We start from the raw sequence: 120,320 nt of genomic DNA, 5'->3' as shown, positions 1-120,320 counted from the left end.
CAAGGGGCTTTACAGCAAATCCACAAACACATCAAACATACATACATAGAAGGGGCTCCAAAGTGGGTTGTCAGTAGAAGATGCACACTCTTTAAAAAGATGGTTTCTGAAGGGTTCTTTAATAAAGGGAATGGTTCTTAATTTGTTCTTCACATGGTAAATTTGGTTCTTCAGATTGATGGAGAATGTGTTGTATATGGTTCTGTAAAGATCCTTTTTGAAAATGGTTCTCTCTAGCACTAAAAAAGGGTTCTTCTGCTCTTACAGAGTCAAGCTGGTAACAATAAAAGAACCCTTTTTGGTGCTATATAGATTATTTAAAAACGGTTATGTATAGAAAAGTATAATGCATTCTCCATCAACCTGAAGAACCATTTCACCATGCAAAGCACAATTTAAGAATGGAATGGTTCTATATAGAACTCTTACTGAAGAACCCTTAAGGAACCACCATTTTAATAAGTGAAGACAAGTGCTGTGATGGTATGAATTTTTTCTTACTGTGGTGAAAAAGCAGCATATCTCCGCAGTTTGGCGGTTTATTGCCAATGCCCCAAACACCCCATTAGAAATAAATAAACAGATAAACAGTCTCTATTGTGGTGTCTTTAATGACGTAAAAGAAGAATTAGCAGAATGATGCTTTTTGGTCATTGACATGCTATTATTTCAAAATCAAAGACAAAAAGAAATGGTTCACTTACGTTATATCACCAAAATAAATGAACACAATGCACGATTTTCAATACGTCATTCAGATAATGTCAAACCATCTATCTAACAGTTGATAAATGCTAAACAGCGCTGCAAACTAGGAGAGTGGTGCTGGTTAGCGTTAGCTGTTAGCAAAGTTAGCATGACAACAGCTCTGCACACCACATAAAACGTTTGATTCTGGCTAACTAGCTAAAACACACACAAGATGAGATGATTAAACATAACGATTCACCTCTGAGAGAGTGAGGTCGAGCAATTGTGGGGGCAGAATGTCAAAATTAAACCTGTTCTGTGGTGTTTGGAACTGTAGCCTGATTGGCTAATATAACATTAGCTTAGCGAGCAGCCTACACACCCAAACAGTGCCACACACCACACTACAGGTTTGATTCTGACTAACTGCTCTTCTGCTGACACAAAGTTTAGATGATAAAAACTAAATCTGAGACACTAAAAGTCAAGTGAGTGACAGACAGACGAAATCAGGCCTGTTTTGTGGTGTTTGGGACTGTAGTGTTTTAGTTACCTGGCCAAACATGCCACACAGCACAAGCTTGGTTCCACTAACCAATGCTAAAATGACACCTGTGTAGATGATATCTGAGGGCGAGAAGGTGAGTGACTGAGTAAAAGCCAAAACCGATCGTGTTCTGTGGTGTGCGTAGCTGTCACTGAGCTCCTATTGTGCTCAAGGCCGCACCAGTCTAGCAACGTCCAAACATTCAAAACCACTGTTTTTAATAAACGGCTGAATGATGAGTGAGTGAGTGAGTTTAATTAAGGTGCGCACACTGGCACAGGTGTTGTACCGGATTCTGACCCACTGGCAGTATCCGACTCCCCTTCATGCATCGTAGGGGCATATGGATGCTACAGGTTACACTCACCATTTCGGTTGTTTCTATGTGTAAATATCGGTTTATCTTTAGTTTTCCTTCTCAGCAAACAGTGCAACAGGACCTAAAGCCAAACAAAGAATCTCACAGTAATAGTTTAATGTAATAAACTAAAGACTTTGGTCTTTGGACTTTGTTGGCGAAGCACTCGGGGGACTGAATGCCATTCAGTCATAATGATAAGTATAGCAAGAACATTTTAAACACAGTTTTAATTCTCAAGTCTGGAGCAATAAGATACTGGCGCTCGGTGACTCTGAGCACTGTTCAGTTTCTCAGCGCCTCACATCGTGCCACTCAGCCTTTTGTCATTACTTTGTTCAATTTAAGCCTCATCCAGGCCTCAGAAAGCCACGGCAGATAACGTGATTTAAAATTCACCCAAGGCAGTCAGTCTTTTAGATAAGCAGATCTCGGCTAACGTCATAGCCTGGTCTTTTTCAGCTCATTAACAGAGAGCTGTTAGTGAAGTAGTAAAGTGATGCCAGGCGTGATACATTATGGTAAATCGACTTTCACTAGCAAAAATGACTGCGGTATTGTGATAATGCAGTTATCGTCGAAAGCCCTAATGCAGACAAGAAGTCTCAAATCTTTGGAGCATAAAACAGACAGCTGCTTCTTCACTCTTCCTATGTTCTCCTCTACAAAAATTTCATTTGATGACACCTGATTTAAAAGTATAGAGTTATTTATCTATAAAATCGGTTATGTAGAACAGCCAACTTATCAGAGAGACTCGTGTTCAAGAATAAAAAGAAAGAAAAAAGGAAATATTCACCCTTCTGAATGTACTAACCAGTTATGTTGACCATATATGGAAAATTAGACATTATACAACAGTTAATTCCAGCCACGCAAGCTGATTGGTTGACAGGTGTTCTAACTGTGCTGTTATTTCGCCATAACATCACGTTATGATGCTGAGACGCCGTTGCTAAGCAACGACTTTGACAGCTGTAGGAGACGCTCAAGCTATTTGAACGTTTTTACTTCTTACTTTGCACAAACAGAAAATGGACACTTTTAAGATCACATTTGACCGACAGCCGATTTGGTCAGACTCTGAAGATGAGACGACACTAAATTCCCAAACTGTCACCACTGAGCAGCTTTTCAGTCAGCAGCTGAGACAGAAGAACAGCTGAACAACCAGGAATCAGCCAGAAATGAACCCAGTACCGTTTGCCAAACTAAATGGACTGTAAGATGTTTTACAGACTGGCTGGAACAAAACAACATCAATATTGATCTGGCAAAAAATGACAAAACTGAGCTAAACTTGATATTGCGGCAGTTTTATGGCTCTGTCCGATTTGGTCAGACTGAAGATCAGACTACACATTTGGCGAATGGTATTTGGTTCATTTCTGGCTGATTCCAGGTTGTTCAGCTGTTCTTCTGTCTCAGCTGCCGACTGAAAAGCTACTCAGTGGTGATGACAGTTTGGGAATTTAGTGTAAGGAGCTGGAGAACGAACTGCCGGCTGTGCAGCGAGTGGGCGGAGTTCGTTACTCTGACGTAGCAACAAGCTGCTTGTTAAGGAACTATAATTTGGCGGAAGGAACTCCTAACATTAAAACATATTAAACGCTGCGTTCACGGCCCAGTTTATTAATTTCTTACTTTATTTAACTGTTGTATAAAAGCAACAGAACACTCGAGGTTGTGTGTTATTGCCTTCATCTCGTGCCTGCGACCAAATCACAGCCATGATGTTATTACGCGATAACACACTCCCTCTCATGTTCTATTGCTTAAGTAGAACCCTCTTTGGTGCCTTGATATTGTGCAGTTGTACATTGTATCATCAAGCTATCAGATTTAGTTGTAAGGATCATAACGTGAATGATGTCAGTAACCTGCGTTCCCAGCTGATCTAACAGAGACGGCCGAGAGCGAGACACAATCCCATTATACTGCTTCCAACACAAGTGCTCTGTTAAGGGCACTACAGGTCACCCTGTGCTTAAAACAGGATAGAGCACTCTCATCATAGCCTTCCACTATGATTAATAGCTAAGAGGAGTGGGACTCTACTGCCGTCCCACATGTTCTTAACCACACTGACTGAACACAGTCCCTTTTCCTATTTTATAGTGGCCTTTAATTCAGTGATTTTCATATTGAAACTGTCCCGAAATAAAAATGCAGGGTGACTCACAGCAGCACGCACATACTATACACCGATCAGGCATAACATAATGACCACCTCCTCGTTTCTATGCTCATTGTCCATTTTATCAGCTCCACTTACTATATAGGTGCACTTTGTAGTTCTGCTTTTACCCTGTTCTTTAACACTGATGTGGTAGTGGTGTTTTAGTGTGTGTTGCGCTGGTACGAGTGGATCAGACACAGCAGTGCAGCTGGAGTTTTTAGACACTGTGTCCACTCGCTGTCCACTCTATTAGACACTCCTACTTTGTCATTCCACCTTGTAGATGTAAAGTCAGAGACGATAGCTCATCTGCTGCTGCACAGTTTGTGTTGGTCATCCTCTAGTCCTTCATCAGTGGTCACAGGACGCTGCCCACAGGAGGCTGTTGGCTGGATATTTTTGGTTGGTGGACAATTCTCAGTCCAGCAGTGACACTGAGGTGTTTAAAAACTCCAGCAGCACTGCTCTGTCTGATCCACTCAGACCAGCACAACACACACTAACACACCACCACCACATCAGTGTCACTGCATTGCTGAGAATGATCCACCATCCAAAGAGTACCTGCTCTGTGAGGGTCCATGGGGGTCCTGACCACTGAAGAACAGGGTAAAAGGGGGCTAACAAAGTATCAGAGAAACAGATGGACTACAGTCTGTAACTGTAGAACTACAAAGTGCACCTATATAGTAAGTGGAGCTGATAAAATGGACAATGTTATGCCTGATTGGTGTATATCATCTCATTTAAAAGACAAAACTCTCGTTTGTCTTTAATGTTCTATCAAAATTTAATGACTTTTTTTTCTACCTCTGAACCATCTTCTGATTTTTGATTACATCCCTGTGCACCAGCAGGCAGTAAAAATAATATCAACCCCTTACTAAGCAATGGGCCTGCCGGCGGGCCCGAAGCTTTAGTACACACCGCTATAACCATTAGTTTGCATTGAAATCCCTGTAGTTAATGAATAATAAGCCTTAGTATAAAATAAGCCTGGAACGTTAGAGGGTCAACCAATAATGTCATATTTCCCCTCCCCCTCCCACCAGCCCCACCCACCACGGAGAGAAAGCACTCAGCTTGCTCAGAGACCCTCCCTGATACCGTGTTTCACTCACAAATATGTCACAGTATAAAAGAAAACTGAATTATGCATTATGAAAATGTCTGCATAATTATATGCTTAAGATGTAAATATGGTTTAATGTGAAAAGCTGTTCTAGAGGTAGAATTATTACATATAAAAATTCAGAAGCCACGTGTAGGTTTACTGGTGGTTTCGGATGGTAAATAAAATGACTATATTTGTGCTGTAGACATGACGACTCCTGGTTCCTATTATCACCACTTTAAAGACATCTGAGTCGAACATTTTCTCTGCAGTGAACTATTGCATGTCAGACCACTCTGAAAAGATGGTGTTACATCTCAACTGCTGAATTATGTAGAAATTTAGAAAAATAGTTCCCCTTTAAAGCTAAAGTATTCCCAATTATAGTCTAGTCCAGCCTCAGGTGTGTAGATCTCTTAAATCTCTAAAAACCTTTTAAATATATTCTGAATACATAAATGTGAGTAGAGGAACTGTTTACTCAGTAGAAGAACACAGATTATAAAAACAAAACTTATTTACATATTTTGATAGTTTTTAGGGAACATATTTGGTTCCCTCAAAGAACACTTCAGTAGATGGTTCTTTAAAAACTCAGTTGAAACCGGAAGAAGCAGTTTGTGAATAAACTTTAAGCTGGCTTGACAAAGCTATTGCTGTGAAATCTCAGGTGGTTGCTAAGGTGTTGCAAGGCTGTTGCTGTGGCATCCCAGGTGGTTGCAAGGCTGTTGCTATGGTTTCCCAGGTGGTTGCCAGGCTGTTGCTATGGTTTCTGTGGTATCTCGGGTGGCATTAATCTTAAACTGTGAAAATAATGTTGAATATAAACAAAAAATGAACTGTAAGATCTATTAATCAATAACTATTTGATGACTATGAAGCGTGTATATTATGTAGTCATGAGAGTGAGGATATTTTGTTTAATGTTGTTGAATATGATTGATTAAAAGAAATGGTGTAGTTAAATCACCACCTTCAGATCAGATCACTCACATAATGGATTGTTATGAGTAAAGATGAATGTACCTCTGTGTAGCTGTAGCGACTGGTCTGGGTATGTATAGACATAATGCACGTTGACGACTGCAGTCCAGCTGGATACGGCATGTCCTCTCCCACGCCACCCCACTTTATTTCTGCTTTAATGAGTGGACCGCATTGATCGACCAAATGTTCTCTCTATCTCTCTCTTTCTCTCCTCAGCTGAATGTGCTTCACCAATTAAACTTTTCTCAGGAACTCCAGGGGACCTCGCTGCCTCCAGCACTCCGAGCACAAACCTCATGGCGAATCTGTAAAAGAATACATAATCTCTAAAAATAACATCGCGCACCTACGTGCCGAAATGTAATCCTGTCTGTACCTGTTCTCCTCTCGTACGCGGAGGGCTTTCTGAGCCGCCGGGCTCCAGGGGCTGCGCTCAGCTTTAGAGGGGCTATGTTTGCTTTCTGCATAATTAAACGGACAGCCTGGTCTGTAGGCTTCTCATTAAAGCACAGTAAATAGAGAAGAGGGTTCACTGTTTGAGTGGAAATATTAAAAAGAGACCATATTTACTGCTAAATCACTGGAGCTGCTGCCGTTTCCTTCATTTTAGCGGTTAGCGCTTAGCTTCTGTCTTCCCATTAATTAGAGAATTGGAATTAATGAAGGGATCGCTAAGAGGCTATTGCTTTTTCTCCCTCTCTCACTCCCTCTCGCTGTGATTCTCTCTCTCCCTCTTTCTGTCTCTCTCTCTCACTCCTTTTCTCCCTCTCATTCTCTCTTTCTCTCCTTTTCCTCATTCAATATATCTCTCTCCCACTTTTTTTATATCTCTCCTCCTCACTTTCCTTCCTGTCTCTCTCTGCATCTCTCTCTGTTTCTCTCTCCAACACACTTCCTCTCTCTCTGTATCTCTCTCCTTCTAACCCAACCTCTCTTTATCTCTTTCTCTTTCTTGCTTTCCTCCCTTTACTCTCTCTCTCTATCTGTCTCACTCTCTTCTCTGTATCTGTCTTTCTTTCTGTCCTTCTCTCTCTCTATATATATGTCTCTCACTCCTTTTCTCTTTGTCATTCTCGCTTTCTCTTTTATTTTCCTCTCTCTCTCTCTCTCTCTGTATCTCTATCTGTCCTTCTCTCTCCCTTGAACAGTCTCTCTCTCGCTCTCTCTCTCTCTCTTTCTCTCTCTCTCTCTCTCTCTCTATATATATATATATATATATATATATCCCTGTCTTTCTGTCTCCAACACACTTTCTCTCTCTCTTTATATATATATATATATATATATAGAAAGAAAGAGAGAGAGAGAGCAAGCGAGAGAGAGACTGTTCAAGGGAGAGAGAAAGACAGATAGAGATACAGAGAGAGAGAGAGAGAGAGAGAGAGAGGAAAATAAAAGAAAGAGTGAGAATGACAAAGAGAAAAGGAGTGAGAGGCATATATACATAGAGAGAAGGACAGAAAGAAAGACAGATACAGAGAAGAGAGTGACTCTTTCTAACCCAACCTCTTTTTATTTCTCTCTCTCTCTCTCTTTCTTTTTTGGTCTCTTTCTTGCTTTCCTCCCATCACTCTGTATCTGTCTCACTCTCTTCTCTGTATCTGTCTTTCTTTCTGTCCTTCTCTCTCTGTCTTTCTCTCACTCCTTTTCTCTTTCTCATTCTTGATCTTTCTCTTTTGTTTTCCTCTCTCTCTCTCTCTCTCTCTCTCTCTCTCTCTCTCTCTCTCTCTCTCATCGTTACTCTAATTTCTAATTTGGCTGTTCTGGTTGGGTCAATAATCATTAGAGTGAAAGATCCACTTACCAATAAAACGGGACTGTGGTCACAAATCACGCTGCTGAATTGGGCGGTGAGTGTGCTGTGATTTACGGTGCAGGGGTGGACATTTTACCCATCAGCACTCACCACAGCTCTGGGTTCACATTCATGGCAGTGAGATGTAAGCTAGCACTAGTTAATCATAGATGTTTTCTCACCTGCTTCACAGTATTTATATTCTTACCAACAGATCATCGGGACAGGCTTCTCACTGTAGTCTAAGTTTAACTCTCGTTTTCACTGTACTACACTCCTATCAGCAGTCACTGGTATTCCTTGCTAACAGCGACTGATTTGCATAGATCTCTCTCTCGCTGTTACCCTGACAGGCCTCTGACAGTCACTGTCTGTGTTTATATGCAGAGATTTTTGCCAATCCGATTGAATACATTTCGATTATAGATGAAGACTGAGGTGTTTATATTCTCACTCTACTCAACAATCTGATGAAAATCTGTTTACATGCTCACTACAAGTAATCAGATCCAAAATTACGTGCATGCAAAGAGAACCACTTAGTGTAGACGTTACCACGATAACCAGCATCACGTGTCAGAGTGAGATGAGCAGCAGTGAGCAGTGCTTGTTTTAATTGCTTTAAAATGATGTCAGACTCAGGAAAACGTGGTTCCCATGTCCTTATTAAAGAAGGCCGAGAGGAAGACGCCGTGTTCTGAGACACATAAGCTGGACGTCCGTCCCACCGCCGTCTTTTAAAGATCAGAGCATAAACTTCGTCTCCTCTGCAGACCAGTTTCTGCTCCGCCATGCTGAACGACTTAAATTGTCCGAAAGGGAATGTAATCAGATACAGCCGTTTACACGGTTATTATTCTTCCATTTAACGGATTATTTACAGGATTACCCACCTCGATCAATCAGATAGAAACTGTATTCCGAATGGCCTCAATTAGACTAGACTATACCGACTAGGTGTTTACATGGATGTATTCTATTCCGATTGAGCTATTAGTTGGATAATTAACGGATTATCAGGCTGCGTGTAAACGTGGTTATCATTGGTTAATGTAAATATGTCTGTCCAATGACAGGTTGGTTTCTTTTTCCTTTTTCTCAATATTCAATATTGTATATTAATTATAAAGTCTCTATTGACGTAATGTTATTGTTTGCTATCTGGTGTCAACCAGAGGAGTATGGGTTCCCCTTTTGAGTCTTGGTCACTCTTCCTCTTGCTTTTAGAGAGTTTTTGCTCTGCTGTTGCCCTTGACGATGCTCAATGGGGATCGGACCCAGACTTTCTGTACAGCTGCTTTGTGACAACACCTGTTGTATAAAGCACTATATAAATAAATTTTGCCTTGATTTGATGCTTCCACAGCTTTAATAAGCCACTTATAATTTGTGAGGGAGAGAAGATGGTGCCAGCATAGATCCATTAATGTTACAAACCATGCTGAATCCTGCAAGGTTTCACCGTCTTCCACTTATACTTTATTTGTTTATTTAAGGGGGACAGTACATACTGATCAGCATCATTTTATTACATTAATGTGTCAGATTTGGACAGATTTGGACAAATTTTCATCTGCTGTTTCTGGTCAGGCTGATGGTTAAAAAGATGAAGAACACTTTAAAACAGAAGGCCACAAAGCACCAAAGCAAACAACAATAGGTGTATCATACACCATACAGTTCAACGCTAATGTAAATGAGTCTACAAAGCATGTAATATACATAAATGTTATTTTCAAAATGGAAATGTCCTAAAATTTGACCAAAGCTGATGCAAAATACTGCTTATACACACTCTTATAACTGGCTCGCAACAACTAAATTCTGTATCGATGTGCTGTTGTGTTGGACCACTTGCATGGGCCACTGAGCGTATTGATAGATGGGACTAGTCATCAAGGTTATATGAAGTAAATGGCTTAAAACTCTTCTTTTCATGCTAGGCTGATCAACTCAGCAGATACTAACAGGCTAGCAAGCTTCTCTGTTAATATTCAGTGTTACAATTGAAGTATTGACATCATTCAGCATCCCTTACCCATGGCCTCTCATGACTTTTTCCTTCAATTTTGCAGATTCTGGCTGAGATGAAATTTACTTCATCATTCTGAAAGGTTATTATATGTAGCTTTTTTAGACGTAAAGAGAATTTCCACAAATTTTTCAACATTTCTGCCTAATCCATTGGTTGAGATGTAAACAAAGTAGTTCAGGGTGGTTTGATATGAAATGTTTCATTGTAGAGACTCACATTTCTTCACAGTGGTGGTGATAGGAACCAGGGGCCACAAAGACTTTGTACACACAGCAGGTAAAAGTGGCCCAAATCGGATCGTTTTCTTCATATGTGACACAGATGTGTCTCTGTGTGTCAGTGTGAACAGCAGAAAACACATTAAATCTGACATTTTCAATTCCGATTTGAGACGCTTTAATATGTGGTACTGAAATCCGATACGTATCTGATATGCAGCAATGCTTATCAGTCTGAATCCGAGGACATAAACCAGAGAAGTGACCGCACCCTTTTTACGGCGAGCTGGAACACATTCTGGTTGATGAGCCCAGCTGTCAGTCAATGAAGCTTCATGATGGCTCCTGTGATGCTGGTGAAGATGAAGCTGATCCTCCAGGAGCGACAGGCGTTCGTTGGCAGTTGTGATTGTTTATCTCTGGATGAGCCACATGAAGCAGCGTGAAGCTCTGTTCTTTTACGCATGTGCGTCAGTTTAGGAGCTGATCTCTTCAGACTGATGTCGCATACAGATCACATTTAAAAGTCAGGTCAACGTTTATTTATATAGTGCTTTTTACAACAGGTGTTGTAAAGCAGCTTTACAGAAAAATCTGGGTCCAAGCCCCCATGAGTGTCGCCAGTGGCAACAGTGGCAAGGAAAAACTCCCTAAGAGCAGGAGGATGAAACCTTGAGAGGAACCAAGACTCAAAAGGGGAACCCATCTTCCTCTGGTCGACACCGGATAGCAAACAGCATTAGTATAAAATATCAGAATACAAAACGGGGAAAACAGGTGGAGCAATGGTTAATTAGATAGCTTGAGTTCATGCAGCAGCAGCAGCAGCAGCAGGAGGGTTCAGCTCATGCAGGTGAGGTTTGCACAGATTTGTACAGCAATATTTTAAAAAATATTGTGAACAGCCAAACAAAGAGATTGTATTTGGTGAGAAAATCAGATTTGGGCCACTTTTACGTGCTGTGTGAACAGAGCCAATGTGTCAGGCGTCAGGCATCATATTCCCAATCATTTCATGTAATAGCTTCCTGTAATGTAGCTTTTAGAGGCATTAAATGCCTCAGACGTCTGGTCCCTATCACCACTTCTGTGAACATTTCAGACTCTCTAGAACAGAGAATTTCACAACAAACCACTCTGAATGACTTTGTTTAACATCTCAACCATTCATTTTTGCTGCAATTTTGAAAAATCAGTGGAATTTCCCTTTAAATCCATATACCCCATGTAGCGTAGGTGCTTAATACTTAAATGAGATTTAGCAAGAGGACATGCAATACAATAACTGCTAAGATAATACAACAGCATTACATAATGTGTTTTCATATCCATTAGCCTGTGAATTGCGGTAACTGTACCATGAGACGACACATTGGAGATAACTTTCATCAGGCAAATGGAGTGATTATGTTCCTTTCAAACTCCCATCTGATGCTAGTGTTGCTAATGCTGCCTACTTAAAGCATAATAACTAGAAAACCCATCCATATGCAGCAAATAAATACATGTATGGAGCCAAGTTGTTCCTAGGGAGAGCAGCAAGCCTAATTTTAGAGGCGGTTAAAAATAGCCCGAATAGTGCCATTTGCATTCTTTGCAAACTCCTGCTGGCCACATTTTCTCTTTTTGAATGTAATTCAGAAAGAATAACAGCGAACAGTTCAGCGAACCAGCGCGTTTTTGATTCATCTATCCTTCCACGCTGAGCCCTTTCCACGTCATTCTGATTGCCTATATGGGCTTCAAAAGCTCTTATCAGTGTGTCTGATGAGTTTTGGTGGGGATTTATAGTCGGTGGGGATGTCCTTGGGCCGCTATTGGCAGGTAATTCACGATGTGATATGCGTCACAGTACAGAGACCGCGCTCGGGGCCCAGTGGGGGGGTTGGGGGTGAGTAGATTGAAAAACAGACTCTATTTTCAGTGCAGGTGCAATTTATTGTGAGCTGTAAAAGAAAACGTGCTAAAGTAAAGATAACAAAGTACAGACAAGACAGAAGCTAAGAGGTTTTAAAATAAAAGAATATTGTCATGATATTCATAGATATGTTGATACTACGGAGTAGATTTCCTATTAAGATATCCTATTATGATCAAATCATATCATAATATTATTATAGTATTGTATTTGATTTGTTTTGGTACAATTTAGAATTATGTTTAAACATAAACCAAATATGCAAATTTAACCATTTGTGCAGCAGTGGAATCAGTGGTAACTACTTGCAGTGCAGGTGGGGGAGACCGGACCCTCTTTATTGGGCCCCTCATCGATAGTTGCCATAACGTACTTAAAAATATACTTCAGCCATTATCCTACATTAGCACACCAGTCTGGTTGAGACGTTCCATTTTCACTGTTTTATTATTCAGGCAGGTGTCACGGTGGCGCTGTCGCCATCGCCTCACAGCAAGAAGGGCCTGGGTTTGATTCCCCACCAGACGACAAGAAGGATAAGCGGCTTAGAAGATGAATGAATGAATATTATTCAGGTCATTTCTGTTGGTTAGGGCCCATTCCTTGTTTTGCTCTGGGGCCAGTAAAGTCCTAGTTATACCACTAAGTGGAATGTAAACAATAAAAACAAGATCGCTAAAACAGCCTGAGGTTTCAGCCAAAGAATGAGTGCACACTTTTAATTTAATATTACTATAATTGATTACAATTGATTATAACATTTTGCTGTACTATTCAAATGTAATAACACATTTACATGAATAATTACATCAGTTGTGAAAGGAATTACATTTAAAGGGTATAATGACTAAATTCAATGTTCCAGTGTTGAATGTGTCCACTCTTTATTGCAGCTTCTATTCTTTTCTGGAGACTCACTTTCAGTTTCTCATAGAAATCTGTAGCCACACCTCCAAAGTTCAGTCTTAGATGTTGGTTGCATTTTCTGCTTCTCACCATCCAAATAATGAACACATTCAGTGGTGTTGAGGTCTGGACTCTGGGGCGGTCAGTCCATCGTTCAGCTTCTTTGTTTGATGTGTCCGTCTCCTTTTCTCAGTGAGGTTCTTCTTGACAGCTACACATCCTTTCAGACCCACAGCGCTGAGTCGTCTTCTCACAGTGGAAGGATGGACAGAAACACCTGTGGATGTTTTCAGATCTGAAGCAGCTTGATTTTCTCCTCTCTCTCAAAGAGAAATGTTAAACTGGAAAATACACCAAAGTAAACAACTAAATATAAAATCAGTATTCAGTGTACCCACGCTTCGCCTTCATTACAGCTTCCCCTCTTTTCCAATGTTCAGTTTTAGAAGTTGTTTTTGCTTTTTCTGCTTCTCACCATTCAAATAATCCTAAACACTTTCAGTGATATTGAGGTCTGGACTCTGAGGTGGCCAGTTCAGTGTTTTGAGAACATAAGCAGCTTTTTGTTTGTTGTTTTTTCACGTGTTTTCCTTTGATTTTCCCCTTTCTTGTACAAGTGGATTGGCATATCTAATCTCTGCAGACAAAAAAACATCTGCAGAAAAATGAATAACTTGTTTTTAATGGCTGTTTTGGCTGGAAATGAAATAAACAAAGGGTGGTCTCTGACTTTTGCATGGTACTATATATTATTAAAATAGGTACTGTTTCATTTCTAGTCTGTTCATTTAAATCGCTGCTCTCTGACCAAAACTTCGTATCTCCAGTTTTGTTGTTTTTCAGTTTTTGACATAATTTGAAAATACCTACTGTCCTTTATGTTGTGTGTAAATTTCATAATGAATGGACCGAAAGAAACGGCCCAGAATTATTTTGAAAAAAGTCTGGTTCTATTGACTTACATTAAAAAGTAAAGTATGTTTTTTCCTTCTCCTGTAAAGTTACCATTTTGGAGATACAAGGTTTTGTTCCAGCAGCAGTGATATATGGGGCGCGGTTGTAAAACATGAATTTGAAAGCGCTTGATCGAGTGAATGTTATAGTAGAGATGTAGCAACTCGAGCCGAGTTAAACCGGCTGTAAAAGCTGAATTTATTGATTGTGTAAAGCATAAAAGGAGGGTAAAGTATTTGCTTCTTCAGTACTGCGGACTGTGAGTTTGACTTTGGGCTTTGGGTTTGACACAATCAAACGTTCCGCTCCCAAGAGACCGATTATGTGGAGTGAGTCTGGAACATTTGTATGGGTGTGTACGGCAGAACCACAGAATATAATGAGTGCGGGTAAAATCCCAAAAGCCGCGCGCTAATCTTTCACAGAAAACGCCTTCTCTAAAGCCTCAGCATCAGGATTTGGTCATGGCAGAGGGATTCCACATAGCTTATCTTCAGTGAGAGAGAGAGAGAGAGAGAGAGAGAGAGTGAGAGAGAGAGAGAGAGAGAGAGAGAGAGAGAGAGAGAGACTTTCACCTTTTGCCTTCCATACAAAGTGAAACACTGAATCTGAGTGACACAGAGAGAGAAGTAAAGATAGAAGAAGAAAGGAGATACAGATTGTTGTAGCCCTGGAGACTGTTGCTAAGTAGCGATGTCAGGGGTGTGTAGTAGCCTGGCAAAGACAGAGAACGAGGGAGGAAGACGAGGGTAAAAAAAGACAAATACCGGGGTGTGTGCAGGAATTCAGATGGAGATCAGGAAAGCAATTAACACGAAGAAGGTGGGCAGGGGTTCAGTCCAGACGCAACTGGAGTGACCAGCGGCTATTTTTAGCTCTCTGGGTGCAGAGAGGAACCCCTGGAGGACGAGAGGCATTCTGAGGTTTAATTATATGAGAGAGAGAGAGAGAGAGAGAGAGGGAGGGAGGGAGAAAGGAGAAGGAGAACAAAAGGAGAAAGAAAAGAGAGACAGGGAGGGAAAGAAAGACAGAAAAAAGAGAGACAGAAGGTAAGAGAGGGAGAAAGGAGTGAGAAAGAATAAGAGAGGGAATGAGATAGAGGGAAAAAGGAGAGAGATGAAGAAAGGAAAGAGACAGGCAGGGAAAGAAATACAGAGGGAAAAAAGATAGTGCGGGGGAAAAGGGGGAAGAAAAAGGAGAAGGAGAGAGAAAGAGAGAGAAAGAAAAAGAGTAAGGGACAAGTAGAAACGAGACAGACAGTGAGATAGAGGGAAAAAGGAGAGAGATGAGAGAAAATTAGATAAATGGAGAGGGAAGAGAGCAAGAAAAGAAGGAGAAAGGAGTGACAACGTGAGAGGGAAAAAAGAGAAAGAAAGGAGAAAGAAGAGAGAAGCAGTGACAGAGAAAGAAAAGAGACAGAGAGGGTAAGAGAGGGAGAAAGGGGAGAGAAAGAGAGTTAGATTATAGGGAAAAGGAAACAGACAAGAGAGACAGGCATGGAGAGAAAGAAAAGAGAGACGGAAAAAGATGAGAGAAAGGAGAGGAAGAAAGGAGAAGGAGAGAAAAGAGACAGAGGCAGTGAGAGAAAGAAAAGAAAGAGAGAGTAAGGGACAAGGAGAAAGGAGAGAGAAAGACAGACAATGAAAGGGAGAAAGAGAAAGGATAGAGACCCATAGAACAGCAGAGAAAGAGTAAAGAGAGAAGGAGACGGAAAAAAGAACAGAGAGGTGGAGGAAGAGAAGCAAAGAGGAGAGAAAGACATACAGAATCAGAGAAAGGGTAAAGAGTAAAGGAGATGGAGAGAGAGAGAGAAGAGAGAAAATTAGATTAATGGAGAGGGAAGAGAGAAAAGAGAAAGGAGAGACTCGGAGGGAGAAAGACAGAATGACGAGCAGTGAGAGAAAAAGAGGCTAAGAGAGAGAGAGAAAGAGAGACGATGAGATAGAGGGAAAAAGGAGAGAGGCAGAGAGAGAAAGAAAAGTGAGATAGAAGGGGAAAGGAAGGAGAGAGGGAGAGAGAAACGAGACAGGCAGTGAGAGAGAAAGAAAGGAACGAGTGAGAGTGAGGGACAAGAAGAAAGGAGAGAGAAAAGAAAGAGTGACAGAGTGAGATAGAGGAAAGAAGGGCGAGACAGACAATGAAGGGGAGAAAGACAGAAAAAGGGTAAAGACAGGACAAAGAGAGAGTAAAACGAGAACGGAATAGAAGAAAAAGAGAGAAAGGAAGAGAAGCATAGAGTGGAGAAAGACAGATACAGAATTAGAGAAAGGTTAAAAAGTGAGAGAGAGAGAGAGAGAGAGAGAGAGAGAGAGAGAGACTGAGTGACTGTGCCAGACACTTTAATTAAGATTTAAGCAGATTTGAAGAGTCTGTGACGGAGCGCAGGAACATATTACGGAGAAATGTTGAACATGTGTTTAATAACCAACATGAATTTTGAACTGATTTCTCTGAATAAGAATATTTCCTGAGAAGAGAAGATTATAAAGGGTGCATTATTATGAAACATGGACAGCAGTGCTTTGGAGACAGCGTGTAGTAGCAGCGTGTCTCTGACACATGAAGGGATCCTTTTAATCTCCTCAATTATTCAGAGGGCACCTCGGTGAGGAGGGCGAGCGAGCAGTGCCAACAAACAGAGCAGTGCTGGACAGACAGAACAGCGAGCCCTCCGGGCCCCGAGGCCGAATTAAAGCCACAGACAACTCTGCCAGCTAATGGGATGATTTTATGTTGTTTTGGACTTAAATCCTTCAAACTGAAAGGTTTTATTGGAAATGAACTGACCTCAGTCCTCTGTCTGATGTAACCCCTGGTTTGAGGCCTGAAACACTTTTACACAGCTGGAGCTGTCAGTGTCTTTCAAAAAGTGCAGTGCTTTCAAAGGTGAATATATCAGTTCAAACATGATTCAGTCTCTTCAATATCTGCGTATCAGAATCTGCCTCAGTGTAAATCATTCCTGCTGTGAAAAAATGATGGAATTTTGCAGTAAATTTTCAATACAGTTTATCATCACATACTTTGTTCTTGAACCACAGTATGTTATTGTGATTTGCTGTGAATTCTGGGAGCTGATGCTGATGCTTAACAGTAATAAATGACAGGAAAAGACTGTCCCGTTCCAATTCCCTGAAATCCAGACCCAAAACATCTTTAAGATATTCAAATTTCTGCTAGCGTCTCTAAGGGAATTCGAATAGTATGGTAGCGCTAAGCTAACGCTGGTTCACATGAACATTTTTGGCCATCATTTGAAATTTGAAAAAGACGTTTTATGTGTTTTATTCCAAGCTTGTAACAGACATTAACATATAGTCTACCTCTTTCAATTAAGAGTCCTGGCATAGAGCTGCCGCTGCTGTTTTCCACTCCTAACAACTACATGAAACCTGGTTAGACTACGGCTTGTGTTCACAGTCAGTGGTGTATCTAGACCTTCCAGGGACCTAGATATGCACTATATAGACAAACGTATTGGGACACACCTCCTAATTACTGAGTTCAGGTGTTTCAGACACACCCATTGCTAACAGGTGGATACAATTAAGCCCATATTAATGAGCTCAGTGACTTTTCTGTTCCAGCATGACTGAACCCCAGTGCACAAAGCAAGCTCAATAAAGGCATGGCTGGGTGAGTTTGGTGCTAAAGAACTTGACTGGCCCTCACAGAGCCCTGACCTATATATATAACATGTCCAGCACCTCTAGGCCTAAACAATGGGAAAGTTTGCTTGGCTGTATCTGCCTAGATGCTACAGGGAAACGTCTGTTGAGTGTTTCAAGATCTAAGCTCTTTTGTTTCCAAACAAAGCTATTAAACTATTAAAGACAAATGAATTAAAAATTACAGGCAGAAATCATTAGCCCCTCTCTGAAGGCCTGGAAGGCCTTGAGGGTTCCTCACTGCTGAAAACTCTAAAATAGGATTTCATGAAAAGCAGGTTTTGTAAAAGAACTAATGAACAGAAGATTTAATGTACTTTTCACATGTATAAGAGGTGGAGTCAGTAGGTTGTGTTGTGTGTAGTACTGCAGTTATCTGCAGAGTTTAGTGTTTACAATAGTTACTGCAATTTAAATGTTACAGAATTAAATGTCTTGCAGTTCAATACTGTATATTTACATCACACCTCAGTTAAAGTTTCACATTTGTTTAGAAAAAATGTAATTGATATATGTTTGATGTCTGAAGTTTACTTGTTTAATTTTGCACTGGAGCTACAAGGCTAGCACAAGTAATGGAAGCTTATAACCCCACCAATTAGCACGCCTAAATCATCACACACTTGCCTCAAATGATGTGGAGTTATTGAGTAATAACACCACACTGCACTGATAGTCTCTGGGCAAGACTGCTTACACTGCATTCACTTACATTTGTAACATGATAAAAATGATAAGTGTAAGTGATCTCTAATAGACTCTAATATACATAGAAATAGGGCCAAAGGATGGCTAACACTAACTGCACCTAGGGATGCGAATGATTTTGTGATGGAGGGATGATGGTGGGTGGAAGTGTAAGGCAGGTGTTTCTAATAAAATGGATGGAGAGTGGAAGTGTAAGGTAGGTGTTTCTAATAAAGTGGACAGAGAGTGGAGGTGTAAGGTAGGTGTGTCTAATAAAGTGGACAGGGAGTGGAAGTGTAAGGTAGGTGTGTCTAATAAAGTGGGCAGTGAGTGGAAGTGTAAGGCACGTGTTTCTAATAAAGTGGACAGTGAATGGAAGTGTAAGGTAGGTGTTTCTAATAAAGTGGCCAGAGAGTGGAAGTGCCAGGTAGGTGTTTCTAATAAAGGGGCCAGAGAGTGGAAGTGTAAGGCACGTGTTTCTAATAAAGTGGCGAGAGAGTGGAAGTGTAAGGCACGTGTTTCTAATAAAGTGGCCAGAGAGTGGAAGTGTAAGGCACGTGTTTCTAATAAAGTGGACAGTGATTGGAAGTGTAAGATAGGTGTTTCTAATAAAGTGGCCAGAGAGTGGAAGTGGAAGGCAGGTGTTTCTAATAAAGTGGACAGTGAATGGAAGTGTCAAGTAGGTGTTTCTAATAAAGTGGCCAGAGAGTGGAAGTATAAGGTAGGTGTTTCTAATAAAGTGGCCAGAGAGTGGAGGTGTAAGGCAGGTGTTTCTAATAAAGTGGACAGTGATTGGAAGTGTAAGGTAGGTGTTTCTAATAAAGTGGCCAGAGAGTGGAAGTGTAAGGTAGGTGTTTCTAATAAAGTGGCCAGAGAGTGGAAGTGTAAGGCAGGTGTTTCTAATAAAGTGGCCAGAGAGTGGAAGTGTAAGGCACGTGTTTCTAATAAAGTGGACAGTGAATGGAAGTGTAAGGTAGGTGTTTCTAATAAAGTGGCCAGAGAGTGGAAGTGCCAGGTAGGTGTGTCTAATAAAGTGGCCAGAGAGTGGAAGTGTAAGGCAGGTGTTTCTAATAAAGTGGACAGTTAGCGCACTGCTAGTAGACTTATGGTTTAGTCTGTCATATTGATCATGGAATGCAAATTCCAAATACAACAGCGCCCTCTGCTGGTCCATACTAGTTTTACTGGGGCCTGAAGAGCATAAACAGGAGCTCACTGCAGATCCGTTGGCAGATTCGTTTAAAGATTAATGGACTTCCTTAACAAATGTTACCACGTTTATGAGTCCCAGTTTGAGCTTTTTATTTAGGTTAAATTTAGCCACGTAAGCAAAACATAAGTGTTTTACGCACAGGCCTCACAGACTGCAGTATGTACACTATAATGACGAACAATATTAACCACAGAACTGTTCACACCTTTGTGCTCTGGAGTGTGTATAGATTCTGTTCTTACCTAAGAGCAAATCCCAAAAACACTGGTAAATGTCAGAATCTACACAGAAACTGAGCAAGTGGGTTTTAAGTAGAGATTTCTTCTTAAAAACGGTTGGTGAATGAGGCCCAGTGACTGCAAAGGTGAAACTGTAATGCCTGTTTTTACATCCTGCATGAGACAGGATATGTTTGCCTATATTTACTTAATGATTATGAAACTCATAGTTGGTTTTTAAATAGTTCCTGCTGACAATAAGCGAAGGAACTTTTGTTTAGCAGTTACGCATGTTCAGCAGTTTGTTGGTGATATTAACTTTATTTACAGATTTTTGTCTGTATCTTGTTCTTGTATGAGGTGCTCCTTGCAGGATCTTACCTTGAACCTTCATGTAGATTCATATCAGGATCATAAGCCTAATTCCTTTAGGGCCGAGTTCCCAGACAGATTAGGCTGCATTACACAGGCAGCAGGATGTCTACTCTAAATAAACTCTCTACTCGACTTAATTTTTACTTTAATTTGTTTATTTAACAGAGACATTATACACCGATCTTCATCATCATTGTTTCATGAGGTAAATGTGCCAAATTTGGCTAAATTTAATCTGCTGCTTCTGGGACAGGTTGATGTTGGTATTAAATATGTAAACAGTGCTTCACACATAGGCAGAAAACCAAAGCAGCTTTAAAGGCTGTGAGTTACTGAGCACATAAACATAATGTGGCGTACTATTTGACACCTGTTTGTTTACGAATACAAAACATATCATATGACTAAGTGTCATACACACACACACACACATGTATATATCGACCTTGTTTCTCCAAAAACTGAACTTTACAGGACAAGAAAAAACTTTTAATGGAAGGAAATGGAGAAAAAAAAAAATATATATATATATATACATATATAATTGCATTTTGTTGTAAACTGGGTCCTCATGAGGGTTAACACAGTATTACAACTACAATCACAGCACTACGAACATAAAACACAAAGGTGAATATATTTTAATGGGAACAATTACCGTCTCACTTTTATGTATTTTATGTTTTATATTTATTTTACATATATGACATATATATATATATAAGTATATATTACATTTTTATATGTCATATCTCTAGATGTAGAGGGGATAAGGCCTATAAAACGAGCAGAGGACGCTCCTTTAAGAACAATAGTTTGACCTTGAACACAAAATATAAAGATCTTTTAAAAGGAACAGAAAACATGTTTTATGCATGATTTATCTGTCACATATGTAGATATTTATTTCAAAATACCTGAAAAACGAGTATAAAAAAAGCTCCACAAATACATTGACGTAGAAGGGAGGGCCCTTAAAGGGGAATTCTGACAATTTTGAGATGTTTTGATGAAATGGTTCATTGTAGGGAAACGTACTGATGCTTTACAGCAGTCGCAGTGTCTGCAATACAAATATAGCCATTTTATTTACTATCCAAAACCACCAGTGAACCTACATGTGCCTTCTAAGTTTTTATATATAATGTTGATAATGGCAAATAGTCATAAATCTGAATTCTTTGGGGACTATTTTGCTTTAGAGTGCCCTGCATCTGCCCCTCTGCCACAAATAGTTAAAAAATAAATGTTTCAAGATACATTTTAAGCCAAAACTTTATCACAAAACTATCACTGAACAGTGTGACAAATATCAGGCAGCACATATTAAACTATTTCATGTAATATTGGGGGCAGTCATCGACTGGAGGTTAGGGAACCGGCCTTGTAACCGGAAGGTCGCCGGTTCAATCCCCAGATCTGACAGCACGTGACTGAGGTGTCCTTGAGCAAGACACCTAACCCCCAACGGCTCCCTGGGCGGTGCGGATAGGGCTGCCCACCGCTCCGGGCAAGTGTGCTCACTGCCCCCTAGTGTGTGTGCTCACTAGTGTGTATGTGGTGTTTCACTTTATGGATGGGTTAAAAGTGGAGGTGAAATTTCCCTGTTGTGGGACTAATAATGGTCACTTAATCTTAATCTAATCTAATTAATATTCAGTGAGGGAGCTGTCAGAGGTATTAAACTCTTCAGACATCTGTCTCCTATCACCACCACTGTAAATAATTCTGACTCTGTCAGTTCCTCAAAAACTGAGTATTTCACACCAAACCACCCTGAATGGCTTTGTTAACATCTCAACCATTTAACTATCTAGAATTTTTGAAAAATCGGTGGCGTTCCCCTGTAACGTTGACAAGCGCTTTCTCCGTGGGCCGCTAGGCGTCGCCGTAGAGCAGCTAAAGGCTAAAGCTAAAACGCGAACCTATGTGTCCGAACTAACTGGCTAAGCTAAGCTAACGCTGGGTTTGAAGATGTGTAAATCATCGAGTTATGATGACTAGAAACCTGCAAGAGGCCAAATCATGGACGTTTTAAACAAACTGACGACTCTCTTCCAGCAGGCACTGGAGACAGTGAGTAAAACCTCGACTTTACTGCGAGTTTCTGGGCTGAGTTCGCGCTAAGTTAGCAGCTTCTGCATAGAAAACAACTAGATTTGGGTCAGTCAGCTGTTAGCATTAGCATTAGCAAACTCAGTAAACAACACTTAACGAGTCAAAACAAACTTCGTATGTTCTCTATACACCCTAGAAAAGCCAGAAAAGCATCAATAATGAACTGTCATTTCGGGCAACACCTTATAAAGACTTAAAATGATGTGCATTAGCTTGATGGTTAAATAGCTTCTGGCTAAGAAATGCAAAACTTTCCCCCTGTTGCTTTCAGGACGTTTCTATTAGACCTATGAGATGTTTTAAGCTTTATTAGACTTAAATGCTGGCACATGACTTAAAAGTTTCTTTTTTTGTTACACAAGTGGGTTATGAGCGTAAAAAGTACACTTTAAAAGTGTTGGAAGGTCTGATACTTTAGGGAAAAACTAATTGGCTTCTTTTTCCTCAGCTTTTTAGTCAAATTGTCCGGTCCACCTTAAATTGTACCGTTTAAATGATGCCTTTTAAGGTGGAACTGGTCCAGTGAGACTCTAGCTTCAGCGACGTGACACAATTAGAAGCAAAATAGCTACCAAAATGCAACTTGAGTGGAAAGATATCAGGTCCAAACACAGGTACTGAGTACAGTGTTGACCTGCAGTGGAGCCTCTTAGTACATCCAGCATCTATCAGACTGAGAACTGAACTGTGTTCTGCTTTATTATTTGTCTTGTTTTTTGGGATCCTTTCAGTCTTTCTGTCATTAATATCAAAATCAATCAATATGAAGTTTATACTAATAAATACTAATTTAATCCATTACTGCTCATCTGTGTTCCTCGCTCTGTGTAGGTGATTCGGAGCTTTAATCTCTGTGGGGATCAGTAGCTGTGCTGACTTTCCCCTCAGGCCGGAAAAAAGCACTGCATTCCTGCAGGTTTAATCAAGTCCTGCAAGTCTGAGCAGGACAGTGGATACAGCTTTAGATTAGATTTAGTCATTTTGAAATGCTTAAAATGAAGTGCTGATTATTCCACTGGTCAGTCAGCAATGTTGGGGTGAATCACTGTTTATAAATCAAATTTGGATCACTGCTGTCATGTGCAGGTTATAACTGTACTGTGTCAGGTCTAGACTTAATTAGATTTTTCTTTGCAGCATCTGTGATCTTTGCCTGTTTTGTGTCTGTTTCAGAGGGAGCCATCTATCAATCTGCTAGATTCTTTTGTCGATCACTGGAAAGGAATTACCAACTATTACATAGAAACTACAGGTAAACACTTGAGACGACGTGACAGTTATTTTAGGACTCTGTTCACATTGCCGGGTTAAAGTGGCAGAAATCCGATGTTTTTGCCCTAATGTGACTCAGATCCGATGTTATCAGAGCTGTGTGGGCACACACATCTGATCGGAATTCATGTGCTTTTTTTTTGCACTGTGTGTGACCATCATTCAGCGTTACCATGGCAGCAGCGCCGAACAGAAGTTAAAGCCTGTAAACGGTGGAAAAGCAGCTCATCTCACCTTTTTCTCCTTCGTCTCGCTCTAATAATGAAGCTGAGAGCTGATCAGAGCTAATTATCTTCACAGCGAAGCTCGTTCTGCTCGTTAGTTTGTGCTGATGATGCTCAGACATTACTGAGTAGGATGAGCTCATGAGGGTCATTTTAGGACGCCGGTTCGTCACATTAATGACAGATTTGAATCACTTACCTAAACGAGTGTGAACCATCATGTCAGAGAGATCGGATTTGAGCACAAAATCTGATTTGAGCTCTGGGGTTTGTGATGTGAACGTAGCCTAGGAGGTCTATGAATTTGAATACAAACTCCAAAATAAGTGTTTCTAATAAACATTGAAGCAGTTTTTTTTTCAGTTTTAGATAAACACACTCTTTTGGAAATGCCTGCTATTTCTATTTACTTTTAAAGGCTACTGAATTTTTTTTATTTTGTTTTTTCATTGTTATATTGTTTATTCTGTGCAAAGCAATCGTGAACCCAGAGAGCTGCTATAGAAATAATTTATCATTATTATTATTATTATTAGTAGTAGTACTAGTAGTAGCAGCATATAAAGAAGAAAAATTGTTTGTTTCTTTCGTTCGCTTGCAAAGTATCTAAAGTTTGTTTGAAGTCAGTGTGAATAGGAAATCAGAACACATTTTCCTCCATGCTGTGATGTATTTCCAAGTGAAACATCATATCAGGGAGGGTCTCTGAGCTAGCTGAGCATTTTCTCTTGGTAATGGGTGGGGAGGCTGGGAAACGTGATATTACTAGTTAATATTATTTGTCCCTGCCCGCTGGTGCAGAGTGATGTAATCAGAAAACAGAAGCTGTTTTAGAGGCGGGGCTAAAGTCACTGCTTTTTCATGGAAGAACAAGAATTTTGTATTTTAAATGATATGATGATGTCACTTCTGATTTTTTGGTTAACTTCTGATCTGTATTGCATTTTGAGCATGTTTGAGTATAAATGAGAGTAGAGCTGTCTGAACGGTCTTCTTCTGCACTGTGTAGATGAGACTCGGCCAGTGAAGCAGACAGACATCCCATGGAGGCTGAAACAGATGCTGGATATCCTAGTGTACGAGGAGAAGCAGCAGGAGGTGGAGGAGACTGGAGCCTGCATGGAGTACCTGCTCCAGCACAAAATACTGGAGACGCTCTGCACGCTGGGAAAGGCACAGGTAACGCACACTCTGTTAGACAGACAGCCAGGGTGTAAATCTACAACCTCAAACGATTCAATCTGATTAAGATCTTTTTTATTATTTAGTCCAACATGAAATATCAGATTTCAGCACAAAAACATCATCATGATGATACATTGATGTGTTTTTCCACCCCACTGGGAGCTTAATAGGCCTGATTAGACCCTGAAGAGCTGAAAACTCATCAAAAAGTCACCTGCATGTTCTCTTTTTTTGTGCAGTATCCTCCTGGAATGAGCCAGCAGGTCCTGCTCTTCTTCTCGAAGGTCCTGACGCAGATTCAGAAGCCTGTGCTCCATATAATCAATGTGTATCGACCTGTACAGGTGAGAGAGACAATGGGACTCATCTGTAGTGCTGTTACTGAGTAACGGTGCTAATGTTATTGAATAGACACAATAAACTATTAGACAGCTCTACATGTTAATGTCTGCCAAAAAACACACTGCTGGATTATTTTGGAAAACATAAAAGCTCAATCTTTTCCCAGCAAGATCAGGTTATTTGGTTGCTTTAGCTTGTACTGTAATAAAAGTGTCTGCTGCAATAAAAAAGTCTTGGGTGTGTTGGGTGGAGGCAAATAAGTGTAAATAAAAGAAAGCGGTTAAAGCATTGCTTGAGATTTCATGGGCTTATGAGAGCAAAACACGTCTAACTTCTAACTTGGTGCTCTAACATGTTTAGAGAGCCTCACTGTGTAATGTCTGTTTATTTGTTAGCTATATAGCTAATTCTACCATCAGTTTCTCAAAGAACTTGTAGCTTTACTTAACCCTACATATAGTTTTGTGTAGCTGTTGACATTTGTGTGAGTGTGTGTGCTCATATTGATTCGACAGCACAGCCAATGTTGGTGTCTAAGTAAACACAGCTGTCAAGTAAGGTGGCTAATAAGCCAGTTTGGCCACTTTCAGGCCTGTACTTTAATAGTTGCAACCAATGAAGAAGAAAAGACAATTAAATCTTAATTACAATGGCAGGTCAAAGGTCTTACAAAAAACAATGAAAGGTATATCTTTTAACTCTGATCTTTAGGTCTGTATTTTAATAGGCTTATACTTTAATAGTTGCATACAGTAAACGAAAAAAAACACAATTGCATTGCTATTTTTAAGTTAGTATTAGTTGGTATTGGCACATAATAGTCATCTTAAATTTCATGATCGGGAGAGTTTCCGTAAGCCGTTCTGTGTATCAGCCTTTTTGATTTTTTTTTCTTTTTTATTTTGGTCTGTTTTCACACTGCAGAAGCTGATTCGTCTGTGTGGACTCCCGAACTCCCAGACAGAGAAAGAGGAGGCCCAGTTTTTGTTTGCTGTTTGTTCTCGAGTGAAGAAAGACCCATATGTCCTTAATTACATCTTAGAGGTGTGTGATTTCATTGTACTGTATAACAGCAAAACTCTTTTTGTCCATGCCCTTGGAGGCATTTGAGCTTCTTTTGTCCCATTTGTATTGTCCTTTTGTGTTTGTCTTTATGCTAATCTTTTTATGTATTTTAGAATCATATAATTATAGTTTTTCCTTGAATCACTTAGCAATTCTGTTTGAAAAAGGGTGCTGTACAAACAAAATGTTGAATTTTAGTAGGTAAATGAATATTAACTCACCCATACCACAGACGACCAAAGAAGGCCAGCCTCAGAGGTCCAGCTCTGTCTCAGAGGACAGTATAGAAGAAGGTTCCAGTGGTGCTTCCAGTCCAGAGAGTCCTCCCTCTACCCCCCTGAACAGCTCCTCCCAGCCAGGCATCATCCAAGTCCTCACTCATCTGGGGAAGAACCAGGTAAACCCCTGCTGTTTGTTTTAAGGGCTGTTTCAGTTTTTCTAAAGAGATGGACATCATTTCAGCTAGAATGACATGTTTTTGGGCCTGAAGATTCAAAACAACAAAGCCACATGCAGCTATGGAGAAATACAGTCCGTTCGTACGGGTGGACAGGTGTGTTGTAATGACATTTGCACAACACACATTGTTTAGTTTTTCTAGGATAGTAAACAAGATGGAACTGACCAAGCAAACAAAGCCACATTGAAAGAATGCTAGAAAAGCTATGTTTATAACTCTTTTATGACTCTTTACTCAGTTATTTATAAAGGAGCAGGAAGATCAACTCATTTGATACATTGATCAAAATAACAGAATAATGGTGCAATGGTCCAATCAGCTACTTGTTACTATGTAGTTTGTGCAGTTACTTCACATTGGTTGTTGTTGTTAACAGGCTCTCTATAATTGTTCTATTATAATCTGTGCAGTGTTCTAGCAGTATTGACAATACCTGTAATACACAAAGGTAATGGGATAGCAGTGTGTAAATTGGTCATGAGCTGCCGTTACCTCAGGGGACGGCTTGGGAACGCCCACACCTGTCTAAGTTGTGAGGTGTTATCTTGTGAGTGAGGTTGAGCGCTGGTCAACGTGCTCATGGCAAGGCGTCGTGACTCATCGGAGTTCGAACGAGGCATGATAGTGGGTGCCAGACAGATGGGACGTTCTGTTTCCAAAGTTGAGTGGGCATTTAACATTCCTGGATCCACAGTGTCACATCATAAAAGGCATTACCACCCACAGTGGACAGCGCAGTGGCCGCCCATGGGTGCTTAATGATCGTGACCGGTGGCATCTGGCTAGAATTGTCCATGTGAACAGACAAATGACTCAGGCAAAAATCACATCTACGGGCTCCCGAGTGGCGCAACCGTCTAAGCGTTGGCCCTGTCATCAGGAGATCGTGAGTTCGATCACTGGTGATGCTACAGCCATCCGTAGCCAGGAGTCCGAGAGAGCACAATTGGCCTCGCTCTCTCTGGGTGGGTGGGATGGCTGCCCTTCTCCCCCCAGCACTCACCCAGCGCGATGCTAGTCAGCGCAGGCGTCTGTTAGCTGACGTAAACAGAAGACCCACCAGAGTGCCTCTGTTTACACCACAGCACCGGACACAGTGCCTCACCTGGGCTCGTGAGGTTGCTAACTGGATCCTAGAGGACTGAAAACATATGGAGATGAGTCACGGTACCAGTTGTTTTGAGCTGATGGTAGGGTTCATGTGTGGCGCAGACCCCATGAAGCCATGGACCCCGGTGGTCAACAAGGCACTGTACAGGCTGGTGGTGGTTCCATACTGGTGCAGGGTGTGTTCTCATGGCATGGGTTGGGTCCACTGGTCTGCCTGAACAAGTCATTGAGCAGTGACAGCTATGTTTCACTGCTTGATGACCATTTGCAGCCCTTCATTGACTTATTGTACTGCCACAGTGATGGGATATTCCAGCAGGATAACGCCCCGTGACATTGGGCCCAAGTTGTCCAGAATTAATCCGAGGGGCATTCTGGAGAGTTCAGAGGAATGATGTGGCCTGCACCTTCGTCTGACATGAGCCCAATCGGGCATTTATGGGATGTGGTGGAGAGGTCCATTCACACCCGAGATCCTGCACCTACAAATACCACGGAGCTGTGGGTGGCTATCCAGACAGCATGGCTCAACATCCCTCCAGACGTCTTCCGTGCACTTGTGAAATCAATGCCATGTTGAGTTGCTGCACTTGGCTGGGCTAGAGGGAGTCATACACGATACTAGTTTTTGTCCCATGACCTTTGGCCTGTCAGTGTATACTCTGAAAAACACAATGGTACAGTTTTATGATCATAATAAAACACAAAAAATATTGCCCATACAGTTGGTCATCACATAGTTTCTTGTTGGTAAGCTGACTTGTTGTAAACTTTGTCAAACCTTTGCCTTTTTAATGTTTTTACTTCTTTTAAAGACCTATTACAGCTCTTCTGTATGATAAAGTATTTATGTTTGGACAGAAAAGAGTTGAGCAAAGTGTTTTCGTGGTGTTTGTGTTTCAGAAGAGCCGCGTTGCCCTGCGGGCGATGGAGAGCGTGCTGCTCCTGATGAGTATCCCTGAGGAGAAGACGGCCAGCCTGCTTGCAGAGGAAACTCCGCTGTGTGCCCTGCTGGCACAGAGACTGTGCGAACTCTACAGCACCATCCCCACCACCCTCCACCCTGCAGACCTGCACAGCTACCCCCTCAAACAGTGGAGGTAGGTGGGGTGTGTTTGTGTGACTGTGGCCTAGCTGGGATGGGGGGCACCAAGGTCCAGCGCAACATGTAAACCCAGCCTGACTGTTTGTGCAGGAGCAACTTAAGCTGAGCTGTTCCTATAGGCTACTTGCTGGCAGGCGTAGTAGTTGTCTTTGTCAATTGCAAGTAACCACTACTACAATTCTGTCTTTTTTAAAGGCAAAACAATTAGAAAATCGCAGCCTTTAACTGTTCACCATTAACATTTACCCATAGAAACATCTATGAGGTACGCCAGTCAGTGGTTGTCATCCTCATTATAGAGATGTCTCAGGAACATTATGGTCGACAGCTGTGCCTGCCTTGCCTGTAACCAGGCCCCTCCTGAAAAAAAATGACATTTATTAATTTCCTTGTTTTGACAGTTCTCCAGACTGTTCGGAGGAGAGTCCTTCGTTCCCAGCTCAGGAACACGTAGACAAGTTCTTCTCCTGGCTAGACTACTGTGACCAGCTCATTAAAGAAGCACCAAAGGTAATTATTATATGAAACTAATGAAACATGACTATCATATCATATCAAACATAGGTGAGGTTTACACTGGATACACGTTTTTTGAGGAGGTCTCCGGAAGCTAAAGTTAAAATATGTAAACTAAAGCAGCTCGCAGCCTTTGTTGAGCATTTTGTCTGTGTTGACCAATCATATCAAAAGTGATTTTGGCTTTCAGTTGCAATCATTGATTACCCCACATCAAAATTAGCACAGTAGAAGTAAATAGCTGCTTTTTAATGTTTCGCTTGTTTTACTAGCAGCTCCAGCTTGTTAATAGTAGATAAGGACTAAAATTGCACCAGTGTGGATCCCCCTTTACTGTTAGGCATGTATACTTTTGGATGAAGAATGTCTTTAACCATGCAACGTATGTTTATTTCATTTGGTTAAGAGTGGTCATTGATGTGCTACAGGCTGCTTGCTGTTGTCTTCTTTTTATGAGGTATTCCTAAGTAAACAGTAGGTGCAGAGTGTAATTTAGATCTTGGCATGTTCATACATCTCACACGCATTCCCTCTCTCTCTCTGTCTCTGTATGTCTCTCTGTGTTTTGGGCAGGTGCTTGCTGTTGAACTTGCCAAAGCTATTCACCAGCAGTGGCTTATAGGATTCCTTCAACCTCAGCTGCTACAGATGTGAGTTAGCTATTTAAAGCTGCACTTTGCAAGATTTTTTGTTAAAAACACACAAATTTGAAAGGCCTGAAATAGTAATTTAAAAGTGTTTAGTTGGATATGACAGGAGCTTTTTGGACCACGTCATACATCTTTATTTATTAAAGTCACATTAAAGTCAGGCTCTTTTTAGGTCTTAAATGCAAAATCCACATTATACATGTTGTGTGCAGTTATGCATTTCGAGCAGAGAGGTCCCCAAATTTTACATAGTGCAGCTACATTTTTTTTTTTTTGGGGGGGGGGTAGTAATGTGTAAAAGGTGTAATTTTAGGGCTGTCACAATTGATTGTATCAGTAATCCAGTAATTACTGAGGTATTTTGACCATTTTGACCTTTTTTAAAAAGCCTCTGTTTCTTACTGCAAGAGAAAACAGTAGGAATTTAAATCACTGATATTTGTAAATTTGCAGTAAGTTGTCAGGCGTTATTTAACTTGACAATGCACAAATACCATAGCAACTCTCTAACAGTTCCAGAAAACTGTGACTGTAACACTGTTACTGGAGCTTTGATTTATGACTTGCCGTGATTTCCGTTTTCCTCTTGTGTGTGGTGGTACAGGTCGGAGGTTGGGGTCCTGGTCCACACTGCTCTGCTGTCGTGCTCCGTGCGCCACGTTCACTCCCCGGCTCTGCTGCGGGAGCTAGTGCACTTTCTGCTGGGCAGCGACACACACCACGAACAGCGGGCAGAGACACCCCCCTACACACACACGCTGCGCTACCATCTCATCGAGCACTGTGACCACATCTCGGACGAGGTGTCTATTCACGGTCATTCATGTCAGAGTTAGGATTTATAACATTTTAGATTTCAGACCCATTCTGACGACAGGGATTCAAACTTCATCCGTTTTAAAGAGTTAACCACATGATCCTGCGCCCAGGCCCAAAAAAACGTATAAAAAACTTGCGATAGTGTTTTTGATCACTATAGAAAGTATGCATGAGGCTTCCTTTCATTGTTGGATGCACTGTAATATATTCAATAAGGACTTAGAGCTTATTGTTGTTTCGTTTAACCAAAGTGACAACAGTGTGTGACTGAAGTGTGACATTCTTTTTACGTGACCTGCATTCAAAAATATGTCTTTAGTGGAAAAAAAAAGTAGATGAATGGCAGAAATAGCCACTTTTCTGCATCAGCATTTAAGAGTTCATTGATTATACCCAATCACATTGGTTAAAAATCCAAAAAAAGGCTTGATGTATTGTTAGTATTGGCTGTATTCTACTATTGTGTTCAACCAGTCACATTTGTCTATTCAATTAATTATTTAATAATTATGAATCATACCAAAATAATCAAACCATGCTGAAAAATGGGATTTGATGATGCATTGATCTTTTACTAAAGAGTAATCCAGTGAAATGAACGTGAGGTCAGAGATTTACAACCTTGGTGGATACTCCTGTGTGTATTTTGCAGTAATATTGATTATTTATTCATTCATTTAAATTGTAGATCAGTGTCACTACCTTAAGATTGTTTGAGGAGCTTTTGAAGAAGCCGGACAGAAACATCCTGACAAATCTGGTGCTGCGGAACCTGGAGAGCCGCTGCTATAGGCTGCCGGGTTCTGGGGAGGAGAGACCTGGAGCAGACCTTGATCTCCTGGAAGAGTCTGAGTGCGTAGAAAAACTATTAAAGCTTTAATAATTAATACTGTAAGTCAGGTGGTTATGGCATTAAATTATATGCTTTCTCTCATTTGTATGTGTCTCTCTCTCACTCAGGGAGCTGGAGGAGGATCCTTTCTTCACAGACAGTGAGTTCAGTGGCTCTGAGTCTCTGCTGTCTCTGTCCAGTCATCGGGACGAGAGGAAGTCTAATTCACGTACACAGATAGCCGAAACTGTTAACAGGTAAAGCAAGTACTGATTTTGCTTTCATATGTGTTGAACCCTCTAGTACAGTTTTACAATTCAGAACCGATATTTTGATTGTCAGATCCATACTATATTTTTTCCCATATTTTTTTTCCTTAGTCGTATGTAAATGGTTGGTGGCGCACTGTCAAATTACAGGTTTTGCTGATTTGATTTTGATTTTGAATGGGAGAAAATAAATAGAAGTGCCCTATATTGTGCCAGCATCTAAAAAACAAAAGCTGGCACATTTTCCTGGCTAAAATGTGGAATAAACTGTGAGGTTTAGATTGAAATCCTCAGCGATGTCAGAAAAATGATATCCAACCACTCCTTTCATCAAATCAAATCACGATTATTGTCACATCACGTTTACACAGTTGTGAAGGTGAGTGAACATCCCAGGTCAGGGGTCTTTAATTAAAATTCAGAAAGTTCTAGTTAGAGAAATTTTCCTCAAGCAAAGGTCCAGAACATCATAATGTCTAACTTGATTCAGTGCCATATACTGTTTACTGAAGTAGCCTAGTAGTTACATCAACATCTTATGTTGTCAACAACTGAATAGCAAATCAAATAAAGTACAATTTTACAGCTTTACTCTGACTCTGACTGCTGTTTCTCACCTCGTCCCTCCTCTGTGTGTGCGTCACTCACTTGAGTCTCAGTGCTCATCGTAGTGCACAGATCTGATTGGCTGAGTAGCGTCACGTGTGATATGTTGATATGATATGAAATGTTACGCCGATTAAAATAGGACCACCCCATCGAAATTAAATAATTCTCCAAAGTTTATCCGTTATAGGTTCAGGTCTGCATAGGACAGCGTCTGGGTCCGGACTCGGATCGCGGTCCGCCTATTAGTGACCTCTGTCCTAGGTGCATAGCCCCCTTGTAGTACTTAAATACAAAATAAACATAAAGTGTATAAAAAACACATTAGAGTCTAAATATACACATTAATATACACCAGTATTGCACTATTTTCATTTATATATAACGTATGTGTGTATGTGAATATATGCAGGTATAGATTAGCTGCAATGAAATCTACTGTTACAGTGTTTTTTTGTGATCTGCTCTTTTACAGTTTTCTCTGTTTGGTACCTCAAGAAGCAAAAACAACTCAACACGTGCAGGGAGCAGGATATGACACGTATGTCCATGATGCTCTTAAATCGGTAAGCAACGCCCCCGTCTCACTGCTAAACAGCAATGACACCAGTTGTTCCTAAACATACGTATGGACTTCTGGGACCATGGCTGTATCTAGCTATGAGGACACCAAGGTCCAGACCTCGGTAGTTTAGAAGGATTTTTACTCTTTCCACCATTCAAGAGGTTAAACGTAGAAAAGCTATTATGATGAAACAGTCTACTCAGGGCCGCAGCCACGGTATCCAGGCCCCCCAATCAAATGGGCACAGAATATTTATTATGCCACATTTCTGGGATGATGAAATTTGATTTGTTTTCTGTGAGTGTGGTCACTGTATTATGACCAATCAAAATCTGCTGTTATTTTCTAAACCCTCCAATTACTGCTTAGCAACCATTACTATCCGCATTTGCTTCAGTAATTATCCAGCGTTCGTAACTAGCGCTAAGACACTGAGAAGTTTCTGTAGGGTTTTATGAGATTCAAAGTGGAAGTAGTGATGAAAGTACACAGTGAACAGTGAGAGGTTCTCAGCTGACCTCAGCGCAGCTGTGGTTTGGCTCTAGTCTTAACTGCCCGCTCTGTTGGTCTCTGTACGAGATGCTGCGCTGCCCTGAGTGCCACAGTAACTTTGACCTCTTGAGATGTTCAGGTATGCAGCCCACATTCTAAACGCAAACATAAAACATCACAATGGTAAAAATGTAAGAGTTCATAAGAATAATTTACATATTAATGTAAATTTTTCCATATTAATGTAAAATGCAAGCTCCATTATTCATTTCTTTATTGGGAGAACTCGTTGCTGGCTAGATCAGCATGCTTTAGTCTAGTTCCAGTAGCTGCTCAGTTTAGGCTACAGGCTCTGTTGTGGGCTATATTAGTGATTAGATGAGAAATTAAAGCTGTATTTTGTTACCTACACATTACATACTACTGTTAACCAGCATATTGATGTTATAGTATCATCTAGCTAACTTTATTAATAAATCAACAAGTACATTAGGCTGTGTTTTGTCTGATCAACTGTATGAGTAGCTACCTTTCCCGTTAGCTGGGGTAACTAAATAACCACCAGTCACCAGCTTTACCCAGCCTCTTTACCCTTCTCTCTCTCTCCCTCTCTCTCCCTCTCTCTCTCTCTCCCTCTCTCCCCCTCTCTCCCCCTCTCTCTCTCTCTCTCCCTCTCTCTCCCTCTCTCTCCCTCTCTCCCCCTCTCTCTCTCCCTCTCTCTCTCTCCCTCCCTCCCTCCCTCTGTCTCTCCCTCCCTCCCTCTCTCCCTCCCTCCCTCTCTCTCTCTCCCTCCCTCCCTCCCTCTGTCTCTCCCTCCCTCCCTCCCTCTGCCTCTCCCTCCCTCCCTCTCTCCCTCCCTCCCTCTCTCTCTCTCCCTCCCTCTCTCCCTCTCCCTCCCTCTCTCCCTCCAGCTGAAAGAATGTACAGCCATGTCTTCGGAGTGGGGCTGGCCGGACTCCCCTAAACCACTTGATGTCCACTCCTCCAGTACAGACTTCTATGAAGGCCACTTCCTCAAAGTGCTGTTTGACAGGATAGCACGCATCCTGGAGCAGGTTAACCGTTTCACTGTTACTTATCCTAAAGAGATCATATCACATTTATCAAAATCGTATAAAATCCAGTCCGTGTCTGGAAAACTTCATCTCTGTTCCTCTGTGTCCGTGTCAGCCGTACGAGCTAAACCTGCAGGTGACGTCTGTCCTGTCCCGGCTGGCCGTGTTCCCTCACCCTCATCTCCACGAGTACCTGCTGGACCCCTACATCAGCCTGAGTCCTGGAGCCCGTTCACTCTTCTCTATGCTTGTCAGGGTGAGCATCAACACTAGGGCTGCAGTTATTATCGAGTCAGTAGGTCATGCATGATGTTGATTATGCAAGGCGTCGTAAAGAAAAAAAATACACTAATTCTGTTAAGATACATTCAGTTGTTCAAACAAATTGCAGCGCGCTACAAGAGGTTATATAGCTACTGTTGTTATTAATATATAGTATAATATAAAAAGAGACATTGTTTGTCACCATCATAGTCCAACCAATATATTTGTTGACTGATAATATCCTAGAAAATATTGTTGATAATATGCTGAAAAGAAAGGAATACAGGCTGACCTAGATTTGAACTACGATTTAAACACAACATACCGTTTATGGTTAAAATAACAAAAAAAAACATAAATGTTCAGCTTAACGTTTAGCATGAGGATAAGATGTAATAACACAACATTTTTAATGAAGTGATAAATGAGAAAATATATACAAGCTTACAGAAAACTAAAATGCAAAGAATTCTGGGTAACTCCACACCCAGTGCTACAACATTTATAGTATTCATGACTGTGAGTTTGTGCTGTTTAACTGTGGTGCTGTTATAGAATTTGTTTGTTGGTAAAGTACTTTTTTACCATTGGAGTATAAATATACTAAGTAAATATTTAGGAAAAACTAAAATTATAAATATTAATAAACTGCATTGGCCGATATTACTGGTTATCAGACTTTTTAGCCCCTTAAACCATTATTGGTATCAGGCACATTTTCATAGTGACCAGAAAATTCATAAAAGAATGAAGTGACAGTTCATTGGATGACATTTGAATGGCTTGAATAGCTTGTAACACAGAATGCTCTTTGTGTTTGTGTCAAAACAATGTTAACTTTGAATTGCTATTCAGATGCAGCTGGATTTTCAATGTATTTTATTTTTCAAGTTTTAAAGTGATAAACTAGATGTTGGTGGGTTCAGCTTTTAAACATATTAACCAAATGTCATCCTAATTTCCAGCTAATCAGTCACATGAAATCAAAAATCAATCAAGGTAATATTTATGTTGAAGTCTTCTGCTTAAACTGTAAATCTTGCTTAGAATAAACTGGAAAGAAAGTCCTAACATGACCAGCTTCAGCAAGGGGACACTGGCCTAACTAACCTACTGGCATACTGAGTGAATGAGAGAGTGTGGGAGGGCATGCATGTGTGAATGAGGGCGTGAGTGAATGAATGAGTGAACAAAGGTGTGCGTGACTGAGGGCATGCATGGAGGAATTAATGAGGGCGTGCGAAGGTGAGTGTTTGTGGGAGGGAGTGAGTGAGGGTGTCCGTGAATGAGGGCAGGAGTGTGAAAGGGAGTGAGTGAGGGCGTGTGTGAGTATGGGAGTGAGTGAGTGAGTGAGCGAGGGCGTGAATGAGTGAGGGCATGCATTTCAGGCTCATCCTTATGCCGAACATCATACCTCATTTTCCCTCTGACTGCAGGTGATAGGGGAGCTGATGCAGAGGATCCAGCATTTCCCCAACTTCACACAGAGACTCATCATGGTCAGGAGGCAGCTGATGGGCCTCGAGGCGGAGACCATGTAAGAGAAATTATCAATACGTTCTTTATCCAGTCATGTTAATGAGCGTGTTCTCAGACTCGTTTACGTTAAAGGAATAGTCTGGCATTTTTCAACCTAATCTCTGTCTGCTGAGTTGCCGATTACTGATTACAGACAACTTGGACACGTTTCTGAGTACTTGACTCAGGGCAAAATGAAAAATGTAACCATCACTGCATCCAGTTTGGCTTTCAGCTTCTTTTCTCTGTCTTAAAAAAACTTGTATCTGGTGTATACTTTGTGTTGAATAGAGGTAGAACCACTGTTTTCTTTACAGTTTTGTTCGATGACTGAGGTCATTAATGATAGCTTGGTTGTTTTTTTTAGCTTATAGATCTGTTGCTAAGCTAGCAAACCTCCAGGGTTTCTAATGCTGCCTTCAAGTCATCCTCAGAAGTTCCTACTTACGACTTTGGTACGACTTGATGTGTGTTCAGGTGGTTTTGGTTGGAAGTAAGATAGATACGCCGGAAATAATGTTTTTGGTTTACTTTTGTTTTTCTGTCATTGAAGAGAGTCAGTGTATTTTGCGTTACGACAACAAAGTGAAGTGCAGAAGATGCTTATGAGAAGAGTAATGCTTTTATGCAGTTAAATGCATCACATAACGTATTTGTATTTCCATGTGTGGATGGTTTTAGCCTGCAGTGTTCAGGTTGTGGCTCATGAATAACTGAAATACACTCAATTTATCAGCGGCTGTCGTACTTTTTTTTTGTTGACACATCCCCAACTCAGAAACTCTGGGCTCATTGTAAAATCTGAGTTTCCCACTAGTAAACACAACATTTACTAGTGCCCCGACAGCTTCCGGTGGTCCTGCTCCGTTTCATCTATAAAGGGTGTACAAATGAACCTTTACACTGTGACAAATGTAATTGCAGCAAAGGAAACAACTTATGTGTATATAAGAATCTATATCAGAGAATGTGCATAAATACAGATGAAATGAAGGCAGTGTACGGACAAAAGACTCCATCCAGATCCATATTTAACGTTATCCATATATAAATGAGCCTTAAGAGAACTTTTACACGAAAGTCACACCGTAACACCTAAATAAGGGATTTTTTCTTCTTTTTTGCAGGATGGATCACGCCAGCCTGTTAAGAGGAGTGATAGTGCTCGAAGAGTTCTGTAAGGAGCTTGCAGCTATAGCCTTCGTCAAACTCCCTGTGGGTGACCACGAACATCTCACTGCCTTCAGCCCTTAAATAAGGACAGTACCGAACCTTCAGTGTCTAAAGGACAGCATCAGTTAAGCAGTTGCCTCAGTTCACATCTGTTTGCACAGAGTGATGTGGTACTGGCGCTGTTTTGCAGGGTACAGTACACTGATGTTTGGAAAATGTCATTGGTACGCTCAGTATATTGCACATACGCATAGTTGGTCACGTGTTCGGTGTAGGGGTTAACTTCAGCTTTGACCTTGACCTTTATTAACAATGAAAACTATGAGACAGACACTACTACTATTAGTCAAATCAAGCCTCCGCTGATTTGGACGTTTATGATGAATGTTCCTCAGCTTCTGCAAAAGAGGGTCTTAAAGCAATAGTTCAGTCAAACAAGCGAATCTTGCAAGCAATAGATAAAAACACCCCAACGAAGCATTATGCGTGACATTATTTAATAATTGTCAGCTGTTAGATACATTAGCATGGTTTATACGTTTGTTTGGTTTATCTATGCCTTTTAAAGTCGTAAAGCTGTGTGATATTGTAAAGCAGTAATATAGCTTTACATCGGCCATGTGCTGTATGTTAGGGACAGATGTCACCGTCTCCTGACCTGCAGGTGTCTTTACAAAGCTGCTTATTTTACAGGCCTGTCCCGGTCAGTAAGCTGGTAGTCTTATTACATGATGACGATGATTTACTAGCTTATTGATCACGGCTGGACTAGTTAGAAGAAAGAGCTTTATGCCCTTGGTACCAGATACAAAATTACAGAGTTTAACATAAGATGAACTAAGTCTTTCAGTCTTAATCTAAAGCAGGGTGCTTAGACTCAAATATGAGAGGGCTACAGCGCTGCACAGGTTACTGTTTTCCTACAACAAAACTAGGGCTGCGTGATATGACTTTAAACGTGACGTTCGATAAAGCTGTCGAATATCACCATGATGATGATATGAGAAGCAATAACTGATTATTAAAATAGTGTGCCTCTGAATGTATGTGCCGCAAATACAGCCTATTACGCTGTGAAAACAGAAATCTAACAAACCTCTCCTTTAATCTGGGGTTATAGCAAGATAGCAAAAATGCACAGCACTGCTCTTACAGAGCATCAAAAGCTGTTTGCTAATGGCGCCCCCTTGTGGAGAATTTGGAGCCTGCGAAATGTGCGCGAGTTCCATGAGGTGCCTAAGTCTGAAAAAAGTCAGGATTTGTTCTGTTTCTGTTTGTGGTCTGTGTATACTTTTGTTTTTTATATAGGCATCCACAAAGAAAAAAAAATTTAACTGCTTAAAGAGGTCCTTATGATGATGCAGGTTTGTTGTAACAGTAGCCACTACTGCTTTGTATCGCTGCTGTCGGAACAGCTCGTATCTCCAAAATGGTAGCTTTACAGGAGAAGGACAAAACTTACTTTACTTTCAATGTAGGTCAATGGAACCAGACGTCTTTTCAAGTAATTTTGGGTCATTTCTTTCGGTCCATTCATAGTGAAATTTACACGCAACATAAAGGACAACAGGCATTTTCAGATTATGCCAAAAACTGAAAAACGATGAAAATGGAGATACGAGGTTTTGTTCTGGCAGCAGCGATATGTCTTACCATACAGTCAGTGCACCATACACTGAGAGTGAGAATAGTCATGACCTTGTGAACATGTTTACAAGTCAGTAGTTCAGGATAGAGTGGCTTTTGAGCATAGAGTTCAAACCCAGCACAGCGAAAAGCTTGTCCGGTGTCCAATGATACGATTCCACTAATCTTTTTTGCATCATTTTGTCGACACTCATAATTTGTTTTATCATTGCAGCCTTTACCGATGTGTTGAATGCATAAACTAGTATCGCAATAATAATAAAAATGATTCATCGTGCAGCCCTACTAAAAACAATAATGCAGTTTACACAAATCAAACGTGCATCATGAATAAAATATTTCAGTTTACTTACAGTTGGCTATAACTGTGTTAATATAATAAATTTCACCTGGAAATTATGTCCACATTTGAATCAAGTAAATTCAAATGCAATTGAACTATTTTCAGTGCATCAGTGGCTTGAATCGAGTGTTTCGGTCATTGAACTGTACAGTGCTGCGGCCCTCTAGGACTAGACAACTCTCATCTGAAAGCTCTAAAAAGGCCCTGAGCGTTTCTCGTTGCACGGCCAAATGCTCCCGTTCAGCTGAGCGTGTTTGGTGAAGCCCCATACTGACCCTCTCGGGTTTGAATAATGCAGTAAAGACTCTGAGCCATTGCACATCTCTCGTTTTACCTTTTTAACATGCTGATTAATTAGCCTTAGTGAGTTTCCCCAAAACATTATAGCACAAAGGTCATTGTTTAGACAAATGGGGCAGTTATCATTCTCCTGATTTTAAAATGATCAGAATGATGTTTGTGGGGAAACTGAAACCCTTTCCGTGCTTGTATTATTATTATTATTATTATTATTGTTGTTGTTGTTGTTGTTGTTATTTTTATTGTTGTTGTTGTTATTTCAGAGTTTAAAATATGTAAGCAAAAAGAGCTTTTTAAAATGTTATCTTTAATCTGTCAGCTTTCTGATGTGGTAATTTAAGTGTGGATATTAATCATGTCTATTTTAATTTCACAATGTCACATAGCTGAACCAAAAGTTGAGGGGTGTGCAATTATGTATTTCTGAGTGTTGAGGTGTGTGGTACGTGTTGACTTTTCTCTTTGACTCTTTGCTACTTTTCTCAATGAAGATTACTTTCTATGGAGAAGAGAGATCAGCAGGAGTGTGGTGTCTTAATTCTACATTCAATTTCCAGTGATGTTACTGAGCGTGTTTTCAGGTAGGCTTGGGCCCAATCCCATTTCTCCCCTCGCCCCTACCACTCAGCCCTTACGCCTCCGTTTTGCGCGTTCAGGTCTAGGGGTAGGGTGTCCTGATTTTTGTTGAGATAGAGGGGTAGGGTGAAGTGTTGGGGCTGCATGGTCTTCCAAACAGGTTTTTCAGAGTCACACTCCAAACTGAGTGTTATGAGAAAAAAAGATGCCAAGATGGCTAAACAAGCGACCAAAGAAACCCACAAACGTGAGAGTTTTTCTGTTAAAAAATTTCGATAATCATTGTTTTGTCTTGGTTTAATGTCGTTTCAATGGATTATGATGCCAGAATGTAACTGCTGCTCCATTTAAGGTGGAATGGGAAAATTCAAACTAGAAGCTGGTGAATATCTGACTTCAGCTTCATATCTCTAAAGAATTAGGGGTGGGTGATAATAAATAATTGCCCCTCTTTGAAGGCATATGATGCCCTAAATGTAACTAAAGCCCAGCAGTGAGGAGCTGAACTTTACCCTCCTCTGCTGTCACTGCAGACTGGCAGGGTCGCCTACAGAGCAGCGCTAGTAGCTGATAATGAAGTGATGCTCTTTTTATTTGAGGGTCCCATTTCACAGAGGAAGATTTCAACCACTACCCCTTGTAACTCAGTTCCAAGGGGGATGAAGACACTCGAAAACAAGGGTTAGGGGTAAAAATAAGAAATGGGACTGGGCCTTATACTCGGCCTAATCTGTCTGCTGCATCTCTAGTTTGCAGTAAATTACCAGAGAAAATTTTATGTTTCTCTGCACAAAGTGAAAGGACAGAAGACCTGTTGACACATAATAGAAGCCAATGAACAAATGATGAAACAGCATTGGCCTCTTGTGTGTTCGCCAACAGGTTTTCTGAACAACCAAAATTACTGTCTGGTAATCAGTCATACTCCACAGATGCAGCAGATATTAGGTTTCCTTTAAAGAAATCGGTCAGCGAAAAGCATTGACACCATTTTTGCTCATCTCAGAAGCAGTTGACCAACAAGATGTTTGTTGTCCAGATTTTGCTTCTTTAGTTTAGCAACAGCTGGAGCCACAAGGCCGATCTTGTAGACACTTAGGTCAATAGTCACCCAAATCTTTTCCATAAATACGTCCCCCAAACTTCTCTCAACCCGCTCAAGAGGAGTTGTGCCAAATTCTGGCTCCCCTGCCGAACCAGCTCTTCACGTGCACGTGCGACACATGTACATGTGGACTTTAGATCACCTTCATGATTTCTGTTTCTATGTTTAAACGTATTACTTTATAAATAGAAACAGAAACTGCAAATGTACTATGATGAATGAAAGATTTAGGTGACTATTGACTTCTACTGTGTGTTAGCAACGTTAGCCTGTGTTTTTCTTTCTATTATAATAAAAATAACAACATTAACATTGAAATCAGACTGGCACAGAAAGATGCAAAGTAAATGGAAAGTAAACTAGTTTATTATAAATCAGTACAGTAGGTGATGCTTTCTATACGGCACCTCTCTCTGTAAAACCAAGCATTCAAGAATGCATTCAATCAGAATCTGCTATCGTGCAGTAAAGCAAAAAATACTACTCATTCTTGAACATTTAGATGTTTTCTACCATGAACACATGAAGCGTTTTGCTCAGTAGTGGCTAAATTAATATTGCTGATCCCTTTGAATTCATTTAGTGCCTTATAAGTGCAGTATATTCAGTATAAACTCCATAGTTCTTCTCAAGTCAAGTATTAAGTTTGATGAATAGCTTTTGTAAAACTGAGTCTAAAGTACACGGGTCGCTTCAGAGGTAGCATGCTGCTCTGCAACAGTCATTTATAAAACCATTCAAAGAGCATTTCGACTTAAAAGCTGGATTCAAATGTAATCATCCAGTCACCGGTCCTTTAGTACAGTCCTTTAAGACCTAATTACGGCCAATCAGTAGAGGCTGTGCAGAGGCAGAAGTGATGCATCTTTTATCCTCTGCAATATGTTCATCTTAAGGCTCTGATTGGTCACTTCTTGCCATCTGTAACCCTCACTCTCCAAAGGCGGGGGGCTGTGAAGATCTACCAGACCCTCGTCTAAATACTCCAGCGTCACTAGTGTGTTGAAACAGAGCCCGTCCGTTTTGCCGTGAACTCTCCCGTTATGCTGCACGCCCAGGATCCCGCAGACCTTCACGTTTAGAGCGGAATAGGACGAGGCCATGCACTTCTTGACCAGACGCTGTCCTGCCCACGTGACCGTGTGCGTCACCGCCGCCACAGGAAGGCGAGGCAGCATCTCCGCATCAGCGTCAACAGTGTGGTCGCCTAGCAACAGCCACAGACGCTCCTCGTCACTGTTTTTAGGGTTAGTGAAGGCCAGCAGCAGTCTCTGACAGACCACTTCGCAGGGCAGGTCAACGGGCTGGCACACGGGGAACCACGGCTTCCGGCGATATTTGAGGCCGGCATCGATAAGGGTCAAGATGTCCTGGCAACGGAGAGGAAGAGGAGTCTCTCGATCCCACCACTGAGCCTGCAGGGACTCCGAGTCAGCCTCAGCTGTCGTCTTCAGATTCCCACCTGAGAGACACAAGAAGGTGAGACCACGTAGACAGAATCACAATAATGGTGAGCACTGCATCACCAAAAATCACATGTTCACAGTTTCCCCCTTATTTCAGCTCATCATCCAAGACAGGTTTGGTGTCTGAAGTTTTCGTCTTCAGTTTGCACTGGAGCTTCAAAGCTAATGTAGCTTATATATCCCACCAATTAGCATCGAACAAACTGTAGTCCTACATCATCACACACTTCCCGCAAACCACAGCAGGCTGTTATGTGATCTCAAGCCAAATGACGTCTTGTTGATTTCCCAAGACAAAATAAATGAACGTGATAAATGATCCTCTACAGAGAACACACTTCTGCACACTTTTACTCACAGGTATTGTTTATTTTGGGGGAAAAATGAAACAAAACATGGCCTGTGCAAAAGTAGTGACACACGTTCAACTTGGCAAATAAATAACAGAAATTGTGGACTAAAATTTGAAGAAAAATGCTGTATTTACGTGTTTATGCTGTAGAGCAGGGAACCACTTAAAGGGCCATATTAAAAAATCTCAACAAATTCTATGACCCAGAAAGCGTTAATATTTTAATACTCCAAAACATCAATATCAAAATATAGCCAGTTGTCACGAACCTTCAAATATTACATGTAAATACTTGATATATTTCAGCTACGTTAGCTACAGATAACTGTTAAATCACTATAAATGTCGCCAGGATGTAGGTCTTTAAACCTGCCCGTGTGCTGGTCTTGACACCTGGCATCTTTTCTTTCCGCAGCTTCACTAATTCTTGGGATCCGTTTCTGAGCTGCTGAGTGTTTATAGCGTTTATGTTGGTTGACTGTGTGTTTGGTGATATGATGTACAATGGGGTACAGAACTGCTGTCCCATAGATTGTTGTTGGGAGTGGGGATGCTGGGATTGTAGTACGGCTGATTTGTGAAATGGGCTAATATTAATAGAAAATCAAAATAATTTCGAGGGCCAATTTATCAATTTAAACCAATTATATGTAGCCTTTAAACATCAGCAACAGCCAGTGTATAGTAACCGTATAAACTACACGTTAACAAGTAGCTGATTCGATTCCATTCTTTATTTTATTCATTTATTTTTACAGATTTATTTGATTTTTTTTTTTCTCCCGTTCCTTCTTAAAATCATTGTGCTTACAGTATTTATAGCCTTTTTTACATATAGTCGTGCAAAAGTTTAGGCACCCCTGGTGAAATGACATTTTGTTGATTTTCTGAGTGTGAATAAGTTAACACATCCTCTACATTTCTGCAAATTTTAATGCACAATTATGATTTATTTGCTGGTTTTTAACATATTGGAGGAAAAAATAAAACAGAAACTGTGGCCTGTGCAAAAGCACATTTTGTTTTCTTTTTTCTTAAATGTGCCATAATTCCATATTTAAGTGTGTAAGGATGTGTTTTGCCTACAACTGTATGGCACTACTGTTTTGCAGGTGCGTTTGGTCCAGTGTGTTCACAGCCCTCAGACCAATTAAATATTGTGACGCGAGCCATGCATTATGAAAACTAAACGTATTTTGATGTTTTGTCTTTGCCACATCACCTAATCTTACTGTTACGGTAAAAATGGACAAAAATACATTGTACAGCTTCAAAAACTGTATCAACAGTAGCCTGAAATTTGGCAATAAATAAGTGACCATAAATACTTGTTTAAATAAGAGGAGCTTTGTGACCAATTTTCTGTAGACTGGGCTTCAGCACCCTACACAGTCCTTGGGCAAGACTCCTAACACTACAATCACCAACCTGTGTAAAATGATCAAACTGTAAGTCGCTCTGGATAAGAGTGTCTGCCAAATACCGTAAATGTAAAATGTGGAGGACTAATCCTCATCGCTGCTTACTGTAGCTGATGAAGGCCAGGTGACAAAGGATTACTCAAATCAAACTAGCTCGTAACAGGTTAATAACAAATGAATAACGCAGTAATAGTTCGCTTTGTGGCCGACTCATAATGAATAAAGTGCTCACGTCCAGCTGACTGATGAATGTTAATGTTCTGACCTGTAACCTCAGCGAGGAAGGTGAAGCGGATCCACCGCGGCCCCTGTTCCTGCACCAGCAGCAAAGTGACCAGCTCACAGTCCACTCCGGCCTCTTCTCTGACCTCCCTCTGCACAGCCTCCTGAATACTCTCCCCCAGCTCCATACGGCCTGCGGGGAGGTACCAGTGTCCGTAGCACTCCCTCTTCGCCTCCTGCACCATCAGCACCTCCTCCTACAACACATACAGACACAGAGCAAAGATACAGTTACATGTAAAAGGATACGAACCCTTGGGGATTAGCTGGATTTCTGCATTAATGTAAGACTGTATTTATTATTATGACTGTTATTATGAAAGAGACATTTTAGGATTAATTCATAGAAAAATTCTAACAATTCCAAAGGGAATTATTCAGATTTTACACAAGGTATAAACAGAACTGAATGAGATGTGAGTCTCATGACATGTTTGACTGCTGAGCAACAACAGGAGCGTCATTCAAACCTCGTCTGTCAGAAGTAGTACGACGGTGCAGTGGGCCTCGTGTAGACGAGGGCACATAAGAGTGAAAAGGGTTATTATACGCTAAGATGGGTGGTAACATTTACATAGTGTAGACGTTTTATTTACTGTCCAAAATGATCATGAACCTTTGCATGTCTTCTGAATTTTTACATATAATGTGGATTATAATAAATTAGTGGTAAATCTGGAAAAAACTAAAGTTTTAGGAACAATTGTGCCCTGCATGCATCTGCACCATAATGATGTTTATAGAAAAATAAATAAATAAATAAATTAGGTAAAAATCTTCTTAAAAAAACAGTCGAAAACAGTGTCTCAGGAATCATACAACGTATCCGTAACCATTACGTTATAACTTTCTTTGAGGAAGGTTTTAAAGGCATCGTGTTTTACACGTCTGGTTCCTATCACCACCACTGTGAACCATCATGAGTTCCTCTAGAACAGGGCATTTCACACCAAACCACTCTGAACGACTCTGTTTACATCTTAGCCGTTTAATTATGCAGAACGTTTGAAAAATAGGTGAAATTCCTCCTTAAGGAGTTTCTGATCTGCTGCTTCGGTTCTTCTCGAGTTCGTCTTTTTGGCACTTTGACTTTATTACTTTTAGTTATTACTTTATAGCAGTAACAATACTTGAGTATTGGTTTATGCTACTCTCACCCTTAAAAAAGATGGTTCTTCAAGGGTTCTTTAGTAAAGACAATGGTTCTAACACTCAAAGAACCATTTGCATGCTTAAATGGTTCTTTGCGTGGTGAAACTGTTCCTCTGATTGATGGAGAATGTGTTGTCTATGGTACCATTGTCTATAGTACCATTGTCAAGCTTGTAACATTTTTGGTGCTATCTAGAACCATTTTCATAAAGGTTATATACAGAACCATTGAAGAATCATCATTTTTAAATGTGTACCCACCTCTGCTGTTCCTTCAATGGTTCTTCTGACTGATGGAGAACTTGTTTCAAAATGGTTCTATATAGCATGATTGTCAAGCTTGTGACAACAGAAAAGCCTTTTTAGTGCTACCTAGAACCATTTTTATTAAAGGTCCTATACAGAACCATTGAAGAACCCCCGTTTCTAAATGTGTACCCACCTCTGATTGTAAATCAGAACAATGAGTGATACCTGAATACCCCTTGACCCCCTTGTAAAGCCCCCCACACTGCTGTTCCTTCAATGGTTCTTCCGATTGATAGAGAACCTTTTTCAAAATGGTTCTATATAGCACAATTGCCAAGCTTGTGACAACAGAAAAGCCTTTTTAGTGCTACCTAGAACCATTTTCATTAAAGGTTCTATACAGAACCATTGAAGAACCCCCGTTTCTAAATGTGTACCCACCTCTGATTGTAAATCAGAACAATGAGTGACACCTGAGTACCCCTTGACCCCCCAGTAAAGCCCCCCACACTGCTGTTCCAATGTCATTACCTTCGCATTAAAGATGACCGCGCTCACTATGTAGCACACAGTCTTCCTCAGGGCGACGGGCCTCAGCTGCTCGGGCACCGAATCGAAACCTGTGACCTCCAGTCCTTCTCCGTTCAGGATCTTCTCCACGGTTTCGTCCAGATCTTCAGAGCCCATATTGCTGGTAAGGACGCCAGCTTACAAACACCTACAACAAAATTAAGTTTTCTTAACAAGAGCTGGAACTACAAGGCTAAAGTCAGTTTCATGTCCGCCAGCTTCGTTTTCGAACTATTCCGTTCCACCTTAAATGGTGCAGCAGTCGCATTCTGGTGCCGAGTCGCCTGAGACTAACTGCTTCACTATTTAAGGTGGAACGGAAAAGTTCGAACACAAAGCTGACGAACGGGGAGCAGATTTCGGCCTCGTGTTTATACTAAGATAATGTCACAGCTAAGGCAGTTATACGTATGAAGTTTCTACAGAGTGACCATCGTAAACAAAAACAAAAACAAAAAAACAACACATTTACACACCAAAACATCAGACGAGTGACACTGCTGTAGGGAAACGCTGCTAGCTGCGCGGCGATTGGCTGATAGAGTTAGGGACTGGGGCAAAACTAGGCACTGCTGTCAAACAACGCACATAATTTATATTTTTTCTCACTAGATTATTCAAATTGTGGTTGAAGTCTCGCGGTATTGACAACTAGGGATAGTATTTTTTTTTCTTCTAATGAAATATTATTAGTCGGCCCTAAGAGCGGTCCACAACATTTAAGTGCGATTTTATGTTGACTACCCCCTACTTTCCCGCACAAACTCAGATGAAGCAGCCTAACTAGCTCCAAAGAGTCGTTTTTAACTTACCGCAGAATTGCTGTAGCTCTTGTGGAAGTGGGTATAAGGTGTTTTTAAACAGATTACAGTGGGTTAACATAACCAAAAGTGCTGGCCTAAAACTGCGTTAGAAAAGGAAGGGGTTGGGTTAAAGCATCGCCAGTGGGTCCGTCTCAAATCGACTTGTAGTTCCCTATTTACTGTCTGATCGGGCCTTAAAGGACCCTAGACGTACAGGAACACTAGAGCCGCGTCCAAAACCACATACTACTATACTAAACATACTACACTAATGAATGGGCCTCTGTTGGTGGCGTACTATTTTTGACATACCATTTAGTACGAGAGTATGTTTTGAATGCAGCCTAGGACTGTGTCCAAAACCACACACTACTGTACTATATTGTAGCATGTTAAAGAAATGTTTACATGTAGTTTTAGGTTGGGTGTTCTTCAGCAGTATTCACTGCTAAGGACTCTTATTATAGGAGGTAGGGCTAGGAGCTGCCCCTGAGTATGTATGAGCGAAATACAGTGGGAGATGTGAGCTTGGTAGTGAACAAGCTGTCAGAGAAAAGAAAACTACGTATGGCGCAGCTGTGGCTAACAGCTGGGGAAAAAGCACCACGACTTGTGAGGAAGCTGTGTCTCTTTTAAAGCGGTGAACGCTAAAACTGGTGTCAGAAGTGGGATTCGAACCCATGCCTCCACGAGACACAGCTTCCACACAAGTCATCCTAAAACATGTAAACATTTCATGAAGATACTGCACTACTATACTATACTATACTATACTATATGTATTGTACTAATAAATGCTACTAATGGTGATGTATGCTTAGTATGGTGGTATGTTGTTTTGAATGCAGCCTTGGACATTTTAGTGACATTTGGACACTTTGTGACATTTGGTATTTGGTACATTTTACATTCTTAAAGGAATAGTTTGCCCAAAAAAATCTTATTTACAGAATTTTAACCTTCCCTCAGCCAAGACATATTTGATGAGGTAACAAAGTAATTTTACGTGTATTATATAACAATATACAATAATAAACACTAAACTCACACATTGCATGACACAATAAAACACAGCCAACACATCTTAAGCTAACCATCGAACAAAACTAACAACAAAGACAACCTTAAAACCCCTGAAACTCAAGCGCTGCAAGACATTAAAACATTCAACATGATTAGGTGATTAGCAAAACCTTAACAGTGGCTTTCGTGTCACAGTGTTTTAGCACTGTAACAGAATGATGAGTGAGCAAGATTATAATGGGGTACTTTTCAGCTACTGTTTGATGAATACTGTGGTTTTGGATGCACTAACCCAGAAGTTGCTATAGGTGGGCCGAGGTCCGGGCCTGGAACCAGACACTGTGCTATCCTGGCCTGGACCTATAACCTATAAACTATTGAGAACGATTTAATTATTTTAAAACAGAGAGTTTCTGTTTTAATCGGCGTAACTTTTCTTGCCTTAGCAGCCCAAGAAACTCACAGACCAATCACACGCATTGTAAATATCACGTGATGCTACTCGGCCAATCAGCTCTCGTTTTTAAGAGCTTTTGAACTCCAATTATAGGAGTTTAAAATGGCGCCTTCATGACGTCAGTGAGCGCAAACAGCCAATGAGCTGCTCCGCTCGCCAACCAATCAGCACTCAGTATCAGTAATGTTAGCGTCCTGCTGCCCAAAACCCGTTTGCTGTAGAAAAAGGGAAACATACAGGTGAGATTTCTTAGCTTTTTTAGTGAAATACATCCTTCTACTTTCTAAAATGAAAGAAAAGTTCTGGATGTGTGATTAGAAACTATTTTAACTTTCCGTTTTTAGCCGTTTAGTTTCATTCACCCCCATTCATCAAGGACTTGCTTGCGGGCGCCATCTGGTGTTTTGGAGTCATGTTTTTGATATAATGGGGAGATAAGAAGAGGCTCCCCTTAAACCGGTTTGGTGACACAACACACACACACACACACACACAGGGGAGAGACGAGGTGAGAGACAACAGTAGAAGAAGAAAGTGATTCATTTATTGACTTCATAAGATGTTGATGGGTCATTCTACAGAAACATCCACTTTTCCATCTCTCCATAGGAGTCACTGGTGTTACTGATCCTCATTGGTGTTACACATAAGAAAGGTAACTCCAGAGACATTTTTAATGAAAAATGCATTTTACCAAATCGCTGCTACAGAGCATCAAACCACATGTTGTCAGTCATGGAATCTCCACTAAAATATGTCATTCAATCCATTCGTGTTTTATTTTTTCACAATTACCTCAGAATAAAGTCGGTCACACCAGTGACGTCAGCTAAAAGCTTCATATGAAATCATGAGCTAAATGAAATCTCTGATAACTGAAAGACTCAGTGGACTCACCATGCGCTTTTCTTCATAGAGCCTCAGAAAATAGGTAAAAGGAAGTCAAGTGATGTCATTGGTGTGACTTTTATTTTAAAATAGATTTTTTGTCACACGGTAACACCAGTAAAATGACTCTTGGGGACAACAACTTTCATTATATATATTATAATATTTTATTATATTTATTGTAGTAAAAATAGCAGAAAAATGTGTTTTTTTTGTTCAAAATATGGCCTCAGCCTTCACACATGACTGTGAGGACGAGCTCTTCTGTGGTGCTTGGAATTCTAGATAATTGATTTAAAAACCAATATTGCTAAATTGAGGCTGAAGAAGGTCTAATTATTAAAACAACTTATTGTTTTATTTAAAATATAAATAAATTGTAACCCAAACATGTTTTTGAAATGTAATATATCTCTAAACACTAGGGACACCAAAATGGACGTTTCTGTAGAATGACCCTGATATAACTATTAGTTTACTTCAATATATCTTATATGGCCCTGAATCATAAGGCAAGTTAGACATTATGATGCTCCGGACCTTTGCTTGGGGAACTTTTCTTTAACTGGACCTTATTCAATTTGAATTAATTAATAATTAATTAATAAATAAATACCCCTGCTCTAACCGCCCTGGAACACTTATTTTGGCGTGCTGTCTAGGGAGTAGGGCGTAGGGGGTAGGGAGCATTGTGGAATGAGACGCGCCCCGTGTCGCCCTCTGTAGTCAGGCTGGGCTTGATTGGGAATTCACGTCCGACTCTCCCGAGTCTCGAAGCTTTCAGCCGGGTAAGCCAACAAGCAGCACCATTTCTGAGAGGATTACCTTGGAAATATTCGTGTTGATGGGCGAACGTGGCTCCGTCGCCAGGCTCTTATGCGGGGAGGCAGAGCCGAGGGAGAAGTGAGCGGGTAGCCGGGGCTTAGGGGTCATTCCGTAAGAGCGTTATGTGGAGTGAAGCGGGCTCAGTGCCATTGCTCAGAAGACAACGCCTGGATAAAGAAAAGGAAACAGAAATTTGACTGTTAAAACACTTCCTCGGCGATTTTTTCGGCAGAAACGATGGCTGTTACAGGACCTTCTCGTCGCTTTCAAACTGTCTGTGTCCTGTTTCTGCTCTGCCAGCTCTCGGACTGCAGTGGAGGTGAGTAAACAGTGCTAAGCTACGATGTTTCACCACAATAATAAACCTCTACGGAAAAACACCGAGGCCAGTTTTACTGTAAGGTTAGTGCCATTCGGTAAAACATGCTCAGAAATTGGTCTAAAATGCCTGAAAATACACGATTTGTACTTTTATTAGCCTAGACTGTCCGTGGTTGGTCATAATCCAGCCACTTTTCATACTATAAAATAAGCTTTAAAGGGGAATTCCACCGATTTTTCAAAATTTTGGCTTAAACAGAGTCATTCAGAGTGGTTTTATGTGAAGTTGTTCATTTGTAAGGAAACGTACAGACTTAAATGTCTTCACAGTGGTGGTGATAGGAACCAGGAGTCGTTTTATTTACTATCCAAAGCCACCAGTGAACCTACACGTGTCTTCTGAGCTTTGGTATGTAATGTTGATGATGGTAAAATAGTGGAGAATCTGAAAAAATAAATTTTCTATGGGGACTATTTGCCTCATAGCACCCTTTCTGTATCCTTCGACCATGACTGGGTTAAAATAAACGGATGAAAATACGTTTTAGACCAAAACTTTAGACAAAACTACTGTAAAACAGTGTCTCAGTCATCAGGCAGTGAATTCATAACCATTTCATGTTATAAGCTACTGTGAGGGAGCTTTTAGAGGTGGACGTCTGGTTCCTATGACCACCACTGTGAACAATTCTGGCTTGATAAGTTTCTCTGGAACTGAGAATTTCACCCCAGACCACCCTGAATGACTTTTTTTTTTACATCCCAATGATGTACTTATGTAGAAATTTTGAAAAATAGGTGGAGTTCCCCTTTAAGACTGCAGTTGTGGCCTCAATAAGCACTTTTTTTTCTGAAAAAAGGTGATTTTCACACTGATAAAAAGTTTGTAGGGTTATGGGCTGAGTAACACTCATTTTGCAGCTTAATTTGTATTTATATTTTGCATTTATTTACCAAGAGCAGCTTATCTTACACTACAGTATAGTAAGTAAGTCCACATACGAACCTTCACTTGGTCTGACTGTTGGAATAGTACATGTTTAAGAAGCTTAAGGTGCTCTGTAAAAGCTTATTTGGGATAATGCCAAGTGTCTGCACGGTTAGATGGCACTTTAGGCTAAGGAAACACGTCCTTTGGATCGACTGATGTGAGTTTGTCGGAAGATCAGCCTCCGGCGTTAGTGGACTAATTGGACATCACTACGTTTCTGGTGTTTTCTGTACTTGTTCTGATGTCCGGTCGCGTTAATAAGGGTGTTTTTTTCTCCAAAAGACAGCACTTGTCCTTGGGGGGGCACTTGTGTGAGCGTTTTGGTTATCATAGATCAGTGTTTTCATTCGTAGAAGTCGTGGACCATATAAAGGCTGAGCAGAGCAGCCCAACAGTGGTTCCAGCAAAAGTGCCGGTGAAACGACTCGAGTAAATGTGAAAGTAGCTGTGTTCTGTGTAAAGGTTTTTTCACATTAAAACTGAAAAAAGTTCTGTGTAAAACTGCATTTAAAACTTCTTAGTACATTCCACATCTCTCAGTCTAGGAACTGAGGTTTGTTAGGCTCTGTTTTTCTCGTGTTGGATCTTTTTGGTCTAAAAAACAGACTCGAAAAAAGATTAATCTGATTTCAAAGCGCCATATTCTGAAGCACCCAGTAAATGAGGTTCATTACAGTTAACGTAGGTGTTTATCTTTCAGTACTGCATCTACGATGTATCATCCAGCATGTCTGACACAGTGACCACTGTATGTCAACCTTAAATTGTCATTAAACAGTTCTGATCGTGTGGTTCGGTCGGCAGGGTGTCTCGATCATCTCCACATGTAAATCCGTTACCAGTGAGTGAGACGTCCTGGAACAGTTTACGCACAGAATTTGCTCATTTTTGCTCAAAACACAAAATGTATTGTTAATTTTAATTGTTATTATTTTGGTAGATCTGCGCTGCAATTTTAAAAGGTAAATAAGGTGAGGCAGGTAAAGTGACCCCACACTGCATTTGAATGCGGCTGCTACACCTGAACCAAAATGTCGTAGCATAATTATGCATGACTGATAAATAGCCAGCCATCTCTTACTTTCAGTGTAGCACTTTATTTGATTCATGTTATTTAAAAAGGCAGCTGATTTAACTGTGAAACATTTGGAATGTCAGTTTGGCCCATCGAAGAGCAAATAATGTTGTTTTCATTGCAGATTTGGCTGATAGAAATGTCTGGAGATGATTAAGTGTGTTTCTTGTGTTCATTTAGCTCACATAATGTGAGCACTGGATTTATAAACAGGCTAATAAAAATCAGCCATCAGCCAATTTGGCTGTTCAGAAATCGGCTATAATAGTTCGTAAGCAGTGCATCCCTAAATATCTGGGCCAGTGTATGAAGTACACTGCTAATTCACTCCCATAGTGGTGCTGAAGATAGATTCAGTGGCATGAAAATGTTCAGTTTAAGAATTCTTCCTCTGGCAATGCTCTTTTCTAGTTTGGTAATATGCTCTTCCACACATTAATAGAGATTACGCAGCTCCTCTTCTGTCTCCGGCTTGAGAAATCAGTAGCCATTCACTCTTTCAGCCAAACTCTTGTGAAATTGGGCAAGATTTCAGATTTACAAATACGGCATGCGATGTTTTTAGTTGTTTCAGGGGTATCCGGGCATTATTAAAGTTGCTATGCTATGAAGGACCAACTGGGTGGACCAGTTTCCTACAGCGCCACCCTGAGGCAGAGCAGTGCTGCAGCTCTAGTTAGTTAAGAATATCAAAGACAGAAGCTTTTTTTTGTGGGTGAAGCAGATAAACAGTGACCCTTCACTGAATTTCTATTTGAGCGTCTTGTTTACCCAGCATAACGTCATAATATGTTTCAGGGACCCCCCAGAATTTTGATTTTTGAGACATCCAGGGAGTCCGAGAGACCCCCAGGACCCCCTGTGTTTCACGCCTTGATCTAGACATTTGATTAGATTCTCCTCTAATGGCATTACCGAGCTAGATAGCACTTTATCTGGCCAGCCTACTGTAAATACCTTATCTTACATTTAATGATCTATTGGATTTACTTTAATTTACTCCAACTGTAAACCTAAACCTAAACCCAAGCCTAATCCTGGTACTAATCCTAACCCTGCAGCTGCTGAGACTTTCAACAGATAGTTTTTTTGTTAGATTTAGCATTTATACATAATCTATTGGAGGAATATAATAAAGTGGGACCTCAAGTCACAAATAAAGGTTAAGCCAGTTTTTAAATAAGGAAATTGTTCCACTTTCACTCGTACTGCCAGAATCTCTCTGGTCCAGATGTCTGTGCTTCCTCTGTTTGGTTGTGGTGCTGCGGTTTACAGATTGCCATGCAAAGTGACTTTCAGAAGCTGGAAATGAGTTCTCTTCAGCACGGTGTTATCAGTTTATCGTCGTTCTCTTTATCTCTGCTCAGTCGGCCCACCTCACGCACTCGACGCAACATACGAGAGTTATAAAACTCCGTGAGTGCCGATGGGGGGAGGTGGGGTGTTATTTGAATATTTTCTCATTTAAAATCGTCATAGCTTTTGTTTATTTTACGTATAATTTTACTTGTATTTTGCTTTACTTGTTTACTATTCTAGGATTTGAATAAGGCTTCAGATAAGCGAACGCTGAACCTCCCATGGACTTGGCTAAAGTGAAGATTTAGGTCATGAAAATGACCACAAGGAAAACAAGTGATGCTTTGCATGAGTGACAACATTGTTTATTCATAAAAATATAAAATATTTTCTTTGTGGAATTTGTTCAAAAGGGGCCAAATTGGATGTTGTTAAAATAGAGTTAATACAGGGTGATCCAAAAAGATTCACTGGCATTTCAAAATGATTTATTTGCCTTGTAAATCGTTACAGATCAATGCAGTAAACTGTAAATGGTTTAAATGAGCATAAAGTTTATTATGTGATTGTACAAGTGCTCAATATGAACCTCCTCCAGCTGTACAGACAACATCAACACCATAGTCTAATTCATCCTGTACTCGACTGAGCATGTCGGGTATCACTGCACTCACGGCTCTTTCAGTGCGATTTCGGAGATCATCCAGTGTTGTGGAACCAACGACGAACGCTCTGAGCTGTTGAAGCTTCACTGCCCATGAAAATCACACTGCACTGTTATGACGGATTCACTCTTATTGAAGTGAACGCAGAACGCTTTCTGCTCAGGGGTCTCCATCTCCTCTCAGACTGTAGGGAGCCATCTTCCGGTGACAGTCAGAAACTCTATGACTCCCTCTTTCAATTGGATTGTGATTGGTTCCTAGACGCCTCACGGTTTAAAAATATGGCGCTTTGAAATCGGATTAATCTTTTTGAATCACGCTGTATATCTGGACGCCCATCGGTATACTTTTGTAAATAAGCACATAATCTTAATGACTTGTCTGGTTAAATTAAAGGTTAAACAAACAAACAAATATGGTAATAAGCATATTTCACATATAATCTGTTGTATTAAAGCTGTAAAGTTAACAGAACTTGCCGTCAGCTACCATTGCCAGAGACTGCATCGTCCTCATGCTTGGAAACGCTACACAAATCCTGATTGTAATTGCAGGATTAATGTGTAATATCACAGACTGTGGCCACTTCTCTGAGGGAAAGCGTGGGTAACAAGCCACAAAATCAATATTCCTGTTACACCGTGGGGATAAAGGGGCATATTGTTTTCCTGTCCACTCTAATCCCTCATAGGCTGAGGGATGTTTTAATGCCGCTGATGCATTTCCATAACATCCGGTTCCCTCTCTGTACAGTAAATTACGTCGTGATGATGCACGCAGGGCACTTTTTCGCTCTTTGCTGCTTCCTTTATCCGTTTTCTCCCAAAGTGACGGGACGTGGCTGCTTTGTCACTTATATTTAGCCTTAAAATGGTCAGGCACTGTGGTCCTTTACACAAACCGAGCTCCCCTAAAGAGGAATTCCACATATTTCTCAAAATATCAGCATAATTTAATAGTTGAAATGTAAACAACAGTAAGAATTCGGAGTGATTTGATGTGAAAAGGTTAATCGTAGACAAAATGACTGATTTCTGCACAGACGGGAACCAGGGGTCATGCAAACGTAGCCATTTAATTTAAAATAAAAATGAAATGCTGATAATGGTGAAGTAATAGTGCGTGTGGGCAAAATGAGTTTTCCTGATGTGCCCTGCGTGTTAAAAATGTATATATTTTAGGCCATAATCTTCGCAAAACTGACATCAGACAATCAGGCGCAGTGTATTTGTAACCATTTCAGGGAATAACTTTCCGGGAGGGATCTCTTAGAGGTGGACGTCTGGTTCCTATCACCACCACTGTGAACAATTCTGACGCTGTATGTTTATCTATAACAGAGCATTTGACACCGAATCACTCTGAATGAATTATAGCACGGAAAGCCTTAGATAAGACACTTAAAAGCCGTTTTGGAAGATCATCACCCAGCAGTAGAGGCTTCTGTTTATGGTTATTACAGCCTTTCTCATCATGGACCTCAGTTCACTACTTACAGAGCTCCACAGGATAAAATAAAGAAAAAGAAAGATGATCTTCTGCAGAAGTTATAGATCAATCCACACAGTGCTGTTTTCTCTGTGGGTGCTTTCAGACTTGGCAGGTTTGGTTTGATTAAAAGGAGCCCTGGTGCGATTGGTCTGTTAGTGCGGTTCGTTAGAGCAGGTGCGGACGCTGCCATCCCAACTTTGGTGCACCAAATAAGCAGATGAAACCCTCTGAGCAGGTCAGTCTCGGTTCGCTTTAAAACAAACTCTGAACACAATGCAGACCAAAGACAGTATGAAGTGTCATCTGATCTCTGCAGAATGTCTTTGATGAGTTTCTGCTGCTGTTTTGACACGTGCATGTGCTTTTTCATCTCTTCATACGCTCTGAAATGATAATTATAGAACAAGTGGGTTTTAAAATGAGGCTGAGGTTATTATTAAATACTCGATATGCACATTTGACCAAACGCATAAATTATATTATGTATTAAAGCCCCAAGGTTTCTCCGTTTTGTAAAAGCACTGAGCCAATCGAGTCCATCACAAGCATTTCCCTTTGCTTCGGGTTGAGCGAAGCCACGGTGACGCAGGGAGCCTCGTGGCTTATTGCTCTGAGACAGATTAGGAGAAGACATAAATAAAACCGACCAGCACAGAGAGCAGCATGATTCAGGAAGTTTAGTGGACATTATCACAGTTATTGAGCGTCATAAAATCAGCCCGATCAGTTGGGACCTTTTAATTTCTATGACTTTTCTTTTAATCTTCTGGTTCGATGTTAAACGTCAGTGTGAACACTAAGCGCACCAGCACTAAACTGCAGTAATTTGTATCATTTTCTGGACCAAGAGAACCGAACTACGAGTACAAACACCCTAAATCAGCTAGCATTGTTGGTTGAGATGTTCCCTGATGAAAAAGATCCTCAAAACTCTAGGATCACTGTAAGTAGGGGTGGGCATTTTGGTGATATTTTGATGTTATCGTGATAAATCACGTCATGGTGCCCTTTTCTGAGCATATTGTGGGTATCGTCAGTACTTAAAGAACTGAATAACTACAGGTTTCATTACAAAACGAGCAAAATTGATCCTGTTTAGTTGGATTTAGTGCAGTGTGGTTTGTAAACACTGAGAAAAATCATTGTAGGTTTATTATTATTACTGCTGTTATAGTATTTTATGTATGCGCCACTACAGGGTCTGTTTTGTCTGTTGCGTTCATTAAATCTCAGAAAAGCGTGACCTTGTGATGCATATTGTGTGTCGTAAAAATGTCTTGAAATATCGTGATATGCCACTTTTGCCATATCGCCCACCCCGCTATAAGAATCTTCTAAATTCAGACAATTGTTATAGTTTACTAAATGATACTACATGTGTATCATAGATTACTGTAGGACAGTACTACAGGAATGCTGTAGGAAAGTGATTATAAGAGTATTACACATGCTACTGTAAGGTGCGCCCACAAAGCTTGCACAGTCTTCATAGAAAAGCAATGGCCACTGTGGAGCAATGCCAGTCATTGGCTAGAGGGGTAAAAAGCCCCCCAGCATTGGGCTGTGTGGTTCTCTGGAGTGATTGAGCTCCATCCAATACCTTTGGGATGAGGTGGAGTGTCCAGAACTGATGATCCGACATCAGTATCTGGCCTCAGTAATGCTCTTGTGGCTGAATGCAATCACATCCTCTCAGCAATGTTCCAACATCTAGTGTAAAGCCTTCTCAGAAGAGTAGAGGCTGTTACTGCAGCAAATGGGGACAAACTCCCTATTAATACCCTTCATTTCTGAGGAAGCGCTGCGTGAGCAGGTGTCTAGACTCTTGGTTGTTTAGTGTAGTTTCTTCTTATTGTATTGAGATTCTAAATGGGCTGTCAGGCAGCTAATAGCATATTTGTGTATGTCACTATAAAGTGTGCTGTAGTTGTAACTGGTATTTCTGGTACCGTGTAGCTGAAAGGCTGTCAGTATGGGTGTTTAGTGTTCTTTCCTATTTAACGTGATGTTCACGTTCACCATTCTTGACCTGGTTACTGAAGAGCGAAGTGTGTGCAACACAGGGAGAAAAAAATACTGAAAAGTCCTCCCTGTGGGTGCACTTTAAAATCAGTGGTGGACAGTAACGAAGTAAATGGAATTAGTTTCTGTACTTAAGTAGTTTTTTGTGTATCTGTACTTTACTGAAGTTTTTCCATTTTGGGCGACTTTTTACTTTCACTCCACTACATTTCAAAGTCAAATATCTCACTTTTTACTCCGCTACATTATGAGAAATCTGTCGTTCCTTTTGGTTTATGTGTGTATAAAAACGTAACATGTCAAAACGAAGGAAGCGCGAAGCAAGAAAACCAATCAGGGCACAGCGGTCACTTTGTTTTGAGCTGGACATACCGACCCAGTGCAGCACACGGTTCAACGTCAGTGCAGCAGCATAAAATTTTGGGAGAGTCTATTCAACATAAATGATGAACTAACCTAACTTTGTGTAAATAGACCACAATATAGAAATATGTACTCATATGCAGTTGTGACTGACGTGACTATTTTCTGAATTTATACAAACACGATTTCATTTTATAGTAAATTCATTTTGGCTAGTTTATGTTTATGAACAGAGACCTACAGATGCAGTTTAGTAAAGGAAACTCATTTGTGAATCTGAGTTTAAAGTTTTTATTAAACTTAAACTTGTAACTAAGTTCAAACAAATCTTAAACTGAAACTTTGCTTGTTTGTAAAAAGTGATTTCAGAGCCACTCAGTTCTACCTGATGGAAACTGTTCACCTTCAGTGTTTTGTGTTTATGATAATTTTAATAGACATCAGCGTCACTAATTAATGACCTTCTATTAAAAGACTGGTTTACCAAGAGAGACACTGGAGTATTTTCACCTAAAGTGAGTTAATGAAGCGAGTCTTGTTATAAAAATGATAATAGGACATTAAAATCATAATTAATCTTTTAGTACTTTTACTTTTGATACTTAAGTACATTTGAAGGCAAATGCTTTTGTACTTTTACTCAAGTGGAGGTCTAAAGGGAGGAACTTCTACTTTTACTGGAGTAATATTTTACCTTGGGTCTCTCTACTTTAACTCAAGTACATGGTTTGTGTACTTCGTCCACCACTGTCTAACATATGTGGAGATGATTGCAGTGAGGTGGAATGTAAGCTTTGCAAGTGTCATTTTACTTGCAGGCTAACTTCAGATATGATGCAGGCCTCTGTGATGCGCTTATAAAGTGGAAGTGGAGTGCAGCTTGTCATGCTAAGCTCTAACCAGTCGAGCTTAAGAACTGTAACAAAAACGCCCTGAATAGCTTCTACTTAATGGCATTTAAGAGTATCTGAGATCCAGGCATGCTAGACTTGAGTTCGGAACTTTTGTAGCAAGGAAGCTCTGCAGGGAACGCTTGCTTTTGAAGTTTATAATCATTCTATATTGTTATAAATTCAACACAATCCCATTATAACGCATTCTACTTTGTTGTTATTACATGTCCTACATTTTTATGTATTTTATTTTTTCCCATGAGGTCCACTTATAGCAGTTGTGTAATTTTATATACAAAAACCAGTCAGAATTCATTTTACATGACCATTATCCAGCCTCTCTTTATCCCTTAGAGTTTAAAGGCTGTCTTTGTTACTGTGCCCTTAAAGCTGGTATATGTAAATGACCTCTTGTTCTGATTGGCTGCCTCATTCAACAAGCAGTCCAGGCTGAAAGACTCCTTGTAACTTCAGTGTGAGTGAAACTGCTGAATAGCACGATGAATTGAAAACAGGCTGTTTTCATTTGTTTGTTTTGAATACATGGACTGAATGAACAGACGAGGGATTTATTGATGTTGATATACAACATAAAAGTGTTTTATTAAAACAAGGAAAGTTCTTTTCATATGTGATCTGTAATATGACCAGCAACCTAAACGTCCAGGTTAAAAAAGGTCAGTTTCGAGTTCATCTTGGCTTTAGGTCTGTGTACTGCAGAATGAGAAAGACACTGATCTCGTTTAATTGACGTTTGTTACATGCATGCACCATGAGAGAAAGAGAGAGAGAGAGAGAGAGAGGGAGAGAGGGTGAGTGTATTGAAGCATCCCTGTGTGTATGCGTGTACACAGTGCTTTGTTCTGCCTTATCTAGCCTTTGCCCCATTCAGGAAAGCAGCCCAGCCCAGGCCAACTCAGCTCATCCGACTGCTGACTAATGTCTCTGTCACAGCGGAGGGAGAGGAATGAATGGTGGCAGAACTGAGTGAAACTTTTATTTGAACTTTTATTGCGCAGTCTTACTGAGACAGCATTGCTTCCAGTCATTTCCTCAGCATTCCTCAGTGTTGATAATGCATTATTTTAAGTGAACCTGCTACGTAAAGCGGGATTCAGCTGATTTTTCTGTGTAATTACATCGGTGAGATTAGCAGAGTGAACAGAGAGTCATTCAGAGTGGTTTGATACTTACAGACTCTGATCTCTTCACAGTGGTGGTGATAGGAACCAGGGGTCTCCATGTCTACAGCACAAATACAGACTGTCCAAAAGTTTTTATGTGTAATGTTGACAGTGTTAAAAATATGGTAAAGTGAAAACCATATTTTGACCAGAACCTTTTAAAACTATCATAAATTAATGCCTCAGGCATCAGTCAGTGTGTTCATAACCATTTCATGGAATTGCTTCCTGCGAAAGAGTTTTTAGAGGCATTAAACTTTTCAGACGTCTGGTTCCTATCACCAACACTGTGAACAATTCTGACTCTGAAAGTTTCTCTAGAACAGAGCGTTTCACACCAAACCACTCTGAATGGCTTTGTTTACTTCTTAACCATTTAATTATGCAGAAAATTCATAAAAATTTAACTTCTTGAACTTCCCTTCAACTATATATATATATATATATATATATATATAATATATATAGGGGGGTGTGGGTGTGGGTGTGTATTCGTTAGTCCTGGTGTGGTTTCTTAGAAAAACTGAAAGTGAGTCTCCTGAGAAGAACAGAAGCTGCAACAAAGGCAAAGAATGAACACATTAAAATCTGAACAACTGTGATTAGAGATCTACATACAATTACTTATGGTTTACTTATATATAGTAGATAATAGTGTACTTCTGTTTGTCCACATAGGCATCTATGTTCTTGAAACCTCTGACAATGATTTTTATTTTTTTTCCTGCAGGTTCAGCCACTCAGACGTCTCAGTTCTCCTCGTATGAAGTGAGCATACCAAAACGTATCAGCAGACAGAGGAGAGAGCAGGACACTGCAGCGGCCGACAAGGTAACGCGTCACAATGCACACGTTTTAATGTACTGTTTGGTTTCACACAAAAGACAATTCCTGAAATCCAACTTTATGTGGAAAGAGTCCAGCACTGCAGTGCAGTTCAGTAGTTCCATTAGTTCATGGGTAAAGAATGTATCATCTGTTCCTAAGCTGTTTCAGCTTCGCAAACACACATGGAACCACTTGTCGTATTATGATTTTTATTACTTTAAATACAATATAAACCTCCACAGTGAACATTCGGATATTATAAACTAAACACCAAATTCAGGTATTTTAATAAATGTTTACTGTATTTTGGTAACGACACAGTTATAAATCTGTAAATAACATACTGTAATTATCAACCTACAGATGTTTGTCAAATTGTTTTCCCTAAAACTGATCACCGTTCCCTGCATTCTGGGTGTTAAGGGGAATGCCACCAAAATCTTTAAAAATTTCTGCTCAGTTCAATCATTAAGATGTAAACAGTTATTAAGAGTGGCTTGAAGTGAAAGTCTCTGTTCTAGAGAATGTTGCCCAGTCAGAATTGTTCACAGTGGTGCTGATAGGAACCAGACGTCCAAACCATATAATGTACCTAAAAGCTCACATGAAAAGTTTACACATATACTGCCTGAGAGATTGTTTTACGATAATCTTGTGATAAACTTTTGGCCTAAAACGTATCAAATATAATGATTGCAAATGCAAAGTGATTGTGATTGTGCATTAAAATGTGCACAAGTGTGTTCACTATAGAGAATGTGTTAACCCATTTTCACTTAGAAACTCAGTAAAACCTGACCAGGGGGTGCCCAAACTTTTGCACACAACTGTATGTAAATTACATGTGTTCTGATTGGCTGCTCTGAGTTGTGTTTTATTCAAAAAGCTTTCCGAGCTGGGTGGTTTTTTAGGTTCTTATATATATATACATATATATATATATGTTGTTTTTGTGACATCACAAAAGCAGTGAATCCAAAATGAGCTGCTTTCAAAGCCTAATTTCTGTAGATGGACAATTTGGACCAGAGAATGAACAGTAGATTTCAAAAATGTGCACAAAAAGGGAGCCGAATTCGGTTTTCTATGATACGAGCCCACCGCGACCCAGAAGGATAAGCGGTTTAGATGATGTATGTATGTATGTATGATACGAGCCCTTTAAATTACACTTTCAGACCAACCTCAAACTTTTCCCAGATCCATAAATGCTTCTTGACTCCATCCTTCTCGCTCATGCTCAGTTATCAAAGTCCTCTTTCTCAGCACCCTCTCTCTCTTCCTCTTCCTGTCACTCGTGACCCATCCCTCGCTCTCTCACATCCATCCTTCCTCCCTCGTTCTCTCACTCTGCAGTGGTGAAGGTAAGATAATGCTACAGGAACCATCTGCCTCGCCCAGATGCCCAGCCAGCAGGAGCGTCCTTAATAAAAGTCTGTTTGTGCCAGAGCCGTGCTGGGCGTGAGCACCCCGCGCCGCACCGAGACACAGACCGTCAGCCCAGTCCAAACACGCTCTCTCACTTACAGCAGCTCTCACCTCTGTGTCATTGAGGAGCAGAAGTTGGACCACAATTACTAAAATTCACCAGAGCAAAAATATAGAGAGACAACCTAGTCAGACGAGTCTAATAGTCTAATGTAAACTATGCTGGAATATTTAAAGTGGATTTCCCCAGGTTTTTCAACATTTCAGCAGAATTCAGTTGCAAAAAAAGTCATTCAGAGTGGTTTGATGTGAAATGGTTCACTTTAGAGAAACGTACTCTGATTTCTTTACAGTGGTGCTGATAGGAACCAGGGGTCTAAATGTCTACAACACAGATATAGCCATTTTATTTATAATCCAAAACCACCAGTGAACCTACACAAGTCTTCTGAGGTTTTATATGTAATGATGATGATGATGGTAAAATAGTGGAAAATCTGCAAAATAGTTTTTTTTTGGGACTATTTTGCCTTAGAACACCCTGCATGTACCCCTTCACCATGGATAGACTTTAACTCCGTGTCACAGTGGCTATAAAATGCAGTTTGCGTCTGTTTTGGAGCTCCTTCTGTTTTTGCACTACGCATGTTTCTCTTCAAATCACATTGGCTGCGTTTACATGCGAAGACTTTTGCCAATCCGATTGAACCCATTCCGATTATATATTAAGACTGAGGTGTTTACATGCTCACTCTACTCAGCGCTTAGTGTAGACGTTACCATGACAACAAGCATCACGTGAGTCCAGTCAGAGTGAGATGAGCAGCAGTGAGCAGTGCTTGTGTTTTTAATAGCTTTAAAATGATGTCAGACTCAGGAAAACGTCCTTCACATGTCCTTATTAAAGAAGGCCGAGAGGAAGACGTCGTGTTCTGAGACACATAAGCTGGACGTCCGTCCCACCGCCGTCTTTTAAAGATCAGAGCATAAACTTTGTCTCTTCTGCAGACCAGTTTCTGCTCCGCCATGTTGAACGTTATAAACTTTAACTATGACGAACATGCAGAACGTACTCAAACTTCCCGATAGGGAATGTAATCGGATACAAGTGTTTACATGGATATTATTCCGACAAGACTGTTCCAATTGAGGTGTTTACATGGACGTATTCTATTCCGATTGAGCTATTAGTCAGAATATTAATGAATTATTGCACTGCTTGTGAACCTGGCTGTTGATGAAAATGCACATAATTTACAGTATCAGAAGCAGTTTTTTGTCTTGGCAGGTGAGCAAGCAAGTCAACATTTCTAAACAGCAAACAATTTAATGTTTTGGGGTTTTTTATTAGTGGCAGGTACACCCTTTTTATGAAGAAAGCTGCAGTTGTGTTGTTTGTTATCTGGCATGGCCTGCTTTGTGGAGAGATTTGAGGCGGGGGCTCCCGTTTCTCCCCTCATTGCTCACTAGCAGCTCAAGACAGAGTCACTACATTTCACACACAGATAGCCAACAGTGTCCTCGTTCATCTGATTACAGAGAAAATGTTTTATTTTATTATATTAATAAAAAAAAGGTCCTTAAGAAGGGAGCATTTCAAAATCTAATCTGAACGACTCTGTTTACAGCTTAACCTTTTAATTATATAACTTGTGATATTCCCCTTGAACAGTAGGCCATGGTTGCCATGCAACAAAATGATAAATGATTGTGGCATAAATTGTACAGTCTTTGTTTTCTTGGTCATTAATACTGAACTCGGTTGATGTGTGACATCATATGTTTATCAAGGCCTCAGATAAGGTTCAGCCACTCCATACACTTTTATAAAAGAAGGTTCTTCAACGGTTCTTTAGCAAAGAAAATGGTTTTATTTAGAATCATGAACACTCAAAGAACCCTTTTGCATGATTAAAGAGTTCTTTGCATCATAAAACTGTTCCTTTGATTGATGGAGAACGTGCTGTAGATGGTTCTATATAGAAGGGTTCTTCTGTTACAAGCTTGACATTGTAACAGTAGAAGAACCCTTTTGGGTGCTATATATATATAACCCTTTCCAAAAAGGTTCCACATAAAGATAAAGCTAAAGAACCATTGAAGAACCATCTTTTTTAAGAGTCTTTTTTCTATTTTTATTTTTAAAAGCATCACCCACCTTATTCACCTGTAACCTAGCAACCGCCACTGGTATATAGACTATACAATGAAACAGTTATTTTTTTGGGGGAGACTTAAATGAACTTCACCTTAAATCAACTTCCTTCGTAATCAGTGCCATCATTGTCTCAAACGCTAATAATAAATATCAGTAATTAAACTGTGGTGTAGTTACAGTGATACGCTTGGGGTGATGCTGTTCTGTGAGATATCGGCGCTGGAGTGATCTACAGCACTGCCGTCCTCGAAACATCTTACTTGACTTCCAAAGATACACACAGATGCGGATTTTCAGTTGAAAGCAGAACATCCATCGTCTGCCACAGGCTTTTGTTAGAGCTTGCTGGCTGTGTAGATGCTGTTATTTTGTTAGCTGGCTTTGCTTGATGTGACGTGTCTGAGATGAGTTCTGACTGCACCTGCTTTAATCTGAATATGGCTTCTCTCTGCTCACCACAGCAATCTAATGCAGTGAGTGGTCAAAGGGTCAGACTGTTAGAGCAAGGAAGAGAAAGAAAACAGGAACAGAAAAGTGCGTGTGTGTGCACGTGGGTGTGTGTGTGTGTGCGTGCTTTTCTAAAGTACTCTTTAATACATATTTGTCCGTCTGACTCATTCTGTCCATTTTGTAAAGTGCTTTTAAAAAAGCTCCATGTTTCCTCATTTTAACTGAAAGAATAAAACCATTTCTACATGTAGGTGCTTATGTATGTGAACATATTACATATGGATAATTACATAGTAAATATGGAACATTTTATTATTGTTAGCATTATTATTATTATTATTATTGTTATTGTTATTATTATTATTATTATTATTATTATTGCATTTAGGTACTTACATAAAAGACATGGACCATATCACATATGGTTCCTACATATACATTATATGCACTCATGGTCCATTTTATCAGCTCCACTTACTATATAGTTGCACCACCCGATCATATAATGATCCACCACCATAATATTACCTGCTCTGTGGGGGTCAGTGTGTGTGTGTGTGTGTGTGTGTGTGTGTGTGTGTGTGTATATACACACATTTGGTTGAGTGTAGATTATGTTGTTCTGTTGAGATTTTATGGTATTTTTCTTGTGGGAGTCGCAGCTCTACAGTCCACTGGACCGCTTGTGTTTTTGTGTTTTATATACATAATAGGAGCCACACCAGTTGATGCAAATCTACATCCAGCTAATAGTCTTTCTGAACCCCAGTCACTGGAATTGATTTTGTCGCCATAGCAACCAGGGTTTTAGTGCAGCCGTAGTCACAGAGCTGCTGTGTAGAGGCCGGGGCCGGCAGGGGTGGAGCTGCTGGGATTACAGGGAAAGCTTCCGCTTCTACATCTGTATCTCTGTGTTTGATCTCAATATCCCGCTTACTTTGCTCATGTGTGTAAAGATAACCAGTCATTTGACTGAAGTAGCAACATATTTATATACACTGGTGTCATTCAGTCCTTGTACAAATAAGAAAATACAGAGTCATTTACAAAGTAAAGGAGAATAGAAATTAAAAATGTGATTAAAATGTGATTAAAACAATAGATTTAAAGCATAAAATCATTAAATTAAAAATTAAATTAGGATAATAAAGAATAATAAAGTGTCGTTACAGAGGTAGAAACGCTAACAGTGTTTTACACTGAGCTGAAAGCTACTCAAATAAAAACCTAGAAATTTTAAGCCTGGATTTTAAAGTGTCCAGTGTCGGGGCTCTTCTAATGCTCTCCGTCACCTGGGTCCATTTAAGAGCAGCATAGTAGCTAAACGCTGCTTCTCCATGTTTAGTCTTCACCTTTGGCAGCACTAACTGACCAGTTCCTAATGATCTGAGAGTTAACATAAATAAGACCAGTGATAGTATCTTAAAGTCTATTCTGTAACAGACTGGTAGCCAGTGTAAGGATTTAAGAGTGTGGGGGGGTGATGTGTTCCCTTCTTTTACTCCTAGTGAGACTCTGGCAGCTGCATTTTGAATCATCTGAAGCTGTTTGATTGTCTATTTTTGGGAGTCCAGTTATGAGACCATTACAGTGATCAATCCTGCTAGAAATAAAGGCATGGATGAGCTTCTCCAGGTCTGCTTTAGTCAGAAAATCTCTGATCTTTCTGAGGTTTTTAAGGTGATAAAAAGCTGATGAGCTTTGACAAATGCTAAAACTAAGATCGGAGTCCATTATTATCTATTTATTTATTCAACTGCAAAAAGTTTTGTCCTATCCAGTTAGTGATGTGCTCAAAGGCACTTACAGAGTGAATCATGGTGACCGTAGTTGTTTGAGGAGGGGGCCAAGTAGATCTGAGTATCATCTGCATAGCTGTGGTAAGATACCCCTATAGCCTTGTAGTATATGACCAAGAGGCAGCATGTATAAATTAAATAATAGTGGCCCAAGAACTGAACCCTGGGGGACGCCACAGGTCACCGGCACTCTCTCAGACACAGTTATTTTCAGTTTCCACAAACTAGTCCCTTCCTTGTAGGTATGAACTGAACCATTTTAGGACAGTTCCTGAGAGCCCAGCCCAGTTCTCAAGTCTATCTATGAGAATTTTATGGTCAGTGGTATGAAAAGTCAGTATAGATGGCACGAAACTGATACTGAAACCTTGAGTGTCGGCCAGTATTAATTCTAATCTAATATTTCTTTGTGAAAATCTACTAAGCTTTAAAATGAGCTATGTTTAAATGAACCTCTTCACTGAAAGTAGGCTATGATGCTGAAACTACTCAATCACTCTGTTAACCTCGCAGGAACAACAACACCGCTATCAGTATTAGATTACCAAGTGTTAATTCAGGTTAAAGGATTTAATCACCATTTCTTCAACATTTTCTAATGATCTTGATTTCTGGTGTCTATTTTAACTAGATAATGCTATGTTCGAGGAAAATAATGTTGTTAAAAGTTGCATAATTTAGTTTTTATTTACACATTCAATTCAGTTCATTGATTTACATTGAATTGTGTGCAGTTCAATCAAAACTAACAATTTTATAATAGAAATGATATTCAGTAGTTTCTTTTCACTTAAAAAGCACATTAACAAAAGTTAAACCAGAGGTGAAAAATCCGACAAACCTTTGCTGTATGTTTTTAGGTAGACTAAACACATAAGATGGGTGTAAAGAGAGGGGTATCAGAGAGGGGCATGTTGGAGCTGGCAGTGTATATTCATTTGGCAGACTTGGAGAAGGTGTTGCTTTTAGGCTTCCTGCCTCGACATGTTCAGGCTACCTGTAAACGAAAGACTGGACTGACTATGCGGTTCTCTGTTTTTGTGTTTTTAAAGGTGTCCTATGTCATCCCAGTCCAGGGGAAAGAGCATGTCGTCGTCCTGGAGAAGAATGAGTGAGTATTATTTTATATCTCTGTATTTCTTTGCTTTGCCGTGCACTCATTTACACAAACACTGTTCACTGAACGGCTTTTGGATTACGTTTAATCTAATCTCTACATATTTGTGTCGGTTCTCATACTGGCACTTATTAGCAGTAGAGAACACCGATACCATTACACGATTAATGACATGCTCGCATGCTGCGGAGTGACAGTTGGACAGATGGAGCTTAAATGAAGCAAGTAGCGTGTCGGTAGTGTGGAAGTGTTTAATGTTTGAGACAAGCAATAGTAAATATGCTCATTTCAGAATCTGTGATAGCAGTATTTCGAGATTAGCCGTGACCAGTGTACGAAATGTGATTGTGTTTACATTTAAACAGTGTCAAAGAGCGCAGCGACTTTTTGTAGCTCCGAAATCTGAAATTAACCCCCTGAAATTAAGGTTGATGTGTTCTATTTGTGATACAGGACACTGCTTTTAATAAAATAACTTGTTTAAAAAGTGGAATGGTAAACGTGTAAAGATTTATAGGCGTCTATCCTGTAGTTAGGTTAGATGTAGTAAATTGGTAGTGCTGTCACAATCACGCCACTGTTGCTGGTGAATGACGGTCATATAAATAACCACAATTAACCGTTTAATTGTCTTTTCTTGTTCATTATATGCATCGATTAAAGTACAAGTCAAAAATAGCTGCGTTTACTGTGCACACATTCATTCACACAAACGCTGCCGTTCACTGCAAGGCTTTTGTGCTTTTATTATTCGATCTTCAATGTTCTTTAGTGAAGAAAATGGTTCTATATAGAACCATAAACTGTCAAAGAACCCTTTGCATGATTAACGGGTTCTTTGCATCATGAAAGGGTTGCTCAGATTGATGGAATGTTCTATATAGCACCCAAAAGGGTTCTTCTATTGTTACAAGCATGACATATTACTTTTCAGAAGGTTTCTATATAGAACCATCTACAGCACATTCTGAAGAGCCCTTTCATGATGCAAAGAACCATTGAATCATGCATGAGTGTTCAATAAACCTGTTTATTGCTTCAATAAATGGTTCTAGATACAACCATTTTCTTTACTAAAGAACCCTTAAGAAACATCTTTTTTTTAAGAGTGTATAGAGTATTGCACCCTTTTTGGTGCAATGTAGAACCATTTTCAAAAAGGTTCTATATTGAACCATATACAGAACATTCTCCATCAATCTGAAGAACTCTTTTACAATGCTGAGAACCCTTTAATCATGCAAAGCATTCCTTGGGTGTTCAGGGTTCTATAAAGAACCGTTTTCTTTACTGAAGAATCACCTTTTTTAGAGTGACAGGCCTGTCGTGATGTAAAAGTGGCAAATGTAAACTGGCGTCTCTAATGATGGTGATGAAGGTTAAATTACTGCATATTGAAGATTGTGGATCAGAAAGTAATATAATATGAAGTAAATGATCATTTTATGCTTTCAGTCAAGTAAAGCTTTTCAAAAACATCCTAAAGTTGCTTAGTCTGGATAGACTTTCCATAATGCTGTGCAATGCTGATGTAGCAGCCTGATCTCCTGGTTGATTTTCTGCTTTATTTCCATCTATTTTCTCACAAGCGTGGGCTCCGTGGACCCCAGTGTTGATTCTGTCAGTAACACGGGTGGGTGTCTACTGCATGCCAGACGGAAAACTGTTTGAAGATCATGAAAGTAGTGAAGACGAATAAAAACCAAAGCAGCGGGAAACGCAGGGTATAATCTATTCAAAGTGCGAGATGGGCTGTGAGAACCCGAACGTGACCCGAGCCCGGCACGTACTTGGGAAAGACGTCTGGACCCGAGCTGTGGGCAGTTGTGTCTCGTTGATTTCGGAGGAATGTTTTAACCTCTACGAGGACTTTCGAGAGGTGTCAGAGTTTGTTCGTATTGCTGCAGCTGGAGTGCTGAAAGGACTTAAGGTGTTCATTTAATACAGCGTACAGGTCACACAGAGTGTGTGATTAGAAGGTTCTTGACCTGGCTGTGAGAGAGAGAGTGTCTAGACTGCACGGCAGCTGAATAGTAGTAGTCCATGACTTCACACACATCGGGCCTTAATCATGAAATCCACCACAGAGAAGTGTTTAATCTAGCAGTTGACTCACAGCTTTCACCCGCTAAATATGTGTTCTACACACAAACCCACACATACACTGGGTTGCCAGTTTATTACGTTCTCCTACCTTGTATTACATTTATTGACCATTTTATCAGAAGCAACTACCATAGAGGTGCACTTTCTAGGTTTATGCTTACTGACCGTAGCCCATCTGTTGCTGCATAATTCATCAGCCCCCCTTCCAGCCCATCAATGGAAATGGACCACCATAGGACCACTGCAGACCAGATATTGTTTGCTGGACCACAGCAGTGAGATTGACATGGTAGTGTGTGTTGAATGTATAAGGCCCAGGATTTATTGCATGCTACTGCTGTACCTACTGGTCACTTTATTACAGACATGTACCTTGCTGGCTCACCTTGCTGATGTACAGTTAGAGCGTTTTCTCCCCTTTTTTCTTGACCCAGGGTCGGCTGTCCCGGGTACAGATCCCTGGTTCTCTTGAAAATGGTTTTGAAACGTGAAACAGGGAGTAACGCTTCCCTGGTTTAATGCATAGGGTGTGTGAAAGCTATCTGCTCTTCGTGCTCCACCTTGAGTTGGATGATTGATTTGTTTTTGCGTTATTTTCCACCTCAAGCTCTGTAAAGGTTGAGAAGAAGGCAGGAAGTTTAACAGTTAAGAGATAAACCCACCTACCATTTTGCCAAAATAGAATCGCATAGTGTGATCTGAAAATCCTTTTCCTCATATGTGACACAGGTGAAGCTATGAAAAAAAAAAAACGCACTGAAAATAAATCTGTTTCAATTCCAATTTGGGCCACGTGTCTGACATGGCAATGCAAACTCCGTCTGAAGAGACCAATCAGAATTAATGTGACTTGTACATCAATCCAACCAAATCTTCTTAATAATTGTTTGATTAGAATGCTGTAAAGGGCTCAGACCCAAAGTGTGTTACTGTGGTTACGCTTCGCATTTTCCACTTTCAGAGGAGCGAGACAAGCGCGGGCTTTGGGCCAATCTCATTTGTCCCCTCACCCCTACCACTTAGCTCTATTCCTACGTGTTCACGTCTAGGGGTTAGGGTGTCCCGATTTTTGTTGAGATAGAGGGGTAGGGCGAAGTGTTTGGGCTGCATGGCCCTCCAAACGGAGGTTTTTCAGAGGCACAGTCCAAACAGTGTTATGAGAAAAAAAAACGGCAGGATGGCTGAACAAGAGGCCAAAGAAATACACAAACGAGAATTTTCTCTGTTAAAAAATTACAGTAACCACTGTATTATCTTAGTTTAATGTCGTAACCATATATTATCGTCCTTTTCTTCATAACAATCACAAAAATCTCTAGTAGTTTGCTGATGTCTCGGTAGGTAGCTAGCTAACTTTCCCGTTCCACCTTAAATGGTGCAGCATTCTGCACCCATTTCCCATTCCAAACCTTTTAAGGTGGAACGGGAAAATCGAAAGAGAAGCTGGCGAATGTCTGACTTCAGCTTCATATCACTGAAGAATTAGGGGTGGGTGATAATAAATAATTGCCCCCCTCTTTGAAGGCATATGATTCCCTAAATGTAACTAAAGCCCAGCAGTGAGGAGCTGAACTTTACCCTCCTCTGCTGTCACTGCAGACTGGCAGGGTCGCCTACAGAGCAGCGCTAGTAGCTGTTAATGAAGTGATGCTCTTTTTATTTGAGGGTCCCATTTCAGAGGGAGGATTTCAACCACTACTCGTTATAACTCAGCTCCATTGGACCTTCGACACTCGAAAACAAGGGGTAGGGGTGAAAATAAGAAATGGGACTGGGCCTTATTTGCAAACCAATGGTGGATGAGACCTTTGATTTGTGCTGAAATCATGAACTACTTTGTTCATCCAGCAAACGAAGACTGCTTTTAAAGCAAAGGTCTGCAGCTCAAATAGAGAAGCTTTGTTTTAATACGGATGCCTCCTTGATGAGTCCGCTGGCCTGTTATGAGACAGCCTCATGACTAATTGGCTAGTGTGCAAATTAGCATTTGGTTTTCATCTCTCTGAGCTGAAACTTGGCAGAGCCTTCGCCATTGGAAAAAAGTGCCTTTACTTCACTTTCTTGTGTAATGTCCTCCCACAGCGCTTCTCTGTAAGACCTGGAACTGAGGAGCCTTTTTATTCTGGACCCACTCCTTACTTTAATATATTAGTCGGCTTGATGGCAAACGTTTTGAAGTCCTTACAGAAGTATCGCAATTAGTTATTTATGAAGAAACAGAAATAACAAGAATATTAAAGTGATTGGCAAGAAACCATAATTACATAAAAGTCCCATTGCCCTAAATGTCGTTGATTACCTAAGACATGTTTGGTATGTGAAGTTTTCTCCTTTTTTGTGTTCTGGAGCTACGAGACTAATATAGTTTTCTTTCTAATTTGGTTAGTCTTGCTTTGAGTGTAAGCTAGGTGCTCCTGATCTTTGGTTATGTTTAATTAAGCTTACATAAGTATTTCCCCTACCAATCGCGAGGCTAATGTGGCCACACAGCTTTAACAAAACCATGCTTCCCACAGTTGTATCATGCTTGAGTTGGGAAAACGTACCAAGCGAAAGCTAACCACCAAGTGAAAGCTAACCACCAAGCGAAAGCCAACCTTGCAAACAGAACTGACCTATCAAGTTCTACCTCATCTGTTTGCCATTTGTTTGGCTATTTGTTTATTCATTTAAGACATCAGCACATAAAACCTGGCTATTATTTTAAGTCAGTGGGCACAGTGGGGTCTACAACACCTCCACATTCTTTCTGCTCATGCAGTTGTGTTTAGTTAATCTGCAGTGATGAGGCTGTTTTTAAAGTCTGTTTAATTATAATTCTGTCTTATTTTTTCATTCAAACTTAGCTGGATGTTTAATATGACACTCGAATTAACATCATATAGACAATTCTGCTATTTTACGCTGTGTACAGTGTGGGACTTTAAGAAATCTCAGATAGACTTGTTTATGTGATTTCTGACACTGTATGACTCAATTTTATCTACCATTTTTGTGCAGTTTTGTGATGATAATTATTGGGCTTCAGGCATCAGACACATCTTGGCTGATTGACTTTGGAGTGAAAAATTGTGTAAATTTCAGACACAGGAAGCTGAGAAAGTTTTAATACATATTTCACACACATAACATGCAACGCAAACCCAATGGCCTAACATGACCATGTTCCACTATATTGAATATAGATTTAATTGGGCCCAATCCCATTTCACCCCTCGCCCCCTACCACTTAGCCCTCACCGCTACGTTTTGCGTGTTCACGCGTAGGAGTAGGGTGTCCTGATTCTTGTTGAGATAGAGGGGTAGGGTGAAGTGTTTGGACTACATGGCCCTCCAAACAGATGTTTTTCAGAGTCACACTCCAGAGTGTTTAGAGAAAAAAGAAAAACCAGCAAGACGGCTGAACAAGCGACCAAAGAAACCCACAAATCCGTTAAAAATGTTGATAACCGTTGTATTATCTTAGTTTAATCTTGCTTCAATGTATTATGGTCCTTTTCTTCATAACGAGCATAAAAAATAGAAGTATACTGATGTCTTGGTAGCTAGCTAGCTAAATTTCCCGTTCCACCTTAAATAGATTGGAACAAGAAGCTGGCGAATATCTGACTTCAGCTTCATATGACTGAAGAATTAGAGGTGGGTGATAATGAATAATTATCATATCCCGCCTCTGTGAAGTCATATGATGCCCTAAATGTAACTAAAGCCCAGCAGTGAGGAGCTGAACTTTACCCTCCTCTGCTGTCACTGCAGACTGGCAGGGTCGCCTACAGAGCAGCGCTAGTAGCTGATAATGAAGTGATGCTCTTTTTTATTTGAGGGTCCCATTTCATAGGGAAGATGTCAAACAGTATCCCTTAATTCAGTTCCAAGGGGCAAGGTCACACTCAAAAACAAGAGGTAGGGTGAAAATAAGAGTATATAATACTTTGTATTCATAGCTAAGTTACTGTGGGCATCCACTGGACAGTGGTAGCATAATCTGATCACACATGAGGCTACAGGCAGACTTTTGGGGTCATGTTCACATCTGCGTGGCTCCTTTAGCTGAATACTGTATCGTAGTAAGCCTGGCAGGACCCAGCCCTGCTCTTTACTGAACATTAGACACGTTTCTGAAACAGTCAGCGCTCATCAGAGCTTCTCAGAGCACAGAAGCGCTCTCAGCTCATCTGACAGAGGGTTTGTTGTCGCTTGAAGAGCCAATTATGAGAGTTGTTTTGGACTTGAGAGAGATCGTTTGCTTCCCAGATAGACTCCTGTTACATCTGACACACTTCGGTTCCACTTCACTCATTTACTTCACACAATCTGTTCTTCAGTCCGTCAGACAGATCTGTCATTTATAGATAGTTATGTAATAAATTACATATATATTTGCTATATTTTGTATCGGCAGGTTTGAGTCTGCATTTCTGAGCTTGTCACTGATTTGATGTGAAAATTTGACAAACATGACAAAAATATAAAGAATGTTTTTTTTACTTTCTATTTAGAACCTTTTTGAAAAGGGTTCTGTATAGTGGTAAAAAGGTTCATTGCGTATGATGAAATGGTTCTTCAGAATGTGCTTTAGATGGTTCTATATAGAACCATTTTGATAAGAGCACCAAAAAAGGCTTATTCAATTCAAGCATATAATATTAGACGAACCTTTTTTGGTGCTATACAGAGCTCTTTTCAAAAAGGTTCTATACAGACCCATCCAAAGGACATTCTCCATCAATCTGAAGAACAGTTTCATGATGCAAAGAACTCTTCAACCATGCAAAAGGTGTTCATGGTTCTATATAGAACCTTCTATATTTCCTTTACTAAAGAAAGAACTTCCCTTAAAGAACCGTCATTGCATGCACAACTTTTCAGCTAAATGAAATCATACACACTTAAAAAACATGGTTCTTTAAGGGTTCTTTAGAACAGTGAGTTCTACATAGAACCACCTCATGCCTAAATGGTTCTATGCATGGTGAAATGGTTCTTGAGATCGATGATGAATGTGTTGTGTATGGTTTTGTGTGGCACCTTTTTGGTTCTATATAGCACCAAAAAGCACTAGAAAGGGTTGTTCTGTTGCAACGCTGTGAAACCTTCTGACCTCGCGCTCATGTGATGAACAGACAGACTTCAGCTTCTGGAGAAATGCTAAAAATAATGCTGATTGATTAAATTTACACCCACAGGATGGAAAAAAAGGAACCTGGTATTATGTAAGGTTCCACAGGTCGTCGTCGGGGGCTTTTTCCTGCATGTGGAGTTATGAGTCACTCTAGTGTCAGCAGTTCTCTTGCTGTTACTTTCCTGCCACCGTATTTCTGTTTCTTGGTTGTGACCTACAGGCTCCTGAAATAACAATTGACTGTCCAGTGAAGAGTAATTTAGGTTCTTGAACTTTTGTATCTGACCTGTTCAACTGGTTTTGTGTTTGAAGTGTACATTAAGATTTACTCGTATTCAGGTATTGGGACGTATTGTTCTCCTGCTGACGTCACCTCCTTCCTTACAAACTAAAGACGGTTAATTTAAAGCCTAAGTGATCTGCAGTGAGCGCACTGCCTAGTAATAGGGCTGAACGATTTTATCTGACCAATATTACAATTACAGTTTAATTTGCAGTTGTTAATAATTGAGGTGTAAATTGAGGAGTGGGCCTTTTTTTGGCTAAAAACACGAGTGCATGTTTTTTCTAGCTTGAGACTTGAACTCTTTTTTTTTTTTTTATATTTTTTTGGGGATTTTTAACCCAATTATCTACCCAATTTAGTCGTAGCCAATTCCACCTGCTAGTTAGGACTCCCCCATCACACGATACTATCAACGCTAGGAGGGCGAAGGCTAACACAGGCTTCCTCCGAGACCTGTGAAGCACCACCGCTTCTTTTCGAACTGCCGCTCACGCAACGTCATTGGACAGCCGAACGCGCTTGGAGGAAAGCGCCAACCGCCAGATCTGTTACGTCAGCTAACAGACGCCTGCGCTGACTAGCATCGCGCTGGGTGAGTGATGGGGGGAGAAGGGCAGCCATCCCACCCACCCAGAGAGAGCGAGGCCAATTGTGCTCTCTCGGACTCCTGGCTACGGACGGCTGTAGCGTCACCAGGGATTGAACTCGCGATCTCCAGATGACAGGGCCAACGCTTAGACGGTTGCGCCACTCGGGAGCCCCCCGAGACTTGAACTCTTAACGCACTGGGCCAGCCTGCCAGTTATTTGTGGTTGTGATGTCACAGCAATATATTTAGCGTCTAATAAGTGTCTTCATTGGTATGGTGAGCAGGCTTTACCCTGCCTAGTGATTGAGAGTGCTCTTTTCTAAACTATTGTTAAAAGCACTAAAGATGGCCTAGAGGAGGTTAAACACCTGAAAGGTTTGAGTACTGACCTCACAACATGGGCGGCGGGGGGATAATGTGTGGCCTCTAGCTTTATTCCCATGATAGCACTGTCACTAGGCTTTGATGTGCTGGTCAGTACTTGCAAACTGACAAATGTTCTCATTAGTATTAAAGACAGTTTGTAAAGCTAGGTGTCCCCAAACGTTTGATGGGCAGTGAGGACTTTTTCTAATGACCACTCAGTAGCACGTATATTCTTCCTCTCTGTGTGAATGTGTGGCTCTTGAATTCCTCACAGCTGCTTTAGAGTGCTCTGTATACACTCTGAGGATAGATAGCTCACCCTCGCAGACACCCCACTCATGCATGCAGACGTATGCCAACAAGCACAAATCCCAAAAAGACTGAGTGATACTCTCCGACACATCCTCCAGACCCTGCTGACCCAGAGAAACAGTCCCAAACTCCGATACACGCGCAGTGCGGAGCAGGCGGATTAGTGCTGTTGTTTTTGGACACAGATGCTTCGGACTGGTCCTGAACTTTATCTGCCCTTTCTGTGTCACTGTCTAACCCCCCGCCTTCCCTTCGCTTACGCCTCTCCGCACTTTGGCTCTCTTTCTGCAGTGTCCAGCTCAAAGGTCTTTACTGTCTTCCTGTCATTATTCCCCAAACTGGGCCATGTAACTTTTTAACCGTTAACCTGCTACACAAGGTCAAAAAAAGAGAATCAGCCCAGCTGTAATGCGATGAGGAAGCGATAGTTCTTAGTTAAAGTGATAGTTCAATTTTGACCCAGATGTAGTTGTTCAAGCCGGACATGTTTGGTGTCTAAAGGTTACATCTTCAGTCCTGCACTGGAGCTACAAGGCTAACGTAGATATCATGCAATGGAAACTTGTACACCACCAGTTAGCATCTTGTGCAAATTCCATCTTGGACAGTCAGAATTTTGCCTGTACTTTGGTCTGTTTACATTAGAGGTGGCACAACCTGATATCAGTATCAGGCCGATATCAGCAGAAAATGCTGGATGGGGTAAAAAGATTGGACCCCATCCTGTAATGAATCTATACTGAAATAGCACTCACTCAAACGGCCTGACGTCTAACAATACAATATGTAACAATGCAACGTATCTTACTGTATTGCGATGTCTAGTTGTGTAACAGTACAACCTTTCTTGTTGTATCACGATGTCTAGTGACGTAACAATGCGACGTATCTTACTGTATCGCAATGTCCAGCGATGTAACAACATATTTCATTGCTATGTCTAGCAGTGTAACAATACAACATATCATGATGTCTAGCAGTGTAACGAGGTATCGAAAGATATCGTGATATCTACTGATGTAACAGTACCACATATCTTATTGTATTGCAATGTCTAGCAGTGAAATAATTCACCATATCTTACTGTATCACAATGTTTAGTGGTATAACAATACAGCATGTCTTATTGTATCGCAATGTCTAGCGATGTAACAATACAGCCTATCTTCACGTATCACAATGTCTAAATACAACATATTGTGATGAATGAATGAAATTAAAAATTTTAATCCAACTGTGTCTAAACACATCGGAATTAGACCTCCGCATTTAACCCATCCGTACAGTGAAACACCACATACACACTAGGGGGCAGTGAGCACACTTGCCCGGAGCGGTGGGCAGCCCTATCCACGGCGCCTAGGGAGCAGTTTGGGGGTTAGGTGCCTTGCTCAAGGGCACTTCAGTCACGTACTGTCAGCTGAGGGGATCGACCTGGCGGCAGGTTCCCTTACCTCCAGCCCACGACTGCCCCTAATGTCTAATGTGATGTAATGTGATGTCTAGCGATGTAACAATACAACATATCGTATTGTATCGTGTTTTTTAGCGATGTAACAATACAACATGTCTGATAGTATCATAGCGATGTAACAATATGATGTATCTTACTGTATCACAAAGTCTAGCGGTGTAACAATACAACATATTGTATCATGATGTCTAGCAATGTAACAGTACAGCATATCTTACTGAATCACAGTGTCTAGCAATGTAACAATACCACGTATCTTATTGTATCGCAATGTCTAGCAGTAAAATAATACACCATATCTTACTGTATCACAATGTCTAACGATGTAACAATACAACTTATTATATCGCAGCGTATCGTATTGTACCTTATTGTATCATTGTATTGTGACCAGCAGAGCTTATTTAAATCTTGTGCTTTTATAATGTTCAGTGCTCTAATAAACATATGAACAAACGTGTGATGATTTATACATGCGATTCGCCCTGTACTGACAGGTTTGCATAGACTTCCATTACTTGTTAGTTACATTAACCTTGAAGCTCCAGGAAGTAAAGAAGTCAACTTCAGACATCAGATATAATGTGTGATAGACAGCAGTTGGAGTGAGGGGCAAAACTGTGTAAATATTTTAGGAATGATCACTTTGCGTTTTAAAATTGCGTGTTTGATTACTTTCAGCATGTATTTTTACTGTGTTGTTTTAAATGCTTTATTTTTGTTGTTCTGTGTCTTTTTCAGCTTACTCCTGCCACATGATTTCACTGTGTACTCTTACGCCAAGGACGGCTCACTGGTCACAGAAAGGCCCAACATGAAGGTAAGGAGCTCCTCTCCAAGCCAGGCCAGCTGCTGGCCAGCCTGCTGCCTATAGGATTGTTCTGCAACACCTGGTTTCTATAAAACATGAGAGGGATGTTTTGTCCTGCGTCACTTTTTTCCCTCTTGAACGCTGTGGAGACTCCTTAAAAGTTCTGCTTGTTCCAGCCAGACATCCTGTCAGTCCGTCCGAGATGGCTTGTAACAGAACCTGACAGCACAGACACTGTGTGAATGATATGCCTTCATTTCTGGCACTATAGCCTGTTTACAGTAGAAGAGCTATTCTGTATTTTTACTGTTATACACTTTTTAGATTAATGGTCAAGAAAATAACACATAGGAAGTCACTGCATTTAGAAATACTAACCTACTGTCAATTACAGCTGTTTATTGAAGATGCATCGATATTGGAATTGTGGGCTGATGCCGGTATCCAATCCTTTTCATGTACTTATCTGTCCATGCCGATACATAAACATTTATGAAATGCAGAAACTGGAACTATATCTTACCTATATTAGCATGACAGGCAGGGGAATTCCACCAATATTTTTAAAATTCTGCATAACTAAATCATTTAGATGGAAACGGTCATTCAGAGTGGTTTGATGTGATATGCTCCGTTGAAGAGAAGCTTTGAGTCAGAATGTTGCACAGTAAAGGTGATGGGGGTCTCTAAAATGCCAATAAAGGCTCCCTCGCAGAAAGTTAGTACATGAAATGGTTGTAAATACACTGTCTGTTGCCTGAAACATTGTTTCATGATAGTTTTGTGTAGGTTTTGGCCTAAAATAGGTTTTTCTGAATCCATTTCTGGTGAAAAGTGTTGTAAGACAAACAGCCCCCAAAGAATCAGGATCAGCATGACATGTAAAAACTCAACAAGAGTAGGTTCACTGGTGGTTTTGGATACCAAAAAAAAACAGCTATATTTGTGTTGTAGACAACAAAACCACCACTGTAAAAGTATCAGTCCATACGTTTCTCTACAACTAACCTCACATTAAACCATTATGAATGACTTGGTTTACATTTCAACAGTTGAAATATGATGAAATTTTGAACATTTGGTGGAATTCCTCTTCAAATGCATGGGTAGCTATCTTGTATTTCAAATTTCATTTGTTTTTTTTCTGTCTGGTTGTGGAAGCTACAGTGAAATAGGCTGGTTGGTGGTTGTTAACCTCGTATTAGTGGTGCATCTGCCACATAATGCTTCCTGGCTGGGCCCCTTAATCTGTAACCAGCCCCCATTTAAAATGAAATTTGGCCACTGTTATATAAGCTTAATTACAAAGTAATGACTGCATAAGTTGACACCTTTTCTGCATTACGCGTTCCTTTCTAGATCCAATGCTGCAGTTATTAGGGTGTGGATTCTCGGCACAGGGGAGAACACTTCAGTCCTAATGCTTAGAGCAAAGCTGCTGCTCACGGAAGAGCAGAATTAGTCAGCCTTACAGGAATTCATGTTAAAAGTGCTATAGAGGAGAGAGAGAGCAGCACTTTCTGCAGGGAGTGGGGCATTAGATACATGACTAAAGGGTGGGAAGGGGAAGGGAAGGAGAAGATGGCTTGACTGTTCGAATGTAAACAGAGAGAAATGGATGGTGCTGTTGAAACTGTAATACGAGATCATGGCTGAAATCCCTCTGCTCGGCCTCACGCAGTCCTGATTTCTCCCAGCAGGGAAGTGAAAGCTGCATCTTTACTCTACAGTTGAGTCAACAGCATGCTGGACGCCAAGCACATCCTACTGACCTCCTTGCACAAAAACAAAACCTCCCAACTGGCTCAGCCTCGCAGTCTGGCTGACTTCGCAGTGCCACATGGGAGTTGCAGACTAATTGTGTGGACATCTGGATGTCCGGTGAATGAAATGGATTGTAAAAAAAAAAGCTAATATTAATTGTGATCGAGTGATCTGCTGATTATTTTGGCATTTAAAAAAACAGGCCAGTTATAATGAATAATAAACCGTTCAGCAAAACCTCCACTGGCCTTTTTTCGGTCCAGATCTGCTCTTAGTGAGTCAGTATTTTAGTGCTCTCTGCAATTAGCCGGTTAGTGGCTGACATCATTTAAACAGCAGGTCTTGGGAGATGTCAAGTGGTTACATTTAGTTAAAAGTAAACAATTTTTAATGGCAGTTAATTACATATTAATTACATGACTGCCTTTGTTGAAATCTGTATTTTGTTGTTGTTTTATCAGTGTTTCTTGTAATTTATCAGGTATGATTTTTGCATTCTGTTCGGTGGATCAAGAATTAATGCAGACCATTGACTGGTCAAACAAAGTGGTCAGAGAATGACGTGTTATTAGTTGAATCAGACCGCAGCAGTTTTGAAAGTACTAGCTACCCAAGATCACAGTCCTGCAATCACCACATAAAACTAAAAGCAGTAAAGGCAGCAGTTACTAATCATGTTTATTCTGAAATCACAGTTTATAAGAGTGCAGCTTTTAAATTGCGAGAGCTGCAGTTTGAATTATATAGTCAATTATTTGATGCTTAAGTTTTAATTGGCCTAATTTGACCTAATGCAGAGCTTGTGAACTGGCTGTCTGGCACATTTAGCGTTTAAGCCATAGATCCAAAAAAGTGTGCATGTTGGTGTTCTTGACAAGAATGCCTTAAAGCCTAAATGTCTATATTTGTGTCGTAGACATTGTGACCCCTGGTTCCTGTCAGCACCACTGTAAAGAAACCTTAGTCAGTAAGTTTCTCTACTATGAACCTTTATGTCGTGTGTAGTGAGCAAGGAGGCTGGACATACTTGTGAGCACACTTTAATGAACAAAACAGACTAGTAGAAACATCGAACACACAAAAAAAGAAACTACTAAGCTTAACAAAGAAACACTGAGCAGACCAAATATGAGCGAGTCACACAGCAACTACATCTGGCAAAATGACAAGTAGGCCAGACCAACACTGACTGAAACAAAGGGCTTGATAAAGGGTAGAACAAATGGGGAACACCTGGGAGAGGGAGGAGACCAAGACTACAGACAGGTGAGGATGCTAATAGGGAAGGCGGGGAAAGGGCGGAGCACAGGAACCAAAACAAAAGAGTGCAGCTTTTAAATTGCAAGAGCTGCGGTTTGAATTATATAGTAAATTATTTGTTGCTTAAGTTTTAATTGGCCTAATTTGACCTAATGCAGAGCTTGTGAACTGGCTGTTGGGCACATTTAGCGTTTAAGCCACAGATCCAAAAAAGTGTGCATGTTAGTGTTCTTGACAAAACAGTTAATATGCCTTAATAAAGCTTAATTTATAGAACATATTTGCATTGTGTTTACTGTCAACACTACTAGCATCATGTGCGAAGTCATGTCATCACCTCCCAACCTTCAGACTAGTCTTGTATGGCCTGACATGATCAAGTAATGAGAATACACGTCTTCTGGTGCTGGATTGAGGTGAAATCGGCCATTAATGTGGATCCCCTTTTAAAACCCACCCTCAGATTCCTGTTGTTAGCTAACAGAACTGTTTACTCTAATAAAAGATAGTGTTTATTTCTGCACACAGGACACACGTCCACATGCTTAAGTGGAGTTTGGGGGGACTTTTCAGTCATGCTTAAGTTGCATCCTTGTGCTAACAATAGCTGTTATCTGTCGGTCAGTGTTGATAAGCGCCATCAGCCCTATTTTGAGCTGTAATGAGGTGTTGGACTAGTTTAGAAGTTGCACACTCAGTTTGTTCCCACCCTAATGAGTCTACATTACCCCCACATTTAAGTCCAAACTTTCTCATAGTTGCTCCCAGATGTCTTATGTGGCCCCTCAAGACTACTTTCCGCCTACTTTCACAAGTTCTTTTGTGCAGTGGGAAACAGGTATTCAGCCAGGGTACACATAAAAAATTGAATGAAAAAAGCTGTTTATCTAAGCATTTATTTGATTGGAAAAACACCAATAAGAAGAAATACAAAAACAATAAAAAGTGAAGGTTTTATGTTTGTAAATGTGTCTGTTCACAAACATAAAAGCCAAAAGGGGAACTCCACCAATTTTCATCTATTCATGGCAGAGGGGTAGATGCAGGGCATTGTAAGACAAAATAGTGCCAAAAAACTCTTTTTTTTTTTTTGTCTAATAGAGTGGACAGTGAGTGGGCACAGTGTTTAAAAACTCCAGTAGCACTGCTGTGTCTGATCCACTCAGACCAGCACAGCACACACTAACACCCACCACGACATCAATGTTACTGCAGTGCTGAGAATGATCCACCACCCAAGTAGTACCTGCTCCGTGAGGGTCCATGGGGGTCCTGAGCACTGAAGATCAGGGTAAAAGGGGGCTAACGAAGTATGCAGAGAAACAGATGGACTACAGTCTGTAACTGTAGAACTACAAAGTGCACCTATATAGTAAGTGGAGCTGATAAAATGGACAATGAGAGTAGAAACAATGTTATGCCTGATCGGTGTTTATAAAAACTCAGACTATAAAGACTCATGTGGGTTCACTGGTGGTTTTGGATAGTAAATAAAATAGCTATAGTTGTGTTGTAGACACTGTAACCCCTGGTTCCCATCACCGCCACTGTAAAGAAATCAGCGTCAGTAATTTTCTCTACTATGAACCATTACACGTCAAACCACTCTAAATGACTCTGTTTACATCTCATGGCATGAATTATCCAGAAATTTTGAAAAATTGGTGGTATTCCCCTTTAATGTTTAATTAAGTGTGCTGGTGATGGAATTTAACAAATCTCTGTGAAGTCTGGGGACATAATATATCATTTTTCTCCCCAATTTAACCCTGACCAGTTCTACCAGCTTGCTAGGTCTTGCCCGATCACACAGTCTGCCAAGCTGGGATGGTGAAGGCCACCCCATGCTTCCTCTGAGACACGCGGAGCTCCACCACATCTTTTCAAACTGCTTCTAATGCAGCATCACTGGACATCTCAACACATCGGGAGGAGAATGAGAACTGCTAATGCTGTTATGTTAGCTGACGGACACCTGTGTTAAGTGGTGGATGAGGGAAGAAATACCGTCTTTTATTTTCACAGTGTGGTAATTGATTCCTGGCTGGCTTTGCAGCAGATGACTTTTTTGGCAGAGTAAACATTATTATCTTTCTCGTTTAAAACTACAGCATTATTAACATTATAATATTTTCGCTGACAGGTCTACGCCAAGTGACCGAACAGATGTGTGTATCTGAGCGTCAGCTCTGTGCAGTGACTTCACCACTGCGACTTGTTCCAGTGCTACATGACCGGAATGTGATTCAGCTCTTCTGGCTGTGTGCACACACTCACTCCCACACACACACCCACCCACACACTACCAAACAGAGTCAGTGAGGATTAGGCAATGCAGTGTTACAGTGTGATTTACTCTGTCCTCTGTAGACGTGCTGGAGTCCTGTCCTGTACGGCTCCTACGCTGCCGCAGTGGACAACAAATCCTACTTGGCCTAAACTGATAGCACTTGTTAGTGTTTCTCTTATGTAAATGTATACATTTTGTTTTGCGTCATGATTGTCAATCTCACTAATACAAAACACTCCTTTCTTATGTTGGCGATGGTCCTTCTGGCTTTTTGGATCACTTTCTGGGTCAGTGTAATTATATAACATCTGTGGAAAGTCTTAAAGCGGCCTCTCGGCCGAAGAACTGGCTGTTTTTGGGCTTTCTTGTAGTCTGGTTTAGAGTTCTAAGCCTAGAATTTTGACTTTGGTACTGATACCAGGCAGGCCTGGGTGATAATGCGACGTAATCGGATATTGTTGATGATTGATTGACAAGTAACCTGATTATAATGCTTAAAAGGAAATAATCGCCATGTCGGGAAACTGGCAGATAACTAGAGAGAACATATTATTGTTAAACAACTTTTGTGGCATACTTACCCATAGCCAATGAGAGAGAGAGAGAGAGAGAGAGAGAGAAGTTTGTTAAGAAGATTCCTGTTAGTTCTCTCTGCTGCATGCTGCGATGCTAGCTTTACCTACCACACTGCTGTTTACCTTCTACTTATTTTACTTTATATTAAGTTTAGCTTGAGTGCATGGAAATGAAAATAAATTCTGATGTGCTTTGGGTCTTCATCTTGCTTCAGTGTGACTCGCTGCAGTTAAACAACCAAGCTAAAGTGACTGGGTGTTGCCATAGAGCAGCTAGCTCTAACCCTGAAACTTTTGGAAGTGGAGAAAGTATCTGCGATCGCATCTATGGCCAGGTAAAAGGATCAAAATGGGTGCAGGGATGGTGATAGCAATTTTTTGTGCTAATTATTCTAGATATCACCCAGGCCTAATACCAAATGTAGTGTCAGAATTTTTGGTACATTTACAGCATTTGGCAGACACTCGTATCCACAGCGACTAATTTAATAATTTGCCCAAGGACTCTTATTGGTATAGTATAGGGTGCTTGTACCCCACTCTAGCAAGCAAGCAAGCAAAGTTTATTTATATAGCGCTTTTTACAACAGGTGTTGTCACAAAGCAGCTTTACAAGGAAATCAGCATTACAGAAAGAAATCCGGGTCCGAGCCCCCAGGAGCGTCGCCAGTGGCGACAGTGGCAAGGAAAAACTCCCTAAGAGAAACAGGAAGAAACCTTGAGAGGAACCAAGACTCAGAAGGGGAACCCATCCTCCTCTGGTCGACACCGGATAGTAAACATTGTTAGTACAAAAACAGGGAAAACAGGTGGAGCATTAGTTAGTTTAGTTCATGCAGCAGCAGCGGCGGCAGCAGCAGCATCAGTGGGGTCAGGTTGTGAGGGTGAGGTTTGCACGGCGAGCAGTGGCACCCGATCAAGGCAGAAGAGGCAGCAGCATCAGACGCACAGGATGGGCAGCTGTTCAACTCGGCAACAAAAAGAAAGAAAGGAAAAACACACAGAGAGTCAGTTCTGTAATGGGTGATTGATTAATTTGATTAGTTTAAATGATTGATTAGTTCGACTCTACAGCATAGAGGGCAGAGATGTTACCCACTACACAATACCAACCACATTAGGGATGCACCAACGTGAGAATTGCAAGCTGATGCCAATATGTTTCAGGAATTAAAAGAATTGAAAGGAAAAATCAGTGGACTTTCGTTATATTATGCAACTGTGGTCAGGATTCACTCTTTGCAGATTTTGAGCTCACCACAAAACTCCAGTTGATTCCTGACTCATCAGTACTTAGGAAAGCATCCTGATTATTTCCTGTTTAACTGGACACCACACTGTAGGTATTTCCTGTCTGATCTCATCTCACAGTGATGTTTTAATCTGAAAATACGCCTCAGAGTTAGACGAGTCGGTCACACCTAATGTGCAAATTGACATGAAAGTGTGTCATCAAACAGTATTTAGGTGTGTGTGTGTGTGCGTGTGCGTGTGTGTGTGTGTGTGTGTGTGTGTGTGTGTTTTTTATTGAATTCTAATATACACTAAATGTCCAAATCTTTCCAGACTCCTGTGTCAGCAATGAGAATAGTCCCCCCCGCCCCCTTTTGCTAGAGTAACAGCCTCTACTCTTCTGGGAAGGTTTTACACTAAATGTTGGAACATTGCTTAAAGGATTTGATTGCATTCAGCCACAAGAGCATTAGTGAGGTCAGTCCCAATGCTGGGGCTTTATACCCCTCTAGCAGACACTTGGCATTGGGCATGGTGACCTTAGGCCAGGGGTCGACGGCCCAAATGTTAAGAAGAGGCGTTTTGTCCTTTCAACAAATATCAAACCACCTTGGGAGCCACAACACTTTGTCTGTTTTACCATCTTGGCTGTGAATGTGTCTCAGTATGTGCTGATGTACTAATATAGACTAAAAATATCACTCACAACTCAGACTTACTTTGCTTTACTTTACTTAGCTTCAGCTCAGCTATAGCTGCTTTTCTCGCATCTCCAGCAGGAAACTTTTCCGCAAAAGTAGAACAGTTTCTTGTAAAATGTCTCTCAACGCTAATTTTTTTTATGAGGCTGAAGTCGCTTCTTGTTCACCAGCTTCTTGTTCGAATTTTCCCGTCCCATCTTAAATGGTGACTGAGGTTCCAGAGTGCAACTGCTGCACCATTTAAGGTGGAACGGGAAAATTTGAACAGGAGGCTGGTGAAAGAGAAGCCAACTGCAAATTGAACGTATTAGGAAACCAGCTGGAGTGATTATAAATGCAAATAAGTTCATTCCTCTCCAAATGATCGATGTTTGTCTTAAATCTGTCTCTTTGCCGTTTCGTTAGCTACTAGCTAGGCGGGATTGTTGTCTGCACTGCTATGGTGACCAGCAGTCTGTGCACCAACCTTTAGGGTTAAAGGGTGAATTAGCAGTTCTACATTAACTCCAGCATTTAAGACCATTTATTGTTAAAACTGTGTTAAAACGACCAGCAGAGCTTTATTTCGATTATTAAGATAGAATTCTTTTATTTTTTACCTAGAAATCTGATTCTGCTGTGGAGCCTCAACAGGGCAGTAAAAGAGCCGCATGTTGCCAACCACTGTCTTAGGCTCATGTGCGGCTGCTCCAGAGCGTCCTATTCTATTGGTAGCTGCTTTTCTATAAAGATTATACAAGCTCTGCTTGTGCAATTGAACGCCTGTGTCAACAATGACGGCACCTTGAAGTAGGTGAATTCACGCAATAGAAGGAGTGTCTGGACACTGTTGGACATCTAGTGTAGTTGGTGACACAAAGTAAGAATGAGCAGATTTTTAACTTCACTGTCAGGTCCTTACTGTCAGATACATGCGTCAACAGTATTGATAACGTTGTTGAAGATGAATGATGTACTATATAATGCTGTTTTGCATTGGCATTAAAGGGTCAGTCGAAGCTCCTGATGCATCTTCAGCTTTAGTGGTCAAAAGTCCAGAAACGAGTGATTTATTTTTTTAGCAGCGTTTTCCCCAGAGAGAAAAGGCCTGTTAGAGTAGAGCAGGCAGCTCAGATGAGAAAACCGGAGGAAGGAGCAGTTCCGGAAGGAATGTCACTCTTCAAAGCTGAGGCTGGGAAGCAGTTATGGGATCAGCTCACATGGAGGGAAGTCCTTTGCACACTCCTGTGGGAACGATGCAGGAAGTGTGTATGCATTTCGGAGTGAGTGTTTTTCTGATAATCATGTGACTTGGATGCAAAGGGTCAGCTGCACTTATCAGCTCCCTCGGGCAATGATAAAAATTCCTGTCTCTGTGAGCCGGGACTCTGTGAAGATCAGTTTCCACGTCTATATTTGCTTTCAGTTTTTCGTAGAAATCTGCAGGGATATGTTTCCACACTACCAAAGTTCAGTCTTAGAACTTGGTTGCATTTTCTGCTTCTTCCAATCCAAATAATGAACACATTCAGTGATGTTGAGGTCTGGAGGTCTGGACTACCAGCAGCTTCTTTGTTTGATGTGTCTGTCTCCTTTTCTCAGTAGCCACATTTACATGCAGACTGATGATCCGTTAATTATCCGACTAATAGCTCAATCGGAATAGAATACGTCCATGTAAACACCTCAGTCGGACTAGTCTAGTCTGATTGAGGCCATTCAGAATACAGTTTCTATCCGATTGAACGAGGTGGGTAATCCTGTAAATAATCCGTTAAATATAAGAATAATAACCATGTAAACGCCTGTATCCGATTACATTCCCTATCTGAAAGTTTAAGTCCGTTCTAGTCAAAGTTTAAGTATGCCGGTCAACATGGCGGAGCAGAAACTGGTCTGCAGACGAGACGAAGTTTATGCTCTGATCTTTAAAAGACGTTGTGTCTCAGAACACGACGTCTTCCTCTCGGCCTTCTTTAATAAGGACATGTGAAGGACGTTTTCCTGAGTCTGACATCATTTTAAAGCTATTAAAAACACAAGCACTGCTCACTGCTGCTCATCTCACTCTGACTGGACTCACGTGATGCTGGTTGCCATGGTAACGTCTGCACTATGTGGTTCTCTACGCATGCGTGTAATTTTGGATCTGATTACTTGTAGTGAGCATGTAAACAGAGATTTCCCTCAGATTGTTGAGTAGAGTGAGAATATAAACACCTCAGTCTTCATCTATAATCAGAGTGTATTCAGTCAGATTGGCTTGAATCTTTGCATGTAAACACAGACAGTGAGGTTCTTAACAGCTACACATCCTTTCAGACCCACAGCGCTGAGTCGTCTTCTCACAGTGGAAGGATGGACAGAAACCCCTGTGGATGTTTTCAGATCTGAAGCAGCTTGATTTTCTCCTCTCTCTCAGAGATGAAAGCTTTAAGTGCTGTTTATCTGACAGTGTTGATGGTCTACAAGGTCTTCCAGGTGGTTCTTAGGAGTCCTGTTTTCTCTGTAGCTTTTAATTATTTTTTGAGTTTTGGAGCTCCAGTTTGATCATCTTGCTTATATAGGTGGATTATCTCATATCTAATCTCCTCAAAAATGTCTCCTGATAATAAATAATTGTACCTAATTGCTGGAAATGATGCAAGTCAGTGGTGGTCTTTCTGCACAGTACTGTATCTTATTAATAGTATTCTTATTTTTATTTCAATTCAAATGACAAACATGAGAAAATAGTAAATATTGTTGGTTGTGTGTTTAAATACATTTTTTCTTTTGTCACAGCTCCAATGCTATATTAGTACCAACGGAACCTGAGATTAAAGAGGGGGCTTTGAGTGTGTTGGCAGGTCTGAGCTGGTAGACAGCAGGGATAGAACTCGTCCAGCGGAGGATGATGTCAGTAGCCTCTAACGACCAGGTTGACGTGGTTACGTAATGTGATTAGTAACAGAAAGCTGTAAGTGCTGAGAAGACGAGGCTGCAGAACACTCCAGAATCCTATTAGTGCTTAACTCGTCTGGATCTGGCTCTGAGAGCATCTCCTGCTCACCCGTGTGGAACTGAGACGTTGATTATCCACTAGAACTGGACATACGTTACTGAGAGACGCAGTGCCCAGAGATCATTCATACAATCTTATGTAAAAGTTTGAATAAATGTGGTCAAATTATATGTTTTGTTTGTTTTGTAGGTGAAAATAAGTTAGAAATAAGTTTCCTTTAGTAAAGAAAATGGTTCTGTATAAAACCGTGAACACTCATAGAACCCTTTGCACGATTAAAGGGTTGTATGTATCACGAAAGGGTTCTTCACATTGATGGAGAATGTGCTGTTGATGGTTCTATATAGAACCTTTCTGAAAATGGTTCTATATAGCACCCAGAAGCGTTCTTCTATTGTTACGTTGTCGAGCTTGTAACAGTAGAAGAACCCTTTTGGGTGCTATATAGAACCCCTTTTCATCTGTATCACATTCATGCAAAGAGTTCTTTGAGTGTTCATGGTTCTGTATAGAACCATTTTCTTTACTAAAGAACCTCTGAAGCACCATCTTGAACCAAGAGTGTATTTATTGACCTCCAGAAAAGAATTTTATTTTACTGCACTTGTAACCCTTCTCTGTGTTACTCATCCAGGTAGATAAAGTCCCAGTTACGTCATTTTATACATGTTTGTGTAACTGCATCAGTTTCAGTGTCGGCAGATGTAAATAGGAAATATTGGATGTCAGTATCGGCCCAGGTTTCTTATATCTGTGCATTCTTAGTATTTTATCGGTGAAGGGACATAAATTTTTAATGAATTAAAAACATTCTCTCTCTCTCTCTCTCTCTCTCTCTCTGTGTCTTTCTTGGTCTCTATCTCTCTCTCAGAACCACTGTCATTACCGTGGATACGTGGAGGATGTTGGCGGCTCTTCGGTTGCCCTGAGCCTGTGCTCTGGGTTACGGTAGGAAAACTCATTTCCAAGTGCATCAGTGTTCTTTTACTAGTGTTGTATCACTTATTTCTTAATATTTTAGTAATAAAAACCAAGGTACAGTCATATGTGAAAGTTTTCACACTTAAGTAAAAATAAGCTGACACGTCTTCTACAGGGAACAAACTTAAAAACAGCATTTTTCTGCAGCTTTTAGTGCAAAAGTTCTACCTGTTTGCTGAGTTTAACAGTAATACACTTTTTATGTTTTATTTTTTCCCCAATATACTAAATTCAGCAAAAAAACAGTAATTGTGCATTAAAATGTGCAGAACTGTGTTCTCTGTGAAGGATGTGTTCACTTATTTGCACTAAGAAAATCAACAAATCATGTCAAACCAAGTGTACCCAAACTTTTGCATGTGACTGGAATAGTGTTGTCTGTATTAAATACCAATAATTTAGTATTTAAAAATACATAAAAATGAGTCGAGAGGTGCTAAAGTGTGTGTGTGTGTGTGTGTGTGTGTGTGTTTGCGTGTGTGTGTGTGTGTGTGCGTGTGTGTGTTTGCGTGTGTGTGTGTGTGTGCGTGTGTCAGGGGTGTGATACACATGGAGAACACTAGTTTGGGCATTGAGCCGCTGGAGGGCTCGGTGGATAACGAGCACCTGGTTTACCAGCTGGAGGACGTGAAGGCGGAGCCTCTGACCTGCGGAACACCCCATTCTGATCACCATGACGACCAAGCATCACCCGGACACGCAGAGGATAGCCAGGCTCACGATATCACCCCCGGTCAATCTGTCAGTCATCTGATCAGGGTCAGTGTGAGAGAATAGCACCGATTACCTCATCAGCAAAAAGACTGTTTGTGCATGTGTTTTAGTTTTTTCCTGTTATTTTTGGAGTGTCTGTCTGATCAGATGTCTGTCTAACCAACATCATGTCCACATGTATGTATCCCACCTGCAGAAAAAGAGGGCAGTGATGCACCAGACGCATTATGTAGAGCTCCTGCTGGTGGTCGACAATGAAAGAGTAAGTCCCCTGTCTTTCTTAAAGTAGTGGTTTGGGAAAATATTATATTTACACAGTCCCCCCCTTAACTCGAACGTCACCCCTCAGCCAAATGCAGTTTGGTGTTTGATATTTGCTTCTTTAGGGTCCCTGACACAAGAAGCTGACTGTCAGCTGTCAGACGCCATTTGGCCGTTATTGAGTGTCTGTGGCTGACCGCCACCTGTAGTTTGTGCAGTGCGTCCCGCACGGTTGGCTCTAGTCAGCCCTCATCAGTGGCATTTTGGCTAATTTAGCATCTTGAATCAGCATCAATGTCAGCAGTCAGCAATTTAAAGGGAGTTCTCTGATTGACTGTTTGACCTATTGAATTAGTGTACAAGGAAAAAAGTGGGAATGAGCAAAGCAACACAAGCAAACACAGTCAGCATTGCACACACACAGACTATTAAATATTTCAGTGCGTGCAAGTGGCGTCTTATTATGGACATTTCAGCATTTTTTGCTGTTTAAATTTTTAAATATCCCAATAACAAAATGCTATGAAGGTGCTCTAACACTACCCCAGATGTACCACCAAAATAAAAATGACCTTATTGTACTCCTTTGGTCAAGTGCTTTGACACTTAGAAACGTTTCGTCGATTGTTTCTTTACATGCTGCTTTACTATACGGACTCTCAGTTGCACATAAATATACAGGATGATTCACAAAGATTAATCCGATTTCAAAGTGCCGTATTTTTACAACCGTGAGGCGCCTAGGAACCAATCACAATCCAATTGAAAGAGGGGGTCACAAAGTTTCTGACCGGAAGATGGCTCCCTTCAGTCTGCAAGCAGATGGAGACCCCTGAGCAGAAAGTGTTCCGCGTTCTCCACTTCAATAAGAGTGAATCCGTCATAACTGTGCAGTGTGATTTTCATGGGCAGTGAAGCTCCAACAGCTCAGAGCGTTCGGCGTTGGTTCCACAACACTGGATGATCTCTGAAATCGCACTGAAAGAGCCATGAGTGCAGCGACACCCGACATGCTCAATCGAGTATGGGATGAATTTGACTATGGTGTTGATGTTGTCTGTACAGCTGGAGGAGGTTCATATTGAGCACTTGTACAATCACATAATAAACTTTATGCTCATTTAAACCATTTACAGTTTACTGCATTGATCTGTAACGATTTACAAGGCAAATAAATCATTTTGAAATTGGATGAATCTTTTTGAATCACCCTGTACTATGAACATTGATTCAACTGAATCTTAGTATGGTGATGGGACTCATTAATCATTGGGATAATACTGCGAGCATTTAACCCCAAGAGAGTTACACTCAGGATAAATAACATTTTCCTCAATAATGTACTGACTGTTGAATTAACCCTGCAAAATATAAATACTTAAGAAAAAACAAAAAAATAAAAATAAGTTGAAGGTATAGGTGATATGTGCCTAAGTGTCAAAGCACTTAATGACCAAAGGGGCAAAGCAAGGTCTTTTTTATTTTGGCTGTCCAGAAATGAGGCATTTCACTGAAAATAGTAGAGATTTTGTAACAAAATACAAAAAGAGGACTTTTATTTTGAAAGAGGTCTGTCAGTACAATGGCATAGTAGTCCATATTGACATCATGTAAAACATGTATGCTTTATGAATGTTGATTTCTAACATGAAAGCCAGCACAATGTTTTGGTACTAATTCTGAAGGTGCACAGCTGGAACCTCCGCCTGAGGACACACAGCATTTCAGACTGACATTAGAACAAGAACAGCTGTGCAGCGTTGGTGCACCTCTGAATATTCACAACAGACTGCGGTGTTTAAGCTGGTTAAGCTGATTTTACTGGCTTTGCTTTCTGTGGAAGTCCAGCCACCCCGTCCAGTTCAGTCACGGTGTAATCCATTGAGGCGGCATTCAAGACTGAATGGTCTATTTAAAATAATGAATGCTGTCAGTCTGTCCCAGCTGGTGTGTTTCAGTGGGTGAGGGTGCTCTGACTGTGTCTGACAGACTGATGGGTCTGATGATCAGGCCTTGAGTCTTCAGCACAAGCTCAGAATGGAGGAGAGCTCGCAAGCTGAGATCAGTCAGACCTTTGGGTTTGTTGTGCTTTCACAGGTTGCAATGTTAATGTATCTAAACCTGGCCTTTCAGAGAGCAGCAGACTGACTGGTTGGCCTGTGATTTGAGATGCTCTTGCGCATCTCAATGCAGAACAGAACAAACGCAGGACACCTGCTCTATTCTCATGTTAACATGACACTTAAAAGGCATTAAGGCCCAATCCCATTTCTTCTTTCTACCCCTTGTTTTCGAGTGTCACCCTAACCCCTTGGAACTGAGTTAAAAGGGGTAGTGGTCGTAATCTTGACGTACGAAACGGGACAACCCTCAAATAAAAAAAAACAAAACCACAATACGTCATTAGCAGGCTACTACTGGTGCTCTGTAGGCGACCCAGCCCGTCTTCAGTGACAGCAGAGAAGGGAAACGTTCAGCAACCTCACTGCTGGGGTTTAGTTACATTTAGCGCATCAAATGCTTTCAAAGAGGGGGCAATTATTTATTATCACCCACCCCTGATTCTTTGGTGATACGAAGCTGAAGTCAGATATTCACCAGCTTCTCTTTTGAATTTTCTCATTCCACCTTAAATGGTGCAGCAGTTCCATCCTGGCGCTACAGGCATCAATACTGCTGGACTATTTAAGGTGGAACGGGAAAGTTAGCTAGCTAGCTACCGAGACATCAGCATGCTATCAGGGTTTTTTTTATGCTTGTTATGAAGAAAACGACCTTAATACACTGAAACGACATTAAACTAAGATAATACAGTGGTTACCGTATTTTTTGCAACAGAGAAAATTCTCACATTTGTGGGTTTCTTTGGTCTCTTGTTTAGCCATCTTGCCGTTTTTTCTTTTTTTCTCATATCACTCTGTTTGGACCCTCTGGAAAAACCTCCGTTTGGAGGGCCATGTAGCCCCAACGCTTCGCCCCTACCCCTCTATCTCAACAAGAATTGGGACACCCTACCCCTAGACGTGAACGCGCACAGCAGAGGGCTAGGGGTAAATGGTGGGGGCGAGGGGTGAAATAAGATTGGGCCAAAAAGTCCAGACTGACAGCATTAATGATGTCATAGACTGAAGCACTATTCTAGCTGGTTTAGTTTTACATGGGGAGGATCTGTCATGTATATCATGTACATTTATTTAATTTCCAGTCAAAACAGACATTAAGTACAAGTTATTCATCTTCAGATACCAGATAATCCACTTATATAAAGAAGGAGAAAGGGAAATGAGTCAGATTTCAGCAGAACACAAATCTGTGCAACCTCAATTAAGACCTGGATGCAGTTTAAAGGGGTTGAGAGACGATGTGGGGATGCATTTACGGAAAAGATTTGGGTGACTATTGACTTCCAGTGGTACCAGTGTTAGCCCCATAGCATAATTATGGACACCAAAACAAGTCTTGGCTGACTGAGGAGGAAAATTGTGTAAATTGGATTTTTTTTTTTTTCTCTCCTCTCTCTCATCTTTCTCTCTCTCTCTCTCTCTCTCACTGTCATCTCTTTCTCCTCTCTCTTTCTTTCTCCTCTCTCTTTCGTCTCTCTCTCATCTCTTTCTCCTCTCTCTGTCATCTCTCTCTATCTCTCCATCTCTCGCTCTCGCTCTCACTGTCATCTCTTTCTCCTCTCTCTTTCTTTCTCCTCTCTCTCTTGTCTCTCTCTCTCATCTCTTTCTCCTCTCTCTGTCATCTCTCTCTCCATCTCTCTCTCTCTCTCTCTCACTCATCTTTCTCTCTCTCTCTCTCACACTCTCTAATCTTTCTCTCTCTCTCTCTCTGTCTTCTCTTTCTCCTCTCTCTTTCTCCTCTCTTTCGTCTCTCTCTCATCTCTTTCTTCTCTTTGTCATCTCCCTCCATCTTTCACTCTCATCTTTCTCTCTCTCTCTCACTCTCTCTGTCGTCTCTTTCTCCTCTCTCTCTTTCTTGTCTCTGTCATCTCTCTCTTTTGTCTCTTTCTCGTCTCTTTCGTCTTTCTCCTCTCTCTCTCTGATCTCCCTCTCTCTCTCTCTCTTTGTCGTCATTCTCTCTCTCCTCACTGTCATCTCTGTCATTTCTCTGTCATCTCTCTCATCTCTTTCTCCTCTCTCTCTCTGTCGTCTTTAACTCTCTCGTCTCTTTCTTGTCTCTTTCCTCTCTCTCATCTTTCTTTGTCATCTCTCTCTCTCGTCTCTCTGTCGTCTTTCTGTCATCTCTCTCTCTCTCTCTCTCTCTCTCTCTCCCCCTCTCCCACTCTCTCTGTCTGTCTGTCTGTCTGTCTGTCTCTCTCTATTGTATATGTATAATGGTTTGACTCTGAGCGCTGACGGCTTTTCAGAAATGCATGACTCACATTTATCACTGAATGTGTGTGTAACAGACAGGCAACCTGACAGTCCATCACCCTCTCTCTCTCTCTCTCTCTCTCTCTCTCCCCCTCTCCCTCTCTTCTGCAGTTTAACTACACTAACAGGAATCAGACCGCGGTGAGAGAAGAGATGGTGCAGCTCGCCAACTTTGTTGACAGTGTAAGTCCATATATATATATATATATATACTTTGTTTATTTCATCATTTCTTTTTTACCATTTGTTCTTTCTTTCATTCTTTCTTTCTCTCTCTCTCTCTTTCAGATGTATGTCCCTCTGAATATCCGTGTGGTGTTGGTGGGGTTGGAGATCTGGTCAGTGGTGAACCCCATCAATACGGACGGCAGTGCGGGTGAAGTTCTTGGCCGGTTCACTCAGTGGAGGGAAAAGGAGCTGGTGTCCCGCCGTCGCCATGACAGCGCCCAGCTCATCCTGTTAGTTGTCTTTCACCTCCGACTCCACACTATTACAGCACCGTTACAGCCACATCACTCTGCTCTATTCCCCAAAACAGAAACACGCTAAATCTGATTCAGGGTTTATATGATATCTTTTACATCCATAACTGCTTTATGAGCCATAAAACCTCATATCTCCAAAATGGTAACTTCACAGGAGAAGGAAAAAACATACTTTACTTTTAATAAAAGTCAATGGAACCAGACTTATTTCCAGGTCATTTTGGGACATTTCTCATCATGAAATTTACACACAATGTAAAGAACAACAGGCATTTTCGAAAAAATAAATTGAAAAAAAAAAAGGTAAATAAATAATAAATATAAAATAAAATAAAACAAATAAATACTTTCCTACACCAATAAATAGAGTGAGACAGTGTAATGTACTATTACACAGTTTTATTTAGTTGGTTTTATAGTTTATTTTTGTCTTCTATTGTTCATAAAGTTCCATTTTATATTTATTTTGCTGTTAGATTGACTTATAGGTCCATAAGATTGACTCATATTTTCTTTCATATTCCTCTATTTATGTTAAAATCTAATCTGTATGTTTGTTTTATGTAAAATTATAATTCTAAATTTTAATTTTTTTATTTTGGATAATACATATTAGTGTTTTTATAGATCAGCACTGAGCTGCATCACTGTTGGTTTTATTATTATCATTATTTGTAGTAGTAATATTGTTGTTATTACTGTTGTTGTTGTTATTATTATTATTATTATTATTATTATTATTAAATACAGTCTGTATCTCTCTCTCTATCTCTCTGTAGGAAGAAGGGGTTTGGGGGTACAGCAGGGATGGCGTTTGTGGGTACAGCCTGTTCCAGGAGTCATGGCGGTGGGATTAATGCAGTATGTTTCTCTGCCTGGTCTCATCTCTTTCCTTATTGCTGCCAGTAGCTTCATCTGCTGCATGAGCCTAGTTTGATACTCAGACTAATACTGCCTACATGTTTGTGTGTCAACTCGTCCTCTCCTTAGTTCACCCATAAGAACGTGGTGTCGTTTGCCTCCATTGTGGCTCATGAGCTGGGCCATAACCTGGGCATGAACCACGACGACGGACGGTCGTGCAGATGCGACGTGGGCAGCTGCATCATGAACTCAGGGGCAACGTGAGTGTAGGGCTATGTGTCTATGTAGAGGTCTAGAGTCATTATTACTGTTATACTGTAATTACCTAATGTATTACTTATTACCTTATTTATTATGTGGTCATTTAATGAATTTGCATTTAATTTACATTCTTTATTAACAGGTTTTAACTCTTTCTTTCATATGTGTCATAAAAAAATCACAAAAGAAATGTCTTCTTGTTTCAGTGAGGCATGATAGTCAGAGTATTGGTTGCAGAGTCTGATCTCTCCCGTAATCAGTCGTATCTGATTTCTCTTACAGCGTGATTAAATGGTTGTAACCTCCTTCCTTCCAGTAACCGTTCATATGCCTCCTCTTCTCGCAGTGGATCACGCAACTTCAGCAGCTGCAGTGCAGATGATTTTGAGAAGATGATCCTGAACGCTGGAGGTAGCTGCCTGCTGAATGTCCCGCGGCCCGACGAGGCCTACAGCGCCCCCTACTGCGGCAACAAGCTGGTGGACGTGGGAGAGGAGTGCGACTGTGGCTCTGAGGAGGCAAGTCCACTCAGCTCAGTACAGTCTGCATGGAAACAAAGAGAAACAGCTTTAATGCTAAGGCTACATTCAGATTAATAGGTTCAAATGACACAAATGTGGTTGTTTGGCCTGAGTGTGACACTAGTGTGACTATTTCTGTTAATCTGTTCATCATGGAGTTTTCAAATTATACAGAAATGTTAAAAATACAAGGTTTGGGCCTGACGATGATGTGTGGACAGTGGGTCAGCAACAGCTTTAAGTTGTTGATAAAATATGTTTACAGGTCTTTACAAGGTACTTGGCCCTGTAATGACAGATGTGCAGCACTCACTGACAGCAGAATGATCACGTCAGAATAAAAAATATAAATATAGCAGTCAATTTTACAGTGTGAAGCCTTAAGCACTATTTGAGCTGGATTAGTTTTCCCACAGGAGGCTGTGCAATTAAATTTGTCAGGAAAGTAAAAAGTATCTGCATAGTTTCTCCAAATTCCCAACGATAACCCAGACTGAAAGGTCAGCATCACACCACAGGACACACTCAGTAACAATAACAGCACCCCGTTAAGCCGTGTCCGTTAGCAGGCTTTGTTATTGCATAGCGTGGGGTGGACTGGAACAGGACTACTGTTACTGAGGGAGCTCCAGCTTCAGCCTATTACAGAAGGCATTTGACTCTGCAGTTATTACTGTCAAACTGTAAAACTACACACACTGCAGATTCATACTGTTAGAATTACTCCACAGTTATTGCTGTAAATACTACATACTGCAGATTTATACTCTGTTAAGACCGTGGATGTTGTTGGTGAGCGCCTTAATTAAAGACCCGCCCCAAGTAAAAATAATCCAGCTCGATGTTGATGGAGAGAGAGTGTGTGTGGTTTTGTCGCAGGCAGAGAGCTCAGATTTTCGTGTGTGTGTTGTAGGAGTGTGAGAAGGACCCCTGCTGTGAGCCCAAGACGTGCAAGCTTCGAGCTGGAGCGCAGTGCGCCTATGGAGTCTGCTGCAAACACTGCAGGGTGATCACTGTTACACGCACATACGCAAACCCACACATACACATCGCTGCCACAAACATTAACGTATTAATCTCAAATGTATCCTCATATTTATTTAGATTAATGTTTTAATTACATTTCAACCCCCTTTGAGGTCTAGAGTTATTACTGCATGGGGTAATTACACCGATCAGCCATAACATTATGACCACCTCCTTGTTTCTGCGCTCATTGTCCATTTTATCAGCTCCACTTACTATATAGGTGCACTTTGTAGTTCTACAGTTACAGACTGTAGTCCATCTGTTTCTCTGATACTTTGTTAGCCCCCTTTTACCCTGTTCTTCAGTGGTCAGGACCCCATGGACCAGAGCAGGTACTATTTGGGTGGTGGATCATTCTCAGCACTGCAGTAACACTGACGTGGTGGTGGTGTGTTAGTGTGTGTTGTGCTGGTATGAGTGGATCAGACACAGCAGTGCTGCTGGAGTTTTTAAACACCTCAGTGTCACTGCTGGACTGAGAATAGTCCACCAACCAAAAGTATCCAGCCAACAGCGTCCTGTGGGCAGCGTCCTGTGACCACTGATGAAGGACTAGAGGATGACCAACACAAACTGTGCAGCAGCAGATGAGCTATCGTCTCTGACTTTACATCTACAAGGTGGACTGACAAGGTAGGAGTGTCTAATAGAGTGGACAGTGAGTGGACACAGTGTTTAAAAACTCCAGCAGCACTGCTGTGTCTGATCCACTCGAACCAGCACCACACACACTAACACACCACCACCACGTCAGTGTTACTGCAGTGCTGAGAATGATCCACCATCCAAATAGTACCTGCTCTGTGAGGGTCCATGGGGGTCCTGAGCACTGAAGAACAGGGTAAAAGGGGGCTAACAAAGTATCAGAGAAACAGATGGACTACAGTCTGTAACTGTAGAACTACAAAGTGCACCTATATAGTAAGTGGAGCTGATAAAATGGACAATGAGCGCAGAAACAAGGAGGTGGTCAGAATGTTATGGTACAGTTTGAAAGTTCAGAATCTGTAATATCTCCACTGGTTACAGTGAGCTGTAGTACATGAATAAGTAAACAAGAGGTGAGAAGAGGCATTTGAGACATAGGTAGCGTGAGGAACGGAGATAACATGGTCCCACTGTTATGTTTTGTACCTCCAGCATGCTGAAATTCCGATCTGTCTTCAGATCAGTGACTCACAAATGATCTATAATGTCTCTTTCTCAGTACCTTCCTGGTGGCACCGTCTGCAGGAGCAGCACAGATGAGTGTGATCTGCCTGAGTATTGTAACGGCTCGTCAGCTCTGTGTCAGAGTGACGTTTTCAAACAGAACGGCCACCCATGCCGACAGGGCCAGGCCTTCTGCTACAACGGCCAGTGCCAGCACTATGACAGCCAGTGTCAAGCCATATTCGGCCCCAGTAAGTACAGCAGGAGATTTTCAAACAATAAGTATGTATTTTTAAGGGTTGGTTAGCTATTCGAATTATTCAGTATTACCATGCGACTAAAGTGTAAGGTCTGTGGGAACAAAGGTGAGGAATTTAAGAGTGGACTCACAAATAGATCCCTGGGATTTAAAGGGTTAAGGTACAGACTTGGATGTGTAAAACTGAATTTGTCCATAAAATCTAGACTTTTCTTTGTATTCATTCTTAAAAAGACATCTTGAACATACGCCCAGCTACTATATACTGGGCCACTTAAAATGCCTCTTGTCTGTCTCCGACAATAGACTCAAGCTTTTCAGCTCAGTTATGAGTAGAATGATACAAAAAGATCATTGTGGCATTCAAGGACTGCAGTGGCAAGACTCAACTGCGCCATCTGATGCTGTATTAACCTTACTGCAATGAGATTCTTCAGTGATTGGTTAATGTATTAAGCTGAACTTTCATAGCGTATCTGAATTTATCTGATTATCTGATATCTGATTTTTCCGACCAGTTCTGCGATTGTGATTTGATTGTGATTATTTTCTATAAATGACTTTTTAGACTTGTTTTTCACTGAGTGAGTCCAGCACAGCCATGGTTTCAGACTTGAGGCTTCAATGGTGAATGTAGTATGTCAGATTGCCAGTTGAGCTCAGAGTAATTAGGTTAAATTTCCCCATTTAAAATTTGTGACTTTCACTCTTTCAAATTGTGACTTTGATATAAAAACAAGTAGTTTTACAGCAGTAACTGCTTACAAAGTGAACTTCATGATGCTTTGAGTAGAAGAAAAGAATAACATAGAATACTAAATACATTTCTAAATGTTTATAATAGTTTTATTCAAAATATTTGGAATATTTAGGATAATTTTATTCTGAATAAAATTATTCTAAATAGTTCAAATATTTAGTATAAAATTATTCTAAATATTTCAAATATTTAGAATAAAATTATTCTAAATATTCCAAATATTTTGAATAAAACTATTAGAAATATTTAGAAATGTATTTAGAATTTAATGTTTTCCATAATTTTATCCTTTGGCAAATACAGGTTATTTAATAGAACACCGAAAGTGAACTCTTAATACTTCTGTGTGTGTGAACAGATGCGAAGGCTGCTCCTGAGGCTTGTTTCAAGGATGTAAACTCTAAAGGTGATCGCTTTGGAAACTGTGGCTACCAAAGCTATGGCTTCAAGAGGTGTGAAAGCAGGTACAGTACAGCAGAGAGACATACATACACACAACACATTACTGATATCACTAATCTATCTGTGCTGCCTCCATGGATGAGCTGTGCAGGGTGATAAGAAGTACCACGTTCAACTTGATGCAAGATCGAAACATTTAGTTTTTTTTAATCAGAAAAGCTGCATTCAGACAGATCTGGCTCCAGCAGCATTTTACAGGCTGTGAATTCGCATTCTCATTGCAAGATCAACCTCAAAAACAATAATATTAACACAATAAACGTGTGTTTTTTTAGACCATCCGACTATTTTAAGCAGTGTTCCAGTCCATTCTGATTGCACTAGAAGCATGAGTTAAAAGTGACCTTCATAGAGATCCAGTCAAATCTCACACTCCCACTTTTTACAATGATGGTGGTGTGGTAGTTTCAGAGCAGCTCCTGAGCTGTACTAACGCTGTGTGTGTAAAACTGTTTGATTAGAAAAGAAAAGAAGGGAAAGAGCTGATATTCCTGCTTGAAGCAGTTACATATCTGAACTCAGACCCTCTGACTGAGCTCAGTGTGTTCTGGATGGTACTTATCACTATACTTGCATACAGTTAAATGCAAAATGCTGGATTTAACACATTGGGGGGGGGAAAAGAAAACAAACTGTGCCTTGTGGGAAAGTTATGGCACGTCATACTTTTGTTTTATTTTTCCCAGTGTGTTATACTCAGCAAAAAACAGCTTGGTAGTGCAGCATTTTTAACTGGACACTCAATGTTATTTAATTACACTAAACAGGGGTCCATTGTGAACACTTTATGCATTTTGAGGAAAGCTGACTGCTACGATTTCTTAGAAATTTCTGTGATTAGGTTGAGATTTTTTGTAAACGTTCTGTAAAGCTTGTCTAACCTAGAACAGTTGCTACACATCTTTATTTCTCTCTCTCTCTCTCTCTCAGGAATGCCATGTGTGGGAAGCTTCAGTGTGAGAACGTTCAGTCGAATGTTATATTTGGCATCAAGCCCTCCATAATCCAGACCCCCATTGGTGGGACCACCTGCTGGGGAGTGGACTTTCTGCTGGGCTCAGACGTCCCTGACCCAGGCATGGTCAACGAGGGCACCAAGTGTGGTGAGAACAAGGTCAGACCGAAAACACACCCGCATAAACACGTTCACTCGTGCCATTTTTAGTTTAGTTTTCCGCTCTGCTGATTGACAGACATGGTCTGAAAGTACCAGATATAAACATATTCACACTGATAAAGTCCTGTGCCCAGTAGTTTTAATGTTCAGTATGTAAACAGAGGCATATCGCTACTTTAATTAGAGATAATAATGCAGCATATCGGATTATATTGACTTAAATTGCGTTGTATTGTTGTATCGTGACTAGCAGATCTTAATACTGTCTTGAGTCTAGTGTGCTAGATTGAGGCTGACATTGAGCGTTAGAACGGGACTCGATTGTATTTTTATGATTTTGAGTGCTCTTATAAACTAAAATATAAACATTAACACACACATCTTCTAAGCCGCTTATCCTTCTGGGTCACGGGGTGGAAGGCAGGATACACCCTGGACAGGTCACCAGTCCATCGCAGGGCAGACAGACAGACATATACATTCACTAACACTCACACCTAGGGGCAGTTTAGTGTGTCAAATTGACCTGACTTCATGTGTTTGGACTGTGGGAGGAAACCAACACCGACACGGGGAGAACATACAAACTCCACACAGAAAGGATGCTGGTCACCTGGCCAGGGAATCAAACCCAGGCCGTTCTTGCTTTGAGGCAACAGCGCTACCCCCTGCGTCACCATGCACCATAAACATCAACATATTAACATAAAGCACATTGTTGGTGTCAGCTTATTTATGCTGTATCGAATTGTGGCACCACCATATTATAGTGAATCGATTTATGAATTTTGTGAACTGTTACAGCTCTACACGATTTTTTTCCCTGATTTTAAGATCGATTTGCCCCTTGCGACAAATTTTCACAACCTGAAGCGATTTTCCAGGTCGGGAGCTCGATCTGAAGTGGCTGGTGGCGCGGGTGTGAGCGGAGAAACGAGTGAATCTTTAGCCCTCCGATCGAACTCTGAAGTGACCGGAGACCCTCCGATATTATCAGATGTTTGATATTTATGACTCGAAACGTTCACAAGGCCTGCAGTGTGAGATGGTCAGAGATTTAAGCTGCGTTCACATTACAAGCCTCATTGCTCAAATCCGATTTTTCGCTCAAATCCGATCTCTCTGACAGGATGGTTCACACTCGTTTAGGTAAGTGACTCAAATCTGTCATTAATGTGACGAACCGGCGTCCTGAAATGACCCTCATGCGCACCTCCTACTCAGTAACGTCTGTGAATGAATCACGTGCATCATCAGCACAAACTAACGAGCAGAACGAGCTTCGCTGAAGATAATTAACTCTGATCAGCTCTCAGCTTCATTATTAGAGAGAGACGAAGGAGAAAAAGGTGAGATGAGCTGCTTTTCAACCGTTTACAGGCTTTAACTTCCGTTCGGCGCTGCTGCCATGGTAACGCTGAATGATGGCGCAGCGCAGTGCAAAAAAAGCACATGAAATCAGATCTGAGCGTCACATTAAGGTCGCATGGCCACGAATCGGATACGTATCCGATCCAGGACCACATATGAAAGTGGCTCAGGTGGATTTGAACGGATCAGATTTGCGTCCACACAGCCCTGAAAACATCAGATCCGAGTCACATTAGGGCTAAAAATAGGATTTGTACCACTTTAACCTGGTAATGTGAACATAGCCTTACTCAACGAGGGATTCAAACAACAGCCAATCAGAGCACTAGAAGAGCGGAGAAACAGGCGGAGAGTCGCGTATGAACAGCGGAGCGGAGACCGAGGAGCTGTGTGTAAAACGCAGGCAGATAAGAGCCGATATCATGTTTAAGCCGAAAGCCAGTCAGCAGTTTGCTGATTTATTTTATTGTCTGATATGTTTACAGGTTTGCCAAAACTACGAGTGCAGAAGTGCAGACGTGCTGAACTATGACTGCGATGTAGAGAAGAAATGCCACGGCCACGGGGTGAGTGCCCATTATAATACGTAACCCACAATTACGATATCTTACAAACGCACAGACTCAAAAATAATAAACGTTTACTCTATATATGTGTTGTTTATTGACCGTAGGTATGTAACAGCAATAAAAACTGCCACTGTGACAATGGCTGGGAACCTCCACATTGTGAATCTGCAGGCTACGGCGGCAGCATAGACAGCGGACCCACCTGGAATGGTAGGCATACTGCTAAATATTACGCATTGTGAGCCCTTAATGTGGGTAAATATAAGCCTGCATTATTTTGACCAAAAGGATCAGGGCAGGTTCTTCATTCCAATGCTAAGCTTCATAAGAGACAATATTAGTCTACAAAACTGCATCTTTCTCTGCTAAATGGGTCGCTCTCCATTTGGAGTGGGAATTTAGGTGGATACATTTTTTTAAAAATTAGTTTCATTCATCCCAAAACTAAATAATCTTAATATGTCCATTAACACCTCCTATTATCATATATATGCCAAAAGGAGAGCTTAATTCAAACATATTTTACAGTCACTGGTATTGTATGAATATGGTGTAACACCAGTGACGGTGACTCCAGTGACATTCTGGGTAAAACTGAGGATTCTGTAAATTGGCCAACTCATTATGGGTCAGATGACCTTGTGTATTTAAAATCAGTAATAAAAATGATTTTTATGGCATTATTTGGACAAAATAATTTTTTTAATTACCCAGCCATTAAAGCACATAACACCAGTGACACATAGAAGTTATGCGCTGCCTGATAAGCGAAATTATTAATAAATTAATGAAATGTAGTGAGCTAATGTAGACTTGAGACTTGAGATGCTTCCTCTCTGATGAGCCTCGACCCAAAGAGGCAGTTTAATAGAGCTGAAAATACTGTGTTAAAATGTAAAATAAGAGTCCTGATAACACCAGTGACCAACATCTCTGACAAATGATTTTTTAGAATAAAATGCATTTTTTAAATGTAGTGTAATGTTAATGATATAAAAGGTAAACATGAATTTCTTTTATTTTTCATGAATTTATACAATTTATACAAACCTCTTAAAAATATTGTTTTATATTAAAAATAGTTTCTCAAATGTTGAAAATTGGTTTTGTTTCGAGATGTTTTACAGATGCAGAGCGACTATGAAACAGGATCAAAAAAGAAAAATCAGAGAAATCATAAGGGAAAGGTGTTAAAGGTCATCTGTGTAAATGTACATGCTGACTTTTTGGAGCTGTGCCGAAAATTAGTCATCTTTTTAAGCCCTGCAACCTTCGTGACATGGTTTCCCCTCCAAGTGGAGAATGACACAGAGTATAATTATTAGTGGCACATTTGTTAGTTTAGTCTGCGTAGTACAGCAGCGTGTGATTTTGAATGCAGTCAAACAGTTCTTAGAGAATCAAGATCCACTTTCCCATTAGCTCCCCTTTGTGGACCTTTTGTATCACAACACCTGCTGCTGAAATGTTTCCTGCTGCTGCTGCCAAACAATTCCCAGGGGGAATGTTTCCGTGATACTGTGTAGGACTGTTCAAGGTCATTTAGCTGCAGTTATTTCTTACAGAGGTCATTCAGGTAGCTGATTAAACTGAGGCAGTTAAATGTCTTTATTAAGTAAGTGTATAAAGTTTGATAAAGCAGTGCAGCGTTTGCTGTTTAACTACATTCTGAGAAATAAAGTGGAACCAATCAGCAAATACCCATTAGTGGAAGTGGAGTATTGGTTTAATCTCTCTCTCTTTCTCTCTCTCTCTCTCTCTCAGATAAAGACACCTCTACAAGAGATGGTCTGCTGGTGTTCTTTTTCTTCATTCTTCCTCTCCTGGCTTTGGGTCTCTTCGTCTTCTTCAGGAGGAATGAGCTTCAGCGACGCTTCTGCAGGAAAAAACGCTCTCAGGGTTACGAGTGAGTCCTGCCCACAGTTTAAGTCACTGAATACTGCTGCTCATGGTGTAAATGAGTTTTTTCTGTTGAAATATTGATGCATTGCAGAGTCTTACTTGTGTTTGTTTGTTTGCTGGCGCAGAGCGGACAGCAGGCCTCAGACCAACAACAGCCGAACCCCTGCAAATCAGCGAGGAAACGCCAGCAGCATAGTGAAAGATGGAGTGAGTCAGCAAATATGCTCGTCTCTCTCACACGTCACCACACTGTGCTCACTTAACCTACACACCGCCTCAGTAAACATACTAAACTTACAGCTAACCCAGAGTTAACCGTAGATGTAGTGTGTAACTAATCTGTATTGAGTAGTGAGGAAAATGTGCCTTGTTTCTGCGTTTGTCTCCATTTTGAACAGCAAATAGCACAGCGTAACTATCAGGGCTAGTTCCACAAATGGAGCTGGACTTAGCTTTTATGCACAACATGTCCAAAAGTTTGTAGACACCTGCTCATCCAGCGTTTCTTCTGAAATCAAAGGTATTAGTTGCTCTATACTTCAAGGCTTTACAGCAGGTAAAAGTGGGCCGAACCTGATTTTCTCACCAAAATCAGATTTTTTTTGTTTGGCTGTTCACAATATCTTTTAAATGTGGTCTGTATGTGACATCAGTCTGAACAGATCAGCTCTTAAACTGATCCGCATGCGCAAAAGAACAACGCTTCACGTTGCTTCACGCGGCTCATCCAGAGGTAAACAATCAAAATGGATGTAACAGTAACAGCCACTTCTGGAGGTCCTGGTTTCATCTTCACCAGCATCACAGGAGCTAATAAGAAGTTCCGAAGGCTGACAGCTGGGCTCGTCGCCCAGAACGCGCTTTAACCCTTTAGTGTCTTCTAATACAAAACATCACCCCAAATGTTTCTGAGGTCTCAGCAGCGTGAAATGATAACGGATGTCGAGTTAGACTGACGAAAGAAAGTTACATGAATTCAGATCTGGCTGTTTAGACTGAGTTGCATTGCTGCATATTGGATACGTATCGAATTTCAGTACCACATATGAAAGTGTCCCAAATTGGACGCTTTGCTGTTCACCCTGGCACACAGACAGCACATCTGTGCCACAAAGGAAGGAAAAAATCAGATTTGGGCCACTTTTACCTGCTGTGTGAACAAATCATTAGTGAGGTCAGGTACTGATGTTGGATGATCAGTTCTGGACATTCCAACTCATCCCAAAGATATTGGGTGGATCTCCGTCACTCCAGAGAACCACACAGCCCAATGCTGGGGGGCTTTATACCCCTCTAGCCAACTCTTTGCATTGGGCATGTTGACGTTAGGCTCATGTGAGGCGGCTCCAGAGCATCCCAGTCTTTTGGTCATTGAACACCTGTGTTAGCGATGGGTGTGCCTTAAAGTAGCTGAATTCACTAAATAGAAGCCGTGGACTGGACACTTTTGGACATCTAGTGTAGTTCTAAGTCAAATACATAGTCTAGTGTAGTTATAACTCATGTATTCCATGTATCAAACGTGGTCATCTTGGTCAGGCAGGTTGCATCCATACTTTGAGAAGACAGACAATAAACATCTCGATAGTAGAACACAAGTGAGTGCACGTGATCGTCAGTGTTATATTGCTTTCATACAACATTTTTGCAGTATAAAGAAAAAAATAAGACAAAGAAACCCTGAATGTTTTTTAAAATATATCATGACTATCAGAACAAAAGCTCCAAACAGTAACTGTGACGTAGAAGGAAAAACATCTTAATATATAATGCTTGTAATGGTTAACTGATCCATTCATTGTGAAATTTTCACACAGAAAAAGGCAAAAAAAGCCAAAAAAAACATGGAGAAACAAGGTTTAGTTCTGACAGTGAAAATGTTCTTCAATTTTAGGCATTAGTAGTTTCTTCTGTCAAAATGTAGTTCCAGAGCCAGTTTATGAGGAGCCTGGCCTCTTCCTATTTCCCTCGTTATATCAAAAACAGGACTGCTCAACAGCAGAGGGCGCCCCCTTGCGAGTCCTCAATGAATGGGAGTAAAAGGAGCTAAACAGCTAAAAACTAATAGTTAAAGTAGTTCGTAATCACTCACCCAGAACTTTCCTTTCTTTTTATAAAGTAGAAGAATGTATTTCACTAAAAAAGCAAAGGAAACTCACCTGTATGTTTCCTTTTTTCTCTAGCAAACAGGTTTTGGGCAGCAGGACGCTAACATTACTGTTACTGAGTGCTGATTGGTTGGCGAGCAGAGCAGCTCATTGGCTGTTCGTGCTCACTGATGGCATGAACGAACATGAGGCGCCTTTTTAAACTCCTGTAATTCAAGTTCCAAAGCGCTCAAGAATACAACAGCAGTGTTAAAGTGTTTTATGCTGCTCTGTGTTCAGAAAATTAATGTATTCTTTTATATTAAAAATGTTTGAAGCATTTATAAACTAAAATGAATTTTGCTCAAATGCTCCATTCATTTTGGACTTACTCAGAAGCGCCCTCTAGCGTTTGAGAAAGATAGAAGACATTACAGAGTGTTAAATCTCCTCTCTACAAGTTCTCTGGTAGCTCCATCACCTTAGAGGAAAGCTACAATTGTTGTTACTTAGCAACTGTTGGCTGGTGAAACGTTACAGCCATGGTGAAAATTGTGCTTTCATCTAATGTAATAACACAGATATAAAGCTGTTCAGCCAATCAGATTTTGAGACAAAGAATTGCTGTATAAATAGCCAATAACATTGAATTATTGTGTATTTTCAGATCGATGAAACTTTTAATTCCACAAACCACTTTCTAGCACTTTCTTCTAAATATCTCCCCATAGCTTAAAACTGACTCGTAATGCCAACGTTGTTCTCTCTCTCCTGTTTATCATGAAGCATCAGGCTCAGTTATTGCCACCTGAGGAGGTAAATGTTTTTGAATGTGTATATTTAACTCGGTCAGGCTTTAATTGGCTCCACGGGACGACTCTGCAGCTGCTTGTCCTGCCCCCTCCTCTGCTCCTGCGCTCCGTCACAGCCCTCTTTTCTTTTCTGTCCGTCTAATTATCTGTGTGCCGAAAGGACGATGTTCCCCTCCGCAGCCACAAAACCCCTCTGAGACGGTCTAAACCTCTGCACATCCTCATTGGATTCATTTACAGCAACTCAGAAATGAAACTTTTTCTTGTGTGTGCAGACAGAGTGGAGGGGTTCTGTTGCTGTGCGCTTATGGTTTTAGGTTGTTGTGGTAATAGTCTGACTAATCTGCCTTTACTGAGCATGGCTGAAGCTGAACCTGAAGGAAACCACCTTTTCTGTTTATGCATGATCTTCTGTTTGTCTGTATTTCCCTCGATCTCCTGAATTCCTTCCCTCAATGTGAATGATTATGCCTTGTCTGCTTTATACGGTACATGGGTTAAAGTGTATGTAGGTGTAATGTAATGAGGATATTCACAGTGAGTTACAGTTCAAAATACAAGGGAGCAGCCTTGTGTTAATGTGTAGAACTAAATGAATGTCTAATGTGTGCTCCGAATTCAAGGAATGGTAAATTCACAATATAATAAACCCGTAATAAATAAAATATTCCAGTTCTGATATATTGCAACATAACTATAACGTACCGATGTACAGATTCCAATTCTATATCAAATAACACATCCTAAACCATGGAATATTCAGTAACATCTGCTTCACTTAATATTGCAATATATCAGTTATATTATATACAATACTGTGACCACCCTTCACTTTTTTAATTTCCAGTCAATCAGTCATGAAGTACAAGTTGTTCGTTTTTCAGCAGATATTTCTGAAGAGATTAGATATCAGGAAAAACAGGAGTTTCTAAAACTGGTCTTATTAAAAGCTACAGAGAAAATGAGACTCCTAACAACCACCTGGAAGACCTGGTTGACACCAAAACTGCCCCCATCAGATAAACAGCACTTAAAGCTTTCATCTTTGAGAGAGAGGAGAAAATCAAGCTGCTTCAGATCTGAAAACATCCACAGGTGTTTCTGTCCATCCTTCCACTGTGAGAAGACGACTCAGCGCTGTGGGTCTGAAAGGATGTGTAGCTGTTCAAGAAGAACCTCACTGAGAAAAGGAGACGGACACATCAAACAAAGAAGCTGAACAATGGACTGACCACCCCCAGAGTCCAGACCTCAACACCACTGAATGTGTCCAGTATTTGGATTTTGAAGCAGAGAATGCGACCAACGTCTCGGACTGAACTTCGGAGGTGTGGAAAAGCATTCCTGCAGATTTCTTTTATTAACTGAAAGTGAGTCTCCTGAAAAGAACGGAATCCGAAAGGTGGACACACTAATCTGCACTGTTGTATCCTGCTAAATATTAGTACTTTTTCATGACACTAAAATTGGTCAGCTTGTACTTCACAGCCGTGTTGACGGGAAATTAAGCAAACGAAGGGTGGTCTCTGATTTCATCACTAGTCATTTACACTGTTTACAAATAAACAAAATAAAATTTACTCTTGAATTTGCTTGAAAGTAAAATACAGTGAAATATTCTGTTTTGTCAGCACAGAGTGTTTTCATTAGCGGTCACTGTGGTCCTGGTCTGCTTCCGTGAGTCTCACTGTAATTAAGTTTGACCCTCACTGGAATATCCTCACTACGCTCCATTGAATTAAGACAGGGCTGCAGAGCCTCTGCTGCTGATCGCTTTGGCAGTTATCTCAAACTGATCTCTCCTAATGAATAGATGTGTGAGAGGTGGGGTTTGAGGGGTTTTTGTATGCAGATAAAGTGTTTATGACCTTTTCTCTCTGCAGGTGGTTCAGACAAGCAAGACTTCGTCAGCGCCAGCGTACGCCACCCGACCACCACGCCCTCCGTTTTCACGGTAATATTTCATAGTCACTCAAAGTTTGGGTAAATTCTCTTTAAATTACCAGACTTTCAGAAAACGTTTCCAGTCGACTGAGATTAGTTTGATACATTGAAGATATTATATTATCTCCAGTAGCTATTGTTTAAATTTTTGCTAGTATTTTTATTAGGATTTGAGATATACAGGTTCTAAAAAAGTGGGCGTGGCCCTAAAATGAATGCCTTGGCATTCGTAAGTTAATACCTGTGAACTACCGATGTTAGATGCATTAATATTCCTCCATGATATCTCCACACTGAAGTGCGTCAGATCTTTCAGTGTTTTTATGTTTACTGCTCATTTTACAGGCTTCTTGTTAATTAAGTCTTAGTCTTAAACTGTTAGGTTAACTGTTAGGTTTCTGATTTATGAGCCGTTAAATATTAGAACAATCTTATCATGGGAAATAATACATTGTGTTAAATAATAGACACGTTCTGAGTGGGGAGATATAAAGTGCTCCAAAGTTGCTTCAGATAAAAAAAAAATTTAGTGTTCAAATGTTTGGAATCATATTTCATTTGAATATTATTGATTATTTTATATACAGTAACTTAAACAAAAACGATTTAAATACTCTTTAACAATTCAATAAGTAATTTTACATGTTTTAGTCAATATTTCAAGTATTTTGGCAACAACAATAAGTTATTCAAGAAAATAATATACTGCAGTTATTTATTTACAGATTTTTTTTCGGTCAAATTGCCTCAAGATTATAACTTTTGAAATACAAGGCAGTATAGATGTTTATTTTATTGTAGCTTCATGCAGTCATTTTAGAATCTACAGCTCTGGTCATTATTCAGGACACGTTCAGGTCTAACATTTCATAAGTAACTTAAGTGATTTATTCATTTATTTACAGCTTCTCACTAATTCCTTGTAATTGCATAAACTTGTGAAGGTGCACAGTAGTATATAAGAATAATGTATGTATTTATCTACCCACATACTGCTTTTACAGCAAAGACTACAAAGTTTTGAATCCGAGTGTATGTACGTATATAAAAAGGTAAACACATATCTCTGTATCTTCGGTTTTGGTAGTTAAACACACCTTAAACCACAGAACTCCTCAGAAGTTTCATGCATCTAGAATCAGTGTTTCAAAAAAAAAAGTAACTTTTATACGTTTTTCTGTAGCACTTTTTTTTTTTAGCCAGAAGTTACAGCCATAATCACTTTTTAAAGCCCCTGTAATTCAGAAACTAATGAAGATACAAGCTCAAAATATAATTATGAATTAACCCTCATAGCAACTCAACTACACACAAAATATTCTTTACCTAAAGCACACTGTTATGGGATGTGATCATTAAAGGGCCCGTTTGATGGAAAACCAAATTTTCCTTTCCTTTCCTTCCTTGGTTCACTCACCAGTCCATACAGTCCATGTATAGTAGGGAGTGTATAGTGTATATATAGTAACACATTTACATTTATCCTCCTATTCAGTGTGCAGCAGTTTAGCTCCACCCATTCACACTGAAGTTATCAGGAATGTTTCAGCCCAGACTGCTTTTTGAATGAGGTGCAATAAAGCACCACCAGTCACAACAGATAAAGGCACAGTAACAAAAACTGTTTTAATCTAAGGGATAAAGAGAGGTTGGAAAATGGTCATGTAACAGTGAATTACGACTGGTTCAAAAACTGGTTATACATGGACTTCAGGGACCCTTTAACAATGAATTCTTATTATTGTGCTTTACTTTTTTGTGTTTTTGTATTATTTGGTATTTATGGAGTTTTATGCAGCCGTGAGCTGTATTTATATTCGTATGTTGAGGTATAAATAATCGCAGTGTTTAAAGGCCCATATTTTACACATTTCGTGCATTTTAAGGTCGACTTATAAAGTTTGTGTAGGTTTATGTATTAAAAACAAAAACAAGTCGTACCTAATTTTTACATGACCAGTTCCAAAACTCTCTTAATACCTTTTAAACAGACTAATTTTGTTTCAGTACTTTTAAGACTATATATATGATCTCTGTTCTGACTGGCTGCTCTGAATTGTGCCTTGTTTAAAAAGCAGTCCAGGCTGAAACATTCAGTGTGAATGAGTGCTGCTAAACTAAGAGAACGTATGTAAACGTATGTATACGTGTTGGTATTTGGGGCATCACGAAAACAGTGAATTCCAAATGGCCATATATGGAAACTCAAGCTACCAGGGAGTTAACAGGGAATGTAAACTTTACAGTGTTTACATTCTAAACTGACTCTTCTTTAAAAAAGTGAGAAATTTTGTTTGTCTGTCATACGAGCCCTTTAATTCAAAACCCATGTGTCCAAGTACTGTTTGGACCCTGACTTCTGGAACGTTCTCTCTCTCCCCACACAGGCCGCCCCCTCCGGCTGCTCAACTTCTGCCCCAGAGACCAGCCCCCCCTCCCCCCGTATAACGCACGACACACACGTCCAGCCAGGCAGGTGTGTGCATGCGCGTGTGTGGGGGAGGCCAGGTGATATTTGTGTAATGTGAGTGTTTGGGGGTGTCCAAGAGGAATCAGCTGCTTGCGTCACTCTGCCCTCCCCCGAAGGCTCCGCCCCCACTTTGTCACCCCCCATGAGCTTTGGAACAGTTGTCGGCTGTCAGTCAAACAGCAGCTAAGCCGAAGCAGCTATGGCCGCTGTTCTGAGAGGAACCTCCCGCAATACATCACTGAGCACATGGTGGGACCTAGAGAACCTCAGCCAATGAACTGGGACCCCCTGACGCTTTCGAATTACGGTGTCTACGGCAACAATCCCCTATCTGTATTGTTATGACTATTACGTGCTGTAAAAGACCAGGACCACTGCAACTGATTGCACTTCAGTAATATTCACTGCGTATAAGAATGTATAGAAACGTACAGAACCCTTCTTAGATAGCCTTTTTTGAAGTGTTGGCAAGGATTGACTTCATTATTGAGGACCTTGTTTTTTTTCACTTACACTTATTTTGGAGTAAAATTCGCGACGGTTGCTGTTAACTGCAACAAGCACGGTTCTACACAGAGAATGAGGTGTCAATGCAGTTTACTATTTTATATTTTATATAGTTTTATTTCATGCAAAACTATACACACACATATACAGCCGTATGCAAAAGTTTGAAAACTCCTGCACAATGACGTTTTATTGATTTTCTAAGTGAAAATAAATGAACACATTGTCTGCAGAGAACACACTAAAATATGGCATTTTCTGAGAATTTAATGCACAACCTCTGTTTATTTGTTGAGATTAACATACTGGGGGAAAGATTACTCAAAATGTAAAATGTGCCATGACTTTTAAAAAGGACACATTTGATGCTTTATTTTTTCTCCAAAATGTAAAATTTAGCAAATAAACAGTAATTACGCATAAATATGACAATTTTCTGGAAATTTTCATGCGTAATTTCTGTTTACTTGCTGAGTTTAGGTTGGGGAAAAATAAAACATACAGTCTAAAATGTGCCATAAATTTTGCACAGACCACATTTTTTTTTAATGTTAAATTAACAGTAATTGTGTATTAAAATGTGCAGAGGTGTGTTCTCTGTAGAGGATGTTTTAACTGGTTTTCACTTAGAAAATCAACAAAACATGTCATTTGAGGGTGCACAAACTTTTGCATACAGCTATACACAAATATTGCGTATTTCATTTTTGTTGTTCTTTTTATTTTTTTGTACCTGAAAACCCAAACTGTGTGAGTACATTTCATATATATATAATGGAGTACTGTGCAAAGTATCACCCTTCCTTTATTTAATATTTACAGTCAAAAAGGCCATTCAGGCCGTTTTTAACTCAGAATGGAAATTTGTCTGTATTTGTTGTGTCCACCCTTTGCTTTTATTCCAGCTTCCCTTCTTTTCAGGAGACTCACTTTCAGCTTCTCAAAGAATCTCCAACGTTCAGTCTTAGAAGCTGGTTGATCATTTTCTGAAGTAATCAAACACGTTCAGTGATGTTGAGGTCTGGACTCTGGGGTGGTCAGTCCATCGTTCAGCTTCTTTGTTTGATGTCTGTCTCCTTTTCTCAGTGAGGTTCTTCTTGAACAGCTACACATCCTTTCAGACTCACAGAGCTGAGTCGTCTTCTCACAGTGGAAGGATGGACAGAAACACCTGTGGATGTTTTCAGATCTGAAGCAGCTTGATTTTCTCCTCTCTCTCAAAGATGAAAGCTTTAAGTGCTGTTTATCTTTGGTGTCGACCAGGTCTTCCAGGTGGTTGTTAGGAGTCCCATTTTCTCTAGAGCTACTAATCATTTTTTGAACTCAATTTTTGGGAACTGTTTTTTCCACTTATTTTCCTTTGACGTTCTCCTTACTTACGCAGGTTGATAGTTTTACAGCTAATTTCCTCAGAAACATCTCCTGAAACGTGAACAACTTGTATTCTATGGCTGTTTTGACTGGAATTAAATAAATGAAGGGTGACTTTTGCACAGCACTGTATATATAATGTTAATCTCTTTTAATAAGCCATGTGGAAATTATGTCATCAGGCAAAGTTACAGAGGAAGGTTTTTATTTTGTGCGCAGTTTTTTAAAGCCTAATTTCAGGTAAACATTTCTCAGTCCAACCGTGAAACCTAATAACACCTGTTCAGGTTTTTAATACTGAGTTGCTTCCTCAGAGTCAAAAGTCAAAGTTCGAAAACTGCAATACACACTGACTTTAAGCTCAGTGACCTTCGGTTACACGTCAGATACTATCAGTGTTATCAGTGTTGCCGTGTGCTCTGTGACGGTTCCAAGTGCTTTAGATCCACTACAGTATAATTGCACCATCCAAACGTGACTTTCATTCACATTGATTTTTACTTCATTTGCCAAGTCAGAGGCTGTCCCACTTTACAAGGATGTCCAATCAGGTAAACAGAGTGACTCAGTGTTCGAACTGCAGTTATTTTAACGTCACTTTCGTTTCGGTGGTTGTGTTTTGGTGTAACCTTGACTCTAGCTGCGTTTCAGACATCAAGGGCTACATGATGATACTCACTATGCCATGTGTGACAGCAGGAAGGTTCGCTGAGTGCAAAGCCATGTTCAATAATGCAATATCCTACAGTGTAGCTCTCAGAGGACGTGATGAAGATAACAGCCTAATAAACCGTTCTTCTGTAATAGCAGATATGCAGATTTACAATGCTGGACTACATGTCCATTCTGTGTTATGTCATCTACACATACTTTGCTCCTGCTGACTTTTTCAATGGCGCACTGAACATTACTGGTCATTACGGCAACCCGTTCACAGGCTGAGTGAAGTGCCATAGCGTATATTTAGAAAACCTCTATAGCTACATTTCCACCAAATTTCAGGTATTTTTGGTGATAAAATGTCATTTTGTGCAAAAAAAAACTGCTTAGATTTTGATTTATCAATTAAAAAAAACTTTGTGTTCGACACATTTCCATTTCTAATTTCATGCACATCACAACTCATGTAGCTTTGGCTTCACTGACATCCCCATAACTGATTATTATATTAAGGACATTTTGTTTATTTATTTGTTTTTATTTTATTACTGTTGTAAACCATTTGAGCTGTTTGAGCACTTTCCATTTAGAAAAGCTGTAGCTTTTTTCTGACATCTCTCTCTGTAAGTGCTAAAAAAGAGGCAGCATTTCTTTTACAAACCTCTTGTCTTTATGTGGGTTGACATCGGTCACATTTCACAGAATTTACGCATAAATTAATATTTGTGAACAAAGTTTTATTCCTCGGAAAAAAAAAAGTTTTCAGTATAGATTTTCGCAACATTTTAAGAATCGACCATTTTTTCACTAAAGTTTTGGGTTTTGTCGACATTTGTAAAGTATTACTAGCAGCTTCCTTTTAAAAAGTGCACAGTTGTGTGCAGAAGTTTGTAAACGCTCTCAGTAAAACTTACCCTTTTTATTGACTTCTAAGTAAAAATATGTTGGGAAGAAGCTTAAATATAACTTTTCTGGACATTTTAGTGCGCAATTTCTATTTATTTGCTGAGTTTAACATATTGGGGGGAAAAAACAATACATACAGTATAAAGTGTGCCATAACCTTCACACAGACCACATTTTTTTAATGTTAAATTCAGTAAATAAACAGTAATTGTGCATTAAAATGGGCCGAAGTGTGTTCTCTTAGGATGTCTTCACTTGTTCACACTTAGAAAATCAACTTGACCGGGGTGCACAAACTTTCGCACACGACTGTATGCTTCATTTTGAAGCTCTAAAACTCTTGGAAATGTAGCTATTGAGTGTTCTCTACGACTTTCCGTCATTAGTGCGATAACGAACACATTTAACTTACATTATTTGCCGGAATGTGTCTATTAATGCAAGTCACTGTATCTGTATTGACGCCTAAATGACGACTTTTATTATGAGTGGACTGTTTTATAGATCATTGCATTGATTTTTCTTTCTATGTTTTTTTTTTTCTCCTTTTCTTGATCTTATATGGTCTGATTGCACTGTGTTCCCAAATCTTCCAGGTCTTATACTGTTGCTTGACTTGCAAGGTGACCTTTGAACTAGAACCAAGCGAAAGAGCAACTCATGGAAGTGTCTGTGATGAACGTAGACGGGAACTGTGAGATATTATGCCAGTGTTTCACAATTAAAGGACAGGCTCAAGATTGCTTGCGCGCTTTGTGGTGTGTTGGTGATGGTTTTATATTGGTATCGCAAATGAAAACAATAAAAATCACTGCTATGTTTCTACAGGAGCTCCTGACATGAATCCTCATGCGTTTGTTTCACCATCAGTGCTGCGTTCACAAGAACCGTATTCAGTTCAGTTTCAATCCAGTCTGTTCTGTAACATCGATAGACTGGATACATGGAGGTCAGACCTACAGTCTTAAAAAGATGGTCCTTCAAGGGTTCTGTAGTAAAGACAATGATTCTGTATAGAACCCAAAGAACATTTCATGCTTAAATAGTTCCATGAATGGTGAAATGGTTCTTTAGATTGATGGAGAATGTGTTGTCTCTGTTTCTATATAGAAGCTTTTTGAAAATGATTCTATATAGCACCAAAACGTTTCTGCTATCTTAAAAAAGATGGTTCTCCAAGGGTTCTTTAATAGAGAAAATGGTATATGGAACCATGAACATGCAAAGAACCCTTTTCATGATTAAATGGTTCTATGCATGGTGAAATGGTTCTTCAAATTGATTGAGAACATGTTGTCTCCGTTTATTATTTTATATAGCACCAAAAAGGTTGTGCTATCTTACAAAAAGATGGTTCTTCAAGGGTTCTTTAGAAGAAAAAATAGTAAATGGAACCATGAACACTCAAAGAACCATTTGCAGGCTTAGCTTAAATGGTTCTATGCATAGTGAAATGGTTCTTCAGATTGATGGAGAATGTTGTTAATGATTCCATATAGAACTTTTTTGAAAATGATTCTGTATAGCACCAAAAACGTTTCTGCTATCTTTAAAAATATGGT

The 120,320-nt window shown here is 40.4% G+C and overlaps 3 protein-coding genes across 7 annotated transcripts; 2 read left to right on the top strand and 1 right to left on the bottom strand.

Moving 5' to 3' along the window:
• The first annotated feature begins 21,762 nt into the window (after positions 1–21,762).
• fam160b2 (family with sequence similarity 160 member B2) lies at positions 21,763–40,305 on the top strand. Its single transcript, XM_036578262.1, has 17 exons — positions 21,763–21,938; positions 23,154–23,232; positions 24,486–24,655; positions 24,901–25,005; positions 25,928–26,047; positions 26,301–26,465; positions 28,542–28,738; positions 29,145–29,253; positions 29,833–29,909; positions 30,514–30,712; positions 31,417–31,580; positions 31,689–31,817; positions 32,911–33,001; positions 34,404–34,547; positions 34,663–34,803; positions 36,248–36,348; positions 37,457–40,305. Exons 1-17 carry the CDS (start codon positions 21,888–21,890, stop codon positions 37,581–37,583), a joined length of 2,169 nt encoding a protein of 722 aa, XP_036434155.1. The 5' UTR covers positions 21,763–21,887; the 3' UTR covers positions 37,584–40,305.
• A 1,518-nt stretch (positions 40,306–41,823) lies between these two features.
• Positions 41,824–47,931, bottom strand: nudt18 (nudix (nucleoside diphosphate linked moiety X)-type motif 18). Of its 4 annotated transcripts, none has more exons than XM_036578258.1 (4): positions 47,778–47,931; positions 46,927–47,113; positions 44,978–45,191; positions 41,824–42,935 (listed from the first exon to the last, which is right to left on the bottom strand). In XM_036578258.1, the coding sequence occupies exons 2-4, from the start codon at positions 47,080–47,082 to the stop codon at positions 42,304–42,306; spliced, it is 1,002 nt and encodes a 333-aa protein (XP_036434151.1). In that variant the 5' UTR covers positions 47,083–47,113; positions 47,778–47,931; the 3' UTR covers positions 41,824–42,303. The 4 variants fall into 4 exon arrangements, with proteins under 4 accessions (XP_036434151.1, XP_036434153.1, XP_036434152.1 ...); XM_036578260.1 differs by lacking the exon at positions 47,778–47,931 and adding an exon at positions 47,385–47,433; XM_036578259.1 differs by lacking the exon at positions 47,778–47,931 and adding an exon at positions 47,390–47,431 and having other exon boundaries at positions 46,927–47,118.
• Positions 47,932–50,844: 2,913 nt separating this feature from the next.
• adam9 (ADAM metallopeptidase domain 9) lies at positions 50,845–119,588 on the top strand. Of its 2 annotated transcripts, XM_036578256.1 has the most exons (23): positions 50,845–51,280; positions 61,996–62,096; positions 68,981–69,039; positions 80,042–80,120; positions 91,789–91,865; positions 92,435–92,657; positions 92,809–92,874; positions 97,361–97,432; positions 97,538–97,707; positions 98,514–98,595; positions 98,725–98,858; positions 99,206–99,377; positions 100,294–100,386; positions 101,617–101,812; positions 102,939–103,044; positions 103,973–104,156; positions 106,016–106,096; positions 106,204–106,309; positions 107,864–108,005; positions 108,127–108,208; positions 110,875–110,904; positions 112,784–112,854; positions 115,232–119,588. In XM_036578256.1, exons 1-23 carry the CDS (start codon positions 51,199–51,201, stop codon positions 115,290–115,292), a joined length of 2,469 nt encoding a protein of 822 aa, XP_036434149.1. In that variant the 5' UTR covers positions 50,845–51,198; the 3' UTR covers positions 115,293–119,588. The 2 variants fall into 2 exon arrangements, with proteins under 2 accessions (XP_036434149.1, XP_036434150.1); XM_036578257.1 differs by lacking the exon at positions 110,875–110,904.
• The last annotated feature ends 732 nt before the right edge of the window (positions 119,589–120,320 follow it).

The sequence above is a fragment of the Colossoma macropomum genome, unplaced genomic scaffold (genome assembly GCF_904425465.1).
Source record: "Colossoma macropomum unplaced genomic scaffold, Colossoma_macropomum, whole genome shotgun sequence".
NCBI classification, from domain to species: domain Eukaryota; kingdom Metazoa; phylum Chordata; class Actinopteri; order Characiformes; family Serrasalmidae; genus Colossoma; species Colossoma macropomum.
This window is presented reverse-complemented; position numbering and strand designations above follow the sequence as displayed.

Excerpts from the sequence above, each read along its gene's own strand:
- fam160b2 (XM_036578262.1), top strand. The coding sequence starts at position 21,888 with ATGGACGTTTTAAACAAACTGACGACTCTCTTCCAGCAGGCACTGGAG. Across the intron at positions 24,656-24,900 it reads GCACGCTGGGAAAGGCACAG|TATCCTCCTGGAATGAGCCA; the intron begins GTAACGCACACT and ends TTTTTTGTGCAG. Across the intron at positions 30,713-31,416 it reads GTGACCACATCTCGGACGAG|ATCAGTGTCACTACCTTAAG; the intron begins GTGTCTATTCAC and ends TTTAAATTGTAG.
- nudt18 (XM_036578258.1), bottom strand. The coding sequence starts at position 47,082 with ATGGGCTCTGAAGATCTGGACGAAACCGTGGAGAAGATCCTGAACGGA. Across the intron at positions 45,192-46,926 it reads CGGTCATCTTTAATGCGAAG|GAGGAGGTGCTGATGGTGCA; the intron begins GTAATGACATTG and ends TATGTGTTGTAG. Across the intron at positions 42,936-44,977 it reads CTTCCTCGCTGAGGTTACAG|GTGGGAATCTGAAGACGACA; the intron begins GTCAGAACATTA and ends TGTGTCTCTCAG.
- adam9 (XM_036578256.1), top strand. The coding sequence starts at position 51,199 with ATGGCTGTTACAGGACCTTCTCGTCGCTTTCAAACTGTCTGTGTCCTG. Across the intron at positions 62,097-68,980 it reads ACACTGCAGCGGCCGACAAG|GTGTCCTATGTCATCCCAGT; the intron begins GTAACGCGTCAC and ends GTGTTTTTAAAG. Across the intron at positions 99,378-100,293 it reads GCGACTGTGGCTCTGAGGAG|GAGTGTGAGAAGGACCCCTG; the intron begins GCAAGTCCACTC and ends TGTGTGTTGTAG.